The sequence below is a fragment of the Silurus meridionalis genome, chromosome 17, assembly GCF_014805685.1.
Source record: "Silurus meridionalis isolate SWU-2019-XX chromosome 17, ASM1480568v1, whole genome shotgun sequence".
NCBI classification, from domain to species: Eukaryota; Metazoa; Chordata; class Actinopteri; order Siluriformes; family Siluridae; genus Silurus; species Silurus meridionalis.
In genome coordinates, this window is record NC_060900.1 from 11714683 (window position 1) to 11858861 (window position 144179).

At 39.3% G+C, this 144179-nt stretch overlaps 1 protein-coding gene across 1 annotated transcript; it reads left to right on the plus strand.

The window, feature by feature from the left end:
• Positions 1-17463: 17463 nt before the first annotated feature.
• On the plus strand, positions 17464-85603 carry crb2b (crumbs cell polarity complex component 2b). Its single transcript, XM_046871759.1, has 13 exons — positions 17464-17681; positions 53215-53907; positions 66557-66752; positions 68331-68470; positions 73704-73877; positions 73966-74079; positions 79959-80882; positions 80961-81520; positions 81775-81940; positions 82432-83302; positions 83924-84040; positions 84141-84267; positions 84499-85603. Exons 1-13 carry the CDS (start codon positions 17612-17614, stop codon positions 84718-84720), a joined length of 4374 nt encoding a protein of 1457 aa, XP_046727715.1. The 5' UTR covers positions 17464-17611; the 3' UTR covers positions 84721-85603.
• The last annotated feature ends 58576 nt before the right edge of the window (positions 85604-144179 follow it).

Below are 144179 nucleotides of genomic sequence, written 5' to 3' on the forward strand. Positions count from 1 at the left end.
AAACTTGGGACCTCTTCCAGCCTTGTTTGTCACTGTTCCAGTTGTTTTAAACTTCTTAATGATTCCTCTGACTGTAGATACCGGCAAGTTAAGGCGAGTGGCTATTTTCTTGTAGCCATTGCCTGACTTATGAAGGTCGACACACATCTGCCTTACTTGAATGGTGTGTTCTCTTGTCTTTGCCATGTTGACAAATGGGTAAGAGAATTAGGCCTCTGTGTCACGTCATATTTATACCCCAGGAAACAGGAAATCATGAATTACTAATTAAAAGTCCCTAGATACCCTGACCAACCTTAGCAACTACAGAAAAATATATAAAAAAAAAAAAACAATTAAATTTTTCAGAGGAATTGTTAGGGGTGCCAATAATTGTGGGACACATGATTTCAAGGTTTTTTTTTTCTAAATGTATGATTTTTTTTACCACCAAAGTTATGTACTTAAATGAAAGGTTGGATTTTTCTCTTTTTTTGCATTTGGGTTCTATGTTGTTTTAAAAAAAAGGAGAATTTTTAGAAGTCCACGACCACATCTTAAACAGGGGTGCCAATAATTGTGGAGGGCACTGTAAGTTGGTTAAAAAATTGTCTGACCAACTTAATTTGAAATGTTGACTGGATATGCACATATAAGTGTACAAGCACACAATTTGGTTAGGTGGTTGGAGCATGCGCGCTATAACATGCAGACGTTGGAGTGCACATGGAATGATAGCGCCATTTTGATCATCAGTCAAGCTTCAGGACAGCTTCATCAACCCTTCAAATGTCAGTGTTTAAAGTAAGCATCTTTATTCATTTTATTATATTTTTTATAATGTTGTAATGTTTGTAATGTTTGTGAAACATCAGTGTGAGCATTAAACATTGTTTGCAACATGCAAATGTATCTAATGTTAGAGTTTTTAATGCCAGTAAAATGTACAATTGTTTTTGACCTGGTTTTGAAAGTCATAACTAAGAACTGTAGTGTCACTGGTCAAGCTTATTATTTTAAAGCAAGTTTGCATGAACGCAGTGCTGGCATTAAGGGGGGCAAACCCAAAGAGGTTGTTGTGCTGCGTTACAGTTTTTAATTCATTTAATATATTAGATATTAGAAAATGGCTCGTTGGTTCTACTTCTGCAAGACCTTCTTCAGATTTAGAATGTACTCCTATCACTCAGCCTCTCAGCCAGCACCGCTTATTCCATCTGACATCACGGAAACACCTGTTAGCACTAACTCGGAAACTGGGGCAAATGGAGCCGAGGTGGAATTTTCATATCTACAGGCCGTGTATGATCTCGGGCTCGATTAACCTAATCAAGAAAATTAAAACAGTACCCTGCACGCATGTTCGGTGGCAAAAAAAACCCGTGCTTTTTTTTTTGTCTAGTTGGTACATTAATCGAGACTGGCTTGAGTAAGCGTAAAAGCTGATTCTTTGGGTCTTTTTTTGCTGTCGTAAATGTAATGTTGGCACGAGCCGTGTGGAAGTTTTTGTGAACGCTGGATAACGTAATTATTTTGTGATTTTCTTTACGGTAAATGAGCTGACAGTGTGTACTAGTTGTATGTGTGTGCCCTTGCACTGTATTGTTTTTTTATACTTCGTTTTTGCAAGTTATTGTTGCTGATTAGTTAGTTATGGTCTGGCGCTGGCTCCGCATGCACGTTCTTATCAAGGTGAAAATATGTCGCAATCCCAGTTTTATATCTTGCAAATCTAACTTCATGGTTTGCAATGGCTTTATTTACCACAGTTATCAGAAAAAAATTTGGGAGCAGGAGATCATGACGAACTAATCAAACCAAACTTCATCGTTTATTAAAATAAGTGTCCTTATTCATTTTATTACATTTTATTATATTGTTGAAATGTTTGTAACACATCGCGACATGCAAATATATACTCTTGTTAGAGTTTTTAATGCCAGTATAAAACACAATTGTGTGTTTTAAATCAATGGATCCCTACAAATGTCTTGTATTTAATGTGTTTATTGTCTTTTGTCGTAACGCTGTCTTGTTCGGCATAGATAATTGTATAAGACTCGGTGTAATGCGCTTAAAACTCTTCTTTTACAATGGGCATGATACAAATTGCAATAAATTTTTGCCCATCGCCCATGATGCAACAACAGGCCATCCAGTTAGATATTTAACATTTCAGATTACTGTCAAGAGCTGCTGCTGTTACACAGAAAGGCCTGATCGTGGTGACGAAGCGCAGAAAACTAATTTCACTTCAGCATTAAACACAAGTCTTAAGTCGTAAGCAGCACTAAGGAATAGGTCAAAATGCAATACTGGTCTAGGCCTTTTGGTAACATGAACAAGAAATCTTTATCACAAGAACACCAGTATTTTTTATGCAAGTTACACTTTTATTATTTTTTAAGAATTTACATGATGGATTATAAAAAAGAAAAAAAAATACTGGTGTTTGTGATGCTGATTAATTTTCCATGTTACCAACAGACCTAGACCAGTGTAGTGTTTTGACCCATATACTGGTAATATTTTATAGATATTTATCTATAGATATTTTTTGTAGATATTTGGTTTTTTTTGTACATGATATTTGCCTGTACACCATAGCATAACATACACTGGCAATCAAAATTAGAGAACAATTTATAAACAATTGAACAATTCTGAAATAATGTCATCTTCACTGCTCAGCAGTTGAAGGAGTTTTTGTCCCGTTTATACCATGCTACCAGAACACCTTTTCCACAAAATAACTAAGGCATTTAAAAAAAAACATTATTTTGCAGAAAACACACTGATCAAAATTAGAGAACAACAATGACTGTAGCATGGGAAAAGATTACAAAAAAAATTTCTGAAGGTTACAACAGTCAGCAATTAGTAGGAAGTGTACAGGCCTCTGCTCTGAATGACTTCAGCACATCTGCGGCCACAGAACAGCACTAGTCTCTCACACTGCTCTGGTGTGATTATGGTCCACTCTTCTTCCAGTCTCCTCCACAGTTTGGAGACTGTGGTGGGTTTCTTGGCCATAACTTTGTCACCAAGGATTTTCCAGAGGTTCTCTACTGGGTTAAGATCAGGACTCTGGGCAGACCATGTCATTATTTCAATGTTTTCAGGTTTAAGGAAGTGCTTTACCTGTTTTGCTGTGTGACATGGAGCATTGTCCTGCATGAAAACTGCGGGCTGACTGGGTGATGAACGCAGAGAAGGAACCATATGTTGTTGAAGAAGGTTCTGATAAATATTTGCATTCACTCTGCCAAGTAGCTGTATAAGAGGCCCAACTCCTGCTGCAGAAAGCCTGTCCCAAACCATGACACTTCCTCCACTTTTCACTGACTTCTTTACACACTTTGGGTTCAGTCTTTCTCCAGTTTGTCGCCGAACATAATGTTTCCCATTGGATAATAAATTAAACTTGCTTTCATCACTGAAGTGAACTTTGGACCAGTTCTTCTCTGTCCACACAACATGCTTAGTCTAGCCTTTTGATTCTTTCTGCTAATGAGAGGTTTGGTCACTGCAGAGTGGGCTTTCAGTCCAAATGCTCTTAAACGTCAAGACACTGTATGACGAGACAGATCCTTACCCTGTTCAGCGCTGAACTGGTGAGCAATTCCAGCTGCAGTGTGGAAACGATTGCCCATTGAGATCCTCAGCAGTATACTGTCCTCTCTTGTATTTGTCTTCCGTGGACAACCAGCCTTCTTGGCGGACTTGAATGAGTTTGTGATGTTGTAAAGATTCAATATTCTTGAAATCACAGATTTGGAACGACCAACTTGTCTTGCTATGGCTGATAGGGTCATCCCTTTGGCCTTCATCTGGACAACCTGCTGCCGGAGGCTTTCAGTCACTTTAGAATGGCCCACCATCTTGCAGAGTCAGTGAAACTGGAAGTTAGGCTGCCAGTTAAATAGGGGTTGACAGATAATCAAGGAAATTAGCACCAGGTGCCAGATTAACACCAATAACTGGGAGATATCTGAAAGTGTTCTCTAATTTTGATCAGTGTGTTTTCTGCAAAATGATGTTTTTTGGAAATGCCTTAGTTATTTTGTGGAAAAGGTATTCTGGTAGCATGGTATAGACAGGACAAAAACTCCTTCAACTGTTGAGCAGTGAAGATGACATTATTTCAGAATTGTTCAATTGTTTATAAATTGTTCTCTAATTTTGTTTGTCAGTGTACATTGGTCAGCAATAGGCACATATACAGCTTATTTACTGGGGTTTCTGGTTTCAGAGCTCAGCATGCAATGTAAAATTTGCCCACTCTTCTCAAGAACAACTTCTAAAACACACAAGACTGCGACATGGAGGACGAGTAAATTGGAATTGTTTTTATGACAACTGTATTTGCATCTCTAAAACCCGAAGTGCACTCAAATCACATCTTACAAGAATACCCAAAAGAACTCAAATATACTTTTGAGGTAATTGAGAAGGTGTTTATGGAAATGGGCACTGGATGCTCTGCAAGGGTACAGTCTTTGAAAACTAAGCTCTTCCTGTGAACGTTGTTGAACTGTGAATTGTTGAACTATGTTTAAAAATGTTTTAAAAATGTTATTTTTTTGGAAAATGGGGCTTACTGCTCTGCAAAGGTACAGTCTGTGAAAAGTAAACTCTTACTGGGAATGTTGACATTTTGGTGTGAGCATCTTGTGATTTCCACAAATATTAGCATCTTAATGTTAAAATGTTAATTAATAAAATAAATTGTTAAACTGAGTTGATGAAATGTTAATATAATGTCTTACAATGTTATTTTTATTTACTTTGTTTTGTTGTTGATTGTGCGTTTATTTTTCATCTTTTCAGATTCTTTATTGTGCCATTTTATTTGTTATTTTATTTAAATTTAATTTATATTTGTACTAATTAATTTTATTGTTTAAAAATTTTCAATGATTGCAGTGTATTTTGTAAGGTACATGTTGACATTGTTGACAGTGTTACAGTGTTGAACTTCTATGTTTTAATATGTTTTATTTTACATGTTTATTAGTGTTTTAATGTTTTAAGCATCTAAGGAATAAAGTCAAAGCCTTTACACGTTAAAAGGTTAAAAGTGAATCTTCAATTATCTTCAGATTGTTTTTTTATTGATTGACATTTTTCTAGGATTTTTATTTTGACTTTCTTTTTTTTCTGTTAGGAGGTATGGCTATTGTTTGACCTTGTTTGTATTTAAGATAATAAACAAACAAAACTTAAAGTCTGCAGTTATAGTTTTATTTTATAACATTGTGCTAACAAAACATCTTTGTCCAGAAAAAAATGTTCACATAACATAATTTATTGGGACATATTGGAAAATAATTACAAGTAATTTTAACTAGAAAAACTGTGTTAGCCTAACAAAAAAGAGATATGTGACTTTACTCAGTGATTTGAGTTGAGTGAACAACTACACTGTTAGCTGAACAAAAAAGAGATATGTGACTTTACTCAGTGATTTGAGTTTAGTGAACAACTACACTGTTAGCTGAACAAAAAAGAGATATGTGACTTTACTCAGATATTTGAGTTGAATGAACAACTTGGTCCAAAGTTGAGTAAACTCAAAAAAGCTGTGCAGCAAGTTGCCTTGAAGTTTTAAGTTAAGTCAACTTTTTATTTTTTACAGTGTATGGATTATTAAGTGTTTTTATTGTTGAATGAAAGTTAATATCACTGTGCAGTTTGGACTCCGGCAAGACTCGCTATGGCAGCATAACTAAAAGGGAGAACCAGGAGGTAACAACAACATGAGGGATCTCTGGGATAAGAGACGACCCACCACACCACACTGTCAACAAACCTGAGTGAACGTGTGAGAGTGAGGGGATGACAGCATACAAAATCTGATGCTGGATCTGTAATAATCACAAATGTTGAGCTCATAAAACTATGAGCTACTAACCATATAGACTGTATGACTGTAGAAGAACATTACTTATAATCTTATACTCCAGTACTCATGTTAGTTCTCACTCTCCAGTTTTCCTTGCCACAGTCGCCACTGCTTGCTCATCAGGGATAAATGCACACCGTTCACCTTGACTGTTGATTTCTGTAAAGCTGCTTTGAGACAATGTCTGTTGTGAAAAGCGCTATAGAAATAAACTTGACTTGACTTGACAAATATCCCAGTTCACCAAACACTCTATATCCATGCTCCCTCCAGATCCGCACCTTTACCTAAGAAAAAATCTACTGATAAAAGGCTTGACTAAATAAATATGTTTTCAACCTCAACTTGAACACTGAGACTGTGTCTGAGTCCCGAACACTGATTGGAATACAACTGTGTATCATCAGTATAGCAATGGAAGTGAATACCATGTTTATGTATAATTTCACCCAGAGGCAGCAGATATAAAGAGAAAAGCAGTGGGCCTAAGACAGATCCTTAAGGAACACCAAACTTTACCTCAGAGAGTGTGGAGAACTTACCATTTACATCAACAAACTGATAGCGATCAGTCAAATAAGACCTAAGCCAAGAGAGAGCTGTTCCCTTTATTCCAACAACGTTTTCAAGTCTAGCACGCAGAATAGTAGGATTATAGTGTTATCAATGGTCTCAAAAGCTGCACTAAGGTCAAGCAAAACAAGAGACAAAACCCTGATCAGAGGCCAATAGCAATTTACCACATTAACTAGCGCCGTCTCTGTGCTATGATGAGGCCTAAATCCTGACTGATACACCTGACTGATACATTTCAAAAATGTTATTCATAAGTAGATGTGAGCATAACTGCTGTGCTACAACCTTTTCTAAAATTTTGGATGTAAAGGGGATATTTGATATTGGCCTGTAGTTGGTGCTAGCAGCACTAAGAGATTTTCTATAATTTAGGAGTCTCTCCTTCCATGCTATTTGAAATACTGTTAATTTTGTTTGACACCATTTACATTCTAATTTCTGAGTGGTCTGTTTTAAGGTGCGCGTATGATCATTATACCACTGTGCTCATTTTTCCTCCCTGACCATTATCGTTTTAACTACATCATCTAGAGTATAACGTAACGTTGATTCTAGGTATTCAGTGGCCCAGTCAAGCTCTGCGGGGTCAGACGGAGATCTATTTAATATCGTAATTTCTGGAAGATTATTGATAAAACGTGCTGCTGTAACTGACGTGAAAGTATGCTTAACACGGTAACGTAGTGAGGCAGTAATGCAATGACTGAGGCAGATTTTAAAAGAGATGAGATAATAGTCTGTAATAGCTTCAGACTGTGGAAATATGACTAAGTTTTTTATTTTGAATCCAAATGTTAACAACAAATAAAGAGTGTTGATTACCACTATACCACCACTATGAGTGGGTTCTATAACATTCTGATTAATTCCAAATGAATCTAGAATGGACACAACTGCTGCTCTTAAGGAGTCTTCCTGATTATCAAAATGAATATTAAAGTCACCAACAATTAATGCTTTGTCTAAAGAAGTAGCAAAATTTGTGATGAAATCTGCAAATTCTTGAGAAAATCAGAGTAGGGCCCTGGGGGTCTATAAAAAATAATTAGTGGAATTGAGTGACTGGACCTGCTTTTAGACACTGAATATTTTATGTTGGTGTAAAGAACTTCAAATGTTTTACAATTGTGTTTAGTCTTTTGTGTGATGCTAAGATTATTAATATAAATAGCCACGACTCCGCCTCCTCTGCCATTTAGACGGAGTTGGTGTATGTAACTATACCCAGGAGGACTTGCTTCATTTAATGCTACATATTCATTCGGTTTAATCCACGTTTCTGTCAAACACATTATTTTAAATTCCTGGTCGGTAATAATTTCGTTTATAGTAAGCGATTTTGACGTGAGAGATCTAATATTCAACAATCCTATCTTTAGATCAGAGGTGCTGGCTGTGCGTTCAGTCCTATTTAATTTCATTTTAATCAGGTTACTTAAACAGACTTTCTGAGAATTTCTAAATTTTGGTTTCGCTCAGGGTACAGACACAGTTTCAATATGGTGGATCCTGAGTGACGACTCTGTGCAGCTAGCAGACGGTCGGTTTAGCCTGTCTTTCTGTTCCCTGGCCTTGACTCTGGACAGTCACTTGTTAACTAGTGCTGTTCTGAGACTATGACCAATACTACAAGAAATGAGAGCAGCACTTTTCCGAGTGGGATGGATACCGTCCCACCCTAACAGGCCAGCCTTGCCCTCAAAATTGCTCCAATTATTTATATAGCCCACATTGTTTTTGGAGCACCACTCGGATATCCAGCAGTTCAGCGACCATAACCTGCTGTAGGCTACATCGCCACGTCACATTGGGATGGGGCCAGAGCATATTACTGCATCGGACATTGCCTTCACTAATTCACACACCTCTATAATATTACTCTTAGTAACCTCTGACTGTTGAAGGCGTATATCATTAGCTCCTGTGTAAAAAACTTAGATTTAAAAAAAAAGATTTAAGTGAAGAACTTAAATCTTAGAGAACCTGTGCTTTCCTAAGAATCTAAGCTGACCTGCTATGTCTGGCGCCCTGGCTCCCGGTATACATATAACCTGTGCTGCTGGTGCCCCTAAAGTTCTAGCTAATTTCACGTGCCTTAGAATAGAGTCTCCTAAAACCAGAGCTCTTTCAGGTTTCTCAGCAGGTGCTTCACTGAGGAGAGCAAACCTGTTGGACACATGAAGCGGAGAGGAATGGTGCTCCCGTGGGCGAGCCTTAGCGTTAGCTTCGGTTTTGCGAGTATGCCGCCGAGCCGTCACCCACTCGCCTCGCTGCGAGGGCTCTAATGCCGGAGTTGGGGGAATGCTAACTCCACCTAAGGCATCCAGACTTTCCCCTGCAGAACCTGGACTGCTCTCGCACTCACTACTTCTCTCTAGACTCTGGATGTGCTCCTCTAATGCTAAAATCTTTTCTGTTAAAGAGCAAACTAGCTTACACTTCTCACAGATAAAATTATCGCTAACAACGGAGAAAGACTGACTAAACATGTCGCACTTCACCCATTGAATGAACTGAATGTTCGCCATAGCAGGGAAATTACGTACCTTAACGTGGTTACTCTAGTGTGTGTTCATAGTTCTGATGGGAATGGTCTCCACTCACTGCTTTCTAACCCTCAAACAGGGAATAAAGTGCGCTTCCAAAAGCGAAAAGAGATGAAACAGTATTGATATTTTGATATTTTTATTGTTTTAATAAAACAATAAAATGCAATACAGTATATTTTAATGCACTTGAGCACATTTTAATGCACTTAAGCATGTTAGGAGTACAATTGTGCTATAATTATACTATCTGAATGTCAAGTATATTTTTGATACATTCAAGAGTACTTCTTTTTCACCTGGGTTGATAAGTATTAAATATAAGAGAGGATATAAAAAAATATATTATATAATGACAAGGTAGTATTTATCAGTGCAGCTGTTCTGTGTGCATACAATGAGAGTAAAAGTAGATCAAAACTAAATTACAGCACAATCTGAGCAGACTGACCATATTTATTGGTGTGAAGGGAATTTAGTGAATCCCTAATTAGCAGGCCAATGGTGACTGTGAAAAACTCCCTGAAATGGCACGAGGAAGAAACCTTGAAAGGAACCAAACTCAAGACAGTTGCACTCCCACATCACCATCCCAAACAGCACTGTGGTTGGAGTGATGTCATTCCTATGATCTGTCATCTCTTAATATATGTTATTGGACATTAGACATTAGACAAATCATTAAGAGACTAAAAAAGACAGTCGAGACTGCTGAAAATATTATTGGTGATAATCAGTGGTGGGTAAAGTAAAAGTGTTCTTTTTAAACTTTCACTTACTTTGCTTTAGTATTTATTAATCTCTCTCTCTCTCTCTCTCTCTCTCTCTCCATGCAGACTCTCCTGTCCTTGTGATATTTTCTCTGACTTTTACTTAATGCTGCAGTACATCCTCGATGACTTAAAACATCACTCCTTACACTATTACTAAAAGGTTTTTTTGGACATAAATAAAGAGAAGATTGTAAAAAGTATTTGCGTACTTAAGATTTTACTTAGGAAAGTAATGAAGTTAAGTAATGAAGTTTAACTTTTTTTGGAATTGGGATTGTAAAACACATTTTCTGTTTATTATATATTACTTTCACTACTTTCCATTTCCACATATCTGATAGAACATTGTGAATAAACCTTTTTGCTATTATTATTATTATTACTATTATTATTACTATTATTATTTATGCTGAAAGTGTGCCAGCAGTGAAGTGTGCAGTGGAAATGACAGACTGGTTCAAGGTGGAGGTTGGATTGCATCAAGGATCGGCTCTGAGCCCTTTCCTGTTTGCAGTGGTGATGGACAGTTTGATGGATGAGGTCAGACAGGAGTCTCCATGGACTATAACATTTGCGGATGATATTGTGATTTGTGGTGAGAGCAGGGAGCAGGTTGAAAAGAGGTGAATGACTAAAAGACAGGCGGTGGAGCTGGAGGTAGCAGAGTTGAAGATGCTGAGATTAGGAGTGACGAGGATGGACAGGATTAGAAACAAGTTTATTAAAGGAACCACGCATGTAGGATGTTTTGGAGACACGGTGCATCTCTTTCATGGTTGTCCGGGTTTGTCAAATCGTGTTGTCAGTCTTTTTTCGGATATTCTTGTGCCATTGTCTTCTGGCTTTTGAGTTTTTCTGTTAGTTTCTCTTTAAACCTTGCATTAAAGATTTGCCCTTTCTTGTGTTTTGCATCAAGGAATTATTTATGTGTTCAACGATTATGTGTCCAAGTCTCTTGACGTCTTGGAGAATGGGAATGGGAAATAAATACTGAGGAAAAGTTTTATTTTTTAAACATTATAAATTAATTTACAAGTGTTGAACTCTTCTTTGTTTTAGGATTGGCTGTTGTATTGAAGACTCTGCCTTCAGAGCAGGGGACAAGACGGCCTTAAGTACTGCAACGGCCAAACTTTCCGGAGCCATTAGAGAGTCAAAGTGAGCACACGCCAAGAGAATCCACAGCGCTCCCCCCAACGACCAGGTGCTCTGTCTAACCATGGCTGAAGTGAGGAAAACTCTATGCAGCGTTAACCAATGGAAGTCTGCTGGACCAGACAACATTTCTGGCAGGGTGCTCAGGGAATTAACAGCTAGCAGATGTATTCATTGACATCTTCAGCATCTCCCCGAGCAGCGCTGTCATTCCTACATGCCTCAAGACAACAACCATCGTTCCCAAGCTAAAGAAATCTTCAGTCTCCTGCCTCAATTACTATCATCCCGTTGTACTCACACCCATCATGATAAGAGGCTCGTCATGAGGCATATCAAGATCCAGCTACTACCCTCACTTGACTTGCAGTTTGCGTATAGTCTGAACTGTTCCATGGACGATACCATTGCCACAAACCCTACATCTGGCCCTTACAGTACGTACGAATGTTGTTCATAGACTTCAGTTCAGCATTCAACACCATCATCCCTTAGAATCTGATCAAGAAGCTGAGAGAGGTACAGCAGCTAACAGCTTGGTGTAGAGGCAACAACCTGTCTCTGAATGTTGACAAAACTAAAGAGATGGTGATGGTGATAAACATGATTACTTTAGGAGAGCACAGAGCAGCCGTTCTCCACTAAACATTTATGGATCCTCAGTTGAGATTATCAATAGCACCAAATTCCTTGCTGTTTATCTGGCAGAGAACTTTACCTGGGCACTCAAATCCAACTCCATCAGCAACAAAGCCCAGCAGTGTTTTAACTCATTGAGAAGGCTAAGGAAAGTCGATCTTAGCCTGACCATGTTCTACAGAGGGACCATTGAGAGCATCCTAAGCAACTGCATCTCTGCCTGGTTTTGAAAAAAGCACCATCTCAGATTCAAAGATGTTAAAGAGGATAGTGAGGACAGCTTAGAAGATCATTGCAGTCTCTCTTCCCTCTTTCAAAGACATATACACCACACGCTGCATCCTTAAAGCCAACAGCGTTGTGGACGACCCCACAAGCCCCTCACACACACACTCTTCACCCTCCAAACCATCAGGGAAGCGTTTTCGAAGCATTCAGGCCCTCACTGAACTATAGCAAACTCAACCACACACACACACACACACACACACACACACACACACACACACACACACACACACTCTGTGTTACTGAACGCTACAGCCTGAATTCAGCACACACTCAATACTCATTTTAATTCAGACACATTCAGCACCACCTATATTATATTATAATCATATTATATTATTTACATGCTGTTTTGCACACCTCTTGATTGCTCTGTGTTCTGTATGTAGCTCTATGAAGTGTGATGTAGCTCTATGTTGGTTCATTTAGCACGAGGGTTCTGTAGAAACATTCTCATTTCACTGTGTACTGCATCAGATATATATGGCTGAATCTTTTTTTATTTGTATTTTATTACACTGATCCTGTCCCTGTCAAAAACAGCCTTAGTTATGGGGTTATGTGCTAAATCATAAATGCTTTAAAGTGGCCACTGATAAGATTGGCTTTACACTAGTTCTCTAAACACACATTCCTATGTTGTCTGTTTAATGTCCATGGTATCTTTAAGAGGAAGGTGTGCCGCATCACGCTGCTCCTAAGAAGGGGGGAGATCTGAGAGAAAGCAATTGTGGTATGCTCTAAAAGTTAGCTCTTGTATTCACATTGTGTTATGTTTTACATAGTTTACCTAAGGAACATATTTACCTTCAGGTTTAGGCAAAACTTTCTGCTAATTTTCAACAGTGGGGTGATAGCGATAATACACCTTTGAATTGCAATAATTCCAGGGAGTTCTTTTTAATAAATCTCTAAAAGAATCTCTCTGTTAATGGTGGTAGGATACAATATGTTAAACACAACATCGATTAATTAATTATCTATGAAAGCATTTAATAAGTAAAATATAGCTGATGTGAAATGATTATATCTACGTCTATATTTGAATAGTTTAGCAAAGCTCCAACCACATTTTGCAAAGTCAAATACAAACTACTTCTTGTTTATAGGTGGTTCAGTAACATGTGTCACAATGTAAATCAGGCTGTAAAATATCCTCTTCTGTTACTATTAAGACTATTAACCTGTTACCAGGTGCCCACCTTTTGGGACTCTAAATTTAAATGTTAACAGTTCCCGACAACAATGTGCTACATACACAATTTAGGTACTGGGTTAAAAGCCACATGTCTTATTAGTATATATTTAAAATTTAATGAAGATATAAAAAATTTGATTCCTACAAACATTTATCTGAGGCTACAGTATGTCTGATTCTTCTCCCTTCACCCACACTTTGAGATTTACTGTCAGAGTTAATAATGCTCAAAAAGATAATAGGTTATAGACACTGAAGTGCTTTGCATAAACATTTTCTGCACATTTTATTTTTTTTTCAAACATGAAATCATTCCTGGAGCAATCCAGAAAATTAATGGATTGGAAAAGGCACATGTGTCAGGAGTTTTTATTTTATATATAATGAAGATATCATGAAAAATCTGATTGTTAAAAAACATAAATCTGAAACAATGTCTGGTCATTTTCTTTCTCCCCCTGTTTGAGAGCCACCTGCTAAACTCAGGTGGCCATTTATACTGACTGCATTCATATTGATGGCCAGGTAGCCAGACAAGCTATTGTTAAACAGTTATGGCCATTCATACTGACTGCATTCATACTAATGACTGGCTATACAAACAGGCAAGAGTGTGCCCAACAACACACGCACACACATTTCCAAGCATTTATCTTATAAAAACAAACAAACAAATCATATAAAACTGTAATACTGTGATATATTGTAACTCAGATATAAAATAGGCACAGATTTTCAATTTACAAGCAAATCACCAAGTCACTGTCATCACTCCGTGCCAGAATATTTTCTTCATCTCTGCTTCATGCAATAACCAATAAAACCAATAAAATCTTTTAGTTAATGCCACTGTCTCTAAACCATACAGCATAGCAGGACACACCACAGTCCTATAAATCTACCCTTTTACTCTTGCAGACCCTTCTATCACAAATCACTCCTGTGACTCTTTTTCACCCACTGCACCATGCCTGCATTCTTTTCTTCACTTCTCTAACACACTATCTATTACTTTGCACTGTTGTACCCAGGTACCTAAACTCTTCCACCTTCACCACATCTTCTCCTTGCAAATGCACCATTTAACTGCCCTCCCTCTCATTCATACACATGTACTCTGTCTTATTCACACTAATTTCATTCCCCTTCTCTCCAGCGCATACTTCCACCTATGATGGTCACCTCTTCTCTCAGCCTGGCTTCCACTACTCTTTCCCACAACTTCATGGTGTGACTGATCAATTTAATTCTCCTGTAGTTACTGCAGGTCTGCACATCTCCCTTATTCTTAAAAACAGCACCAGCACACTTCTTCTCCATTCCTCAGGCATCCTCTCACCTTTCAAATTTTGTTGAACAATCTGGTTAAAAACTCCACTGCCATCTCTCCTAAACATCTCCATGCTTCTACTGTTATGTCATCTGATAATACAGACTTTCCACTCTCCATCCTCTTAATCGCTGTTCTCACTTCCTCCTTACTAATCCTATCCACTTCCCGCTTCACCATCTCCACATCATCCAACATTCTCTCTCTCTCTCTTTCTCTCTCATTTTCCTCATTCATCAGCTGATCAAAATACTCCCTCCACCTTCTCAACACACTCTACTCACTAGTCAACACATTCTGACCTCTTCCCTGAATCTCATACTACAGTCTTCCTATTTTAGTTTCCACCATCTTATTCTTATTTTACTCTCCTCCTCTTCTTCTTCACCTCCAAAACCATCCTACAGACCATCATCCGATGCTGCAGGTTGCATCTCCTACATAGAACTTAGTCCACCTGTGTGCACATACCTCCACTCTTATACGTCAGCCTCCTCCTTAAAATACGTATTCAACACCGATATTTCGATCCTTTTAGCAAAATCTACCACCATCTTTCCTTCCACATTCCTCTCCTTAAGGCCATACCTACCCATCACCTCCTCATCCCCTCTGTTCCCGTCACCAACATGGCCATTAAAGTCTGCCCCAATCACTAATCGTTCATTCCTAGGTACACCATCTACCACTTAATCTAACTCACTCCAGAATTTTTCCTTCTACTTCATTTCACAGCCCACTTGTGGAGCATAAGTCTCTTCACCTCACTACACTCTTACTGTAAACTATGCATTGTATGTACAATAAATTGAATTGCACATACTATGTTTGATATTCATTTGTGAAAACTGATTTGTTCATTGATTATAAATTATATATTTAACCCACAGTATAAAGCAGTTATTATTTATGTGACATTGTATGGTTAAACATTTCTAGGATTTTTTATTATCAGGTTTTTCCCCACAATAATGGATTCAGAGCACTTGTCTTTAATCACTTACATCTCTGTCACACACTATTATACTATGTCTATGTCTGTTTCACACACACACAAATCAAACCTCTTTCACACATTCTGACTCTCTCTCTCTCTCTCTCTCTCTCTCACACACACACACACACACACACATACACACACACACACACACACACACAAACAAACTTACCATGAGAGCAATCTTTGATAGTGTACAAAAGAGACTTTCACCGTGTGTGATAGATATTTTTTTATAACAGGGAGATTTAGTGTCACAACTAAGCCGGAAAATAATTAATTTATAAACTCCAACATATATTCTATCATTGCACTAAAAACAGCCTGAAGCTTGAAGACTCTGATCAGAAGATATTAGAAAACAATTTACCACCAGCTGTTTCTCAGTACTGTGATGAGGCTTTATTCCGGATGGGCGAGCTTAGTTGCTGCTATAATCATAGAAATAAAGGAGGGGATTAATTTTAAACTGCATTAAGAGAGTTTAAATATACTACTATGATCTCAATAAAAAATAAAGTGGTACTTCAATTTACTTCTGGTTAAGGCTAAAGAATGTTTATTATTTTATTTTTTTTATCTTGATAATCTTGATAACCCTCCCCATCATCATCTATCACCTGCCATCATTATAGATACACCAGGAGGGCACAGTAGAGAGGGCCAAGCATCAAGATAACCAGGTGCTCTGGTGAGTGTTATCATGCTTTTTCTGTGGTGGTTTTTGAGGGGTGGGTCACAAGTAGAAAAAAATGTTATGTTTTTCATTGTGTTCCATGCTGAACTCAATGCTTCGCTCACTTTAAACCACACTCCCCCAACCTCATACCATAAGACTTTAGAAGTGTGTTCTTCCTCATCATTCATTAAGAAAAACTAATAAACCAAAAACAAATAAAACTAGAAAAACTACAGAGCTATCTAAAATGTGTGGAACACATACTTTAATATATTTTCACACCAAGCACTATTTCTTTGAAATGTCTAATACATTTGATGTGGATGCAATCATTCTCAGCAGAAAACCACTCCACCAGAGTCGTTAGCACACTGACACTCAGGAATGCAGAGTACTGCAGAACCTGAACCTTCCTGGCCCACAGTTGATTTAATGGAGGATGGGCAATTTTAACATTTGTGACCTGTATATAGTTGTTAAATAAAACACAGTGACCCCAGCTTAACATGGTATAGGTATGACTGGGCTGAATCCATTAGAGTCTAAAATAGAGAAGCAGAAGGGCATTGGGGCAGGCAAGAGGGGATAAACCCACTCAGATAGTTTAGCCTTTAAATCATTGTGCAAAGTTAAATCTGGCATGGACTATGCGAAAGATTTAGTTAGATTTAGAAGGTATGGAATTTTGTCAAATGTATTTATTGAATAAACAAACAAGATTTATGTGTAAGAATTTATGTGTTAAAATAAATATAATGTTTCATTATATTTGTAAACATAGTGATAACATCTTATACTAAATTGGGGTTAAATTTAACATTTATTTCCATTACATTTTATTATCATTGTTGTTTCATATTGTTTGATGTTTAACTATTAATTACACTACTGTCTACTCATTTGCACATGGTCACCTCTGATTGTGCACTCACACTTTTCTTATACAGTTCTTACTTACATTTCGAACTTGAATGTATCACATCTACCTCATATTTATCAGACCTTAGCTCTGTTATTTTAATGTTTACTGTTAATTTATGTTTATTGTTTACGGTCTGTGCATCTATGTCCATTACTAACGAGATTTTTTTCTTTTGTATGCTATATGTAGAAGAATGACAATAAAGCTTGCGTTGAGTTGAGTAATTAAATTGACAGAGCTGCTGAGATAATGCAGTGACCGTGAATGTCGTCGGAAAGTGTTGTAAATAAGTATTGAACATTTTTACCAACCAAAACGCTGTAAATCGAACAGATAAAAGGAAAATAATATGAATTGACCGATTAGTAACCTCTGAATAGAGACACATTCGCCCTAGTCCACACCAGAGTCAGAGCCAATATGTTCGAGCTCCAGTTCATGTTTTACATTCGACCCTAACGGTGTAAGCCCGTTCGAATAAAGTGCTGCAGCATGGGGCACTCTCACACACCCACATGTTCAGTTTCCCGTAATCAAGAAAGCTAGAGCGACCCGAGGAGATGCTGAGGGAACGTGTTGAGCACTGGGATTATTAGAATTGAAAATCAGGAGTTCTAGGAGACGATGGAGTTGGGACGATCTTATTTCAGAAGGCCCAGAGCGCTGCTACTCACCATGATCGTGTACAAATGGGGTAATGGCGAATTAAAGCCAGGATTCGCTGCGTAATTGTTTCTAGAAAAACATAGTAACCTAAATAATCATATATTTGGTGTTGATATAAGATGTTTTCACGAAGGTTACAGATATGACAGCACATCGAAGCAATGTTGTTTTAATGTCTGATGTCCGAAATCATGTAGCAGAAATTAGTGTACAAAGCATACATAACTTTAGTTTTATTGTTAGCAATTGTGTGCCAGCTTTCTCTAGTTTGGACTGCAGATAAAACCATTTCCTCCAATGTAAGCTATAAAATAGCAGGTGTGTGTGTTAAAGACGTAAAGCAGAGATAGAGTGTCAGTGGAGGAGCTGACCTAAAAAAGACTCAGATGGCAAACCCCCCTTCTCTGTGTGCGCGTGTTTGTTACACAATGCGAGAGTGAGTGAGTGAGTTTTAGGTCTATTGTGGATAATTCAGCACCACTTATTTTACAGTGTGCAATTGTTCTGGACAGAATAAACAGGTACAGTGCAATGTATACACTAGCAACGCAGTCTGTGTCGGAACATGTTGCTATCAAAATTAGGTTGCTGCTTAAACTTGCTTTAATTGCACGAAATTAAGAAGCACGGCCCACCTTCAAACAAACAGATGTATACAATAATTTCCCTAGATTCAAGTTTCAACTGCACAATCATTAAACCTCGTTGGTATAAAATGCAAATTTGAGGTGAATGCAGTGAAGGCCACGGCTGCGCGTTCGCATTTTGCACTACTTCTGGCCATGATTTAGTGTGTTTTCGGATGATGGATTGACTTTTCTTTCTCTTTAATTCGTCAGGGACCTTTGTTCTGTTTCTTTTCTTTCTGTTTCCACGAGCGAAATTCGGGGATTTTTGCGTGATTTGGCATCGCCATAGTTGCACGTTGCCATGGTAGATAGTGAGTCTTTCGCGCGGGCTACTATTGTCTTTGGTTGAATGGCGTATCAGTGGTCTTTCTTTTGAGGGGGTTTCTGGGGAGCTTGTGGCAGTGGGAATGTGCGTTTTCCTTATCAGAGGCTGTAAAGTAAAACAGTCAAACATTAAATAAACAGTATAATGTTTACACTAATAATTTTCAGCAGTGGTACAGTACAGAAATAGTTGATGACAAAAGTACTATACAATAATACAGTACAATAATACTGAAACACCTACGGATACATTGACTTTGCAGTATCAAAAACACATAATAAAACAATTGGAACAAATAATTCAAAGTGTATTCAATTAAACAAAAGTGTAATCACGGTTTACTGTAATTTTATGGTTATTGTTCACTTTCTGTGCACCTATGTCCATTAGTAACAACATTTTTTCTTTTGTATGCTATATGTAGAAGAATGACAATAAAGCTTACGTTGAGTTGAGTGCTGTTGAACAGAGCTGCTGAGATGTTGCAGTGACCGTGATTGTCGTCTGAAAGTGTTGTGTTAAGTGTAAATACTGAACATTTTTACCAACCAAAACGCTGAGAATAGTGACCTCTTAATAGAGACACATTCGCCATAGTCCACACCAGAGTCAGATCCAAAATGTTCCAGTTCATGTTTTACATGATCAGTTTTGCAGTATCAGAAACACATAATAAAACAATTGGAATAAATCATTAAAAGTGTAAACAGGGACGGTTCTAGACATTTGGAGGCCAAAGGCAAAATTTATATTTGTCTGATTTTATTTCAGCTAGAGTGTAATGTGCTTACTCCACATATTTTGATCAGTCAATATATGATCCAAGATTTGATCATATAATTTAGCAATGTAGTGACAGTCTGATTTTGCAGGACTAAATTGTGCATGTTTTTATTGAATGTGTGTAAGACTTATTTTAAAAATGATCATAATCCTCCAGTACCTGACTCATAGCATAGAAGTCAATATAGACTTTTTCATCTGAATGGCTTAGATTGTTTTTTCTTTTAGGTTTAATTTAAGGCTCTTGCATAAGTGTAGAGGGCATCGGGAATTAGCCGTTAGTGATATATGAAGTGTTAGAGCAATGTTCCTAAGCAAAGGTATTAGCTGAGGAATTCCATTAGAATGACTGAGAGAAATGGTGATTTGAGCCTATTTGAACACAGCTAGTGGATGACTCAGACACATTAATTGCATTGTTCTAATCATGGTCCATGCAAGACACATTATTCAGTCATTTATCAAAACCATATTATTCTCTTTCTCATCAACCACACTGAAATTAGTTGGAAAGGCTTTTACTTATGAAAATTAAGAATCTTTGTAAAAATATAAAAGTAAAATAAGTATGATGCCAGATATTTAATTTGTCAAATAAATTTGCAATTTTGTCATTATAAAAGTAAATTTAAAACAATGAATTGGAGATTTATTTAAATCTAAAAAAAAGTCGATCGATATGGGATTTTTAATGGCTGATGCAATATTGAAAAAGCAATCTGTCCAATTGGCCTATATAATACATGTAATGACAGTAAATGAGAGAATGCAGAAAATTTGTGAAACTAAACGAACATTTATTGTGTGTAATATTTATGACATTCTATGAGGTACTTAAACAATATTTAATAGTTAAGACACTTTCACAAAAATGTTCTATTGGGACTTTACCAAATAAAGTGAAATGAAACAACGTTCCTCCAGAACCCGGGTGCTACATAAAACAATATAAAACAACAGTCACAAAAACAGAAATACACAGGGCCAGGAACTAGTAGAAAGATTCTTGCCACTTAAAGTGCATGTGTGCAACTGGTGCAAACAGTGCAAAAGACAACACAAGACAGTGCAAGACAACACAGGACAGTGCAAGACAATACACAAAACACAAAATAGCTCCGACAGTAAACCTGTCGTAACAAAATAAGGTTCACAGTAGCAGAAAAATGTAAACAGAATATTGTGCAATGAAACAAATAGCAGCAATCAAAATAAAGTGAACAGTGGCAAAAAATGTGGACAGAATATTGTGCAAAAGAACAAATAGCAGCAATCCCGGAAGATGTGCAAAAAACGGCATGTAAACATTTTGCAGATGTGCAAAAAACGACATTTTGCGGTAATGATTAGTGTGAGTGGTACTGAATCATGGGTATGCCAAGTGTATGATGTGTGTTGAGTCCGGTTTGTACAGATCAGTCACACGAAGTGAGCATGAGTGTGTGTTGAGTCCGGTTTGTGCAGATCAGTCACACAGTGTTGTCTCTGTAAATCGTTCCCACAGGTAATTTATTTTCTGTCCAGCCATCTATCAGAATGAAAAACAAAATGCATTTTAGTTAAAACTGTTATGTTTAACAAGATTTTTCAATCACATAAATAATAATTATTTTTTTACTGCAGGTTAACAACAATCAATTAACAAATGAATTTAAAACAGTATGTGTAATTAACATTTTTTTATGTACAATGCATAGTTAATAACAAATCTCATACATTTTGTTTACAAAGTATATTAATGTCTATTTTGTGTTTCGTTGCAAAAAAAAAATACTAGCCTGAAGGTGTATAATTGCATGCTTGGTTAGCAGCATGTGGGTTAGCATCATCTGAGACTGGAACATATGAAAAGGTATACTACAAATAATATTACACCAATCAAAGACATGTAAATACAGTGGATATAAATTTAAATATATGAAATATGATTGAAAACTATTATAGTTACTTACCATACAGTTCTCTCTCATCCAGAGCGTACATTGCTTTAGTATCTGCTGAACAGCGTTTTGTTTAAAAATAATGAAGAACAACACGTATTTCTGAGGAAGAGCCAGTCACATGATTTCTGATTGTTTGTGAAACGTACGGAACCCAATCAGGGTTGTACAGATGTGGGTTACCAGCAGGCTTACTTACGGGGCACCTTGGTTCTTGGTCATAGTAGCTGTTGGCATTACTAAGTGTGTTCTTCAACCCATCTTCCTTGCATATGCACACCAGACTGTCAGCACTGTGTATGTCCAGAATTATGTAGATATTTTGGTTGTCTTAGCTGTTTAAGTTATATGGTAATGAGCAGGATATTGTATGGACTGAGACCACCCCATTTATTTTCCATAGTAAAGAACCCTATTGAGGCTGGATGATCTGGACCTTTCTGTCTTTATTGGGTCCTACTGCAGTGGCTTGAATGTGCTATGGTGTCTGTAGTGTTTGAGGTTGACATTCAGGTAGATAAGAATTTCTTGATCCACGAAGTTTCCCAATGCTTCAGAGTGAATCAATGTTGTCAAGACAGTAGGATTTAGGAACTGGGATGGACTCAATGCTGGATTGTGTGGCTTGGATCTCCCACATGGAGATAAGTGGCTACAGTAAAAACACCTGAGCTCTCTCTGCCATCTTCTTTTCTTCTCCTTGCTGAGATGTGTTCACTCCAATTGCTTGGGTTCTGGGCATTCACTCACAGTTGGAGAAGTAGCAAAAGCGTATTACAGGACCTTCAGCTGAGTAACTGCAGGTCCAGGTGTATAGCCAAGTATATGAGAGCTTTTCATCTTTACAAGCCATTTGCAAGACTTTCGGGTTTACTGCCATGGCAAAACATAACTTTCTCATTTAACTTTCTCATTTTCATTATTAATTAACTCATGAAGGCATCTTCAGCCACAAGTTCAGCATATGACATTAATCAGCATTGTCTCACACAATCAACAGTAGCTAAATAATCACTTCATTACTTTAAATAAAGTGATAGTAATATTTAATTTCTATCAAACATCAATTTATTATTTATCCAGTGCTGACTATACCGTACACTGTTCTCATGGGTGTAAAGTTTATTTAACAGTAGGGGGGACACAATAAATATAAAATTTCTCATGAGCAATTTTTGAAGGGGACACAAATAATACAGTCAAATTGTACTTATAAAGATATGTCCCCAGAGTGAAAGCTTTGCTTTTATCATTATTATTGTAGCATAAAGACTGCATAATTTTGGTTATTTTCAAAGTTTTTCTCAGGTTCAATGACAAAGCAAAACAAGGAAATAAAAAAAGGTTTAAAATTTTATTTAAAATTAATTAAGACACATAAGAACAGAATAGAAATTGATTATACAAAAAAAATACAGTGGGGTCAGTTCAGACGTAGCACAGTGCTCATTTAGTAAATGCACAGCTAAACAATATGCTAATTCTGGCCGTTAATGTTAAGTTAACATTATGCCAAGTCGTCCCAAATAAAACAATGCATGGGAAACGGCTTTGTTGTGGTTGTTAGTTGCAGTGCACTATGCAACAAGCAGTGTTGGACAGTGACGTGTTACTAGTAACGGATTACTGTAACGCAGTTACTTTTGACAGTAACTAATACTGTAACTCGTTACTTTTTAAATAAAGTAGCTCTGTTACCGTTACTGTATGGTGCGTTACCCGTTACTTTTTTAAATGAAATAATTTTGGCTGAAGTGTAGCCTATAGTCTAACCTGTTTACAGCAGCGACGCATTGTAGGATTGGTGGATGAAACACTGTAAACACGAAGAAGACGCACTGTGGCCGTGTCTCCGTTTATTCAGCTCTGTGCAGCAGTAATGGCGAGTGGAGGCGAGAGCAAGACGACTTTCTATATGTTTATTATTTCACTTTAGTTCAGCATAAAGACAAAAATGTTTTAGTCAAATGTAAGCTGTGTCTTTCTGGTTTGAAGGTCATATCTACTGCGATAAACAGCAACTCCAATCTGTCGAAGCTCCTCTAGAAACTCCATGCTTTGACGAAGCTAGAAGCAAACCCGGTGTTCTGTTCTACATTGTTGATAGTTTTCATACTTAAGCTGTGAAAGGAACATGTTTAAGGGCTCATCACAACAGCTTTTATGATCCAGAAGCCCCTTTAGTTTTTGATTCTAAATATATATTTCAGCTTGTTTTGTTATTTATTTTAGAAATGCTTGTGATATATTCAGTTTGTGCTGGTCTGACTTAAATAAAATAGTGTTTAAAAATTACTTTGTGTTTAAGTCAGTTTTGTGTTTGTATAGACCAAAACGCATAAAAGGGCATTAATGGGAACATTAAAGAACGTTCTTTAAAAAAAGTAACTAAAAAGTTACTTTTAACAGTAACGCATTACTTTTTGGTGTAAGTAATCAACAAAGTAACTGAGTTACTTTTTGAATGAAGTAACTAGTAACTGTAACTAGTTACTATTTTTAAGTAACTAGCACAACACTGGCAACAAGCTATTGTAAACAAGCTAACATTAACTAGATAAGTAATATTTTAATCGCTAATATAGCAGATTCATGGAAAATTACATTGGCAATCAGCAATTTTGCCGCAACTAATTTATGAATGAGTCTGCATCAACAACATTAAAGAGAATCGCTTTATTTAAAGTGAATAAAATACCCTACTTAATGGAGTTCAAAATTTATTGAGCCACAGCCACACACCTGACTCGTGTTTGCAGAGTAGGTGAGATGAACTGGGAAAGCAGACAGTGGGTCAAACCACTGTGAGGAAGGGGAGGGGGAACTTTTTTTTTCTTTTTCTACTTACACAATTATTTAGGTATACATACATATATTTTTCACAATAGAGAGTGCAATATTTTTTTAATAATTTTTTTGGGGGGGAAAACCCTTGGATGTTGGGGGACATGTCCCCTCCGTCCCCCCGGGATTTACGCCCATGACTGTTCTGGGAAAATAAATGCATCATAATGTAAGCCTGCTAGCTTGTTTATAACAAAACAAACATGTTTGTGGTTATGTCCATATTTTTCTTATGTTGGAGCTTGAATCTGCCATTTTCCATGCAGCATAATACCTAGCATCCTACCTAGAAGTTCCTCCCTTGTCCCTGTTCAGGTTTGAAACAATAAATATAAGGGCACGGAGAGGATGTTTATACAAAAAAAAAAAATAAATGGCAGGTATACTGTGGCCTAATATTTGTTCTGCTGTTTTTATTTTGTTTTAAAATAATAATGTGCTGCTGGTCTCTGGGGAAAAATGGGTAGAGGATATTAACTGCATGTCGTACTGTATGTCTATGTGTATGTAACAAATATAATTTGATTTGATTTGACTAAATAGCTTTAAGCAAGATTCAGCAATTTTACTTGCTTGCTTTATCAACAGCTTTTGACATTAATTTTTTTTTTTTTTATCAAAAAAGCATTTGGGGTAGCCTAAGAAAATGTTTTCATTGATTTCATTATGTGTCTAAGTGATATACATATTAGAACAGAAAAAATTGTATTTGCTGAGCAGAAAATCCTCCTGGAGAAAGGTTCCCACCTCCAATTCTAGAAAACCATTACATAATGCTATATAGATTTAGGTTGTAAGTTATATGCGATCTTTTGGAGACTTGGAAATGTAAAAAAAAATAAAATTATTAATGCAGTGGGTTTTTTTTACTTTAATTTTAAAATGTTGTTAGTAAATGGTTGTTAGAAAAATTGACATTATTGATATTCAAACATACATCGAACACCCTTAACATTAAAACCTTGGTAAAAAAGCCATTATATTGGCAATACAAAGTGAAAAAAAGAATCTTCAAGAAAAATGTAAGCTGGCTGGCCACAGATGATGCACAGCAGTGGATGTAGGGTAGAAAGGGTTTTAGGAGAGAGACATGAAAAGTAGGATTAAGTTTTTTAGGACCCCATTAAAGTGTTTACATTTGAAGGGAATGTAGATTTATTGCTGAGACTGTTTGTGGGACTCCACTCGTGGACATAAGGAATAAGAATCAAGAAAAACAGGGTTCTTTGCATCTCAAAGATAATTTGTTAATTTTAACTTGATCATATGAAATTATTCCCTCTGTGGTTTTAATAGCCTTAATGGACTTTTCAGCTCATTTACAGTTGAGATTTCAATTCACAGAAGATTCCAATTGTTTTGTATGGGTGTAGTTTTATGAATAAGTTCCAATCTTTTGACCTCTATTTTAAATAATGTGGCTTCTTAAGGTGGCCTTAGCTGCAACCCAATTTGGTGCCAATGTTTACTGGAAGAAAGGCACTTTCCTTTTAGTATTGGGATATTTTTTTATTAAAGAATTGGCATAAAGAATATATTGGGCATTAAAATTCACAGGCCTCAGTGGCTGTGGTCAGAAAGAGTCATTGGACGTAATGTATCTAGAGTGCAAGAAAATATAGTTTAATATGGAATATGATTTTGGCAAGGAGAGTAGTTTTTGACACCTGGATGGAAGAATGACACGTGTTTTGCGCAGTGGTGGATAAAGTTCTCAAACCAAATTTAAATATAACTGAATTATGGGTATTTATCCCTGATCAGCAAGCTTGGAGCGACGGTGGCAAGGAAAAACTCTCTTAGATGGTATGAGATAGAAACCTTCAGAGGATCCAGATTCAAAAGGGGAACCAGGGGATTTAAGTGTGATTATAAAATCATAAAAACAATACAAAACACTGGAGAATGAGAAATACCATGAAAGTGTGTGATTGAGTAATGTCCTTTCTACAGAGGTAGTTTATCCTCAAAGTCCAATGTCCAAACTCTGCATTAAGTAGGATTTAAATGGCGCTGGCACCTTTTATAGATGGCTCGGGATGTTTGCAGTGTCAGCATCTACTCTTTGAAGGTCCTAAATCTTCATGATTTGGGACACAAATAAAAACTCCCCGGTATTTTACTTTTGAAATAGTAGTTAACCTCTTAGCCTTCAGCGCTGGTAATGCGACCGATATCCCATTGTTCTCAGGTGTTAATGTTTAACAATAGATTAAATAAAAAGGCACAAGAGTAACCATGACTAACTATAAATCATTCTAAAGGTCTAAGCAGCGATTTTAGATCACTGTTTTTCAAAGGAAAACATATAATGAATGTATTTGCTGACTTTGTGTAAGCTGTACACACAAACAGCATGCATAACAAATACAGTACTTGCACAATTATTGTAATAACGAGTCATGCATCCACTGCTGCAAAAAAGATAAGGGTCCACTGAACAACATGTCGTAAAGCATTTTTGCTCGAACCAAACAATAGTGTTGTAATTTAGATGGTAATTCTTTTGTTTACATTACAGTACTTCGATTGGTGTATTGTTTGCAGAGGTGGGAAGAAACGGAGTACAAATACTTCGTTACTGTACTTAAGTAGATTTTTTTGGTATCAGTACTTTACTTCACTATTTATTTTTCAGACAACTTTTTACTTTTACTCATTACATATTTACACAAATGTCTGTACTTTCTACTTTTTACATTTTCAAAACAGACTCGTTACTTTAGTTTTAATCCATTGATTTGGTGAAATATACATATATTTTTATTTTCACTGCGTGCCGATTTCATCCGAACAACCGATTTCCTGTCATTGCGCATCTTTTTTAATCCACTGGTGTATAATGTCCTGTCTCTCACTCACCACAGATGTAGACTAGTTTACGAAGCTAAGAAGCAGAAGGCAGTAGGAAGTTTGGGGTTAATGTGGAGGAGACAGAGGGAGTCAGTAATGTAAACATGACTGAGATCAGAGACTTTCCTGATCATCATCATCTTTTCTCTGCTTGTGTACTATATGTGGATCTTTAGCCTGAATACATTCATTAGGTAACAAAATTTTTAATTCGTTTTGAAAAATTATTTTAAATGGCACTAAATATTATTAGCTCTCAATTCAGCGCGCATTTATGTTTTTACCATTTTTATAAAAAAACAAATACTTAAATAAATAACTACATATAAAAGAGGCAAAATTAAAACCTTCGGCAAAACATACACTTATTCACGGCATCCTTTCTTAACTTAGATATAAAATTAACAAATAAACGTCACTGAAAAATATTTTTAATCCTTAAACTTTTGTTTTATTTATGCACCAAGTCTCAAATCAAACACCAAATCCGCCATGATTTAAACAATTAATCCTCTGGGTGGCGTTTTGTGGGTTTTTTCCCTCATAATGGCGACACGAACTGAAATGACTGTCTTTCCTGATCGTACAGTTAAAAACAATTCATCATTCAAATCTGTAAATTGTCTATATATACAAGCTTCCTGACTTGACTTGAAGAGGTGCAGTTTCTTCGGTATCACCTCATTACTGTCCGTGTGGAAACATAGCAAAGGTTCCGTTTGGTGTCCTGATGATTTACGTCATTTAAACCACCATTATTACTTTAAAACATTTACAAGAATATTTTGTCTTCATGCTGTCTGTTGCATCCATATTTCTCCATGTCCATGTTGCTTAAAGTATTAAAAACAGGAAGTATTAATATATAGTAAATTTTTAGAACAGATAGAAATGTGTGATTAAGTTGCGATTAAATATTTTAATTTTGTTTGATAACCTCTGTACAATTGTACATAGTATATCTTTTTTATTCCTCATTACATCTGCACCATTTTATATCTATATATTTATGTACTTACTGTACATTCTGCCCAACATTTACATTCTTGTATATGTGTGTGTATAATGTGTGCGTATATATATGTATATTAGGGATGCACCGAAATAAAAATTCCTGGCCGAAACCGAAAACCGAAAAAGGAGGAAAGCAAGGCCGAAAAACGAAAAAAAACGAAACACCGAAAGAAATTATTGCAATTATTATTACTATTGCATTAATGGCTATGACTGTGTACTAACCTTACTAAAATCAAGGCATTTCAATTGCATAAATTAATATTAAAGTTTCAAAGAATTAATCAATTACAAATTATTAAAATATTTATTTATAGCACATTGCAACAATGCACAGGATAAAATAAATTAAAATTTAGTCTTAAATGTTTAACTTAAATGCACTCATGTGTACATTAAATAATAATGTACAGACCCTCTGGCCTGCTGAAAGGTTGTACATTTAAATATGTTCTTTCATAAAAACAAAGTTTATTTAGAACAAGAGCAACTGCTTAAAGATACAACAATACAACAATATCACTGGGAAACTTCCTGCCTTTTCAAAAACGTCCACCACAGACGGAGTGCGCATGCTGGGAGGGGTTTTGCTTTTCTGTGCGTTTCCTCTGATATTCAGCATAGCGATCGGATGTTTGGATTTCAAATTAAACCCGACGTGGAGAAAGTTTTTGCAGACGAAATTTCGTCATTACATGTTTTGCAAATCGCTATCCGTGGGTCTTTCTCAGATATACTGAAATACGTCCACACCGCAGACATGTTGTTTTAGACATGCAAGTGCAGGCAGCGGTTTCTGTTTACGTCATCACAACAAACTGTTTCGGCCGTGTTTTTTCGGTAATCAAAGTCTTTCGGTGGGCGAATATTCGGTGCATCCTAATATATATATATATATATATATATATATATATATATATATATATATATATATATATATATATATACAGTGGAACCGGTTATCTCGCCTCGGTTACCTCGACAACCCTATTAAGTCGACGTTTTTGAAGTGGAACCGCCAAATTCTCGCTTTTTCTAAGCATTTTTTATCGGTTTTATGTCGCCGAACCCTAATATCTCGAGCACAAGGGGGGAAAAATTTGCCATTTAACATCGGTTATCTCGGTGCAGCCGCAGAAGAACTCGTGGAAGTGGCGGAAAAATCAAGGCTTACAGCTGCTACAGGTGTTGTATTGTATACTGGTGAATCTCTGCTGTTAGTTAGTGTTAGTGTTCGTAGTGTTAGTAGGGGCGCGGCGCGGCTTTGGGAAGAAAAGAGCAGCCGTTGAAAGAGTGCCAGTGGGAAGACACGTACCGGGAAACGCATGCGTGATAACAACGACCGCCGTGAACCAACATATACCAACAATAACGGACAGTGAGAGTGTGGAAGTTTAAATAGGAGCTGGTGATGATGCTAAACGACCACCATATGTGCGTGATTGAAGCCGGGAGCTTCAGAGAAAGCGGCGGCACCTGACACGCTGAAGGGGGCCGAAGGGGGCGTGGCAGGTGGATTCATGACAGATAAACATGTACTTTATGTATTTTTATAGCATGCCTTCATCAAACAAATCGCGGCAACGCTGTTGTGTAAAAAAACCTTCAAACACACGTGCATGCACATTCTCATTTATTAACGCACATCATGTGCATAAAGAAATTTCAAACACGTTAATATATTGCCGCCATTTTGATTTTCGTTTATCTCGATCATCGGTTACCTCGATGCTTTCTGGCGACCCCCTAGGACATCGACATAACCGGGTTCCACTGTATATATATATATATATATATATATATAGATATAGATATAGATACAGATATCTATCTATCTATCTAATCATTAATATGATGTGAGGTACAGTTATCAGTGTGACACTAAAACAGTTAGAAGTAATAACTACTTTTGTCATGTCAGAGCCAAGACTTCTTTACTTTCACTTGAGTAAAAAAGTGTAATCAGTACTTCAACTTTTACCCGAGTATTTTAAAACATGAGTATCTGTACTTCTACTTAAGTAAAGGATGTGTGTACTTTTGCCACCTCTAATTGTATGTTTTGTATAGGAAAACCTTTCGCTTAAAAAAACAACATCTTGGTGGTGAAAAAGCAAATATGGCTGGTAGAATAGTGATAGTGTTACAAAACAAATGAGACCATCCACTAAAAAAATTTGTTTGAAATAACAGTAAAAGAGGTGGAATCTCGTGCTTGAGCCTCCACTCTATAGGCAGGTGTCGTGACATTAAGCCCTACATCACCTATCATTTCAAACCTTTTATTTCCAGCCAGTAGCATTATAGAAACAAAATGATTGATGGAAAGTGTAGCCAATGAGTGCAGGATTCTGATATATGGGAGGATTTTATTCCCAACGTGGGTGAGTTCTTAGTTTCATTACTCTTTAGAAACTCTTAGTGGTTAAACAGAGGAGCACGTGCAGTGACACATTAGGGATGGCTGCAGTTCTCAGTTCTGCACAAACAGCTGTTTCCAGCTCTTGCTAACTGGACTAGACAGTCAAATAAGTCAAATAAGTTGTTTTATCAGAAATTTGCACAAAGCAGTGCATGAGGAAAATGTTCTTGGTGCGGAGTAACAACAGAGACTTAAAGCTCTGCATGGGGATGGAAAATTTTACGTCTGTAAGTTAAATGAATCTCCCTTTACAGTTTTATACGATGTTATATGTTTTATTGCCTGTTTGTTTTATAAGAGAAACGCTTGAAAAGTGTGTGTGTGTGTGTGTGTGTGTGTGTGTGTGTATTTTTGGGATTGGAATGGCTGCACATCAATATGAATAGCCATGAATGTAAAACAATAGCTTGGCTGGCTACCAGGCCATCAATATGAATGCCAAATCAATATTAATAGTCAAACATGTATAACAATAGCCTGTATCAATAGAGTATGAATGGCCACCTGAGTTTAGCAGGTTTAGCTCTTAAACGAAGGAGGGAGAAAAGGATCAGACATAGTCTCTGATTTTACGCATTTTATTTGTCATGAAAATCTTTATAAAATTTGAAATATAAACTCATGAGACATGTGGCTTTCAACCCAGTACTTTTCTGGATTGCTCCAGGACTGATTTCGTGTATTTATATATGAAATAATAATAATGTTCAATGCAGGAAATGTATATCCATGGTATAGCCATTCCTTTTTGAGGAATATCAACTTTGACTGATTGACAGTAAAGCTCAAAGTGTCTTCTTTCCAAACATATTTAAATTCTGTATGTAGCACATTTTTCTTTGGAACTGTTAACATTTAAATTTAGGTAGGGAATTTTCAGCTGTGAGTCCCAAAAGCGGTGAGGAAGGCTAACAGGATAACACAGTTAACCTAGCCAATTAAGGCCATGGGTGTTGTGGCAATTTAGATTTTGGAGTTTCTTCCATCATTTAGTCCTCTCTGAATTTTCTGTTTGCTGTTAAACTGATGCTGAACTGTATATTTGTGCTAAGTAAATACTGTACCACCAAGCGGCAATCAAAACACGCTCTACCCTGATTAGTGGCTTGCCGAGTGCTTGATCAGCTAAGTTTCTATACACTCATAAATAAAAAGGAACAACTGATTTCACAAAATGTAGATGAGTAAAAACATTTGACTTAAATTAAGTAAAGTAAAAGTCTCCCCAAATGGAAATACTTCAGTAAAGTACAGAAACAGCTACTGAAGAAAAAAGTGACAAATTACATTTACTTCAATACTGTTCACCACTGATTTGGTGGTTTGGTTGATTTTGTAGAAAATAACCTGCCTAAATTACCATCCATGACACAATTTAAATACCCAGCCATAATCCCCAGACCATTACACTGATGATTTAAACAATGTAAGCTGGCAAATGTCACCCAAATGAGGATGGGTTCCCCTTTTGAGTCTGGTTCCTCTCAAGGTTTCTTCCTCTTAACATCTAAGGGAGTTTTTCCTTGCCACAGTCGCCATGGCTTGCTCATCAGGGATAAATGCACACCACTCACCTTAACTGTTGATTTCTGTAAAGCTGCTTTGATACTGTCTGTTGTAAAAAGCACTATAGAAATTTGAAACTAGTTTGAAAATTAGAAACTTGACTTAACAAATGTGTAAGAATGCAATAGTTACCTTTTCCTTTTTCATAAGTTTTCAAAACGTCCTACATGCACTATCCCTATAATAAACTAATTTCTAATCCTTTCCATCCTCGTCACTCCCAACGAAAACCTCGAAATCTTCAGCTCTGCTACCTCCAGCTCCATCTCCTGCCTTTTACTCAATGCCTCTATTTCTAAAGCATACAACATTGCAGGTCTCGCCACAGTCCTATCAACTTTCCCTTTCACTCATGCAGATACCCTTCTATCACAAATCACTCCTGCCACTCTTCTCCACCCACTCTGTTTTACACCTACTGACTTTTCATTCCCATTCTCTCCAGCGAGTACCTCCACCCCTCTTAATTACTGCTCTCACTTCCACCTTACTAATCCTAGCCACTTCCTACATCACCATCTCCACACCATCCAACCTTTTCTCTCTCTCGTTTTCCTTGTTCATCAGCTGCTCAAAATACTCCCTCCATCTTCTCAACACACTCTCCTTACTAGTCAACACATTTCCATCTCCATCCTGTATTTCTCTTACTTGCAGCATATCCTTCCCAGCTCTGTCCCTCTGCCTGGCTAAATGGTACAAATCCTTTTCTCCTTCCTTAGTGTCCAACTTCTCATACAAGGCCTCATATGCCTTTTCCTTGGCTTTCGCCACGTCCCTGTTTGCCTGCTGTCGCATCTGCTTGTACTCCTGCCTACTTTTCTCATCAATCTGTCGATCCCAATTTTGTTTTGCCAACCCCTTTCTTCTTATGCTTTCCTGCACTTTCTCATTCCACCACCAAGTTTTTTTGTTTTCCTTTCTATTTCCAGATGTCACACCATGTACCTTTCTAGCTGTCTCCCGTATCACTTCTACAGTAGTTGCCCAATCATCCAGAAACTGCACCACCGAGCCCCTGTCTGACCTCTTCCTTGAATCTCACACTACAGTCTTTGTTCTTCAGTTTCCAACATATTATTCTCCTTTTAGTCTTCACTCCTCATCTTCTTATTCACCTCCAAAACCACCCTACAGACCAGCATCCACTGCGGTCTAGCTACACTTTCCCCTTCCAACAACTTACAGTCTCTAATTTCCTTCAGGTTGCATCTCCTACAGAGAACATAGTCCACCAGTGTGCACCTTCCTTCACTCTTATACGTCACCCTATAATCCTCCTTCTTTTTAAAATGTGTTCACCACTGCCATTTCCATCCTTATAGCAAAATCTACCACCATCTGCCCTTCCACATTACTTTCCTTAAAGCCATACCTACCCATCACCTCCTCATCAACTCTGTTCCCTTCACCTACATGCTCATTTAAATCTGCTCCAATCAGCAATCTTTCATTCCTAGGTACCCCTTCTACCACTTCATCTAATTCGCTCCATAATTTTTCCATCTCCTCCACCTCACAACCCACTTGTGGAGCATAATGGAGCACTGATGACATTTGTCATCACGCCTTTTACTTCCAGCTTCACGTTCATCACCCTATCAGAAAATCTCTTCACCTCCACTACACTCTTAATGTACTTTTCCTTCAGGATTACCCCTACACCATTTCTCTTTCCATCCATAACATGAAAGAACAGTTTAAACTTTAATGTTCCTGGCATTACTCCCTTTCCACTTGGTCACCTGAACACACAACATATCTACCTTTCTTTTCTCCATCATATCAGCTAACTCTCTCCCTTTATCAGTCATAGTACCAACATTTAAAGTACCAACCCTAACCTCCACTCTCCTACACTTCTCCTTTTTCTGCCATCTCTGTAGTCATATTCCTCCTCTCCCTCTTCTTCTTCCTTATGTTTATCTACTGTATATGTACTTAATACTTGGTAGGGGGTCCTTTTGCTTTAATTGCTGCCTCAATTTGGCGTGGCATGGAGGTGATCAGTCTGTGGCACTGCTGAAGTGGTATGGAATCCCCGGTTTATTTGACTAGCCTTCAGCTCATTTAAAATTTTTGTCTTTTTTTTCTCATTTTCCTCTTTACAATACCCCATAGATTCTCTATGGGGTTCAGTTTTGGAGTTTGCTGGCCAGTCAAGCACACCAAAACCATGGTCATTTAACCAACCTTTGGTGGTTTTGGCATTGTGGGCAGGTGCCAAATGCTGCTGGAAAATGAAATCAGCATCTCCATAAAGCTGTTCAGCAGAGGGAAGCATGAAGTTCTCTAAAACTTCTTGATAGATAGATAGATAGATAGATACAACTTTATTGTCATTGCATTGTACAGGTACACAGCAACGAAATGCAGTTTGGCATCTACCAGAAGTGCAAAATGTAGCAGTCGTGCAAAAGTGCAGATAAATATCTAGCATATTTACAGTGCAGATAACTATCTGGCATATTTACAGCAGTGGTATATATATGAAGTATATACAGTGAATAAATATAAAGGCTATTTCAGTGCAGAGATGTGTGGACATTCAAGTACAGTGAATAAATATAAAGGTGTACAGTAATTAAGAAAAATGTGCAGAAATGAAAGGTTACAGATCACAAGATTATGGCATTAAGGAGTAGCAAGCTGAATAAACAGTCTACTATATATAAAAATATATATATATAAATATATACACATACATTATATACACAGATGAATGTGAAATGTTGGGCAGAATGTACAGTAATGATAAATATACATACAGATATAAAAGTGCAGATGTAATGAGGAGTGAAAAGATATAATATGAAGTATGTACATGTATTGTACAGAGGTTATATACAGTCTTTTGTTTATGTTTGTTTTGTAGTGATTTAGCGGTGTAGTGTTGAGTTCAGTAGTGTGATGGTGGATGGAAAAAAGCTGTCCCTGAACCTGCTGGTTCTGGTGCGCAGTTTCTGTATCTCCTTCGTGATGGAAGGAGGTTAAACAGTTTATGACTGGGATGTGAAGAGTCCTTGATGATGCTGTGAGCTCTGCGCAGACATCTGCTGTGGTGAAGGTGTTCAATGGCAGGTAGTTGGGTGCCAGTGATGCGTTGGGCGGTTTTGACCACCCTTTGCAGTGCTTTACGTTCACACACAGTGGAGCCTCCGTACCATACAGTGATGGAGTTGGTCAGGATGCTCTCAATGATGCAGCGGTAGAAGCTCGTTAAAATCCCGGGACAGATGAGATTTCTTGAGACTTCTCAAGAAGTACAGGCGTTGTTGTGCTTTTTTTACCAGAGCTGACGTGTTCTGCTGCCAGGACAGATCCTCAGAGATGTGAACTCCCAGGAACTTAAAGCTGGAGACTCGCTCTACCTCGGTTCCATTGATGTTGACTGGTAGATGTCTCCTGCTGTTGGATTTCGGAAGTCCACAATGAGCTCTTTGGTCTTTGTGGCGTTGAGAGTCAGGTTGTTGGTGGCACACCATGCTGCCAGATTACGGATCTCTTCCTGTAGGCCGATTCGTTGTTGTTGTCGATCTGGCCGACCACGGTGGTGTCATCTGCATACTTGATGAAGATGTTGGAGTTATACAGAGGAGCACAATCTTGGGTGAACAGGGAGTAGAGCAGTGGGCTCAGAACACAGCCCTGCGGTATGCCAGTGTTCAGAATTAGGGTTGAGGATACCTGGTTTCCCAACCTGACAGATTGAGGTCTGTTGGTGAGAAAGTCCAGAATCCATCTGCAAGTGGAGGTGCAGATACCCAGTTCACTGAGCTTAGTGATCAGTACAGTGGGGAGGACTGTATTGAACGCAGAGCTAAAGTCAATGAACAGCATTCTGATGTACGTGTTGCTTTTATCCAGGTGGGTGAGAGCAGAATGAAGAGCTGTGGAAACTGCATCCTCTGTTGACCTGTTCGGGCGATAGGCAAACTGGTATGGGTCCAGTGTAGGTGGTAGGCCCGCAGTGAGGTGATTCAGGACCAGTTTCTCAAAGCACTTCATAGCAATGGGGTGAGTGCAACCGGGCGAAAGTCATTCAGGCATTTAGCAGCTGAGTGCTTAGGCACTGGTATGATAGTAGTGGTCTTCAGGCATGTAGGTACCATGGCTTGGGGCAGTGACAGGTTGAAAATGTCAGTAAAAACCTGTGCCAGTTGTCCAGCGCATGCTCTGAGAACACGTCCGGTATGCCGTCCGGGCCAGCTGCCTTCGTGCATCCACTCTGCTGAACACTGAATAGGCGTCCGTTGTTGAGATTGAAAGTGGGCTGTAAGCAGTAGCAGAGTCCGTGGTTGGTGTAAAATGTCCTGTGCTTTGGTCAAAACGAGCAAAAAAGTGATTAAGTTCGTTCGGTTGGAAGGCACTGCTGGTTGGTTGAGCTGTGGGTTTGTAGTCCGTGATTGACTGGATGCCTTTCCACATGCGTCTGGGGTCAGAGTTGTGGAAGTGCTCTTCTATGTGGCGTTTAAATGTGAGCTTTGCTTTCCTGATGCCCCTTTTCAGGTTGGACCTGGCTCTGTTGTAGTCCTCCGCACTGCCAGATTTAAAGGCAGCATCTCTTGCTTTCAACAGGAGACGGACTTCAGAGTTCATCCACGGCTTCTGGTTAGGAAAGCATTTCACGTGTTTGACAGTAGTGACATTGTCAATGCACGTGTTAATATGGTCCAAAACAGATGATGTGTAACTGTCCATGTCTGTGTGAGAGTCCAGTGTGGCCTGTGAAGCGAACATGTTCCAGTCAGTATCCTGAAACTGTTGTTGTAGAAGAAATGGCCCCTCTGGCCATACCTTTACTGTCCTCACAGCTGGTTTCACACGTTTGATCAGTGGTGTGTATTTGGGTAGCATGAACAAAGAGAGGTGATCAGACTGACCCATGTGGGGGAGGGGAATGGCTGTGTATGCCCCAGGTATGTTTGTGTATACCTGGTCCAGTGTTTTGTCCCCTCTAGTAGAGCAGGAGACATTGCGGTGAAATTTTGGTAAAACAGATTTCAGGTTGGAGTGGTTGAAATCTCCAGCGACAATGATAGCTCCTTCAGGATGTGCAGACTGCTGTTTGCTGATAGCTGCATGCAGTTCCTCCATAGCTAGCTTAGCATTAGCATCCGGTGGAATGTACACAGCAGTCACAACAATGGCTGAGAATTCTCTCGGTAAATAAAAGGGTCTGCACTTAATCATCAAATACTCTAAATGAACAGAGCAATGACTTTCAGTAACAGTAGAGTCCGTGCACCATGAGTTGTTAACATAAATGCACAGACCTCCACCTCTGCGTTTACCAGAGTCCTCTGCCGTCCTGTCCGCCCGATAAACACTGCGACCCCCGAGCTCAATGGCGCTGCTGGGAATGTTGTTGTTGAGCCATGTTTCCGTGAAAATCATGACATTACATTCCTTAATCCGTTTGTGTGATGATATCCGGAGCAGCAGCTCATCCATTTTATTAGCAAGAGACCGTACATTGGCAAGGAAGACGCTTGGAATCGATGGTTGATGCGGGTTTAGCCTTAGCTTAGCCCTGATGCCGCCTCGCTTCCCCCTCCTTTGTTTACGGTCTCGCCGCCGGCGCTGTGGTCTCGCTGTCGGCCGAGCTGGATCAGCGGTCCGCGGTGTTCGGACAATTTCCCGAGGGAGTTCAAAGTCCGTTGAAAGTCCGTATCTGTGAGTATTGCCGATGTCTAGTAATGCTTCTCGGCTGTATGAGATGTGTGCAAGCCTGTTCTGCGTGAATAAACTTGCTGTTGATGGAGAAATTGCTGCTAAATCGCAAAATCTGGAGAGACGCTGGGCCTCGCGTTGTGCACGCGCCGCCATCTTGGTGACCTTTGACTCGATAAAACACAGTGGATCACTACCAGTGGACTCCCAAAACCACCACTGACTGTGCAAACTTTACACTGGACCTCAATCAACTTGGATTCTGTGCCTCTCCTCTCTTCTTCCAGACTCTGGGACCTTGATTTCCTTTCATCTAAAAAGACGACTTGAGCACACTTCTTACATTGTCTCTGGTTCAGGAGTGGCTTGGTAAAAGGAATACATCAGTTGCTCTTGCTCTTCCAGCAAGATGGCGCCGGTGAGGTCGGCTGCCGTCACGACTGCTCCGGCTACACTTTTTCTTTTTTTGTTTATTTTATACTTTTATTTAACTAGTTTTAGTTCCATCTACACAAGATGGACATCATTAGATATGACAGAGACACTCTTATATCTATTGGTGTACAATGCACTCATCTTTTGCCGCTTTTAAACCCGGACCCATGCTGGCCGAGCGAGATCCTGAGGGAGAACAAAGGACGTGACCCGTACGGCGTCCGCGAGAAGCGAGCGGCGTCAGGAACAGGCTGAGGGCACGCGCACACCGCGCTCCCTTACCTAGTATCCTGTTAGCCAACCCGTCCAGTCACTGGAGAACAAGTTCGACGACCTCAGGGCACGGGTCAAGTTCCAGAGAGACATTCGGGACTGCAACCTTCTCTGCTTCACCGAGACATGGCTGAACCCAGCGGTACCGGACCACGCCATCCAGTCGGCCGAGTCTTTCTCGGTTTACCGCATGGACAGAACACTGGAGTCGGGGAAGTCAAGAGGAGGTGGAGTGTGTCTGATGGTGAACAACCACTGGTGCGACAGCGCGAGCATTGTTCCTCTTTCACGCTCCTGCACACCAAATCTGGAACTACTGACCATCAAATGTCCGCCCTTTTATCTACTTCGGGAATTCAGCTCGGTCATAGTCAGTGCCGTTTATATTCCACCTCAAGCGGACACGGACACTGCAGTATGGGACTTACATGAGTCACTAACGCAACACCAAATACAGCATCGGGACGCTGCGCTCATTGTGGTCGGAGATTTCAACAGTGCCAACCTCAAGCGCGCACTCCCGAACTTTCATCAGCACATCACCTGCCCCACCAGGGCCGAAAGAACACTGGACCACTACTACACAACATTCAAGAACAGCTACAAGGCACAATCACGTCCACCGTTTGGGAAATCGGACCATGCCGCCACCTTCCTCATGCCTGTTTACAAACAAAGGCTGAAACAGCAAGCTCCGGTTTAGAGTGAGGTCGCGCGCTGGACTGACCAATCGGTGGCCCCTCTGCAGGACGCTTTGGATGACGCAGACTGGGACATGTTTCGGCGCAGCTCTGATGACGTCAACATGTTTATGGAAGCGGTTGTGGGATTCATCGGGAAACTAACGGATGATACGGTGCAAAAAAACACTATCGGAACGTTTCCCAACCAGAAGCCGTGGGTGGATAAAACCATCCGCGACGCTCTAAGATCGGGGACATGGATGAATGCAAGGCTGCGTCTTACAGTGTTTGCAGAGCGGTGAAGGATGCAGAGCGGTGAAGGATGCAAAGCGGCGCTACGGGAGGAAACTGGAGTCACAGTTCCAACAAGGTGGCTCTAGGAGCCTGTGGCAGGGACTAAGGACAATAACGGACTATAAAACACCATCTTCCAGAATGGTGAATGCGGACGCTGTACTCACTGTACACGTATGACTGTGTGGCCACTTCCAAATTCACCACCATCATCAAGTTTGCTGACGACACCGTTGTGGTGGGCGGATCTCCAACAACGACGAGACGGCCTACCTACAGGAGGTTAAAAACCTGGAGAGATGGTGCCAGGAGAACAACCTTCCCCTGAACGTCAGCAAGACTAAGGAGTTGATCGTGGACTTCAGCACAAAGCGGGAGCGGTCATACCAACCGCTAAACATCTCCGGGACTCCAGTGGAAAGAGTGGACAGTTTCCGGTACTTGGGTGTTCACATCACACAGGACCTGTCTTGGTCCTGTCACATCAACACCCTGGTGAAGAAGGCCTGGCAGCGTCTGTACCATCTGAGACGCTTAAGGGACTTTAAACTACCCTCTCAGGTGCTTAAGACTTTTTACACCTGCACCATTGAGAGCGTTCTGACGGGTAGCATCACTTCCTGGTTTGGGAACAGCACCATGCAGGACAGGCGAGCCCTCCAGAGGGTGGTGCGTTCAGCTGAACGTACCATCCACACCGAGCTCCCTGACCTGCAGGACATCTACAGCACGCGGTGCAGGACCAGATCCAGGAAGATTGTGAAGGACCTTAGCCATCCCAACAATGGACTCTTTTCTCTGTTGCGTTCGGGGAAACGCTTCCGCTCCCTGAAAGCGAACACAAAGAGAATGAGGAGGAGCTTCTTCCCGCAGGCCCACAAAACTGGCCCACTCTCTCCATCATCACCCTTTTTTCCCTGCACAAATCACACTTTTCGTGCTCTGGCACATTATACACTGGACTTGCACAGCACAGTGCACTTTACATTTCATATTTCTTTTTCATATTTTTATATTCTTATTTTTATACTACACCATTCCGCACAAGGACACTTTACACCACACCTTACTGCACACGGACACTCATGGACACTTTACACCACACCAGACCGCACACTGACACTTTATGGACAATCAAAAACCATGCCTAACTTGTTTACTGTTGTTTACTGTTTAACTGCACACTGCCATAAGCATTTTTTGTGTGTATATATATATATATATATATATATATATATATATATATATATATATATATATATATATATATATATCCTTATTTATCTGCCTTCTTTTTCTTATTATATTTTTCTTTTTAAATTTTGTTATTATATTTATAATTTTTATTCTCCTTTTCACCCCATTTTATTCCCTCATGCCGGACCATCGTAAAAAGCATTTCACTGCATGTCGTACCCTGTATGTATGTGTATGTGACAAATAAAATTTGATTTGATTTGAGTTGTAGCCAGTGGATATGTCTGTGCTTGGTGGCTCTTGAAGCACTGACTCTAGCTGCAGTCCACTCTTTGTGAATCTCCCCTAAATTCTTGAATGGGCTTCATTTCACCTTTTTTTCCCCCCACCTTTTTTTCTTCCATTAAAATTTCCATTAATGTGCTTGGATACAGCACTCTGTGAACAGCCAGCTCCTTTAGCAATGACCTTTTGCGTCTTACTTTCTATGTGCAGGGTGTCAATGATCGTCTTCTGGACAACTGTGAAGTCAACAGCCTTCCCTCATGATTGTGTAGCCTGAACTAGACACAATTTAAAGGCTCAGGAAACCTTTGCAGGTGTTTGGATTTTGATTTGAAGATTAGAGTGTGACATCACAAGTCTCCAATATTTAACTTTTTCACAATATTCAAATTTTCTGAGATACTGAATTTTGGGTTTTCATTAGCTGTAAGCCACAAGCATCAAAATTAAAAGAAATAAACACTTGAAATATATTAGTCTGTGTGTGATGAATCTATATGATGAGTTTCACTTGTATTGAATTATTAAAATAAATACACTTTTTAATAATATTCTGATTAATTGAGATGCACCTGTATATTAGTGCAAATAGAAAGAACGTCAATTCTGTGAGTTGACAGAAATAAGTTTAAAACAACATATCTGAAATACAATCGGCTCTCCTAAACATAAACAATAACCTCCTCAAATAACAATTCGTAACACATTTTTCACCAACGCTTTCATTGACATTGAACTAGAAACAGGACAGTCAGAGAAGACTGACACAAAACTTCTTATAAACAGTCATAATATGTTCTTATAGCAGTCATAATTTATACAGCCAAAGTTTGTCACATTTTAGATTAACTCACATTACCTTCAAAATGCCATCTATTGATGTCTGAGTTCAGTAGGTAGAAACATGAAATGCCCTAAAATTGTTTAAAAGGAAAAAAATGGCAGGAAAAATCTTATGATCTACTGAAAAATGAAATGGACATGTTCACTTAGTGACTGATTCCACACTATCAAATAAAACCATCTTTCCATTTTGTAAACAACAATGTCTAGCTACATAATGCTCACTGTTTCTGCTCAAACTCCACCGACAAGTCTGGGAAGAAGTGTAATATCGCTCATTTATGATTTACTGTTGTTTCCCTAGCTGCTCACAGGAAGCGTAGGATCTGCACAATAACGCTCCTTGGTGGTGCATTAAGCATAGACTGAGATGAAATTGGGGCTCTGTGTGCTCTCTCAATCTCAAAGACAGGGAAATCTGCAGAAAGCTGTAGCCAAACTGGCCCAACAATTCTCATTTTTATGATGACCCTGATTTTTCAAGTCAACCAGCTTAGCTTAAAGTTTTTCCATAGTATTATATAAATTAGCCATTTTGTTGTTTTGTGTTACCATGAGTGTTCTGTATTGTTTCTTAATTCATAGAAGAATCAACTAATCGTCTAGCACAGAAATCCGCTGCGCAGCTGTATTTATCTGGGTTTCAGTGTCAGTGACTCATGCAGTGAGAGCAGAGGATACAAAAAAAAGAGTATTAAACTTAAATAAAAAATTACAGAAAGAAAAGTGTTGAATTGAGTGTTTTTAACGTCAGAGCAAGTGCAAGTCAAAGTGTTTTAGGAACTCCTGTGCAAACTTGCATGTTAAGGTACAAAGTGTACAATGTGCAGTACAGTTCAGAACAGTCAGGAATTCCAGCACTAACTCCCACCCTCATCGCAATTAAAGAGAATGGTGGAGGAACGACCTCCTCAGTCTGACAGTGAAGCAGGGCAGTGACAGCAGCCTGTCACTGAAGCTGCTCCTGTGTGGAGATGATCATAGCTATGATCATGGGTGGAGGGACATTCTCCTCTGTGCTACAGTTGGTTCCAGGGGGTACAGAGAAAGCAGAACTGGGGGTTGGAAGTGCAGTATAATGAGGTGTAAATGATTGGGGGGGGCAAACCTGTTCAAGAAGTTGTTCAGCTGGTTCCCTTTTCCCACATCTTCTTCAGTGGTGTTGTCACGCATTGGACTGCTTCTGGTAATTATTTTCATTCCATCCCAACCTCCTTCATCCTGTTATTCTGTAACATCTGCTCCAGCTTCCTCTTGTACAGGTCCTCTGCCCCCCCTAAAATGGACTTCGAGTTCCTTCTGCACACGCTTAAACTTTTGCTTATCACTGTCCCCAAAGGCCATCTTCTTCTGGTTCAGAAGATGCTCGATATCACTCATGATCCGGGGCTTACTATTTAAATAACAGTGTACAGTTCTTACCTGAACTACAACAATGTTCATACAGAAGTTGATGTAACCAGTAGTGCAGTCGTTTGTAGTGAGGCTGAGGCAGAATAAGGTTGTGGTCTGCTTTCCCCAGTGGATTGTACCTGTAGGTGTCCTTAATATTGGCATACAGTAAATCAATAGTTCTATTTCCCCTGGTATTACAGTACCACATACTGGTAGAAATCAGGTAATGTTGTGTCCAGAGTAACATGATTAAAGTCCCCAGAGATTAACACAGGCGCCTCAGGGTGCTGCGTTTGTAATCTAGCAACAGCGGAATGGATGACATCATACACTACTTCCAAATCAGCATGTAGGGGGGATGTAAACAATTAAAACAATGGCAGAATCAGAAATAGCTTTATTACATTACATAATGTAACAGAATAGTAAACCAAACAATTAAATAATGCAATATATACAGAGCAAAAAAATTCTTTAAATTAATGTACAGATGTTATTTACAAGTGTGCAGTTTACAAATGGACCATTGGATTCTATGTATAAATGTTTCAGTTATGATGGACAGTGTGTAGTTATAAATATTTTAATTGTTCATGCTGAGTATAGCCTGTGGAAAAAACTTTTTTTTTGTGCTTGGCTGCTCTGGTGGATGAAGCTCTGTAGCGCCGACCAGAAGGCAACAGTTTGAAGAGAGAGTGGGCTGGGTGTGTGTGGGGGTCCAAAGTGTCCACTCTGGATGAGTAATGATCTTGGAGATTGAGCAGTGGGGCACCTATAGTCCTGACCGTCTGCTGTAGCCTCTTGGTGTCTATTTGGTAGCTAAACCAAACCAGACAGTTGTAGATGTACACAGGACAGACTCAATGATGGCCGAGTAGAATTGTTTTAGCTCCTGTGGCAGGTTGAACTTCTTTAGTGGGCAAAGAAAGTACAATCTCTGCTGGGCCTTTTTATCAATGGAGTCAATGTTGTTGTCCCACTTCAGGTTCTGAGAGATAGTGGTACCCAGAAACTTGAATGACTCCACTGTTGTTACAGTACTGTTCATGATGGTGAGTGGGGGGAGTGCTGGGCATTTCTCCTGAAGTCCGTGATCATCTCCACTGTTTTGAGCGTGTTGAGCTCCAGGTTGTGGTGGTTGCACCAGAAAGCCAGCTCTTTAACCTCCTGTCTGTAAGCAGACTCGTCTCCATCCTGGATGAGGCTGATGACTGTATTGTCGTCCGAAAAACTTCAGGAGCTTAACAGAGAGATTTTTAGAGGTGCAGTCATTTGTGTACAGAGAGAAGATCAGTGGTGAGAGAATGCAACCCTGGGGAGCACCAGTGCTGATAGCGAGAGACCTGAATGTGAGTTTGCCAAGCCTCACTGTCTACTGCCTGTCTGTCAGGAAGCTGGTGATCCACAGACAGATTAGGGTGGGCACAAAGAGCTGGTTCAGTTCAGTTCATTTTTATTTGTATAGTGCTTTTAACAATGAACATTGCCTCAAAGCAGCTTTACACAGATAAAGATCTGGTGATGTGGTAATAAAAATTAATAAGATCTTCTTTATAAGTGTAAGTTTTTCCCATGATGAGCAAGCCTGTGGTGACTGTGGCAAGGAAAAAAATAATTAAAGGCCAAACTGAAGTCTACAAACAAGATCCTTGCATAGGTCTCAGGTCTGTTGCGATCTGACCTGAACAGCTGGAAGCCCTGCAGATGTAGCGTGTTGTCTGGAATGGCTTTACTCAGCCAGGTTTCAGTGAAGCACAATGCAGCAGAGTTTAAAAAGTCCTTGTTGATGCAGGTGAGGAGAAGTTTATCCCTTTTGTTAGGAAGCGAACAGACATTCACGAGATAAATGCTTGGATCGCAGTTTGAAAGCTGTGTTTGGTGATTTTAACCTGTTAGCCTTCGCCAAAGCTTTTGGGACTTGAAATTGCCCTATTTTAATTTAAATGGTAACTGTTCCTGATACAAGTGGGCTCTATGCACAATTGAAATATATTTAAGAAGAAGACACTTTGAGCTTTACTGTCCATTATTCAACGTTGATATTGCTCAAAAAGATAATAAGTTTATATATGATTATATGTTATAGATGATAAAGTACCGTGAATATACATTTCCTGAATACATTTTTTTTTCTTCATATATAAAGATATGAAATCAGTAATGGAGCAATCCAGAAAAGTAATGGGTTAAAAGCCAAATTAGGTTATATTTTTAATTGAATGAAGATATCAAGAAAAAATTGTTTCCTACAAACATTTATCTGATACTATGTCTCAAATCAGTGTTATTCAATCACCGGACATAATGTTATAAGATCATAATGTTATGCCTGGTCAGTACATTTCTTGATGGAGACTTCAAAGCTCTTTCTACGTCGCTCTGAAAATGGGAGTCTGCCATTGCCATAAATGTAGATGGGACATCGATAGAACTCAATTATATGCATGAGAGTATGCAAACATATAACCACAGAAAGTAAGAGAAAAGAGGTATGATGGCAGAGGTTTGTTAAGGATTATAAAAAGCAAAGAAATCTGAATATTGTTACCTTTCAAATATAAATTCTTATTGCTTATAAATATATATATAAAAAAATAACCTAAAAAAATGCAATGCAAACCTCCAGGATTGTCCTCTTCTGGTATCTGATTGCTTCGCATCCCTGTAAAAAATAAGTCATCATTAAGAGTACATTAGCAATGTGGACTGATCATGACCAAAAATAATGGTGCATATTAAACATGGTTAGTACAGTGTGCTTGTGTCTTCATGGAAGCATCCAAATTCTCAGCATCAGCCCCACTCTCAGAGTCACTTCCATCGCTACCATCAGTGTTCAGTTTATCTTAAAACCAGATGCTAATATTAATACTACAGTATGTTACATTTGTAACTAAAAGTTTATCGATTTGAATCATAACATTAAAGATTTTCACCAATTTATCATGATGCCTTAATACTAGCCTAATTCTACACAGGACATATTAAGGACTCTCATCATTTTACAATTTAAATGCATACCTTCAATTTCAATGTCATTAAGTGATTTTCCTTGAAGATCAGAAAGACAAACTTTTTCCATAGCTAGCAGGAGTTTTGAAATTTTAGCTAGCTGGGCTGTAGCTTGTGGGAGCTTGTAGTATTCACTATGTACACGAATATCATGTCCCAAGAAATCAACTTGATCCAATTCATTATTTTTCATTTTAAGAATTTGAAAGAGAGTTGCAGCATGTTTACACAAATGTGTTGATCTAAGATGTTCTGGATTTTGAGCACCACACTGAGATGCATAGAGTCTTAGTCCTGGCCCATGTAATGACTTTGGCACTTGGGTCTGGCAAACAAGAAGCAGTTTTTATTCAGTACCTCACATTCCTTTCTTTTACTGAGCAAAAGTGTCAGTGCATCCACCATGTGTGGTGTAAGAAGGACAGCGAATTTTCATCCCCTTTTACCCCTGTTCGCAACTCTGCTGTTGTGGTTTCAAAGTTTCTGTTCAAATTTGGAAAGGCCCATTGCAACATCCTCATCCTCTCTGTCCTGGAAGATTTTTACTATAAACCCGATTCCAAAAAAGTTGGGACACTGTACAAATTGTGAATAAAAACAGAATGCAATAATGTGTGAGTTCAAAATGTAATTATTTTATTCAGAATACAACATAGATGACATATTGAATGTTTAAACTGAGAAAATTCATCATTTTAATGGAAAAATAAGTTGATTTTAAATTTCATGGCAACACATATCAAAAAAGTTGAGACAAGGCCATGTTTACCACTGTGCGGCATTCCCTCTTTTTTTTTTATAACAGTCTGCAAACGTCTGGGGACTGAGGAGACAAGTTGCTCAAGTTAAAGAATAGGAATGTTGTCCCATTCTTGTCTAATACAGACTGCTGGTTGCTCAACTGTCTTAGGTCTTTTTTGTTGCATCTTCCTCTTTATGATGCTCCAAAAGTTTTCTATGGGTGAAAGATCTGGACTGCAGGCTGGCCATTTCAGTACCCGGATCCTTCTTTTACGCAGCCATGATGTTGTAATTGATGCAGTATGTGGTCTGGCATTGTCATGTTGGACAATGCAAGGTTTTCCCTGGAAGAGACAACTTCTGGATGGGAGCATCTGTTGTTCTAGAACTTGGATGTTGCCTTTCCAGATGTGTAAGCTGACCATGCCACACGCACTCATGCAACCCTATACCATCAGAGATGCAGGCTTCGGAACTGAGTGCTGATAACAACTTGGGTTGCCCTTATTCTCTTTAATCCGGATGACATGGCGTCCCAGTTTTCCAAAAAGAACTTCACATTTTTATTCGTCTGACCACAGAACAGTTTTCCACTTTGCCACAGCCCATTTTAAATGAGCCTTGGCCCAGAGAAAACGCCTGCGCTTCTGGATCATGTTTAGAAATGGCTTCTTTTTTTACCAATAGAGTTTTAGCCGGCAACGGGGAATGGCACGGTGGATTGTGTTCACTGACAATGTTTTCTGGAAGTATTCCTGAGCCCATGTTGTGATTTCTATTCCTGTATGTAGGGCTGGGCGATAAATCGATTTTATCGATTAACTCGAATGTGTAGTTTACATCGATCTGTTTGAATAAAAATTGGTTTTCTCTTTAATGTCTGCCGACGCTCCCCTCTGGGCTCCTATAGTTTCGAACGAACTCAGCCCCCGCCCCTCCCCCCGCGCGTTTGCCATAGAGATACACAAACAACATGGCAGCGAGCAGAGAAGAACTTGTTCCCAAGTAAAGTTAAGCAGCGGTGCTAAACAGCAGCAAAGCAAAAGATATTTATGGACTTGATACTTCTTTTCTGAAACAATACAAGGACATCCTCTCTGATCCGTTGACAACAATGATCAATCAATCGATTAGTGAGGGTATTTTTCCAGCAGCTTTAAAATCTGCGATTGTTACCCCTATATTTAAATCTGGAAAAAAACAAGACATGAACAATTACTGTCCAATAAGTATTCTCCCAGCTGTGTCAAAAGTACTCGAAAAGACAGTGGTGGAGCAACTTACCATCCACTTAGAATTACAAGCTCTCTTAAATCCAATGCAATTTGGCTTCAGGCGTAAATACTCTGAAGACTTTGCATGTTGCTACCTCTTGGAAACTATCAGGGCATATGTGGATCAGGGAAGAGTGGCGGGAGCGGTCTTCCTTGATCCGCGTTAAGCTTTTGATACTGTTTATCACCAGATACTCTATAGTAAATTAAATCAGTATAGTCTCTCTGAGCACCACAAAAACTTATTTGAGTGACCGACATCAGTGTGTACAAGTAAATAACATCGAATCTGCATTTAGAGCCACCTCGATGGGAGTGCCGCAGGGGTCTATTTTGGGACACTTGCTTTTTAGCATCTATATAAATGACCTCCCTAGAGTGTGTTTTGACGTTGACATAATCATGTATGCTGATGATACGGTGATCTTCACTTATGGGGAAAACGAGCTGGAGGTTGCTGACAAATTATGAAAAGGAATGCAAAAAGTTGTAGAATGGTTGCAGACGTCTTGTCTAACCTTAAATTTTGATAAAATGGTCTCAATGTTTTTCTCAAATAAACGTAAGTTACATCTAACTCCAAAAGTTTAAGTAAATGGGCAAAAAACTTAAAATGTAAAGGAAACTAAATATTTAGGTCTAATTATTGATTCGAATCTAGGTTTTAAAAGTCATATAAAAAAACTTGGTAATAAATTGAAATTTAATTTGATGAATTATAAACATATTAGAAATTCATTAACTACGGAAGCCTCGAATATTTATTATAATGCTATGATTGTTCCGCATCTACTGTATTGCATGTCTAGTTGGTCTCAGGCGTGTAAAACATCGTTAAAATTACTAGAATCATTACATAAAAGGGCAATAAAAATTCATGATAAAAAGCCTTGTCAGTACCATCATTGTAATGTACTGAATAAATATAATATTTTGAGTTTTGAGAAGCTCATTAAACACTAACAAATTTCTGCTTTATTTAAAATTATCCATAATATTGCTGCTCCCCCATTGAGAAAATCTGTCACACTAAATTCATATAGACTTAATAGAGCCACACGGTCGGAGGGTAGTGCAGCGTTCCAAGATGCAGAACCACTTATGGTCAACATTCGTTCTTTTATAAAGCAGCAAGCCTTTGGAACACTCTTCCAAATGAAATTATTTTATGTACAAACTATAGCACATTTACACGCCTGACCAAACAGCGGCTATTAGCAAAGCAAACTTGTAAGCGCTAAATGACTGTGATATAAACAATGTAGACTGTGAGTGAGTGAGTGCTAGATTCATGAAGTGGAGAGTGTTTTTATGATGTGAGTGAAGTAAGGTTTTTCTTGTATAACTTCTGTTAAATTATGAAGTGGAGAGTGTTTTTAGTGATTTTATTGATGTGAGTGAAATAATGTTTCCATGTATGATACTGTATGTATTTCATGACCTTTTGCAAATGTAACATCTGTCTAGGGACTGCAGGTGGAAATTAGCATTTTTTTGGCACATCTCTTCTTTCTCTGTGCATTGTCCCTGATTAAGTACAAATAAACTCATTCATTCATTTGATAGTGACTCATCTTCATCAGAACTTATGCCCTAGTACCAGAAAACAAATTATTATAAACGTTCCTTTCAAATGGACTAAAGTTTATGAAACAATGTAGAAATGTGCTTACCCATGTTAGTATTCGTTCTCAATTTTTCCAAGTTTATAAGGTTAATTACTGACCTTTGCACCTTAGACCAATCCATTTGTGTGCCACAGCAGGTCCAACACAGGCAACACACTTGTTAATGCTCTAAACGGTTGCAAGTACCATTTCATGTTTACAATTCTGTGAAAAGTATTACCAGAACAGCCAATTAACATCAAAATTAAATCTATATGTTTAAGAGCATTGGACATTTTCACAAATTAAACACAAATATAGTAAAAAAAAAAAAACAACTAATTTTTAATTCACAGGGTTTACTCTTGACTTTATAAGAGGTGTGTGTTAGCACTGAAAGCTGAGGTGATAAAATAGCAAGGTTTTTGTATATTTTACTGAACAGTGAGACTGATTTATGATATACAAATTTTGTTCAAGAACTGTTTTGGTTATTGTAAGATTACATACCTAAAAACATAACCAAAACAAACACTGAGTTTATAATTATCTTACAGAATTTCTTATGACAAAAATAATGTCTACCAGGCAACCTTACTTGTTCTGTCTTTTCACAAAGTTCTTTTGAATCCTGTTCCTTAGGCTTAGATTGGTCCTTTACGGTTGTAATCTGAAATAGATAAAACAAAATGCTTTTATATAAACCTGTCCAGGGATATTTTAATGGCTAACATCTACCTTTATGCTGGACACAAACCAATAAGATTTTCAATCCATTTTTGGTTTAAACATACTACTGACCATCTGATGTAAAGACAGCAGCAAAATATTGGAGTTATTCCAAAAATCAGACAGTGTAAGCCTGGCTGTAGTGTCTTCATCATTAACGACATAATTAGCACGAGTTCATCCACTTCCTGGTTAGTCACTGTGCACGTGTGCTGCTTTGACCACTTAGAGTTTGTAAAGAGTAATAAAACTAAGACTCACCTACGTGAGGAATCAAATCCTTCCGTATACCGTTAGAATCCTGCACTCATTGGCTACATTTTCCATTAATTTTGTTTTCATAATGCTACTGGCTGGAAATAAAATATTTTAAATGATAGGTGGTGCATGATAAAAACGTGGACACCTGCCTATAGAGTGTTGACTGAAGCCCGAGATTCCGCCTCTTTTACTGTTTTTTTTTATTTTTATTTTGTGTGGTCTCATTTGTTTTGTAACACTATATTCTACCAGCCATATTGGATTTTTTACCAGCAAGATGTCGTTTTTTTATGCGAAAGTTATTCCTAAACATATACAAACAATACACCAATCGAAGTACTGTGACGTAAACAAAAGAATACCCATCTAAATTACAACACTATTGTTTGGTTGGAGCAAAAATGCTTTATGGCATGTTGTTCAGTGGAGCCTTAACTTTTCAAATAATCTGGGATTTGCAGCAGTGGATGTGTTTGATGACAGGGAGTGGCAGTGATTTCGCACTACAAACAACGCACTACAAGTTTTATTTCTGGTACTGAGTGAGTAGCCACGGTGACACTGCACTGAAAGTGCGAGGTGGAGACTAAACAAGCGGCCAACCAAAATTGTGGTGCACGTACGCTGAACCGAAAGCCTTGTACAGAAATGGCTCAGTACAAATACGTGTATCGTTACACCCCCAATAATTATAATATTAAAGAATGGTATGTGTTTGTCTATCTTCAAAAGGTGGCTACTTGGATGATTTTAAATATTCGATTACATTTTTGTTCTATGCTTTAATTTCAGAGAACATTAAATTTCAATTAAACTGGAAAAATAGAGGTGTTCTAATACTTTTGACAAGTAGCATACATTTTACATAGATATATTTATTTAATTTGTGTAAGAATTTTTTTAAAACTAGGCTACTTTTCTAATTTCTAGTTTGTAGTTGGTAAATGCATGTGCACTGTTCACAAGTCACTTTTCAAATTCTAAAAATTAAAAACAATTCTTAGATGCACCAATGTTTTTGCACTAAATTGTAATAAATAATTGGGCTTGTAGTCTGTTCTGAGAAAATTGTTTCCCTTGGTTCTTTGTAGCTTTATAGAGTCTCTGATGTTTTGCTTCATTAGTGTTCTCTTACTTGTTTGTAGTTCCTAGCAGATAACCAACCAAACAATTCTACACAATTATTTAAACAAATCAAAACAGAATACACCACCCAAAACACAAATTTAATCTTAAATGACTGATTTATTTTTATTTAAAAACAGAATGCAATGATGTGGAAGTTTCAAATTTCAATATTTTATTCAGAATACAACATAGATGACATATCAAATGTTTAATCTGAGAAAATGTATAATTTTAAGGGACAAATAAGTTGATTTAAAATTTCACATCTCAAAAAAATTGGGACAAGGCAATGTTTACCACTGTGTGGCATCCCCTCTTCTTTTTATAACAGTCTGCAAATGTCTGGGGACAGAGGAGACAAGTTGCTCAAGTTTAGGAATAGGAATGTTGTCCCATTCTTGTCTAATAAAGGCTTCTAGTTGCTTAACTGTCTTAAGTCTTCTTTGTTGCATCTTCCTCTTTATGATGCACCAAATGTTTTCTATGGGTGAAAGATCTGGACTGCAGGCTGGCCATTTCAGTACCCGGATCCTTCTTTTACGCAGCCATGATGTTGTAATTGATGCAGTATGTGGTCTGGCATTGTCATGTTGGAAAATGCAAGGTCTTCCCTGAAAGAGACATATGAGATGTGTAAGCTGCCCATGCCATATGCCCTCATGCAAACCCCTACCATCAGAGATGCAGGCTGGATTGTGTTCACCGACAATATTTTCTGGAAGTATTCCTGAGCCCATGTTGTGATTTCCATTACATTAGCATTCCTGTATGTGGTGCAGTGCTGAAGGGCCCGAAGATCACAGGCATCCAGTATGGTTTTCTGGCCTTGACCCTTACACGCAGACATTGTTCCAGATTCTCTGAATCTTTGGATGATATTATGCACTGTGCCCATCTTGACTTCTGAGAGACACTGCAACTATGAGAGGCTCTTTCTATACACAATCATGTTGCCAATTGACCTAATAAGTTGCAAATTTGGTCCTCCAGCTGTTTTATTATATGTACATTGAACTTTTCCGGCCTCTTATTGCTACCTGTCCCAACTTTTTTGGAATGTGTAGCTCTCATGAAATCCAAAATGAGCCAATATTTGGCATGACCTTTTAAAATGTCACACTTTCATTATTTGATATGTTATCTACATTCTATTGTGAATAAAATATAAGTTTATAAGATTTGTAAATTATTGCATTCCTTTTTATTCACAATTTGTACAGTGTCCCAACTTTTTGGAATCGGGTTTGTAAAAAAAAGGATATGCAATTCTAAGTGTGAAATGTCTAAAGTATAGTACTAAAGTATACTTTTTATTATGAAAATGTAAATGACAACAATATCATTTTTTTCTATAGGAATATTCTGCACAGCAAAGAAAGACATGTGTTTGTCTTCCCCATGTCAGAATGGAGGCACATGCATTAAAGGAGTGGCTGACTATAGATGTTTATGCCCAAAGGAACCACTTATTTATGTGGGTAAAGACTGTGAGCTACTGTATGATGCTTGTGCTCATGTCAACTGTCATAGCTGCTTCAGCACCCTAGGAACAGATAACTACATTTGTCCATGTCCAGAGGGCTTTGGAGGCCCAAATTGTACTCATAAAATGGACAACTGTAAGAGCAACCCATGCACTGGAATAAAGAACCACTGCGTGGATGCAGATAATGGATATTTCTGCCATTGCCCGATCGGCTACAATGGTGAGGACTGCCAGACTCATGTGATGGACTGCTCAGGTAATCCCTGCTTTAACAATGCAACCTGCATTCAGACATACCATGGCTATGAGTGCAAGTGTGGTCGTGGCTTCCAGGGGACCCACTGTGAACACAATACCAACGAATGCCTGTCACAACCATGTCAGAATGGTGCTATTTGCCTCGATGGTATAGATGTGTATCACTGCTTCTGTGTGCCTGGATTTCAAGGCTACAACTGTGAGATAGACATTAATGAGTGTGCGTCACAGCCCTGTGAGAACAATGGAAAGTGTACTAATGGGAAGGATCGTTACATCTGTGAGTGTAGGATAGGATTCACAGGTATGTATGCTGACTTTTATGTTTAACAATAACTTTTAATGTTAACGTTATCTCCTACACCACACAAACATCTCAATTGTAGTAAAATTTATAGATGTTGATTTTATTTAAAGGCATTTTCACACAAACATTTCAAGGTTGGCTTAAAAATATATACTTTATTTGTACAAACCAAACTACATTATACAATTTATGTTTAGTTCATCCTGACCTGTGATTAGGAAGATACATTTACTAATCTCTAAAAATATAGTGAAAGATGATTTTAATCCTTACAAAAGTAAACTAAACATGAAAGAAAATATCAAGCCTTAGAGAGCAAAATACTGTAATAAACAGTAAACATTAGACTGAACATTAGAATAGTATTAAATATATATTAAATTTATACTACATAGCTGGTGTGACAGCACTTAAACAGACATGTAGTGTCAGATTGAGCTATTGGAGAATTATCAGTTTTAGGTGATTTGACCAAAACCAAGCAGCCTACCTTATATAATTAGCCTGAAATGTGATCTTTTAAATTATATTTTATATAACAAAAGTTACTGGACACACACCCATGATATACAGTCATGTGAAAAATAACTAGGATACCCCAATAAATATTCAGATTTTTATTAAGAAATGTCAACGTCAATTTATGACGTTTCACTTTGTACCTGTATATGAAAATGATGTTATTGCATGTAAAACAACAAAATAATCACTTTGTTTTAACTTATTCAACAAAAATTGTTATTTCAACTGAGGAAAAGTCAGGACACCGTATGCCCTAATAGCTACTGTTTTCCCCTTTGGCTGAAATAACCTTACTGAGCCATCTACAAATTTCTGACATCAACTGGAAGAAAGTTTCCTCCATTCTTTTCAATTCTTTCAGCTTTGTGATGTTTCAGGGGTTTCTTGCATGCACAGTCCATTTCAAATCAACCCACAGGATCGCCATAGGATGCAGACCTGGTTTTTGACTCCTGAATTCACTATTATCATTAATAGCCAGCCCTTGGTTGATTAACTGGTATGTTTTGGATCAATGTCATGTTGCAAGGTCCAGTTCTGCTTCAGTTTAAATTTTCTGACAGATTCTGATACAATGTAGAATTAATTCACAGTGGCTTCTATGATGGTAAGCTTGCCAGGTCCTGCTGCAGCAAAGCATCCCCAAACCATAACACTTCTACCTCCACCTCCATGTTTCACAGTTGAGGTTCTTTTGCTAAAATGCTGTATTTGGATAATGCCAAACATGCCCCCGATATTTGTGACAAAATAATTATATTTTAGACTCATCTGTACAAAGCACTTAATTCCAGCCTTTGTCTCAGCAAAGGTTTACTCCTTGCACAACTCCATTGATAATTTAAGTGCAGTCTCTTTCTGATTGTAGATTCATGCATTTTGACAATAACCATGCCTGCTGTGAGTCCCTTGATGATGTTTTAGGGTTTTTGTAGACTTGTTTAGAATCTTGTGGTCTGCTTGGTTTGAGTGAATTAGTTTGGACTAATTTGCTTGGACTTAGCTTTCTCCTTCAAAATGTTATGTAACAATGTTCTAATAATTTGCACATGGTGTGATACACCTGTAGGTAATTTGATCCATTTTAAGTACAAATAATTGTCGGGGTGTCCTTACTTTTTCCTCACAAGAAATATATATACTTTTTAAATGACCTTTTACAAATAGTTTACAAAATAATATTATTTGCTTTTTTTGCTTAGTTATATTATTTTAATCATCTCTCTCTCTCTCTCTCTCTCTCTCATATATATATATATATATATATATATATATATATATATATATATATATATATATATACACACACACACTATATTTTTACTCTCTTCACTTTTTTAATTTTGTCGTGTTGCAGCCTGATACTACAAATTGATAATTCAAATAGATTTTTTTTCTACACTGCACTTTGTACACCATAATGACAAAATGAAAGTGAGTTCTAGAAATGTCTGCAAGTATTTATTTTATTTATTTTTTTTATAAAAAATGAAAATATCACGTTTCTAAGTATTTAGATCCTTTGCAACAACAATTAAAAATGCCTTCTGGTGCTTCCAAATTTGATCAATTTGCTGAGATGTTTCTACACCTTGACTGGAATCTACCTGTGAAAAGCTTTATAGATTCAACATGATTTGGAAAGGCACACATCTCTCTGTTGAAGAACTTACATCTGAAAATGTATATTACAAAACAAAAAAACAAGCCATGATGTTAAAGGAACTGCTTGCACAGCTCAGAGACAGGATTGTTGCAAGGTATAGATCTGGGGAAGGCTACAAAACTGCACTGCACTAAAGCTTCCTAAGAGCAGAACTAGGACTTATGGCTAAACCGAATAATCAGAGTAGTCGGCCCTAGTAAGAGAGATGACCAAGAACCTGATCATTACTCTGACTACGCTCTGGAGATCCTGTGTAGAGATGGGACAAAGTTCCAGAAGGACAACCATGTCCTACCAGAGCCCTATTTTGGAGAGACCTGAAAGTGGCTTTCCCCTGATGGTCCTCATCCAACCAGACCAATCTTGAGGGGATTCTGCATGTAGAATACCAGAAGATTTCCCGAATCCAGGTGTGCAATTCTTGTTGCAAAAAGACTTGAGGAGCTTTAACTAAGTATCGAATAAAGGGTCTAAATACTTAGTATTGTGTATGTAATGTGAAACAGCTGTCATATCTATATATATATATATATTTATATTAATTTTTTTTATATATATATCTATCTATCTATATATATATATATATATATATATATATATATATATATATATATATATATATATATATTTTTTTTTTTAAGAGGAAATTCTCACAATTAGAGAACAATATATAAACAATTGAACAATTCAGAAATAATGTCATCTTTACTGCTCAACAGTTGCAGGAGTTTTTGTCCTGTCTATACCATGCTACCAGAACCCCTTTTCCACAAAATAACTAAAGCATTTCCAAAAAAAAAAAATATTTTCCAGAAAACACACAGATCAAAATTAGAGAACACTTTTAGATACCTCCCAGTCATTGGTGTTAATCTGGCACCTTGTGCTAATTTCCTTGATTATCTGTAAACCCCTATTTAACTGGCAGCCTAACTTCCAGTTTCACTGACTCTGCAAGATGGTGGGCCGTTCTAAAGTGACTGAAAGCCTCCGGCAGCAGGTTGTCCAGATGAAGGCCAAAGGGATGACCCTATCAGCCATAGCAAGGCAAATTGGTCGTTTCAAATCTGTGATTTCAAGAATATTGACTCTTTACAACATCACAAACTCATTCAAGTCTGCCAAGAAGGCTGGTCGTCCACGGAAGACAAATACAAGAGAGGACAGGATACTGCGGAGGATCTCAATGGGCAATCGTTTCCACACTGCAGCTGGAATTGCTCACCAGTTCAGCGCTGAACAGGGTAAGGATCTGTCTCGTCATACAGTGTCTCGACGTTTAAGAGTTGGAAGCCAACTCTGCAGTGACCAAACCTCTCATTAGCAAAAATAATCAAATGGCTAGACTTAGCTTTGCTGAGGAGCATATTGTGTGGACAGAGAAGAACTGGTCTAAATTTTACATCAGTGATGAAAGCAAGTTTAATTTATTTGGGTCCGATGGGAAATATTATGTTCGGCGACAAACTGAAGAAAGACTGAACCCAACATGTGTAAAGAAGTCAGTGAAAAGTGGAGGAGGAAGTGTCATGGTTTGGGGCATGTTTTCTGCAGCAGGAGTTGGGCCTCTTATACAGCTACATGGCAGAGTAAATGCAAATGTTTATCAGAACCTTCATCAACAACATATGGTTCCTTCCCTGCATTCATCACACAATCAGCCCGCAGTGTTCATGCAGGACAACGCTCCATGTCACACAGCAAAACGGGTAAAGCAGTTTCTTGAAACTGAAAACATTGGAATAATGACATGGCCTGCCCAGGGTCCTGATCTCAACCCAATAGAGAACCTCTGAAAAATCCTTGGCGACAAAGTTATGGCCAAGAAACCCACTACAGTCACCGAACTGTGGAGGAGACTGGAAGAAGAGTGGACCAAAATCACACCAAAACAGTGTGAGAGACTAGTGCTGTCCTGTGGCCACAGATGTGCTGAAGTCATTCAGAGCAGAGGCCTGTACACTTCCTAGTAATTGCTGACTGTTGTAACCTTCAGAAAATTTTGTTGTAATCTTTTTCCCTGCTCCAGTCATTGTTGTTCTCTAATTTTGATCAGTGTGTTTTCTGCAGAATAATGTTTTTTTTTTAAATGCCTTAGTTATTTTGTGAAAAAGTGTTCTGGTAGCATGGTATTGACAGGACAAAAACTCCTTCAACTGTTGAGCAGTGAGGATGATATTATTTCAGAATTGTTCAATTGTTTATATATTGTTCTCAAATTTTGATCGCCAGTGTGTATATATATACAGTGGAACCTCGGGTTACGAGTTTAATTGGTTCCATCACTTTACTCTTAACCTGAAAAGCTCGTATCCCGATACAAATTACGAATACGTACAGTATTTAAAGTTCAGTAATTCCACACTGTTAGAGCGACGAGCGGATGTGTATGTGCTGCACGAGAGCACAGCGAGAGCACGTGGCGATACGTAAAAAAACTAACCTGCCTGCGATTTTTCCGTGCGCACCGCTCGTATCCTAAAAAATTTCTCGTAACTAGAGGCAACATTTTTTATGAATTGCGACTCTTAACCTGAATTTTACGTATCCAGGGGCGCTCGTAACCCGAGGTTCCACTGTATATATATATATATATATATATATATATATATATATATATATATATATATATATAAAATGTATAATGAGTACACCCCTCACAATTCAGCAACCATTTTAGTATATCTTCTCAACGGACAATACTATAGAAATGAAACTTGGATATATTTTAGAGTAGTCAATGCCCTGCTTGTATAGTACTGTCCTCTGAAAATAACTCAAAATAAAGCCAATATTGTCAAAATAACTGCCCAAAAAATGTAAGTACATCCTGAATTGAACATGTAAAAACTGCCCAAAGTTTCAATATTTTGTGTGATCACCCTTGTTATCTAGCACTGCCTTAATCTTCCTGGGCATGGAATTCACCAGAGCTGCACAGGTCCTCTTCCACTTATCAGTAATTACATCACAGAGCTGCTGTATGTTAGAAACATAGTGCTTCTCCACTTTCTTTACCAGCATGAAAAAGCCCCACAGGATCTTGATAGAGTTCAGGTCTGGGGACATACTTGGTCACTCTATCACTTTCAGTAAGGCAGTTGTCATTTTGGCAGTGTGTTTGGGGTACTTTTTATGTTGAAAAACTGGCATTCAGCCCAGTTTCTGAAGGAAAGGCTTCAGAATGTCACAGTACATGTTGGAATCCATGTTTCCTTCGATGAACTTCAGTTCCCCAGTACCAGCACTCATGCAGCCCCAACTCATGATGATTCCACCACTATGCTTGACTGTAGGCAAGACACAATTTTTTTTGGTACACCTCACCAGGGCGTCGCCACACTTGAACACCATTTGAGCCAAAAATGTTTATCTTAGTCTCATCAGACCACAGGACATGGTTCTATTAATTCATGCTCATGATAGGTTGTCTTTAGGAAACTGTGTCTTATGAGCAAGCTTCAGAAGAGACTTCCTTCTGGGACGACGGCCATGCAAACTGACTTGTTGCAGTGTGTGGTGTATGGTCTGAACGCTAACAAGTGGACCTTCCGCTTCTGCAGCCTCCAAAGCAATGCTGGCAGCACTCATCTGTCTGTTTTTTTAAGCCAGGTTTTGCATCTGACGCACAGCACGAGGACTCAACCTCTTTGATTGACCCTTGCGGGAATTCACCACTGTTTACATGGTCGGAGTGTACATTCCTCCCAGTGCTAATGCTAAGGAGGCACTGTGTGAACTCTACGGCGCTATTAGTGAGCTGCAGAATGCTCACATCGATGGATTATTTTTTTATCACCGGAGATTTCAACCATGTGAATCTCAGGACTGTGCTCCCTAAACTCCATAAGCACGTGGACTTTGCAACGAGAGGAGCGAACACGCTGGATCTTGTTTACATAAACATCCCTGGCGCATATCGTGCGGAGCCCTGCCCCCATCTCGGATACTCAGACCACAGCTCTGTTATGTTAATTCCAGCATACAGACCGCTCGTCAGACGCTCTAAACCGGTTCTGAAACAGGTGAAAACCTGGCCAGAAGGAGCTACTTCTGCTCTTCAGGACTGTTTTGAGTGCACTGACTGGGACATGTTTAGAGAGGCTGCAACCATTGGCGATTCCATCAACTTGGAGGAGTACACATCATCAGTGACCAGCTACATCAGCAAGGGCATTGATGATATGACCATCTCCAAGACAATCACTACACGCTCCAACCAGAAGCCGTGGATGACTGCAAATGTGCGTATGCTGCTGAAACAAAGAGACTCTGCCTTCAGAACTGGGGACAAGGCGGCCTTGAAAACAGCAAGGGCCAAACTGTCCCGTGCCATTAGAGAGGCGAATCGCGCACACGCGAAGAAAATCCACGACCACTTCTAGGACAGCGGAGACACATGTGGCAGGGCATCCAGGTGATCACGAATTACAAGAGTGCTTCACCTCCTTGTGACGTGACGCCTCCCTCCCAGATGCACTGAACGACTTCTACGCCCGGTTTGAGGTACAGAACAACGTGAAGGCGAGGAAGACCATCTCTCCTCCCACTACTGACCAGGTGTTTTGTCTAACCACAGCTGAAGTGAGGAAAACTCTATGCAGAGTTAACCCACGGAATGTGCAGAACAGCTAGCGGATGTCTTTACTGACATCTTCAACATCTCCCTGAACGGTAACGCTGTTCCCACGCGCTTCAAGACAACGACCATCGTTCCTGTGCCGAAGTAGTCTACCATATCCTGCCTCAATGACTATCGTCCCGTCGCGCTCACTTCCATGGTTATGAAGTGCTTTGAGAGGCTCGTCATGAGGCACATTAAGAACCAGCTTCCACCCTGCCTGGACCCCATGCAGTTTGTGTATCGTCCAAACCATTCCACGGACGATGCTATCTCCACAACCCTCCATTTGGCCCTCACCCACCTGGATAACAAGGACTCATATGTACGAATGCTGTTCATTTACTTCAGCTCAGCATTCAACACAATCATTCCTCAGCACCTTTGTAACTGGATCCTGGACTTCCTGACTAAGAGACCTCAGTCAGTATGGATCGGGAACAGCATCTCCAGCACCACCACAATGAGCACTGGGGCCCCCCAGGGCTGTGTGCTCAGTCCACTGCTGTTCACTTTGCTGATTCACGACTGTGTAGCAATGCACAGCTCGAATCATATCATCAAGTTTGCTGACCGTGGTGGGTCTAATCAGCAAGAACGACGAGTCAGCATACAGAGAGGAGGTGCAATGGTTAACTGCCTGGTGTGGAGCAAACAACCTGTCTCTGAACGTGGACAAAACGAAAGAGATGGTTGTGGACTTCTGGAGAGCACAGAGCGACCAATTTCCACTGATTATCGATGGATCCTCAGTGGAGATCGTCAAGAGCACCAAATTCCTTGGTGTTCATCTGGCCGATAACCTCACCTGGTCACTCAACACCAGCTCCATCACCAAGAAAGCCCAGAAGCGTCTCTACCTCCTGAGAAGGCTGAGGAAAGCCCATCTCCCTCCCCATCCTGACCATGTTCTACAGAGGGACCCTTGAGAGCATCGTGAGCATCTGCATTACTGCCTGGTTTGGGAACTGCACCGTCTCAGACCGCAAGACCCTACAGAGGATAGTGAGGACAGCTGAGAAGATCATTGGAGTCTCTTTCCCCTCTATTATGCACATTTACACCACATGCTGCATCCACAAAGCAAACAGCATTGCGGATGACCAAACACATCCCTCACACACTTTTCACACTCCTGCCATCAGGAAAACGGTTCCGAAGCATTCGGGAATTCCGCCACATCAAGAATGTGCAACAGTTTTTTCCCGCAAGCCATCAGGCTACTTAATACACAGAACTGAAGGGATCACACACACACACAAAAAAAATGTGTGTTATCAAACTGTACAACATGGACTTAACATTTAACACACACTCATCTCAATCTATTCCACCATCATCTATTTATTATTATTTATATTTGACTGTACTACACTGTTTAACTGCACCTTTCACTGTATTACTGTTTACATGCCGTATTTTGCACCTTCGACTACTATATTGTTTACCTGCTTTTTTGCACTTTCGACTTTGTTATATTATACTACACTGTTTACATGCTGTCTTCTGCACATCTTGACTGCTGCTGTATTTTGCACTACATTGTGTTCTTATATTCACTCCCGGGTATAGTTTTATATACAGTATACAGTACTATAACCAAGTATAACCAAGTATACAGTAGGTTTACTGGTCGGCGCTATCTTGGTTTTGTGTCTTGTCTTGTGTTGTCTGTCTGTACTGTTTTTTGTCTGCACTGTTTGCACTAGGTTGCACTCGATGCACTTTATGTAACTTGTGTTGTGTTGTCGCTTTATGTTATTGTTTAGTGTAGCACCAGGGTTCCGGAGGAAAGTTGTCTCGTTTTTCTGTGTACTGTGTACCACTGTGTATAGTAGAAATGACAATAAAAGCCTCTTGACTTGACTTGAAGAACGAGCCACATTAGCAACATGTAAGAAGATGGATAGTTGATTGTCCATAGTTACCCCAAGGTTGCGAGCAGTGGCTGAAGGGTCATTCAGAGATCTTGACCTGGAGATGCATTACCTGGGATGACCAGCAGTTTTGTTTTGTAGGGTTGAGTTTTAATTGCTGAGCACTCATTCATGAAGATATGTATGTCAAGTATGCCGAGATCCGAGTGGAAGATGTGGGATCTGAGGGAGAGAAAGAAAAGATGAGTTGAGTGTCATCAGCATAGCAGTGGTAAGAAAACCCATGTAAGTATATGAATTTAACAAAAGAGAGGGTATAGAGGGAGAAAAGGAGGGGACCAAGTACAGAGCCTTGTGGGACATCAGTGGAGAGTCTACATGGGGCAGATGTGGAACTTCCCTACATGTAACTCAGTTTCAATGTGTTACTGATCTTCTTATAGCCATCATTGTGGAAAGCAACAATTCTAATTCTCAAATTCTCAAAGCACCAAATTGTAACTGCTTTTAATACAAGATACACAAGATTGTCCTGTCAAGCAGACAAAAACATGAACATGATGAATAGGACATGTGGCTTTGCATGGTTACTGTCAGGAATCCACCTGCCACGCCCCTTCGGCAGCTGTCATCTCTGCCGCTCCCGGCTTCGATTATACACACCTGGTACTTATTAATCACTCATCCCCGGCACCATACATATACCCCTCACTCACACTCACTCACTGTCCGTTATTGTAAGTGTATGTTGGTATATGCATTCCACATGCTTTCGGACTCTACACTCTCGCTACAGCTGCGCTTTCTCCAAAAGCACACCCCGGATAACTCCTTTTCTCCCGTGCAGTCGTTCCTGGACTATGTGGACCTCGCCCCTCCAGGGCGTACCACGAATATCTCTCCATGGGTTTCTAAGGATTGCCGTGTGTGTATATGTGTCTCTCTCTCTTCATTAAATCAAAGTGAACTGTGCTCTGGCTTCTGCCTCCGAACATTCGCTGCATGACAGATTAACGGACCGAAGAAGGAACATGATCGGATTACCACTGTGGATACTGATCCGGTCTATAACAGGAAGACCCGCCGATACAAGGGGAGGACTCGCTCTGCCGCGATAAATTGCCAGCCGAGCTCTGCTTCGGATTACACCCGGAAGCTCCCTGCCACTCCCCGCGATTCTCGCTCTCCGGCTCTGGAGCATGCAAGCGCAGCCATGCCACGCCCCTGAGAGTGCGATGGAATTCCCGGCTCACTTCTCCGGGAAAATGGCAGAGTCGGGCGGATTTATAGGGAGCGTCTGCAAACATATGGATCTGTATGCGTCTTTTTACCCCACCGAAAGAGCCAAAATTGCACTCCACATCTCTCTCCTGTCTGGGGACTCTCTCTCTCTCGCCAGTAAGTTGTGGAGCACGGCGGGAGGTGATTTCAGCTCATGCACTCACTTCATCAGGCTTCTCACAAGGATGCGGGATGGGATCTACATTACAGCCCCCTCGATTCTGGAAGGGCTCCGCTCCAGTACTCCGCCAAGTGCGCCGCTCCACTCCATAGTTTCCACGAGTGCTCCACTCCGCTCCACTTCAGAGTGTCGACGAGCTCTTTGCTCCGCTCCAGAGTGTCGACGAGCGCTCGGTGTGTGTGTATACACACACATCCGTTCATTCGTTCTTGGATTATGTGGACCTCACCCCTTCAGGGCGTACCACGGATATCTCTCCCTGGGTTTCTAAGGACTGCTGTGTGTGTATATGTGTCTCTCTCTCTCTCTCTCTTCATTAAGTCAAAACTGCTATACAGTCTGCACTACTTTTAAAAATATACCCGAGTTAAATTTTTATAGTACTGCCACATGAGAAGATGTTTTACATTGGTATGTATGTATATATATATATATATATATATATATATATATATATATATATATATATATATATATATATTACAGTGAGGAAAATAAGTATTTGAACACCCTGCTATTTTGCAAGTTCTCCCACTTAGAAATCATGGAGGGGTCTGAAATTGTCATCGTAGGTGCATGTCCACTGTTTAGACAATCTAAAAAAAAAAATCCAGAAATCACAATATATGATTTTTAAACTATTTATTTGTATAAAACAGCTGCAAATAAGTATTTGAACACCTGTCTATCAGCTAGAATTCTGACCCTCAAAGACCTGTTAGTTTGCCTTTAAAATGTCCACCTCCACTACATTTATTATCCTAAATTAGATGCACCTGTTTGAGGTTGTTAGCTGCATAAAGACACCTGTCCACCCCATACAATCAGTAAGAATCCAACTACTAACAAATTGCCAAGCAGCTTGGTGAAAAAAGGTCCACTGTTGGAGCAATGATTAGAAAATGGAAGAAGCTAAACATGACTGTAAATCTCCCTCGGACTGGGGCTCCATGCAAGATCTCACCTCGTGGGGTCTCAATGATCCTAAGAAAGGTGAGAAATCTGCCCAGAACTACACGGGAGGAGCTGGTCAATGACCTGAAAAGAGCTGGGACCACCGTTTCCAAGGTTACTGTTGGTAATACACTAAGACATCATGGTTTGAAATCATGCATGGCACGGAAGGTTCCCCTGCCTAAACCAGCACATGTCCAGGCATGTCTTAAGTTTGCCAATGACCATTTGGATGATCCACAGGAGTCATAGGAGAAAGTCATGTTGTCAGATGAGACCAAAATAAAACTTTTGGGTCATAATCCCCTAAACGTGTTTGGAGGAAGAAGAATGATGAGTACCATCACAAGAACACCATTCCTACTGTGAAGCATGGGAGTGGTAGCATAATTCTTTGGGGGTGTTTTTCTGCGCATGGGACAGGGCGACTCCACTGTATTAAGGAGAGGATGACCGGGGCCATGTATTGCGAGATTTTGGGGAACAACCTTCTTCCCTCAGTTAGAGCATTGAAGATGGGTCGAGGCTGGGTCTTCCAACATGACAATGACCCGAAGCATATCAAGGTTCTGGTGTGGCCTAGCCAGTCTCCAGACCTAAACCCAATAGAGAATCTTTGGAGGGAGCTCAAACTCCGTGTTTCTCAGCGACAGGCCAGAAGCCTGACTGATCTAGAGAAGATCTGTGTGGAGGAGTGGGCCAAAATCCCTCCTGCAGTGTGTGCAAACCTGGTAAAAAACGTTTGACCTCTGTAATTGCAAACAAAGGCTACTGTACCAAATATTAACATTGACTTTCTCAGGTGTTCAAATACTTATTTGCAGCTGTATCATACAAATAAATAGTTAAAAAAATACATTGTGATTTCTGGATTTTTTTTTTTAGATTATGTCTCTCACAGTGGACATGCACCTCGATGACAATTTCAGACCCTCCATGATTTCTAAGTGGGAGAACTTGCAAAATAGCAGGGTGTTCAAAACTTATTTTCCTCACTGTATATATATATATATATATATATATATATATATATATATATATATATATATATACACAGTGGAACCCACTTATCTCAACCTCGGTTAACCCTATTAAATCGACGTTTTTAAAGTGGAACCACCAAATTCTCGCTTTGTCTTAGCAATTTTTAAGTGGTTATCCCTATTAGGTAACCCTAATATCTCGAGCACAAGGGGAGGCAAATTTGCCACGTAACGTCGGTTATGTCAGGAATCCCCCTGCCATGCCCCTTTGGTGGCGGCATTCCCCGAAGCACCCTGTTTCTTCTCTCGTGCGGGCGAGCTCCTCGCAGTCATGCTGATCACACACACCTGACTCTCATTCACTCACTCATCCCATCTCCTATTTAAGCCCCTCACCTCCACACACTCCCGGTCCGTTATTGTTTGTGCATGATCGTATGTGTTGGTTCGTATGTATATATATATATATATATATATATATATATATATATATATATATATATATATATATATATATATATATTTGTGTGTGTAACGTATCTATCTGTCTATCTATCACAGGAGTGAACTGTGAAATTGAGATTGATGAGTGTGAAGAGACTCCTTGTCAGAATGGTGCTACATGCCATGACTATGTGGGTTTTTACACATGTGAATGTGTGCCTGGGTTTGAAGGCATCAGCTGTGATGTGGATGTCAATGAATGTATCAGTGTGCCTTGCCTCAACAATGGCTCATGTATTGATTTAGTCAACAGGTAAGAATTATGTGGTTTTTTTACTTTAAAAGACCTTTTGGATTATTGCAGCTTTTCTGTGGAAGTTACAGTTAAATAACTACACTTAAACTTGCTGTGAGCTGAAACACTGGACACTGCTGTTTTATTGTGGACTATCAGTAAAAAACATTTTATATAATGTTATATAACCATGGATATTTGTTAATACCGCAAAGATTTTTTGTAAATAAATCATAACTTTAGATGATATCAATATATGATGCTCAATAAGATTGACTGATCAGTAACACAGAGCTCACTAATTCAGAACTTGACTCAATTCATGCTTTGATTTATTTTGAATAAAATCAACTTTGCTCAACAGTAAACATCTACAAAAAGAAACACTCAATTCTGCACTCAATTACTTACAGTAGTACAAGCACTTAGTCTGTAATCCAAGGTATGCAAGGTGAAGCAATTTGTGTGAATCAACATTTGTATTGTATTTTGCAGATGGCAAGTTGACAACCATGCTTAAGAAAACCTATATTAAAATATAATACAACATTGTTTTGACAATTTCTGTTTAAAAATAGAGATAATTTGTTCATTTGTGATGATATTAGCATCTAAAATATATAACTAATTTAATTTTGTATAATAATTAAATGATATATGCATAAATTAAATATACAAACATTGAAACCACGCATTTAAACGTATAGTAAATCTGCAGTAAATCACATTTGAAAGCAGAAGTTAACTGTTGTATAAAAAAAATGAAATAGAAAAACTCAGCAAGCTAACATGCTTGTTTAAACGAATAAATAAATATGCATTGGTGTACAAACAACAGTGACTAAAAAATGTAATAGCTTATTGCTGCTGTTATTTGCTGCTTTTAGATTTTGTATTTATTCGCACCGTTTTAATTGAATTCATCACTATGTCACCAGCGAGGTGATTCGTGCAACCTGATGCTCATGAGTCACGACAGAGCAGATCTAGTATGACTACCCCGAAGTTAGCAAACAAACAGTTTACACAATAGCACTTCATTAAACTAAACCTTTTTAACATAATGAGGATTATACAGTTTTTGCTTACCGTGCTGATGTTTTGCCTTCATCCGTGACACCAGTGTGTTTTCTTTACACTTGCTCATGTATTACTGTGGTACTTCCATGCCACACAAGCTCAGCTTTGCATAACTTCCAGGTACAGATTTCTTTAATATAAAATGTTCCCATGCCTTGCGTTTTATATAAAATGTCCCCAATGCCATGAATGACTTCAGATGTACACTTTTTTCTGCTACCGGTTGACCCTGTACTGTCTGCCATTTTCCCAAGCAGCTGTGTTATCCTACCCTCATGCTAACCCATAACGTGAGCAGCCCAACTAATCAATAACGACACTAATTGACAACAAATTTAATTATCGAATATTATAGATTTTATTGATTCGTTGTTGCAGTCCCAAAAAAATATAGTTTAAAATCATGACCAACATGAAAAAAATCAACATTTAAAAATGTTTTAAAATAGAATTCAATGTACCCACTTCATTGATGTCAGGCAAGTAATTAAAATGTATATTGTGTGTCAATTTTAGGCATCAGTGTGATTGCAGTGGGACAGGGTTTATTGGCTCAATTTGTGAAGAAGAGATTTTGGAATGTGAGTCTGAGCCCTGTCAGCATGGAGCCACTTGTCTTGAGGGAATTAATCAATACACCTGTCAGTGCTGGCCAGGTAACGTGCTTTTTAATTAATTATTACAGTAATGCCATTGTCCATGGCATTTGCTAACAATGAATTTTCTGGTGGTTGTTTTATATACAGTCATGAGAAAAAGAGAGTAAAATGTTTTAGTTTTTTTTTTTTTATTAGAGCCTTCTGTCAACTTTATTAACAAACAAATAACTTCAGAGTTGAGTAGTACATTTAGAAACCACTTGGGAAAAAGAAGGACACTATATATTTTAGTAACATTTAAGTAACAATAACAAATTAAGAGTTTATCAGTCTCTCACGATGTTTTAAAGAAACTTTTGCCTCATATTAGTCTTGAGCATATCCTGGAGTTCAAAGTTGTTTTTTGTAAAACAAAAAATAAGCTGTGCATGATAATCAAAGCGATTCATTTGCTGCTGTTATTTTTCAAACTAAAGTGCATTTTTGTGTTTTTGTCCAATGCTGGGAAGATTGGTAACAGACTGGAAAGCATTCCATATTTAAATAATCCTTTATACTGTTCAATGGTGGATTTCAACTTGTTTCAATATGACTATATACCTTAACCCAGACTGATGAGCAGCAACACCTGCCATGAGGTCATGGCATGGCTAATTATGTTCATTAGTAACAATTGACTGTTAATTGCTGTCTCAATGTTTGTGGAAGTAGCAAGGGTGTAAAAAATTGCTTTATTTATAGAAATTGGTGAGGACAATAAGCTTGATATTTAGACTATTATAAAATGAAATATAGAATTAAAGTTGGTGCACATACTTATTCTCTTGAATTTAACATACGGATTATGACATGGACAAATGCCACCATACTCAGTAATAGCAATACCATTTTGACATCACTCAAGGATGTTTATTAGTAGGCAGCAAGATTCACAGTGTATGTGTACATTGTTGTCAATGTGGATGACTTTGCGTTGGTATTGTTTAAAGAGCAGTGGGATAGAATCTCATGTCTAATGTACTTTCTTCATGGTATATTAATAAACCTGCTCCAGAACACCAAACTGCAAAATCTTCTGTTTTTATAGAGGTTTTCAGACTTCATGTTGATTAACTAATTATGTTCATTAGTAACACCTGACTTTTAACTGCTGTCTTAATGTTTGTGGAAGTAGAAAGGGTGTAGAGAATTGGTTTATTTTTGTTTTCAACATGGTATATTAATAATACATTGAAATTATTACAGACCACATATTAAATTATGCAGTCAAAACATGTTAAATAATTATATTATATTAAATTATATTCATTAATTATATTAATTATATTAGAATAAAAAAAACTAATATACTATAAACACTAATCAGGCATAACATTATGACATTATGACATTATAACGTTATTAGTGGTAAAGTGAATAACACTGATTTTCTGTTCATCATAGCACCTGTTATTGGATGGGATATAGGCAGCAAATAAACTTTTCGTCTTCACAGTTGATGTTTCAGAAGCAGGAAAAATGGGCAAGTGTAAGGATTTTAGTGAGTTTGACAAGGGCCAAATTTTGATGGCTAGATGACTGGGTCAGAGCATCTCCAAAACTGCAGCTCTTGTGGGGTGTTCCCAGTCTGCAGTGGTCAGTATCTATCCAAAATGTTTCAAGGAGGTACCAATGGTGAACCACTGACAGGGTTATGGGCAGTCAAGGTTAACTGATGCATGTGGGGAGCAACAGACGAGCTACTGTAGCTCAAATTGCTGAAAAAGTTAATGTTGTTAATGCTTAACTTTTTGCCTGCACAAAGAGAACACCACAATATTAGGCAGGTGGTCATAATATTTTGCGTGATAAGTGGCCATAAGGTTATGCTTATACAGTATATAGTAAATACTAACTATGATATTGTAACTCTATTAAGATACAGTGGTACCTTGACCTACGAGTTTAATTCGTTCCGTGGACTAGCTCGCATCTCAGTTTGCTCGCACATCAAATCAATTTTCCCCATAGAAAATACTTAAAATGCCATTAATCCGTTCCATTTCTCAAAATGCTACCGCTTTTTTGTTTCATGTTATTAAATAAAGAAAATAAATTTCTAAATACCACATCTTGTTTAAAAGCATAATAGAAAGAGTGTGTAAAGATATAATAAGGTTTTATACAGTGTATTTACCTTGGAGATGAGACGACTTGAGCTAATGAAGATGCTGGCGGGGGGCAGGGCGGGAGAGGCGATAAGTGGAGGAGGAGGGAAACTCGTTTTTTTTGCTACTCTATCACTACTGTACACTACGTATTACTAAACCTTTTTACTTTTTCTTCTTTGCTTATATAAATTTTCGTCACAATCTTTCTTTCTGGCTTCGTTTCGCCATCTAGCAGCGGTGTCTCGAGCTCGTACCTCAATTTTTTGCTTGTACCTCGATTTTTTGCTCGCGTAACACAGCAAAAAATTGACAGAGTGACCGCTCGTACCTCAGAAAACTCATACATTAATGCACTCATAGGTCAAGGTACCACTGTATAAATAAATATATTTTATATTGTTTAAAGTAGGCACCTTTCGCTTTCTTGACAGCTTTGCACCATCTTGGTAATTCTCTCAGTCAGCCTTATGTGGTAGTCACTTGAAATGGTTTTCCAACAATCTAAATTGAGTTTCCAGAGGTGGAGTCCTTGTTGGCTACTTTTCTTTCACTCTACAGTCTAACTCATCCCAAACCATTTTAACTGACTTTAAATCAGGTGATTGTGGGTGCCAGTTCATCTGATGCAGCAATACATCACTTTCTTTTTTACAGAACCTAGAAGTGTTTTTGAGGTCATTGTTTTGTTTTAAAAAAGTGCAAAACAAATGGGATAGCATGTCTCTGCAAAATGCTGTGTTAGCCATGCTGGTTAAGTGTAACCAACAGGGTCACTAGCAAAGCATCTTCACACCTCCTCCTCCATGCTGTACAGTGGGAACCAAATAATCAGAAACCATCTATATGTCTAACAAAGGTATAGTGGCTAGAACCAAAACTCTCAAATTTGGACTCATCAGACCAAAGGACAATTTCACACTGATCTTATGTCCATTCTTCCTTTTTCTTGACCTAAGCAGGTCTTTTCTGCTTGTTGTTCTTCTTTGCTGCAATGCGAAGAGAAGCATTTATGCGGGCTATAATCTGTGGCGATGTGTCATCATAGCATCTCATGGTTTTGGTGACTGCGCTTGGGAATGTATTTTAAGTTCTTGAGATTTTTCAGATAGACTGATCTTTTTTTAAAGTAATGATAGACTGTAATTTCTCTTTATTAAACTAAATGTTTCTTGCCATTTTATGGAGTTGTACAGTAGTTGTAGCTTATAGTTGTACTAATAAGGCTCACTCTTTCCTCTGCACAAGACAACTCGTTTTTAAAGCAAATTTAGTGCTTTTAGTGACAGAAGCTTTTTCAGGTGCACATAAAAAAATATATAAATACAATAATAAAAAAAGAAAAGAATAAAAAGTATTATTGCACAATTTTATGAAGAAAATAAATAAAGTGTAATATTGCACAGAAAAGTACAGAAGCAAATTGTGATGTAGATTTAGAATCTGGTTATGCAGAATCCATGTTACAGTTTAATTAATCATAAAACTAGTAATTCACAAACACAGTAGTCTGTAGCAGGCAATAAGGTTTAGTACACGAAAAGGCAGTCCACCAGGCAAAGAAAGCCTATAAATACAACAAGCAGGAAGAAAGGGTCAGAAAGTATAGCTGGGTCAAAACCAATAGATCTAAGAACATGAAATAAAGTAACAGCTTAAAACGTGCTAGGAGATACAAAACTTTGCAACATAGATTAACATGAGCACTGGCTAAAAAGGCTAACAAAAAGAAGTGAACTTTGCCCTGAAGGTGTTCAAAACATGGGCGATGGCTCCCTCTGGTGGGCTGGAGGGGGAACTATCAGGAATTGTTACATAAGTAAGAAGTTGTATTGCACATATTTTTATTTTATTCCACAATGGGGAGAGCATTAAGTGTTGTGTTAATGAGGTAGATTGCCTGGGGAAGAGACTTTTTTGTGCCTGGCTGTTCTGATGTTCAGTGCTCTGTAACGTTGGCCAGACGGCAAAAGCAAATGGCTTGGATGTGATGGATCCAGAGTGATTCTGATTTTTTTTTTTCACTCTGAATGTGTTAGTTCTTGAAGGGTGGGCAGGGGAGCACCAATAATTCTTTCAGCTGTTCGAACTGTCCTTATTAGGGGTCCTGTGCACCATCATCTCTGAAGACCAAAAGTAGGACAATCACATTCTCTCCATTGTTAAAAAGGCCCAACAGAGGATGTATATACTTCACCAGTTGAGGAAATTCAACCTGTCACAGGAGCTGCTCACACAGTTCTACTCAGCCATCACCGATTTAGTCCTGTGCACTTCAATAACTTACTGGTTTGGCTAGACCTCAAACATCACAATACTGACTTGAAGATGGCTCTGTTGAGCCTTTTTAACAATGGAGTCGATGTGATTGTAATACTTTAAGCCTCCAGAGATGATGTTGCAGAGGAACCTGAATGACTCCACTGCTGCTGGTTAGCTGCTCAACCTCGCTTCTAAATGCAGACTTCTCACAGTCTTTGTCAAGGCCAATGACTGTAGTGTCATGTGCAAACTTTAGGAGCTGGACAGAGGGGTCTGTAGAGGTGCAGTCGTTGGTGTACAGGGAGAAGAGCAGTGGGGAGAGAACACATCCCTGGGGGGGCACCAGTGCTGATAGTACGGCTGTTTGATATGAATTTCCCCAGTCTCACTAGATGTTGAGTTATCTGTCAAAGCACACCTGTCAATTGAAAACCATTCCAAATGACTACCATGTGAATCTGATGAGAGAATGCCATTAGTTTGCTAAACTGTTTATCACATGTAAATTTAGCTACTTTGGACAATATAAAATATAAAACCTATTCTGGGTTGTTTAACACATTTTTGTTTAATACAAAGTTGCATACGTGCTCTTTCATTGTTTGGATGTCTTCAGTATTAATGTACAATGTTGAATATAAGTAAATAGAGAACACTGAAGGAGAAAGTGTCTAAACATTTGACTGGTACTAGAGTGTGTATGTTTTTAAAACTTTTTGGGATATTTAAAAAGATTCTAAATGATTCATAAGAGTACATTATAGAGAAGAAATTATGTCAATATAGTGTAACACTTGTATCAGGAACACATTATTACATTACATTATTTTTACACTGGATTTACTGTACAAAGGTTATAGATTTTGTCTGTCATGCCACAGGTTATGAGGGAAAGAACTGTGAGATCGATGTGGATGAATGTGAGGCTCAGCCTTGCGAGAATGGTGGCAGTTGTTTTCAGCATTCTGACCAGAGACATTATGGTGTCTTGGGCAAATCTTTCAGCTTTAAGTATGCTGCCGGCTTTCACTGTAAATGTTTATCCGGTTTTACAGGTGAATTTGTAAAAATTCTTATTTGCTTAACATACTGTTTTGTTTTAGACAGTTTCATGATGATGATGTGCTCTGTGGTGATTTTCAGGTGAAAACTGTTCAATTAACATAGATGAGTGTGAATTTGCACCATGCCTAAATGGTGGAAGCTGTGAGGATCTAATTAATGCATATAAATGTTCTTGCTCTCCAGGTTTCACAGGTGAGTTTCATTAGTTATTTTACATTGATTTTTTTGATCCCTTTCTTTAAAGTGATATCACCATGGACCAGGAATCTTATACTTCAGTCCTACAGAGTTTAGAATTTTTGTTATGCAACACATCTGGTTGAAATCATCAGTTAAATAAAAAGTCTGTATTCAGTGTGTTTTAAGAAAAAAAAACAAAAAAAAAAGGTACTGACTTAATGCCTTCCAGGATATGAGTTTTATAGCCAGTATGTAGACTGCCAAGTAGCTGTACTAGTAATTTTAAAAAGCTACAGAACAATAAAGTGTAATAAATGTAATATCAGAAAGACAAAGGCAAATAGAGGAAAGGTGAACGAATCTGCTGCAGGTGCCATATACCTACTTGTTCATGGTTTGCCTTGACAACCTGTGTGTATGCACATGTTGGAAATGTAGCAGTTTGGTCATCTGTAAAGCAACTAAAATATTTTCAGCAAAAAAGAAATAGTTAAAACAAAAATAGTTAAATAAGTTAAAATTATTAAATGAAATTGTGTGTGCTGTGTAAGAGATTTAAGGTCTCATATCTTCGCTAAAAGTGCTTAATCTACAACCCCAATTCCAAAAATGTTTGAACATTCATAAACCCATATATTATTCATAATAGAACATAGAAGACATAAAGTGAGGAAATGTAAAAATGTTTAGGAAGAAAATAATGCATTTCTTTATTTGATGGCTGCAACTCATCTCAAAAAAAGTTGGGAGGGGTAAACAGATGTCTGAAAAAAGTAAGTGTTATTAAAATTAAACAGTTGGAGAAACATTTGCAAACTAATGAGGTTAATTGACAACAGGTCAGTAGGATGATTGGGTATAAATAGTGTATCTTAGAAAGGCAGTCTATCAGAAAAATGGTCAAAGCTTCACCAATCAGTGAAATACTGTGTCTACAAATTGTCGAAAGATTTCAGAATAATGTTCCTAAACATAACATTGCAAAACAGTTGAATATATGATTTACAGAACATAATATCATTAAAAGTTTCAAAGAATCTGGAGAAATATCTGTGCACAAGGGAGAAGGGTGAAAACCAATATTGTATGGTCGTAATCTTCTGTATTTAGAATGATTCATGATTCTGTAATGGAAATCACTGCATGGGCCCATTCATATCTCCAGAAATCATTGTCTTTGATCAAAGATTGGCATGTTATCCACAAATGCAGGTTAAATCTCTATCATGCAAGAAGGCATGCGTGAACAGAAATACCGCTATCCTCTCAGGGTCTAAATTCATTTAAAATGAACTAAGGCAAACTGGAAGACTGTTTATTTTTATTTTTTTGAAACCATGAACACCACATCCTCTGGACTAAAAAAAAGAGAAGGACCATCTTGCTTGTTATCCGTGCTCAGATCAAAAAGCCCAATTTCTAAAAGGTATAGGAGAGCATTAATGCCTGTGTAATCGGCAGCTTGCATATTTGGAAAGGCTCCATCAATGATATATGGCATTTTCTGTAAAGGTTTTAGAGCAACAAATGCTTTCATCCAGAAAAATTTATTTTTCAGGGAACGCAATCCATTTTTGAGCAAGACAATGCTAACTGCATAATGCATCTGTTACAGCATCTATTATAGCATGACTTCATAGTAGAAGAGCCCGGGTACTGATCTGGCCCACCTGCAGTCTGGACCTTTCATCATTTGAAAACACTGGGTGCATCATAAAATAAAAAAATACAATAAAAGGACACCCAGAACTGTTGGGCAGCTAGAATCATGCATCAGACACATATGAGACAATATTCCTCTCCCAAAACTTAAGTCAGTATACAAATGTATACGGACAGAAGACGTGATGCTACACAGTGGTAAACATAGCCATATCCCAACTTTATTGAGACCTTTTGCAGCCATCAAATTAAAAATGACCCTTTTCTTTCCATAAAATTATATATCCTCAATATCTGATATCTGTTTAAACATTAGATTTTTTTTTTTTTTTTATTGTGAGTAAAATATGAATTTTTGAGATTTGCAAACCATTGCATTGTGTTTTTATTTACATTTTACACATTGTCCTAAATTTCTTGGAATTTGGGTTGTATACAGAGTGTGTGGACAGGAATTCCTAGTGTCAGCACTGAAAAGGAACAAATTAAAGAAAAAAACAGAGTTTGACAGAGGACAGCAAAGTGAAGCAGTTTGGTTGTGGGGGAGTGGTAATGGACTCATCCTGTAGTTCACCACTGCCTGCCTGGTACTGAGTGTGTGTGTGTGTGTGTGTGTGTGTGTGTGTGTGTGTGTGTGTGTGTGTGTGTGTGTGTTTGATATACAGTGAGGAAAATAAGTAATTGAACACCCTGCTATTTTGCAAGTTCTCCCACTTAAAAATCATGGAGGGGTCTGAAATTGTCATCGTATGTGCATGTCCACTGTAAGAGACATAATCTAAAAAAAAAAAAAATCCAGAAATCACAATGTGTGATTTTTTACTTTTATTTGTATGATACAGCTGCAAATAAGTATTTGAACACCTGAGAAGTCAATGTTAATATTTAGTACAGTAGCCTTTGTTTGCAATTACAGAGGTCAAACGTTTCCTGTAGTTTTCACCAGGTTTGCACACACTGCAGGAGGATTTTGGCCTCCTCCACACAGATCTTCTCTAGATCAGTCAGGTTTCTGGCCTGTCACTGAGAAACACGGAGTTTGAGCTCCCTCCAAAGATTCTCTATTGGGTTTAGGTCTGGAGACTGGCTAGGCCACGCCAGAACCTTGATATGCTTCTTACAGAGCCACTCCTTGGTTATCCTGGCTGTGTGCTTCGGGTCATTGTCATGTTGGAAGACCCAGCCTCGACCCATCTTCAATGCTCTAACTGAGGGAAGGAGGTTGTTCCCCAAAATCTCGCAATACATGGCCCCGGTCATCCTCTCCTTAATACAGTGCAGTCGCCCTGTCCCATGTGCAGAAAAACACCCCAAAGCATGATGCTACCACCCCATGCTTCACAGTAGGGATGGTGTTCTTGGGATGGTATTCATCATTCTTCTTCCTCCAAACACGTTTAGTGGAATTATAACCCAAAAGTTCTACGTTGGTCTCATCTGACCACATTACTTTCTCCCATGACTCCTCTGGATCATCCAAATTGTCATTGGCAAACTTAAGACGTGCCTGGACATGTGCTGATTTAAGCAGGGGAACCTTCCGTGCCATGCATGATTTCAAACCATGACGTCTTAGTGTATTACAACAGTAACCTTGGAAACGGTGGTCCCAGCTCTTTTCAGGTCGTTGACCAGCTCCTCCCGTGTAGTTCTGGGCTGATTTCTCACCTTCCTTGGGATCACGGAGACCCCACGAGGTGAGATTTTGCATGGAGCCCCAGTCCGAGGGAGATTGACAGTCATGTTTAGCTTCTTCCATTTTCTAATGATTGCTCCAACAGTGGACCTTTTTTCACCAAGCTGCTTGGCAATTTCCCCGTAGCCCTTTCCAGCCTTGTGGAGGTGTACAATTTTGTCTCTAGTGTCTTTGAACAGCTCTTTGGTCTTGGCCATGTTAGTAGTTGGATTCTTACCGATTTTATGGGGTGGACAGGTGTCTTTATGCAGCTAATGACCTCAAACAGGTGCATCTAATTTAGGATAATAAATGTAGTGGAGGTGGACATTTTAAAGGCAGACTAACAGGTCTTTGAGGGTCAGAATTCTAGCTGATAGACAGGTGTTCAAATACTTATTTGCAGCTGTATCATACAAATAAATAGTTTAAAAATCATATATTGTGATTTCTGGATTTTTTTTTTTTTTTTTTAGATTATGTCTCTCACAGTGGACATGCACCTAAGATGACAATTTCAGTCCCCTCCATGATTTCTAAGTGGGAGAACTTGCAAAATAGCAGGGTGTTCAAATACTTATTTTCCTCACTGTATTTGTGCTTCTGTGCCTCTGCCTGTGAGACAAGGATTTAAAGAAGGCATGAAAGAGAAAGAGTTGCTGATGTGAAAAGAACAAGAGATATAGTTATAGTTGGCTTTCTGGGGACCCATCAACTTTCTGTTATTGTCTGCCACAGTTTGTTGATGATCTTGTCATCACTGTTACTTGAATGTTTTAGCAGAATGAAAGGATTGCAAGTGTCAGTGTTTTGGTGTGGGCTGCTTACAGGTACAGTGCTGGTGTATTTGCTTTGCATGGCATTCTGGAGGACTTCTTGTGATTACGTTGTTAAGCATTTAAATAGGCCACTCATTTTTTTTTTGTTTAATATATTTTTTTTAAATTCACATGGTTCATTGACAACAAATTAAATAGATTTTTTTTTCAATTCAATTCAAGTCAATTAACTTTTATTTGTATAGCACTTTTGACAAAGAACATTGTTGCAAAGCAGTGTTTCCACAGATAAGTTGATATAAGTTGTTGCCTAATGAGCAAACCATTGGCAAAAGTAGCAAGAAAAAAAACTCTGTTAGATGGTATGAGGAAGAAACCTTGAGAGGAGCCAAACTCAGAACGCAACCCATCCTCATCTGGGTGGCACCTAATGTCCATTCATTATAGTTTTATCATTGTTAATGTGTACTGTGCAGTTCACAAAGAGCACTTAAGTGTGCCTTTTCATTATATAAATATAACGGAAATGTTTTTTTTTTTAATGTTTGTATTGGCTTGTATAAGCATAGTGGAATATCAATTATAACATATTAAATATGAATGTGTTTGTGATTTAAATGTCTAAGGTACTTTATATAAAGTGGGAAATAAAAGAGGCGAGTAAAACAATCTTGGGCTATCATAGTATGTTCCTTCAGCTCCTGATCTCTGGTGGGAACATGTTGGTAGCATATTGTCAAATTAGAATTAATTGGATTTTAACAAATATATTGTATAAACTAAACATGTTTTTTAGCCCACCCTGTAAGACCGTATTATCAGTAGTTTTAAATGATAAAATTAACACCAATGGTACTAACACTGCTGTTTGGCTAAATTATTATTGGTAGCAACAAATTCAAAGGGTAGATTACACAATTTAACCACTTAACGCTTTATTTAGAATTAGACAGTAAAAAAAAAAAAAACACAAATAAAATAGTTTAAAAGAAAAAATTGTACTCAACAAACAAATAACCAAAATGAAGGTCTTGGAGCAAATCTGCCAAGAGAAATTGTTAAAAATAATTCCAGTGTGCAATCCTGGTCGGAATGTACTTTGACAGGTTTTAATTTATTACAGAAAATGCTGTCATACCAACTACTAAAGCAAATGTGCATTAAGAGCAATAAACTGGTATGAAACACCATGTATAATAATATATTCTTTATCATTAAGAAAGTTGAAACTCTCACCTTACAACGTTTACGTGATACATGAGAAAACGTTTGAGAATCATAAATGGCCAAATATTTGTTATTATAGTTATGTACTATGTAATATAGTAGAATAGTATTTCAATTACACAATTTCGACATTAATTCTATAATGCATATGTGATTATACTGCAATATCCAATCAAGAATTTAATGTTAAGTCAGTCTTTTTGTCAACATCAGTTTATGAAGGACTTGATTTAAATGTGCTGAATTAAAGAAAAGCATAGGAACGTATAAGGAGGTATTGCAGGCTTTTTTCCTTGTATATCAAAAGTGATTTTTCAACTAAGAGCATAACCGGCTCAGCCCAAATATTTTGAAAACAAAATACAAAATATAAACAATTATTAAATCTGCAACTATTAGTTGCTGCAAAATAAAAGTAATTGATAATATTTAAATGTTTCAGTTATATATAAATGACTATGAAATAAAACAATGACCAAATGAAACTGGACTACATTATTGTTTATTATTGCTTTCAATAATGCTAATTTTCTTCTTTCTTATTCTAGGTTTCATATGTGAGGTGAACAATGATGAGTGCGAAAGTGCACCTTGTCAGAATGGTGCTTTGTGTGAAGATGCTATTAATGACTATGTGTGTCATTGCCCTACATCTGTACCTGACCAACTACCTTGGGGTGGCCGTAACTGTGACATTGCTTTGACTGGCTGTGTAGATAATCCCTGCAAAAATGGAGGCACATGTGAACCTTTCTTACATGGAGTCAAACATCTTTTTCGATGCACGTGTTACTCTGGCTTTTCTGGTGACACCTGTAGCATTCCCACCACGTTCTCTTACTTTAAAGCATCCTATATTGAGGTGGATGTTCCTAATAACAAGATTTATAACAGTAACGTGGCTAATATTTCGCTGCGATTCAGGACAACTTTATCAAATGTAGTACTGTTCTTCAGAGGCAATGATCAATGTTACTTCACACTGGAGCTGATCGAGGGAAATCTCCTGGCTACAGCAGAATCAGGGGATTTAGAGCTGCTGGTCAAATTTCATGGTAACTTTAATAATGGATTATGGCAGACAGTGTCTGGTTCCATAGATGAGAAGCTAGTTTTGAGTTTCTTAGATAAGAATGGCACATATATTCAGCAGGAAGATCACAATCAGCATTTTTTCTTTCCTACACATTGTCTGGAGAAAGTCTACATTGGTGGGGTCCCACAAGATTATCAGAAGAAAATAAAGACATGGCCAGGATTTATTGGTTGCATGGAGGACTTTATAATCAGTTCTCAGCTTATTCTGCCCTATAATTTCTCTCAAAATAATTCTGTCTACATCAGACCGGGCTGTGAGAAGTCTGAATGGTGCCATTTAGATTCTTGCTCTCAACATGGACAGTGTGTAGACCTTTGGACCGAATACAAATGTGACTGCCAAAGGCCATATTTTGGAAACATCTGTTCCCATGGTAAGATCCTGACTGGTATAAATGGCTAAATTACATATATGTATGTGTGTGTTATTTATTTATTGTCTTCCTTTTCAGAGTACCCTTCATGGACATTTAGTCATGAGCATAATAAAAGCTTTGCTACATTCAATATAACTCGGAGCCATGCTGTTAACATCAGTATATCATTTTTATTGAGAACACTCAAAACCAGTGGCCTTATTCTCCAAATGAAACGAGGAAATCAGGCATACTTTTCAGTGTTTCTAAGGAGAGGCACAATTAATGTTGCTGTGTACTCTTCTATTAGAGAGAGTTCTACATTTATCACAGATGGGAAAAAGGTGCTTATTACCATTGATGTCCAGGGAGGATTTTTATACTTCAATCACACTGAAATACTTTTTAGATTTGAGACTTTTCCTGAGCTTGAAGTGCAGGCAGGAGATGTGGTATATGTTGGTGGACTTCCTAAAGAAGGTGACACCATACCTTGGGGTGGCTATTTCAAAGGTTGCCTACAGGACGTACGTCTGGATGATTCTCAGCTCTACATGTACATAAACAAAATAATGAAAATACATGAAGATACAAGCTACTTAGCAGACATTGCACATAACGTGCTGGAGCACTGTGTCAGCGATGAAGCATGTAAGGTGAGGTATTTGTTTCTTGTGGACAAATCTAAAAATAAGTATCACTTATAACTAAATAAACTTTTTTTTACTACAGTATGTTTAGATGATAACATTTCAGAAGAATAAACCCATGCTTAGGTTAATGTTTATATTAGCCTGCTGGTTCAACAAAAGAAATGAATAGATTGGTGTGTTGAATGATATAATCATTATCACAATATTTCTGAAAACGTGCATCGAATCTTTTAATTCTAAATGTTTACATCAAATAGGGTAAACCATGTCTGAACAGAGGAAAATGCATGGTCAACTGGAATGACTTCATCTGTTCCTGTTCACTGAACTACACTGGAAAAACATGTGACATTCGAGTGTGGTGTGCTAGCAATCCATGTGCCATGGGTAGCCGTTGTGTGAACCTGCCTGATGGATATGAATGTAAGTATTGATCGGAGGCATTTCTGTCTTAGCCTTGGACACAGATTTTATACAGATATTGGAATAGGTTTTAATTTAGTCTTTTTAATTGAGTTTTAATAAGAGTGTTCAAAACAATTTTTAACAAGAGGCTGTACAAAAATACATGGATATTGCAATACATATTTATGTTATGAAATTAACCCTATATGTATTTGCAAAAAAAAAAAAAAACACACATATACTATATATATATATATATATATATATATATATATATATATATATATATATATATATATATATATATATATATATATATATATAAAATTCTATACTGAATTGTATGTTCAGAATTTCTTAGCAATACTATCATTCTGACAAGTAAAAACAATTAGTGAGATGAATGAAAGAATGAACAGACTGGTGTACAAGATGATTTCAATGAAAATCTTACTAATGTTTTTCTATTAATCATGCTTTACCATTTTTTTTATATATACAATCTCTAGGCTTGACCAATGGCACATTCGAAAACAATGCTTTGAAGTACAGTGCCAGGGGCTCTTTATCTGATAATGTGATGATGGTTTCTGTGAAATTGAGGACGCGAACAGAGAATGGAACACTTCTTCGTGCCTCCAATGATGTAGAGCTTTTCTACCTGGGCCTCTTGAATTCCTCCATTCAGGTCAAGATCCGTAATACCAAAAGCCAGGAGGTGTTCGCTTTCTTTAGTGAGGTGGAAGTTTCAGATGGAAAATGGCATCATGTTGAGCTCAGGAATAAAGGTTCACGCTATGCTTTGTCTCCTTGGGACCTCACTGTGGATGGGCAATTGATTGGTTTGAGCCAAGCATTTGCTGGAAACTTGGATTTATTTAACCATTCTACTGTGTGGTTGGCAGAAAACTTCACTGGCTGTCTTGGTGAAATCAGGATAGGAGGAGTGTATCTGCCACTGATAGGTGGCATTTATGAAGAAGCACCCCAATTTTCGCAATTTATCTATTATGGAAGCAAAAAGGAGCCACAAATTGGATGCAGTGGTGCACCCTTATGTCTAGGGTATCCTTGTTTAAATAATGGCTCATGCAAAGACCTCTTTAATCACTATAGCTGTGACTGTGCCCCAGGCTGGCAGGGTGAAAACTGCCAGGATGATGTTGATGAATGCATTTCTGGGCCTTGCATCAATGGGGCCTGCAGGAACCTTCCTGGGGAATACCAGTGCCAGTGTGCCCAGGGCTATAGGGGAAAGCACTGTGATGAGGATGTAAATGAGTGCCAAGAGCTGCATTGTGAAAACTCAGGGTCCTGCATGAACACTGTGGGTGGATATACATGCATCTGTCATCCAGCATTCAGTGGTCCACACTGCCAGTGAGTAAAATATATCTACTTTATATTACTTTTATTTATTTTATATATTTATTTATATATTTATTTTATGGCAATTGTTTGGTGGACTTGAATGATACTTATTAACTAATTAAGGAATAGGTTCCTATGTAATACATATAATGAAGAAAGTGTAAACCATGTTAACATTTTTATAAAAATTTCTTATCATATTACTAACATGACCATGTCATAATTTATTAGGACAAATGTATTTTGTTATAAACTATGCTAAATATAAATGTATTTTTGTACTGATAACTAAGTATGGTACAAAGTCTGGACTGTTCCCTAGCTGCATAATATATCCTATCCTGTGACAGTTGCCAGGGTACTAATATCAATGTCTTTCATTTCACATGTCATTGGTTATAATTTTATTGCCAGTCAGGGTACAACATTTAATAAAAAATAAATAAAATTGAAAACAGGTTTACAATGGCACCCAGCAAATTTGTAATGTAAAAAATTATAATATAGTAAAAAATATAGTAGCTATCCTTACAATTACCTGTGTTGGTTACATGACATCTTTATATCTTATGATTCAGTCAAATGTATTCTAAATGAAAATAATCTATTGGCCTTTTCTGTGTCTAATAGATGGAGCTTCCCTCCACTACAGTGTGGAGTAGATGTGCAGTGTACTAATGAAGGAGTCTGTATGGATGGACCCTGGGGGGCCAACTGTACTTGTGGGCTTGGATACACTGGAGGGAGGTGAGAGATTATTTTTGTTAACATAATAATGATATACGTCATCTCATTCCAACTATCTACCTTAAACCAGAATTAGTAAGACCCATCTCTTTTTTTCTAGATGTGAGAAGAAGATAGATGAGTGTGAGTACAACCCCTGTCTCAACGGAGGCACCTGTATGAATCGGCAAAATCGTTACCATTGTGAGTGCTTGCCAGGTTTCAGTGGAGATAGCTGCGAGGCTCCTGTAAGTTTATTTATTATGTAGGAATAACATACTATAGTCTATATGACATATGAAATAATTATTCAGGTACTTTTTCACTGCAGTAATTATGGTCTTCTTGGTACATGAGATAGAAAAAAATAAATTTTGCTGTAAGTAAAAAAAAAGATTTACATAGCCTAAAACTCAAACATTTTTTTTTCTGTTTTACTATACCTTGCTTTCTCCACTTTCAACACTACCTCTACCAAGAGGCAGCAGCAGATGGACAGCATCCCCTGGCTTGTAGTGGCAATTCCATTGATGTGTTTTGCTGCTTTGCTGGCTGTAGTTGGTCTTGGATGCATGATGCTCACTGCCCGAAGGAAACGACAGTCTGAAGGTACCTATAGCCCCAGCCAACAAGAAGTGGCAGGAGCTCGTCTTGAAATGGGCAGCGTACTTAAAGTGCCTCCTGAGGAAAGGCTGATTTAAGGACTTTGTGCATAAAGTAAAAAAAAAGTATTAACCTAATATGGGGCTCCCTTGATGTTAAATAATATTTGAAAATACTATGATCATCACAAGGACTTGTGACAATATACAAGTAAAATAGCAGAAGCACTGTGAGTAAGTAACTTAATGAGATTTTTTGTATTCATAATGTGTGGCATAGTTGCTAAAAGATTTGACCTATAAATACAAATATGATGTTTCAAGACTCAGTAAGTCATATATTTTATAACTTTGAATAGCATTATTATAGATTTTCCTGGGTATATAAAATATAATTTTATGTTCTGAAATGTATTTTTTTTTGTTCAACTGAAAATTTCCAGAAAAACCTTAAATTAATATTATATTACATATTTGGTAAAAGCCAACTATAGTATTCCACACATATCAACACAAAAGTAGTTGTAATTGTTTATACTGTACTATACTATAATCTTCCAACCTGAACTACACATACTAGCTGGCTAACCTTTTAATACAGAATATTTTTTTACTACTATGGATTTTTACAAATTTTGTATTACAGGTTTTCTTTTCTTTTTTATAAACTATCTCAGTCTGAACACACTGCAACTATTATGTTTTTCTAAACACTGGACTTTTTTTTTACTTTTAATGTCACATTCACTGGAAATGTTGGAAAGACCTATCCTACAATGGCAAATTTTATTATTATTTCATGTGCATTTCTTTTACTGTTTTAGCATCTTTCTTAGTAAGGGACTTGACAATGAATATGTAAATCATATCCATGAGTGTGTTAAAGTTATAGTATGTTAAGTAGGTCACCAGTAGTTTCATTTTCTTGTAAATATACAAGCCAAAATGATTTAATAAATTTATTTATTGAGGTACTCCAAAACTTTGGTTTTAACTTTTAACATTACCAGTAAAGCTCTAAATAGAATTGATATATCAAGTTGTTTTTCTCAATACACAATTTCTTTGGGGCAATAATGTCTTTCTCTCCCCACTGAGCTGCAGTAATCTGACTTTTGAAGGGAGTAAAATACAAAACATTCCACAAGGTTCAGTGTGAGACTCGCATACCAGTGTGCTACACTTAAAATAGAGCAGCACATTATTCTAGTGGGTATCAGTGATAAAGGATTAGGTGCAGGAACACTCTTTTACTAAGATACATTGAACAGGTTTCCTAGTTTGATTAACAAGAAAACAAAAACAGATTTCCATGTTTTATCTACAGTGAGGAAAATAAGTATTTGAACACCCTGCTATTTTGCAAGTTCTCCCACTTGGAAATCATGGAGGGGTCTGAAATTGTCATCGTAGGTGCATGTCCACTGTGAGAGACATAATCTAAAAAAAAAATCCAGAAATCACAATGTATGATCTTTTTAACTATTTATTTGTATGATACAGCTGCAAATAAGTATTTGAACACCTGAGAAAGTCAGTGTTAATATTTGGTACAGTAGCCTTTGTTTGCAATTACAGAGGTCAAACATTTCCTGTAGTTTTTCACCAGGTTTGCACACACTACAGGAGGGATTTTGGCCCACTCCCCCACACAGATCTTCTCTAGATCAGTTAGGTTTCTGGCCTGTCGCTGAGAAACACGGAGTTTGAGCTCCCTCCAAAGATTCTCTATTGGGTTTAGGTCTGGAGACTGGCTAGGCCACGCCAGAATTTGATATGCTTCTTACAGAGCCACTCCTTGGTTATCCTGGCTGTGTACTTCGGGTCATTGTCATGTTGGAAGACCCAGCCTCGACCCATCTTCAATGCTCTAACTGAGGGAAGGAGGTTGTTCCCTAAAATCTTGCAATACATGGCCCCGGTCATCCTCTCCTTAATACAGTGCAGTCGCCCTTTCCCATGTGCAGAAAAACACCCCCAAAGCATGATGCTACCACCCCCATGCTTCACAGTAGGGATGGTGTTCTTGGGATGGTACTCATCATTCTTCTTCCTCCAAACACGTGTAGTGGATTATCACCCAAAAGTTTTATTTTGGTCTCATCTGACCAAATGACTTTCTCCCATGAATCCTCTGGATCATCCAAATGTTCATTGGCAAACTTAAGACGTGCCTGGATATGTGCTGGTTTAAGCAGGGGAACCTTCCGTGCCATGCATGATTTCAAACCATGACGTCTTAGTGTATTACCAACAGTAACCTTGGAAATGGTGGTCCCAGCCCTTTTCAGGTCATTGACCAGCTCCTCCCGTGTAGTTCTGGGCTGATTTCTCACCTTACTTAGGATCATTGAGACCCCACGAGGTGAGATCTTGCATGGAGCCCCAGTCCGAGGGAGATTGACAGTCATGTTTAGCTTCTTCCATTTTCTAATGATTGCTCCAACAGTGGACCTTTTTTCACCAAGCTGCTTGCCAATTTCCCTGTAGCCCTTTCCAGCCTTGTGGAGGTGAACAATTTTGTCTCTAGTGTCTTTGGACAGCTATCTGGTCTTGGCCATGTTAGTAGTTGGATTCTTACTGATTGTATGGGGTGAACAGGTGTCTTTATGCAGCTAACGACCTCAAACAGGTGCATCTAATTTAGGATAATAAATGTAGTGGAGGTGGACATTTTAAAGGCAGACTAACAGGTCTTTGAGGGTCAGAATTCTAGCTGATAGACAGGTGTTCAAATACTTATTTGCAGCTGTATCATACAAATAAATAGTTTAAAAATCATATATTGTGATTTCTGGAAAAAGAATATTTAGATTATGTCTCTTACAGTGGACATGCACCTACGATGACAATTTCAGACCCCTTCATGACTTCTAAGTGGGAGAACTTGCAAAATAGCAAGTTCAAATACTTATTATCCTCACTGTAAATACCAAGGATTTCTGTGAAATCAGCACCAACAAACATCAGTCCAAATTAAGCAACAGAGTGCTAAAACATTGAACAAAAATATTCAAATGTGTATGTAGACAACAGTCTAAATACACTTCTAAACATTATAGACAACAGTCAGTAGGGTGATGACTATCTTCAAGGTAAACTTTTGGGTCATCAGGCTGATTAGAGAACAATATAACATATATTATTGTACCAATAGCAGTTCGATCACATGCCATTATTGATATTTAAAAAGTGAATTTTATATTTTGATGGCAAAGTGACAAACATTTCATATATAAAGGATAAGTGCTGTTTATTAAGAAATGAATATAATTGTCATGCAAAAAAAAACGGAAACCAATTGCAGGGGCAGCTATTTATTTCACACACTTACCAAATTAAATAAACCCTAAATACACAAGACGAACACAAAAGGTTAAATTTAATTGTGACCAACATCAAATATGGGAAGACAATCAAAGTAGAGCCAGATGGAGGAGCAATGCATTGCAGGTAGGAATGTACAGTAAAAGGGACGAGCAAAGTCCACATTGGAGAAACGAGGCAGAGCGACAATCTAAACAAAGTCAGTCAACCTCAGCTGATCAGGATAGATCAAAGTGGAAGTGTAGTGACATTCAGTGTGTAGCAAGGAGACAAAGTGGCACCAATACAGTGGTACTGATGCAGTATGTATGGAATTCGCTCTCTGGAGGGTAAGCTTATCCTCTCCGACGTAATAAAAATAAAATAAAGGGCCCTAGCTACCTTTCTAAAACTGCACCACAACATATTGACAAAACAAAAAAAACATGAACAACCATTCCTAAGGCAAATTTGAGATGTTCTATAATAAGAGAGCTAGCTTACCATCAAATCTGGGTCTTCATTCCCTAAATCAAGTTAAGGTCCAGTTTCAGTTGGGCTTTCAGAATTGTAATTGGTTCATTGCCTGCATTAGGTTTAACTTTCCTTGAATAAGTATAAAGAATCATTGATGAAGACACAAGTGTTTGTATTAGCTGTGAAAAAAATAAGGCAACATTATTAACAATAACTCATCAATTAAGTAACACTGTCCTAAAACACAATAACAAACACATATGCACATTTGACTCACCTATCAGTCTCTACTTCATCTTTAGTAGGAGCACCTGCCTACTTAGCAGGAAGCAAACATACATTTTTGCCTATTATATTTTAGCTAATTTTTCAACCCGGCCATTAGGGTTTCACAAGCCAGTGCACTCTCAGTGTTGGTCCGAAGCCCAGATAATTAGAGAGGGTTGCGTTAGGAAGGGCATCCAGCGTAAAACGTTGGGGAAAAAAAAAAAAAAAAAAAATCACAAACCAAAATTTTTATTGGTTGAGGCCCAGGTTACCAATAACCGCCACAGGTATTGTTAGCCAACACGATACACAACCTGAAATAGATTGGAGACCATAAGGTGTTGGCAGAAGATAGTATAGCTAAACAGCATCAGATGGTGGTCTGTAGGATGGCTTTGAATGTGAAGAAGATGCTGAGGGGAGTGAGGACAGAAGAAATAAGAAGATGGTGGAAACTGAATGAGGAAGACTGTAGTGTAAGGTTAAGGGAAGAGGTCAGACAGGGGCTGGATGATTAGGCAACCACTGCAGAACTGATAAGGGAGACAGCTAGGAAGGTACTTCCAGGCATCTGGAAAGAGAAAGTAAGACAAAGAGACGTGTTGGTGGAATGAGAAAATGCAGTACCACTTAAGGAGAAAGAGGTTGACAAAACAGAATTGGGATCGGCAGAGAGATGAGAAAAGTAGGCAGGAATACAATGAGATGCAGCAGCAGGTGAAGAGGGATGTGGTGAAAGCAATGGAAAATGCATATGAGTGTATGAGATATAAGTATAAAGCTCTACAAGCTCGACAGATCCTCCTGTGGGCTTAAAGGAAGCTGCTTTCACTGAGGGCAGTATACATCCCAGGGTGGTTTAATCTGGGAGCAGATGCCTTTCTTGAGGCAAAGGCTGAGGCCACGGGAGTGGAGGAGATATAGAGGAAGTTTTACAGAGAACAAGTGGACCTTTTTGCGATTTGAGAGACCTCACACTGTCCCCTCTAGTTTTTCCTTACTCACCCAGCTCCTTTCAGATTGGACTCTATGGTGCAAGCATGGCCGAGGCTACGCCTGTACGATTTTCCCCTAATTGCGCTGCTCCCGGGAGTTCTGGAGACAGTTCATTGGGATGGAGTCCATCTCCTTCTGGTAGTCCCGTGCTGGCTAGGCCGGCCATGGTTTGCTGACCTGGTAAACCTTCTCAAACACACTCCCTGGGAGATTCCTCTCAGGCGGGATCTTCTGTCTCAGGCAGGGGGCGCTTAGCTTTACTACTGCCCAGAGCCATGGGGGCTGTTGGAATTCCTTCAGGAACAGTTTGCCATAGGGTTATCTCCTTCCAATCTTCAGGTTACAGATTATCAAGCTCCGTTTTGCTGAGCATTTGCTAGGGAAGAACCCGATTGCCTGAGGTGCCCTTAAGATTACTGACAGTCAAGACTGTCTTTCTACTAGCCATCTCGTCTCTAAAAAGAGTTGGGGACCTTAACGCCCTTTCTGTTACCCCTCTTTATCAGCAAAACAAATGTTTAGTGAAAAAAAATAATTATTATGTGAAAAATCTAATTAATCATATTTTAACTAAAATGCATTGTGTTTTGTAATCTGATAGATGGCTGAACAGAAAACAAATCTCCTGTTGTAATGTTTTACAGTGTCAACACAAGGAAATACAAAGTGAAATATTTGCAGTGAGAGTGAAAATAAGAGCTGTAACATTGTGAACATTAAATACTTATTTTAAGATGAAGAAGGAGCATAGGGTGACATATTTTAGTGGAAAAAGGTGCACACAGGTGGATTAGATTTTTATGCAGGAGATGCAACCTAAAAGAGATTAGAGACAGCAGCTAGACAGCATCAGATGGTGGTCTCTAGGTTGACTTTGAAGGTAAAGAAGAAGAGGAGAGTGAGGACTGAAAAAAATAAGATGGTGTTATAAAAAGTTGGACAAGAGATAAGGATTTGCATGGAGAAGCAGGGAAGGTGCTTGTTCAGTCTCTTGTCCTTTCAAGACTCGACTACTGCAACTTTTTGCTGGCAGGTCTTCCCCTGAATGCTATTCGTCCACCGCTATTCCTCCACTCGTAAAATGCAGCTGCTCAACTTGTGTTCAATCTGCCCAAGTTCTCCCACACCACCCCACTGCTGCTCTTCCTTCACTCGCTTCCAGTAGCTGCACGTATTAAATTCAAAACACTGATGCTTGCCCACAAGGCCAAAAATGGACCAGCATCATCTTACCTCAGAGACTTCATCACATCTCGCACTGCACCACGCTGTCTGAGATCCTCCAGCACTGCTCGACTGGTACCACCTTCTCTCAGAATGGGAGGTAAGTAGACTTTAAGGCTCTTCTCTCTTCTGGCACCGAGGTGGTGGAATGAACTTCCCCTAGATGTCCTTACAGCGGAGTCCCTGACTATCTTTAAGCGACGATTGAAGACCTACCTCTTCCTGAAACACTTAAATTAGCACTTTCCAAGTATGCTTTGTAGAATTCAAGAGTTATATTTATATTAAGTTTGTAATCTTGCGTACCAGTGTAGATTTATTCATTGCTACAGATTTAAAGCACTTTTGTACATCGTTCTGGATAAGAGCGTCTGCTAAATGCCACAAATGTAAATGTGAATGTAAATGTATAAAGCCACTACTGAAAGCCTGTCGTGCTGAAGCTTAAGTGTTGTAATTTTGCTGTTCTGTTTTCATTTCAGTTTATGTTACTCTGTATGCTGGTTTTGATCCATGGCCATCCTTAATCTGTCCCTTGGTCTTCTATATTAAATAAGCATTAGATTTGTAAGTATATATACAGTACCAGTCAAAACTCAATTTAAGTCAATTCATTTTTTTGTATAGCGCTTTTAACAATTAACATTGTCTCAAAGCAGCTTTACACAGATAATGTGATGAAAATGAATAAGATGTTCTTTATAAGAGTAAGTTTGTCCCTGAGGAGCAAGCCGGTGGCTACTGTGGCAAGGAGAACTCCATGAGATGGCATAAGGAAAAAAACCTTGAGAGGAACTAGACTCAAGAGGGAACCCATCCTCATCTGGGTTGCACCAATGTCCATTTATTGCAGATATACGATGTTGTGGGGTACAGTGATGGTGATCATAAGCGATCTGCAGTCCTGAGTCAGTGTAGCAGACTGTTAACATTAACTACAGTCCAAATCCATCCTCAAAGCTCCCGTTCTACTCCGGAATTTAATGGAATCACCAAAGGCGTTGATGTTATCTGAGTCCCGAACAATGATTGGAAGGCTGTTCCATAACTGTGGGGCTTTATAAGATAAATATATGCCCCCTGCTGTAGTCTTCATTATTTGAGGTACCAACAAATAGCCTGCATCTTTTGATCAAAGTAGGCGTGGAGGATCATATTGGTAAAAAAGTTCACTCAGCTACTGTGGCGCGAAACCGTTAAGTGCTTTATACGTCAGTAGTAGTATTTTATAATCAATGCGATATTTAATTGGTAGCCTGTGCAGACTAAAACAGATTAAAACAGTGGAGGAGAAGACTCCACTGGACATACTCCAACCTGGTGGATTCTCTCCATAACTCCCAGGAGCAGCGCGATGGGAGGGAAGGTGTATAGACGAAGCCGCTGCCACATCTGCACCATGCCGGTTAGCACCAGTGGGGCTGGGTGAGAGAGAGAGAGAACCAGAGGGGACAGTGCGAGGTCTCTCGAGTCGCAAACAGATCTACCTGGGCTCTGTAATATCTCTGCCATATCTGCTCCACTACCTCAGGAGTTTCCCTTGGGACCACTGGAGGAACAGGTGCGCCAGCCTGTACAGGGGGCAAGATCAGAGACCCCCCTGGCGGTTGATGTATGAGACCACCGAGTGTTCGAGTGCCGTAAGCACAGCCATCATCTTGAGGCAGTTTATGTGCCATGAACGATGTAGCTCGTCCCACCAACCTTGGGCGCCATGAGACCCAACAGCCTCTGGAACTGCCCCACAGGAGACAATTCTGCCTGCAGCACAGTCAAGTCCCATACCACACCCAAGAAGGTGGTTCTCTGCAACGGAGAAAGCACACTCTTCCCTGCATTCAATCTTAACCCCAGCTTCTCCATGCAGGCGAGAACAACATCTCCATACCAGACCCCCTGTAGCTCTGATCGAGCTAATACCAACCAGTCATCGATATAGCCCCTGAATGCGGATGCCCTGAAGTGGGTATAGAGCCACATTTATGCACTTTGTGAAGGTGCAGGGTGAGAGTGCTAGGGAATGACCTGATATTGGTAAGCCTCAGAAACCTCCTGTGAGCAGGAAGGACAGCTATGTGGAAATAGGCGTCTCTTAGATCTATCGTGACAAACCAGTCCTCGTACTTGATCTGTAACAAGACCTGCTTGAAAGTAAGCATCCTGAACCCGAGCTTCATGAGTGAGCGGTTCAAGGAGCATAGATCTAAGATCGGCCTTGATCCGCCGTCCTTCTTCGAAACAACGAAGTACTGACTGTAGTAACCTGACTCTCTGACCAAGGGGGAAACCACCTCGATGGCCCCTTTTCTTAGGAGAGTGCGCACTTCCTGTCCCAGGTCCAGAGCCTGTTTGTGTCCCACCATAGTGGGACACAACCCATTGACTGGGAAAGGAGGGGACCCGAAATGAATCGAGTAGCCCACCTCTATGGTACGCAGGACCCATAGAGATATGTCTGGCAGCTCTTCACAGGCTGCCAGGAAATCTCTCAGGGGTACCAACCTCTCAAGGCTGGCCTCTGACCCTCCCAGAGTGGCGCCCTGCAGCCGTTGAAAGCTCCAGAGAGGTGGCGGGTCTCCTCCATCCGCAGCGATTTCTCGAGCGGGAATGGAGGAAAACATCCGCTGGAGGGAAGCTTTGCCCCAAAGCACATGCTGTGGCAGGGCTAACAGTGTGGCCTCCTGTGTGACCAACTCCTCGGGGCTGGCTCCAGATCTCTCAGAGCAGCTGGAGCGATGCCCTGCAGCTGTTGAGGCCTCCTCCTGCCGGGCCTTCTTCACCAGGGTGTTGATGTGACCAGAGGTGGCAAAAGTATATACACTGTTTATTTAAGTAGAAGAACAGATACTTATGTTTTAAAACACTCCAGTAAAAGTTGAAGTATTGACTACACTTTTCTACTCAAGTTAAAGTAAAGAAGTTTGGACTCTGACATGTACTTAAGTAAAAAGTAGCCGTTACTACTATCTGTTTTAGTGTCACGCTGGTAACTGAACCTCACATTATATCAATGTATTAATAAAACTTATTTAAAAAACCAAAACTGAGTGTATCCAGGCTGAAAAACCACCATATAGAATACAAGCAGAGAGAAGACTAAGATGACAAAAAAAATTATAATATATATATATATATATATATATATATATATATATATATATATATATATATATATATATATATACACACTATATTTCTAAAAGTACTGGGTCACCTGGTCATAAGTTTGGTATGTAATTTTTGAGCATTGAGTTCAACATTTAGTTCCAATTTGCTCTTATAATTCCCTCCACTCTTCTGGGAAGATGTTCCCCTAGATTTTAGACTGTGCTTATCGATATTTGATGGTTCAAATATATTTGGTGGTTCATCAGCCAAAAGAGTGTTATGAAAGGCAGGTACTGATGTAGGTGAGGAGGCCTGGGGTTCAGTCATTTAGGGTACATTTACGTCAGCTACAGCAGCAGGTTTTATCAATAATCTTCCGGAAATTACGATATTAAATAGTTCTTCGTTTGACCCCGCAGAGCTTGACTGGGCCACTGAATACCTAGAATCAACGTTCCGTTACACTCTAGATGATGAAGCTCCCCTTAAGACCAAAATTAAAATGTGCACAGTGGCATAATGATCAAACGTGCACCTTAAAACAGACCACTTGCAAATTAAACCGTAAATGGTGTCAAACAAAATTAACAGTATTTTAAATAGCATGAAAGGAGAGCTTCCTATATGATAGAAAATCTCTTTGTGCTGCTAGATCAGCATATTTCTCCACCCTAATAGAAAATAACAAGCATAATCCTAGATTTTTTAATAATAAAGTTGAAAACATCACGAAATCCAGACGATTAATATAAATCCAAACTATTTTACAAATAACCCTGTAGACAGCAGTGTAATTATAAAACAACGAACTAGAAAGCTTTACTCATATTCAAGAGAATGACTCAATTTAATTTATTTCCTCATCAAAATCATCAACCTGCATTCTCGATCCCTTGCCTACAAGTTTTCTCAAACAGATAATTCCAAAGGTAATTGAGTCAAGTCAAGTCAAGTCAAGAAGCTTTTATAGTCATTTCAACTATATATAGCTGACGCAGAACAACATTAAAATGAAAGAATGCTCCTCCAGAACTCTGATGCTACATAAAACAACATAAAACAACAATTACAGAAACAGAAAAACACAGGGCCAAGGACTAGTAAGTGTCCTCGTCACATAAAGTGCATGTGTGCAGCCTGGTGCAAACAGTGCAACGACAATACACAGTGCAAAGGAACACAAAATAGCTCCGCCAGTAAATGTTTTTTAACGAGACAGTGAACAGTAGCAAAAATGTAAAAAAAAAAACAAATATTGTGCAAAAAAAACAAATAGCAGCAATCCAAGAAAGATGTGCAAAAACAGCATGTAAACAGTTTATGGTAATAAAGTGATTATTATTTTTTAAAACAGGTCCAAACTCTTCCTTTAGCACTGGTTATGTACTTAAATCCTTCAAACTGGCAGTTATCAACCCCCTAATTAAGATACCTGACCTTGACTTATGTCAGCTGTCCAACTACAGGCCAATATTAAACCTCCCCTTTATATCCAAAATTTTAGAAATGTTGTAGTTAAGCATTTATGCCCATCTACATCTACTTAGAAATTATTATTTACTACTACTTAGGAAACATTTTTTAAATGTATCAGTCATGATTTAGGCCTCATCATAGCACAGAGACGGCGCTAGTTAAGGTGATAAATTACCTGTTATTGGCCTTTGATCAGGGCTTTGTCTCTTTACTTGTTTTGCTCGACCTGGCAGACAACCTCACCTGGTCACTTAACACCAGCTCCATCACCAAGAAAGCCCAGCAGCGTCTCTACTTTCTGAGAAGGCTGAGGAAAACCCACCTCCCTCCCCCCATCCTGTCCATGTTCTACAGAGGGACCATTGAGAGCATCCTGAGCAGCTGCATCACTGCCTGGTTTGGGGACCGCAAGTCCCTACAGAGGATAGTGAGGACAGCTGAGAAGATCATCGGAATCTCTCTCCCCTCTATCATGGACATTTACACTACACGCTGCATCCGCAAAGCACACAGCATTGTGGACGATCACACACACCCTCACACACACTTTTACACTCCTACCATCAGGAAAACGGTTCCAAGCATTCGGCCGCCACAACAAGACTATGCAACAGTTTCTTTCCTCAAGCCATCAGGCTACTTAATACACAGAAATGAAACGGAACTCTTACACACACACACACACACACACACACACACACACACACACGCACTCAAATGTGTGTAACGAACTGTAAAATTTTTCCTGGACTTAACACTTAACACACTCATCACTCATCTCAATCCATTCCACCACCATTCATTTATTTATTTATTATTCTCAACTGTATCATACTCTCAACTGCTGTTTTTTGCACATTTATCATTATCATTGTATTATACTGTTTACATGCTGTTTTTTGAACCTTCGACTGCTGCTGTATTATTTTGCACTTCATTGTACTGTTTATACTCACTTCTGGGATAGTTTTTTTATTTTGTATAGTTTTTTTACAGTTTTCTTGTATAGTACTGTAAAATCAAGTATACAGTAGGTTTACTGGTCGGTGCTATATAGGGTTTTATGTCTTGTCTTGTGTCGTCTGTCTGCACTGTCTGTCTGCACTGTTTGCACCAGGTTGCACTCGATGCACTTTATGTAGCTTGTGTTTTAGCTCTATGTTGTATTGTTTGTTGTTGTTTAGTGTAGCACCAGGGTTCTGGAGAAACGTTGTCTCATTTTTACTGTGTACCACTGTGTATAGTAGAAATGACAATAAAAGCCTCTTGACTTGACTTGACTAAGTGAAGCTTTTGACACCATTGATTATACTATACTGCTTGCTAGACTTGAGAACGTTGTTGGAATAAAGGGAACAACTCTCTCCTGGCTTAGGTCTTATTTGACTGATCGCTATCAGTTTGTTGATGTAAATGGTGAATTCTCCACACTCTCTGAGGTAAAGTTTAGTGTTCCGCAAGGATCTGTTTTAGACCCACTGCTTTTCTCTTTATATATGCTGCCTCGGGGTGAAATTATAAATAAACATGGTGTTAGTGTAAGGATGGTTCTCACACATGGTTCACACATATTCCTTTGTCTGTTCAGTGTCTATAGAATATTTACGATGTTAGTATGTAAGGTATACAGGGAGTCTTTATCTGGGCTCACATATCTCGGGCTAGTATATCTTTTTATCTAAACAGGAAACAACTTTAGGTTAAGCTTTCTTTCCAATGTGTATATATACCTGTATGTTGCCTGCAATAAACTGAAGAAGAACATTGGTCCATATTGTGTGCTGTGTGATTCTTCCCTGAAATCAGAAAGGCACCACAGGCATCGCAGTTTATATGGAAAACCTCTCCAAGAATTAAGTTTCGTTTGGGCATGATAAAAATCTAACACATGGTATTCGCTTCCATTGCTATGCTGATGATACACAGCTGTATATTTCAGGGAAGCCAGATAAGAGAGATCATCTTAACAATGTTCAGGACTGTGTAAAGGGCATTAGACAGTGGATGCTTGATAACACTGCTCAACTCAGATAAGACGGAATTACTTTTACTAGGACCACATGCAGGTAGAAGCAAACTTTCTGATTACGTAGCATCTCTGGATGGTGTTTTGTTTCAGCGTGTACAGCAGTCAAAGACCTTGGTGTGATTATTGACCCCTAGTCTTTCCTATAAGGCTCACATGAATTTTATTACCAAGATCGCCTTCTTTAACCTTAGAAATATGGCTAAAATTATAAATATGAAGTCGTTACAGGATGCATAAAAACTAGTTCATGCTTTGTTACATCTAGATTAGACTACTGTAAAGCTTTACTGTCTGGGTGTTCCAGTAAGTGTATAAATAAGCTTCAGTTAGTTCAGAATGCAGCAGCAAGAGTCCTTACTATATCTAGAAAATATGACCACATAACCCCTGTTTTAACCAGTCTACACTGGCTTCCAATCAAATCTCGCATTGATTATAAAATACTACTACTAGGTATAAAGCACTTAACGGTCTCGCACCGCAGTATCAGAGTGAACTTCTGTACCAGAATGATCCTTCATGCCTACTTAGATCAAAAGTTGCAGGCTATTTGTTGGTACCTCAAATATTGAAGACTAAAGCAGGGGCAGATATTTCTCTTATAATGCCCCACAGTTATGGAACAACCTTCCAATCAGTGTCCGGGACTCAGACACAGTCTCAATGTTCAAGTCAAAGTTGAAAACATATATATTTAGTCAAGTCTTTTATAAGTAGATTTTTCTTAGGTAAAGAGCAGATCTGAAGGGATCGTATAGAGTGTTTGGTGAACTGGAATATTTGTATGCTGTCACCCTCTCACTATCACACATTCACTCAGGTTTATTGACGGTGGTGTGGTGGGTCATCTTTATCCCAGAGATCCCTCATGTCAGTGTTACCTCCTGGTTCTCCCTTTTAGCTATGCTGCCCTAGCAAGTCTTGCAGGAGTCCAAACTGAACAGTGACATTAACTTTTATACAACAATAAGGTAACTGCCCCTCTTCCCTCAGTGGATCTTCGCAATTCTTTGGACTTCGTCCATGCCTAGTGTTTCTCTTTGATTGAAGGCCACTCTGTGCAGCTGGGGACAGCTTCTCATCGAAGCCTTGGGTGGTTCAATGAAATTCCAGAGTAAGAACAGAAGCTTTGAGGATGGATTTTGACTGTAGTTAATATCAACAGTGTGCTACACTAACACAGGACTACAGTTTGCATCTGATCATCATTACTGCACACCTCAACATCGTTTATAAATCGACATTCGGTGCCACCCAGATGAGAATGGGTATCCTCTTGAGTTTGGTTACTCTCAAGGTTTCTTCCTTATGCCAAAAGGAACAGTCTGAAACAGAACAAACCCTCAGTACTGCAGAAAGTACATGTGTGCAAGCTATAGCCAAGTCATGGTGATTTTGCAAAATATACACAACATGATGGGAATGTTGGACTTTGGATCTATGGCTTGTACTTTCAGTAAAGCAGTAGAGAGCAGAATGCTCAGGGATAATGTGTTGCTGAAGCCCACACAACTGACGTGTGAAATAATGTTAGTGGGATGTGGAGGTAATGCAACAAAGCAAAAATACATGTATGAAGTTGAGCTTAAAGTATATTACGAGAATGATTTAATCATTGGTATCAATATGGTCAAGCTACTCATGGGTCAAATAAGTCAGTGATTACTGGAGAATCCGGTCTAACAGTGTTTCAGAGCCATGCAAATGACTTTTAGATATTATAGCAAATACTTGCTGATGGTTGTGTAAAGTAGAATAGTGACCCACCAGATAAGGTTTTCCAAGCAGTCACAACAGTGGCAAAAAAAGACCTTGTTTGGGGAAAGTTGGCAAGTAATACTTCCATGTTGCCAGGAAGCACTAATTGTAGATTGTTTCTTCCCGAAATATGCCTTGGAACATTGGCTGCATTGTTACACCTCTGTGGGGAGATCTCTCAGATCATTTGAATGTTAGCAACCTTTCAGACAAGCTGATTACCCTAAACAAGAACTGTAAGTTGGCAGATGTGTTCCCATGTCATGCTGTGGAAGATTTTAATTTGTTGCAAAGTTTTAGTAAGGCTCAGGTGGCTGCACCGGAGAGTAAATATCAGCCCAGTGCAATTGGTGATCTTAAGTGAAGACTGAAGGCTGTAGACTTTAGTGACTTTGACATTAACCTTTTAGCCTTTGCCACAGATTTTAGGACTCACAGCTGAAAATGCCATACCTAAATTTAAATGTTAACAGTTCCTGATAAAAGTGGGCTACATACACATTTTAAATATCTTTAAAATTAGCTAAATATTTAAAATGACAGTTTGACCTTTACTAACAATCATTCAAAATCGATATGACTCAAAAAGATATTAAGTTATAGATGATTAAGTGCCATGGATATACATTTCCTGCATTGAACATTATTTTTTCTTTCATGTATTAATACGTGAAATTAGTCCTGGAGCAATCCAGAAAAGTACTGTGTTAAAAGCCACATGCCTCATGAGATTATATTTCAAATTTTATGAAGATTTTCATGACTACAAACATTTATCTGAGACTATGTCTAATCCTTTTCTCCTGCCCCCGTTTGAGAGCCACGTGCTAAACTGTTAAACATAACTTAATGTGACGTAGCTTTAAGTGCTTGACTTGTTTGCCGTGAGTTCCGTGTTTGTATTTCTGTTGCCGTTTTCAAAATATACTTTTAAATTTATCTTTTTTTTTCCTACTTAAATAATACTGAATTGTTTTTTGTCTTTCTGACTTGTGCCTGTAGCTTGTTAACTTGACTACCACTAGTGTTGACTACATTTATTGCCTCACACTTTATCTGAACCCTATTCGCTATTATAAGCATTATGTTGGTTGTGTGTTTGCCATTGAGCACAGGTTAGGATTCGTTCGAGTTGCAAACGGTGGAGTTGGAGGCTTTGGAGACCTGCATGCAAAACATGCCCAGCTGCAAGAGCAGAAAGCGGCACTGGAAATATCCTGGGTGGAAGCTCACTTGTCCCAGGTAGATTCTCGGGTTGAACCTAATGCTCCCAGCACCTCAACTCTGCATGTCTCTCTGCCTGGGCCCAGCGAACCTACAACGTGGCCCGTCCAGGTATTGTTCACTGCAGCACTGGGGCAATACGGACCCTGGATGCTGCAGCAGTGGAAGACACAAGCCAAGCAGAAGACATCTCCCCCTCCACCGACCTTCAAGGTCTCGACAGAGAACCGCTACGCTCCTCTCCATGAGACAGCATTTCATCGTCCGGCATGTCTCGCTGTTTCCCTGGGGCTTGTGTTCTCGATGTCACTGCACAGGTAGCCGCGATCCTGAATAAAAACCAGTACACAGAAGCTCCAGCATCTAAAACTGCATTTAGAAGGATGTACTGTAACTACTAGTTCAACAGTAAAAGACCTGGGAGTTATTTTAGAAAGCAACTTGTCTTTTAAAAATCATATCAACCATGTTACAAAAACAGCCTTTTTCCACCTTAGAAATATTGCTAAGCTAAGAAACATGTCTATATCTGATGCAGAGAAGCTCGTCCACCCATTCATGACCTCCAGACAGGACTATTGTAATGCATTACTAGGTGGTTGTCCTGGAGCTTGGAACTAGGAGTTCTTACAAGGTTGAGAAAATATGATAATATAACCCCAATCTTATCACCCTACACTGGCTACCTGTTAAGTTTTGAATAGACTACAAACTACTGCTACTTACTTACAAAACCCTAAATGGTTTAGCTCCCATGTATCTTTCCAGTCTTCTAACACGTGACAATCTGTCACGCTCTCCTCATTCTATTCCCTCATTCCAGACTGTCGTAAAAAGCATTTTACTGCATGTTGTATGTAAGTGTATGTGACATAAAATTGTGTTATAGTCAAGCATCTTTTATGCGTATGATGCTGAGCATCTTTGAAGATTTTAATTTTAGTAGTCTGTTGTGATATTTGTATGACTTACTGGTGTTTGCATGATGGAGAGGCTGGAGAGAGATTGAGGTTTCGGTTGAGGGATTACAACCTCAAGTTAAGTCCAAAAAAGTGCTATTGATGCAAGCATCCATTAAGTTTTTAGGTCGGGTCATTGATTGGAATGGTGTATCTGTTGATACATCCCTAGTTGTTCCTCAATAGCCAAACTGCTTTTTTTGACAGCTGGACAGAAAAGAAAGACAAATATCAAAACCATGATTAGGGCAAGCACATATATAAAGCTAAAATTAACTGATTGAACTCCCGATTGTGATGTCACCCTTTCTAATTTAAAAGAGAGCTTGTTGCAAAGTCTGGTTCTAGTACATCCTGATTTCTTTCTTCTGTGAATTTTGACAGTTAATGCTTCTCTAGATGGACTTGTGGCTGTGCTTTCACAGATACCGGCAGGTGAGGAGAAAACATGCCCCACTGCATTCGCAAGCAAGGCACTAAATTACTTGTAAAAGAGGTATCCGGTACACAAGCTTCAGTTTCTATCCTTAAAATTGAGTGTGTGTGAAAAATGTTGCCACTGGTTAAAAGCACAGTGTTTCAACAGTACCTCCCAAGCTGCTCACATGGGAATGCTTGAGGGGCACAGCCCCAAACTTCCAACCGGTACTTAGTTCCCAAAAAGGACGGAGGGTTGCGTCCTATCTTGGATATACGTCAGCTGAACTTTCTCATGAGACTTAGGTTCAAGATGCTGACCCTCAAGCAGGTCGTGTTTTAAATCAGATGTCACGGTAGAGCTAAAGGATGTGTACTTTCATGTATCCATCCTGCCTTCTCACAGGAAGTTCCTGAGGCTCGCTTTTCGGGGCCGAAGCTTACCAATATCGAGTTCCTACGTTTGGTCTTGCCCTCTCGTCCCGCACCTTCATGAAATGTGTGGATGCGGCCTCAGGGCATCCACATCGATGATTGGTTGATTTTAGCTCAATTAGAGCAGTCTGTCATTGAGATGTTGTTCTTGCCCACATAAAGGTGTTGGTGTTTCAGCTGAATGTGTCAGCCAGCAGCGCGGGCACTTCCGGTGCTTCCACTTCCGGGGTAGCGCGAACCGGCAACCATCCAGGCCGCCATCTTGCCATCACATAAATAGACACAGTTTTCTCACACGCGCTGCCAGATTGTCTCGTTGGCTTCCGTGTTTTTTCGTGGAGACTTCCCTGCCTCTCGGTTTCGTTTTTTCCCGTATTTTGCTTTCAGTTTCGGATCTTCCGGTTTTTCGTTTCTTCTTTGTTTTTCCGCGGTTTCGCGCCGTGCCGCCGTCGCGGCTTTGCTTTGTTTTTTTTTCTTCCCTTTTCCTTTTTTTTTCATTCTCAAATTCCGGTCAGGTGTTTTTTGTTTGTTTTCTCTGTTTATGCGCGTTTTCTCGGTGGACTTCTTCCCCTGGAGGACTGTACGTTTTTGCCCGGGTTTTGTGGGTTACTGTACACAGGGGACCATACGTTTTCGGAAACCTTGCTTTTGTGTGGATTACTTTACACAGGGGACCATAAGTTTTTGGACATTTGTTCTTGTGTGGTTTTGTGTGAATTATCTTACCCTGAGGACCGTAAGTTTTTGGACACTTTGTTTTGTGTGCTTTCTGGGTTATTGTGCATTAAAGACTTCTGTTTAGCTTTATTGCTGCGTCCTGCATTTGGGTCCTACTTTTGCACCACTGACAGTATGCCTGGAAGAGTGTGCTTTCTCCAGTACAGAGAACCACCTATTTCAGTGTAGTATGGGATATGACTACTTTGCATGTGCAGCTTTCTCCTGCCCACATTGTGGCCATATTTACGGCCATCAGGATGGTCGGAGAAGAACAGCCTCTCACTGTCAAGCAGTTCCAGAAACTGCTTGGTCTCATGGCAGCTGCGTCCAGTGCATTCCACTTGGCCTGCTGTACATGAGACCCCTTCAGTGGTTGCTAAGGACCTGTGGGTTCTCACAGAAGGGCAATCCACTCCATACATCAAGGTCATGCGGCGATGCCTACGTGCCTTAGATGTTTGGAGAGATCTTCCCGTGGAAGTCCCCGGTTGTCACGTAGCGCTAACACTTACAGGGTGGGGAGTGATCAAGAGTGGTCACTCTGCCCAATGTCTATGGGAAGGGCCCTATTGAGTTTGGCACATCAACTGCCTAGAGATGCTGACCGTGCTTCTAGAACTGAAGGATTTCCTTCCAGACCTCAGAGATCACTATGTGCTGATCCGTACGGACAACACCGTTGTGGTTTCCAACATAAACCATCAAGGAGGACTGGGCTAATGCCCCCTGTACAGGCTGGCATGCCAGATCCTCCTTTGGGCCCAGGGAAAGCTCCTCTCATTGAGAGCAGTTCACATACCAGGTCTGTTGAACGAAACAGAAAACACCCTGTCGAGACAGGGGTTGAGACCCGGGGAATGGCAGATCCACCCCGAAGTGGTAAAGCAGGTTTGGGATAGATTCGGAAAAGCCCAGTTGTTTCTGTTCGCGTCTCAACAGACTTCACACTTCACTCCAGCCATGGTTCTCCCTTACCCATCCAGCCTGGACGCTTGACCCCGTCGTGCTGCTTCTGGGAGTTCTGGAGAGAGTTCGCCGGGACGAAGTCTGCCTCCTCCTGGTAGCTCCAAGGTGCCCGAGCAAACCATGATTTGTGTACCTGGTAGCTCTCCTCGAGCACTCTCCATGGAAGATTTCTCTGTGGAGGGATCTCCTTTCCCAATTCGGGGGGCACCATATTTCTGGTCCACGGATTTCTGTGCGTATTCGGCCCAAGAGAGTAAACGGTTCCAGCTCGTTTGGTCCTGGTTGCAGTATGACCAGAGGTAGCATCCAAGCTCCTGTATCTTGTGCTTCGTTTGTCTATTGGTCTGAGGGTAATATCCCAATAAAAGACTGACTGTGACCCCCAGGAGCCAGCAGAATGCCTTCTACACATGGGATGTTAACTAGGGTCCTTGGTCGGACACGATTTCCTAAGAGCCTGGGAATGAACGGTCCTTCGCCCCTGCAGGGGTTGGCTCTCCCTGTGCTGTGGCAGAGTATCAGCTGGGGAGGGATAATGGGTTCGGAGTCCGTGGGTTCATCGGGGCCATAAATCCAAGACAGGGCATCCGCCTTGCCATTCTTAGGGCCCAGACAGTAGGTGATGGTGTAGTGAAAGCGAGTGAAGAACAGGGCGCCAGTTTGATGGCTAGAGGTTCCCAGTTCCCGATGTCATAATTCTGTTTTGAGTGGGAGAGCATCTACCTCCATGAATGGGAGCCGGGGATCCGGGTGTCGCAGGAGGGGGGGTGACACTGCATCTCCTCTTGGAGCTCCTGGAAGGCCTCCTCTGCCTCTGGGGTCCACGTGAGGGTCTACAGCAGAGAGGTGAGCGGGGCGGTAACCAGACTGAAGCCCGCGGTAGAAATTAGGGAACCCTAGGAAGCATTGGAGCTTCTTGGTGGTGCTTGGGTGTGGCCAGTCCCGCACCGCCTTCACCTTCCCCTCGTCCATCCATATCCCAGACAAACTAATCACATATCCCAAGTACTGCAGACCCGGCCGTGGTGTTTGGTCGGGTCTGGGGCGAAGATGAGGATGTCATCTATGTAGACGATCATGAACCGGTGGAGAAACAGTCTGAAGGGTGGTGTAGGCGGATTGCCGCCTGTTTACTGAATATGTCCGCAAATTATTGGTAATCCAGGGGAATGTCCACCTCCGGGGAGTTCGTATGGCTAGTGGAGCTAGGGGGGATTGGGGTCAGACGTGGATGGGTTAGGTGGTGTACACAATGATCCCTGCACCGGGGGCTCCACTCAAGAATGTTACACGGGTTACATGAGAACTTCGGGGAGTGTTGTGCCAGCCATATAATAATATCTAGATACACCAACACCAAGGTATTTTATTGTTGATTATGGTAAGACAGAAAAACCTCCAGAAAGACCATCCTTACATTCCTATGTAATTAAAAAGCCTATGTCTACTTTTATCTTAGGAAGGAAACAAGTGTCCACTGTCTAATGTCCTTTTACACATTGCCGAAACATACAACTGTGCATTATCAGCATAGCAATGATAGCTAATAGCATGTTTCCAAATAATTTGACCCAGAGGCAGCATATATAAAGAAAAAAGGAGTAGGCCTGCTTCTTTGAGGAAGACCAAACTTCACCCCAGAAAGTGTAGAGAATTTAACATTCACATCAACAAACTGATAATGATCAGTATATCTCCCATAACAATTTCTAGTCTAGCAAGGAAAAAATTATGATCAGTGGTCTTAGAACGAGGGTCAAGGAAAACAGTTTGCAGGAACAGTTGCATGAAACTAGACTCAGGTGGAAACAATTGGAGCTAACTCCTATTGACCAAGGAACACTCTGGTGACATCTCACACCATCTCATAGTGTTTTTCCTTGCCACAGTCACCACTGGCTTGGAAAACTTCATAGTCACAAATTCTATTTCATTCTTCTACACATTTCATTTAATATACACTTTAATATTTTTATTTGTTTATATTTTCTTATTTTTATTTTTACTTGAATATTGACTTGAAATGAAAAGTTTAATTTAGGAATGAAAGATTGGTGATTGGTGCAGACTTTAATGGGTATGTTGATGAAGGGAACAGAGGTGATAAGGAGGTGTGCAGTAGGAACGACAGACTGGTTCAAGGTGAAGGTTGAACTGTATCAAAGATCGGCTCTGAGCCCTTTCTTGTTTGCAGTGGTGATGGACAGGTTGACAGACGAGGTCAGACAGGAGTTTCCATGGACTATGATGATATTTTTATTAGTGGTGAGAGTAGGGAGCAGGTGGAGAAGAGCCTGGAGAGGTGAAGGTATGGGCTGGAGAGAAGGGGAATGAAAGTCAGTAGGAGTAAGACATAGTACATGTGTGTAAAGGGAGGGCAGTGGAGTGGTGCGGTTGCAGGGACATGAGGTGGTGAAGGTGGATGAGTTAAGGTACCTGGGGTCAACAGTGCAAAGTAATGGAGACTGTGTTAGAGAAGTGAAAAAAAAGAGTGCAGGTGGAGTGGGTGGAGAAGATTGTCAGAATTGAATTTTGATAGAAGCATATCTGCAAGACATATAGGGAAAGTTTATAGGACTGTGGTGAGACCTGCTATGTTGTATGGTTTAGAGACAGTGACATTGAGTAAAAGACAGGAGGTGGAACTGGAGGGACCAGAGCTGAAGATTTTGGGATTTTAATTGGCAGGATTAGAAACGAGTTCATTAGCGGGACCGTGCATGTAGGACGTTTTGAAGACAAGGTGAGGGAGGCAAGATCGAAATGATTTGGATATGTGCAGAGGAGGGACATGGGGTATATCAGTAGAAGAATTCTAAGGATAGAGCCGCCAGGAAGGAGCAAGAGAAGAAGACCAAGGAGGAGGTTTATGGATGTGAAAAGGGAAGACATGCAGGTAGTTGGTGTGAATGGTGTGCATTTATCCCTGATGAGCAAGCCATGGCGACTGTGGCAAGGAAAAACTCTTTTAGATGTTATGAGGAAGAAACCTTGAGAGGAACCAGACTCAAAAGGGGAACCCATCCTCATTTGGGTGACATCAAGAGTTTGATCATAAATCTTTCAACAATATCTGTGTAGCAGTAGCCTTGGCTATCCCAAATGGGAGATGCTGAAAGAAGAAGAAGACTTTACCCTTTACTTTTATATTTTACTATGAGCAACCACAACCAAACAATTTCCTTATATAGTGTCACAGATGTTGATGTAGAATTTGCTCATGGGACGTTTCAACACTGATACACTCCTAGAGAGAAATTTAAGAGGTCAGTCTTGTGCTTATTTTAGGCATCTCTGCTGTTGGATGTAGATCTACCAGATGAATATTGTTCCAAATTACTCTTTCATAACATAAATATAGAGGATCTGAAACCAACCTAAGCAAATTATTCACTATACCTGGTTTGCTCCAATAAGGCACAAAAGTAGATGATGAGCATCGCAACAAAACAAAAACCAATTCTCTAATGGTGGCAAGTCAGGGTGGAATACTTCGTGCAATACTGACTGATTTGGATGAAAAGATCTGGAGATTTTATCAAGAAATTTTTTTTAAATATTTATGAATGATTTAAACTTAAAAATCAACTATTTTTATGATTTAATGTGTCTGGATTTAATATACACTGGAGATCAAAATTAGAGAACAATCCATAAACAATTGAACAATTCTGAAATAATGTCATCTTCACTGCTCAACAGTTGAAGGAGTTTTTGTCCTGTCTATACCATGTTAACAGAACACCTTTTTCCATAAAATAACTAAGGCATTTAAAAAAAACTCATTACTTTGCAGAAAACACACTGATCAAAATTAGAGAACAACAATGACTGTAGCATGTAAAAAGATTACAACAACATTTTCTGAACGTTACAACAGTCAGCAAATAGTAGGAAGTGTACAGGCCTCTGCTCTGAATGACTTCAGCACATCTGCGGCCACAGGACAGCACTAGTCTCTCACACTGCTCTGGTGTGATTTTGGTCCACTCTTCTTCCAGTCTCCTCCACAGTTCGGTGACTGTAGTGGTTTCTTGGCCATAGCTTTGTCACCAAGGATTTTCCAGAGGTTCTCTATTGGGTTGAGATCAGGACTCTGGGCAGGCCATGTCATTATTTCAATGTTTTCAGTTTCAAGGAACTGCTTTACCCGTTTTGCTGTCAACTCTGTGCCACAACACAAATGCTCAAGCTGCCAAGTCAATAGCCAAGAGTTGCAAATACAAATGGAGAGATGTAACCGTGAGGGAGATGTATTGCTACATTGGGCTCTTATTTTACATGGCAATGGTAAAGTTGCCCTTCATCATAGACGACTGGCGACATAGCAGTATTTTCACAGTTCCCTTTCCAGCTACAATTATGTCAAGGGACAGATACAGGACAACATTGTGTAATGTGCACATGAGTCACCCAGATGCAGACAAAGAAAACGACAGAAAGAGGGGCACACCTGAACATGACTGTCTGTTCAAAATGAAACCGCTTATGGACACAATCCGTAAGACATGCAAAGCAATCTATTATCCTAAAAGACATTTAGCCATGGATGAGAGGATGGTAGCATGCAAAGCTAACACTGAGATGACACAGTTGTAGCGACTGGGGGATAAGAGGGACAAACTTATAATACAGATAAATTGAGTATATAGTTGGAAGCACAGTCTGCCCGCATCCTCCACCATTATATGTAACGAATTTAGCTCGCAAAGAAAAGGGAATATTTATAAGTAATTATAACGAGTTATAGTTACTCCTAAATATTTAAATTAAATTGAATTGACGGTAATGGAATTAACATTACACTTATTTGTCTGTTCGTCCGCCAAACAGAGAGTATAATTTTATATTAATTCTATAAAAGAGGTATCTCCCTGGCCAAGAAAGACGTAACCCCCTTTTACTTTATACCGTAAATTAAATTAAAAGAGCATGTAGTTCAGACCGGATGTAGCAGGTACTTTGCATTTGCGAACGTACTCAAGAGACAATCACTTGTGAAAAATACGGCGTTTAATGAATGAGACAAACACAACATAAAACTAACTACACAAACAAACAAACAAAAAGAAATAAAGAAAATAAAAATTGAAATAAAAGAAAAGAAAGTTGAAATTAGGAAAGGAGGAAGAGAAAGGAAAGGAATAAGGAGGAAAAACGAAAGGAAAAGAGGAAAGGGCAGCTTACTTCACATTAATCACATCCTAACTGAGATATCGTCATGGAAATTTAAATTCGCCTTAATATTAAGGGGCTCAAACTTAACACGCATCTAAATTAGTTGGTAAACCGGTTACTTGCATTGACTTGTTGCACAAGAGTCCGGGTGCGGTAGACAAAAGGATCTTGGACGAGTCGGTTAGGATGGAGTCAGATGTTCTCCCAGCTTCTCCTGAAGATCAGAGCAGTTGGTGTTTTTGAAGATAAAGCTTGCTGGAAGATCTCAAAAGAGATTCGAGATCTCGTCCCGAAGAGTCGCTGCTGAGCTGTTCGAAGCGTCCGACTCTCCGGGCCATCGGGCCCCCGGGCCTTCGGGGGTCCGAGCCTTTCCGGTCAAGTCAAGTAAGCGAGTTGCTTCCTTGACTGAACTCTGACTGGATACGACTGCACCCTGACTGGACAATGATTAGTTGGGTTCAAGATGTTTTAAAGGTCCTGAACCCCACCCATCCTTGGGGGAATGGCCAATGCTATGGCCTGAAATTTTGGAGGGAAAAACTTCCTTTGTTCATGCATCTGTGGGCATGGTTTCCGGGCTATACTTGCTTTTGGAGGACTTTAAAGTTTTATTCAAAGTGAATTAAGACGGTATGGTACATTTCATGATAAAATGTACCATTATTTGAAAAATAAAGAAACAGATAATTTTGCGGTCATTTGGATACTAAACATGAAAGGGAATGACAGTATAAGGCAGAGGTACATTAACTTACAGAGATCAGTAATTAACTGATGTTAATACAATGTTGTATTCTGATAAATAAAATGCACCGTTGTCAGGAAAGTAAAGAACAGATAATTCTAAGTCAATCAAGCCTTAAGAAGAGAAGAGACAACATTTAACACAGAGTTACATTACTAAACATTTTAAGGTTTAAATATTATCGATGTAGAGTTAAACACTTGCTTTATTTATAGTAGCAGATACAAACAAGATGTATGTTTGTATCATGTGAAGTGGGACATTCTATTTATTATTTATTTAATAAAAGAATGCTCCCTTTTGGTGTGTGTGTATGTGTGTGTCTGCATATGTGTGTGTGTCACAAACAGACGTACTGGGGCCGAGTTCAGAGAGTGAATTGTTTTATGGTCTGAGGGTCGATGTGGATTCAACCAGAGAGGCCAGGGGTGTTATCTGGCTTTCGGGGTGGTGTGTGTATGTGTGTGTGTGGGTGAGGGTCAAACAGAGAATCTCCACAGGGGGTTATCTGTCTTGTGGTAAAATCCAAACGTTCTGGAGCCGGTTGTGTATGTTTGTCACAAGCAGCCATGCTGGATCAAGTTTCTAATTTGGATTGTTTCATGAGTTTAATGAGTTTATTGTTTTATGGGTCCCGGTAAACTAAACAAGAGTTCAGGGTTCTGTCCTGTTTAGAGTCTTCGGAGGGGGAGTGTGACACTTTACTTATACACCACCCCAATAAAAGTTTCACCTTTTGATTGAGATGTAGATGTCATGGGTTAAAAGGAATGCCTGGGACATGAAGTCTAAATGACCTGTGCCAGACGCTACACAGTACATGAAAGCCAAGTCAACTAAGGGGGGGTTCAAGTTGTTTGTTCTTGTCGATTCCTCAAATGGATACACCATGGACTTTTCTGTATACACAGGAAAGAACAACTTTCCCACATAGACTATCCATATGATGCTGTGACATCTCTTTTGGATGGTAAAGTTTTAGGCTCTGGGTACCATGTGTACATTGACAATTTTTACACAAGTCCAAAGCTCTTAAAAGACTTGCTATCCATGAAGTTTGGTGCATGTGGGACATACAGAGGGAACAGGAAAGATTGCCCTCGAAAAGCAGATAATTCTCTCTCTAAAAACTTTCCTAGGGGATCCATCAGTTGGATTCGGGGTGGGCCTCTTGTATTTGTGAAGTGTATGGACACACAAGAGGTCTCATTGTGTTCCACCATTCATTCTGCATATACAGGAGACACTGTGCAGAGGAGGGTGAAATTACAAGGTAAATGGGAAACAAAGACATTTCCATGCACTGCACTTGTAACTGCATACAACCAGCACATGGGGGGCATTGACCTGTCTGATCAACTGTTACAATACTACACAGCACAGCACAGCACAAAACAATTAAGTGGTACCGAAAGATTTTTCTACACTTATTGGACATCGCTGCCACCAACAGTTTCATTGTGCATAAAGAACTGTATGGTAACGTATACCATAAAGAATTTATGGAACAACTAATTGCCAAGCTTTGTAGCATCACACAGAAAGTAGTGCCAAAACGGACCAACTCTGATCATGTACCAGTTCCAGGAGCTGAACTGTCCTCTGATGTCAGAAATGTTGCCACTGCTGGCCGCAAGAGCTGTGTACATTGCAAAACATTGCATGGTAAGCACCACAAAACACCATGGAAATGCCTGGCATGCGATGTTCACCTGTGTCTTCAGTTGAACAGGAACTGCTTTCAAGCGTGGCACAGGGATTTTTGATGCAATTTTTTACTTACATTTTTTTAACTGTAGTGGTATGTGTTAATGTTATTGTTGCACTTTTTTTTTTTATGCATAGTATTGTATTGTTTTATTGTTGCACTCTTATTTATTTATTTATTTAATGCATAATATTGTAGTTTAATGTTTTATTGTTATTGTTGCACTCTTATATATATATATATATATATATATATAATATATATTTTTATTTAATGCATAGTATTGTAGCCCTACAGGCTAGGATTTAAGGATCCCTACTCTACTGTATTGCGTTATTGTTTTTGTTGTACACATACTGTACTGTATTGTTTTATTGTTACACAATTCCCTTTTTAATGCTGTCCTTGCTAATGTGTATTTGAAATAAACCACTAAGGAAACACATTCTTTCTTGTAGTACTGTACTTCTCATTCAGATCATGACCGCATATTCGATTTGGCACGTTTTACGCTGGATGCCCTTTCTAACGCAACCCTCCCCATTTTTCCGGGCTTGGGACTGGCACTAAGAGTGAACTGGCTTGTGCCTCCCTAATGGCTGGGTTAATTTTCGTATAAATAAATATTTAGAGCAATTTTAATCATTATAAAATGTACTGTCAACACACTTTGTGCATCATGTTTCATAAATTACGTGTTTGTTCTTTAAACAGCTTTGTCATCTCTACACTGTTAAAAAAAAAATCTGTAAAAAAAAAAATGGTAATAAGACTGGCAGCAGGGCTTCCAGAGATAGATAATCCGTTAAATTACAGAAATAACCATTTTATAAAATTACTAGCAAAAAAATTTAAAAATACAGAATAGACTTTATGGTCAAAAGTACTTAAATTACAGAATATTGCTGTTGATAAATAATTTTTAAACTATAGAAAACAGATAAATATTGTCAAATAACTTTGATAAATAACCATCTGTCAGGTTAATCACCATACATTTAAGGTTTTAATTTGTTTTTAATTTTATAAAACTGATCTGTCTATTTATATTAATTTACTGTAAAAGTATAGTTTTATTCATATACAATAACGATGAAATAAATCCAGAAAGCACATATTTGAAAAAGGTTTGTATATTTAATCTCTGTAAATGAAAAGGCATTTACTGTATAAATACAGATATCATTAATTACAATAATCAAGAAATGTTGTATAAAAATATTCTCAATTCATAATACATAGACAAATGTCTGTAGATACATCTTAATAGTTCATTTTCCAGACATATTACAGTTTAACATTTTTGTACAGTAGAGCAATGATCTTTACTGTATATTCTGTACTTATAAAAGGAACCTGCACATTCACAGTTTTAAAAATTGAACAGAAGCACCGTATGTCAATTTAAATGAACAATCCAATTATAGAAAATAAGTTAGAACATGCAAAAATACCTATATTAAACCCTCCCCATTTATCCGGGCTTGGGGCCGGCACTGAAAGTGGCTGGGGTTGGTTCCCTGACCGGGGATCGAACCCGGGCCGCAGCAGTGAGAGCGCCGCATCCTAACCACTAGACCACCAGGGAACCTGAAATGGCATAATAATATCCGATCACTTATTTGCGATTAACCAACTTGGAAGGATCCACGAGGAAAAGTCTTCGCTTGTTTTCTCTTTTTGTACCGTGAACTTTGTTTAAATTGATTCCCATTGAATGGCGCCGATCAAAAACAGAGCAAAAAAGTTTGCGTTGAATCTGCGCATGTGCAGATATTAGATAGATACTTCACCTGTTGACCAAAGCGCGGTACTGCAAAAGCAACACAACTCTTTCATTCGTTTTACTTAAATTAGTTGTGTTAAACTGAAATTTTACTATTTTTTTTATTTTGTCAACACAACTCTTTTAATTTTAATACACAAACTTAAGTACATTATTTAATTTAGACATAGTTATATTCTTTGGGCCAACAGCAGCCACATTTCATTTTTTTGAGTGTAGGAGACTAGGAGAACCCATGCAAGGAATCTAAAAAGTGTTTTGTTGGTTGGCACTATTGATGTTTTTAAGTACAGGTTGCAGGTTGTTTTTTTATGTAATTTTATTTTATTGCTTTTATTTATTTGATTATTTGTGTATAATTATTTTGAGTTTTTTACTGTTCTTTACTGTTTAAAATTCCATACTGGACCAATGCCTTATTTTTAATAAAAAAATAAGTTTGTAGTATTTCAGATTTGAGTTCTGTGTACTTTTTTAAACATTATATTGTATTATATTTGATTAGATCTTTGTAGATATTGTAGGAATTGTTACTGAAACCTACAAAAACCTAAATTATTAACTTTTTGTTTACTGGGACATGGGCAAATACCAACATTTTAATTTATAATAATTTAGGGTGAAAAACAGCTTTAACCTTCATATGATTAACTGTCTTCAATGGTAATAAAAACACTATCAAAATACAATCAATTTTTGATAAATTTAATGACAGAATGTTAAAATACAGATAATATATGTAAAAAACAGGCATTTTGTTATAAATTGAAAAAAAGGATATGGTTTGGGAAAAGCGCATAGTCGGCGCGAGAGATTGAGAGAGTTTTCCGGTTTCTTTACCGCTTTTTGGACTTTTTCGGCGGGAACAAACAGACTGAAAGCTTTCTCCACCATTCTTTTTCGTGGAATTTCGGTACCGAGTTGTTACAAACTGCCCCGAAAGGATTTACGGACCTCGTGTTCGAACCGGGACAGCTCTACGTGTTAAGGGAGAGGAGGCTGACCTTCCCGAGTAAGGAGTGAGTAGCCATTTTCTGGCGGGAGATGCGTGACTTTTTTTCCTGGTTCCTGGATTCTGCTGAAAGACCGACCAAAACCTACACGTAGGCATTTATCTGTGCGAGTTGGTGAGTTTTCACCGTAGCAGAGTGGAAAACTGAGTGAGTAAACAGTCTGACTGTTCATTGCTAAATTGCCTGTAAGTGCACCACCGTATTTGGGCCCCAATGAAATCCAAGCGCTTGGTCAAGGACACTTTACACACTTGCAAGGTGGAGGTTTTGTTTTCGGGTATTGTGTTTATTCCTATTGGTATTTTACAGCAACTAGCTGCTGAATTTATTCAGTTGAGTTCTCTACCAAGCTGTTTCTGATTCCTTATTCACTATATAATCTACTGACAATATTTGTTTTTGTTCTTTTAAGCTTTAGGGTTTTTTCCCCTTACAATAAAAAATAAAACAGTCTTTGTTTAACTACGTTATATTTGTTTCATTGTGCATTTGATTTGTGTATTTGAATGTGATATTCTTTTAGAGGAAAGCTTCGCCACACTAAGTGTTATTTAGTTGGTTTAAGCGAGAATGATTGTAAACACCTACTGTTAATTCATTTCTTTATTAAAATACATTTTGGAGGCACCGTGACATAGAATTATATATTCAGTAACACCTAGATTACAGATAATCCAGCTAACTCACCACCAATCGCTGGAGCCCAGGCCCTGTTGGTTTGCGCGCCGTTACTAGTAGTGTTACATATGCATTATTTTTAAGCAATTAACGTGTGATTTGTTGGACAAACACACTTATTCAACTCTATGTGAAAGTTAACTACATTTAAAGGTTTTGGTTTTACGTTAAAATAAATTGTGTACATGAAGTGAAACATGAATTTTCATGCATTTATTTATTAAAAACATGTAACAATGATTCATTTTTACTATTTTAAAGACCTTGTGTGTTCAATCCCGCCACATTTTTGCATTTTTGACATTTGACATTTTTTATTTTAAATTACGATATTTTTATCTTTATTTTTCAAATTAAGCTTAACTTTACTCATGTAATTTCTTTGTCTTGTTTTTACAATTTTTTTTTACATTTAGATATGCGAGTTTTGGGAGTGACATATTCCAACGGTTTGGGATAATCACTCAAATGCAGTGTTTTAAGTTCCAGATCAGGAGAAAGTAAAATAGTAAACTTTATGTATTTGTGACTTGCGACGGCGCCTTCTGAGGGAACGGGAAGCACAACGTTGCCTTCTGAGGGACTGGGAAGTGAGACTCTGCCTTCTGAGGTAGTTGGAAGCGTGCTTGCACTTCCAGAGGAACTTGCCGACAATGCTGACCCTGTCACGGTCCGGCGGCGGTACAACGTCCCTTTTGCGGCCATGTGCAGTATGACGTCCATTTCGCAGGCAAGCGGCGGTATGACATCCTTTGCGCGGCCAGGCGGCAGTACGAAGTCCTCTTGGATGCCCCCCATGTAACTTGGAAGCTGGGCGGTGTACTTCGTGGGGCTTGAAGACTGGAGCTTGGGTTGGTGCCTCCTGAAGTCGGTAATTTGGTCCGGGGCCTTCCCAGAACCGTGGGGGGTGAAGTGGAGGAATTGCCTAATGAAACCAATGAGCCAAAATTGATCGGTACACGCTCCACACTTTCCAGGCCCGAGAGGGAGCATCCCAGACAGGAGAGAAATAAAGAACGCAACCTTGGCTCATTCGGTGGGGAATTGGGATGATTGTACATCCACGTATCTGCCGATGCTCTGTAGCAATCCGCGCCACTCGGCCACTTTGCCGGAGAAACGAGCCGGGAATGCCATCGGGCCCTCTGAGATGCGTGCCGCCGCCATGTTTGCATGAGCCAGAGCTGGCCAGCATGACAGCATGAACCGTAACGTGAAGTAATTTCAGAAAGTGGGTATATTCCACAAAGCGGGTAAATTCCACAGGCAGGTAATCTGTAATGTGAGTACAATCCGTAAAGGGAATATAATCCGTACGATCGGAACGGGGAGCAGGAACCAGCAGGGAATGCTGGTGGTCTGGAATCTGGGAGATCACTAGCATGACCATGTAGATCCGATAGCAATTGAGGTGGAAATAGGAACTTATAAAGGGGCACGGGAATGAGAAACAGGTGCCCGCAATTAGCGCCGGGAGAGGCTGAGAGAGCCTCGGAGGGAGGCGTGGCAGGAGGAGCCCTGACAGTATTACACAAGCACAACGTGTGTTATAAATACAAGGATAAACATCCTTTACCCATATATGAGCATGTATTCTATACACATATGTGCGTCATATATTTTCCCAAATACACATATATAATGTTACATATATAAAAATGGCAATTTTTTAAATATTTTGAAATATATGTGGCATATAGGTAATAGTATCTGACATATTTCTATATCTGTAAAATCCAAACATGAACATGTATGCAATATATGCTATACATCGGATTTCCATTTAAGACATTACAACTTCATGACCTTTTTATCTCTGTAAAGCTTCTTTGGGACAATGTCTATTGTTGAAAGTGCTATACAAAAAACTGAATTGAAATGAATTAGTCCAGGAACAACACTTTGGGAACGCTTCCATGTTGTCCATGCTCTGAATCACGTGTGTAATCAGTCCCATGAAAAGTGTGGTGTCACCGGCGGGTCACAATCAGGAAGCTATAAGAGAACATGGAGTGAAACCAGCTTTAGCTTTTGTTTGTTCAGGAAGCGCTCTCTGTGTGTCTGTTCTACTAAAGCTAAGGTGCGGTTAATACTTTTCTGAATAGCAAGCATTTCTTCCAGCTGTGCGTTCCTCCTTGCCCCCGCTTTATTATGTAGGGGATACGCACTGTTTTTGTATTGCTTGCTTGGGAGCCGGCTGCCCACATTGATGCTGCATGCTTATGCGGGCACATTTCGCTCTAGTAGGTCTCCTTGTGGTTCTGGCCCTGTCTTTGCCAAGGCAAAGTGGTAACTGACGTCATGGGGCCACAGTCAAATCTGGCAGATGGTTTGGAGGGCCTGTCCCTTTCTTCTGCCTCACCTGCCAGATCCAGTGTTCTCTCCCAGGGTTCAGAAGCAATTTCTTTCCCTTGTGAGGAGATTACCACACTATACCTCTCTTCCTCAAAGGAGTGGCAGGGCATGGTCACCAGTGGTCCTTTAAAGCAGTGGTCCCCAAACTTTTTTGCACTTCAGTACACCTTCCGTTTACGATACCCCGGTGTTTCCATTCTCCAATCACACTTTTACCAAATACACTTTCATCCACCTAATATATATTTACCCCATGCCTTTAATCATGCTGTGCGCCACAACCCTAGACTGGGACGTAACAACATACAACCGGCTCTGAAGTAGAAGGGTGAGCACAGCTCAAACTCAGTCATAGTCTCTCTTTCACAACCAGTCAGGTGGTAGAAGCGACCCCGGTGGGGTGTAGTTCCTGGCAATAGGTCAAAAGAGCAATCATAAGGACAGTGGGGAGGTAATGATAAGGCCCTGGCTTGACTGAGGATGGTGCCCAGATCATGATACTCTGCAGGAACAGAACTGACATCGAAGGGAGATTCCATCGCCGAATGAGTGGGGATCCGAGGGGTGGAGGTGAGACAGCTGGTTTGACACAGGAAATCACAAAAACAGACAGAATAACAAGCAAAGCAAGCACTGGCTAAGCAAGCTCGCAAATCCCAGCGTCCCCTGGACTTTATAGGCCGCCTCATGATGATGTCATCAGACAGGAAGAGGGTGTGGCTTTAGTTCACAGGAATGCAGTGAAGACCTGGACTGGAGTCTAGGGATGGCACCTGCACACAATTACACACTGCATACAAATACAATACAACCCGCAAAATACTGAGGGTTGTAACAATGTGAAGGCTAAGAAATGTGAGATTCATGTGTCCAGCACATCTTTTCTGGGCCTTATCCTGTCTCTGGGGGAAATGTGCACATGAATCCTGCCCAGATCCTCACCAGGGAGGAGTGGCCTAAACCTGAGAACCACAAACAATTGCAGAGGTTCCTTGGCTTTGCAAACTTCTACCGCAAGTTAATATGCGGTTTTAGCTCCATTCTCTTGGAACCCTGAGGTGAAACAGGCCTTTCTGGAACTCAAGACCCGGTTCACCTCTGCACCTATCCTTACTCTGCCCAACCTTTCCCAACAGTTTATCATCATCATCAATCATCCTCAATCATCATCAAATTTTATTTGTCACATACACATACATACAGGGTACAACATGCAGTGAAATGCTTTTTACGATAATCCGGCATTGGGGAATAAAAATAAAAACAAAGAAAAAGAAGGCAGATAAATAAAGTATAAAAACTATATAAAAATAAGAATATATAAGGATATAAAGATGTTTTATATGGGAAACGATTTACTGACAATAAAGTCAAAGCTGCAGGCGGTGAAGGCGCAGCTGTCTAGTGATAAAGGTCACATCGCACTCTACAGCCCGTACCAAAGCCTGGTGAACGACCACGAACCATTGTGGCCAAGTTTCACTATCATAGAGAATGTCTGGATGTCTTACGGCACGCCAGAGAATTACAGCGCATTCAGTTTAAGGGCCTGAACATTTCTATTTTTCCCGACCATACAATAAAAACTGCAAAAGCACGGGCTGCCTTTAACGAGGTGCGGCGGCAGCTCCGTGGCATTGAAGGTGTGCGGTACGAGTTGTTTTATCCGGCGTGACTACGTATTACACACAATGGTGTGGGCAAAGATTTTCTTTCACCTGACGAGGCCAGCAAGTACATAAAAACTATCCAAACTGTCTAAAGTGTGAACATATTTTTTGTCGCTGTTGGATGTGATGTTAGCTCCTTGTTTTTCATGTCACTGCACTGTTCACAAACTCTGCGTGGTGATGCTGGTCTTTAACTTTAACACTTTGTGTTTGTGTTGTTGTGTTCATTTTTATGGGAATCAAAGTGTAAGTGTTCCTGAAAACTTAATGTTTGTTTCATAAACGCTTGGTCGATTTATGTTGGGAATTTATTTTCCTCTTAATCGCTCCGTTGTATCTACAGATTATTTGGGCATTGTGATCTCTGATCATGCTCCTCTAGCGTTGGATATCCAATTTTCAACCCATAGACCTGCACAATCTCCTTGGCGGTTTAATTCACATCTCCTAGCAGACAAGGATTTCTGTGCATCTATTTTTAAAGCTATTGATGAATACTTGTTTAATCGTCTTGACTCTACTCCATGCTCATTATTATGGGAGACTCTGAAAGCTTATCTCAGGGGGCAAATCGTTTCGTACTCTGCTTTCATATATCGGGAGCACAGAGCTAAACTCAGGGAAATTTCATCGGCTATAAGCCAATTTTATCAGAGCTACGTGTCCAACCCTTCTCCAGAGCTATACAAACAACGTGTTGAGTTACAAGCAGAATTCGGTCTCCTCTCCACTAAGAAAACTGAATGCATGTTACTACAAACTCGTGGATCGTATTATGAATACAGTGACAAACCAAGCAGATTGTTAGCTCATCAGCTAAGACGGCAGGCTGCATCACGCCTAATACCGCAGATTAATAATGACTCAAATGCTACCGTTACCAATCCCATAGAGTTCAATGCAGTATTTAAATCATATTACGCTGCTCTTTATAAATCTGAATGCCTTACTGATAATAAGAGACTGGGAGATTTCCTTCAAAGTGTCGATTTTCCTGTTATTGATACGGTCTCTGTAAGGGACTTGGACTCTCCACTATCTCTTGACGAAGTCAGAGCTTCAATAAAGGCGATGCAGTCTAATAAAGCCCCAGGCCCAGATGGTTTTCCAGTTGTTTTTAAAAAAGGTTTTCGATAAATTGGCACCGCTGCTCCTTGGTGTGTTCAATGAATCTCTGGATCAGGGCGTGCTACCACTCACTTTCAATCAGGCCTCAATAGCCCTTCTCTTAAAGAAGGGCAAGGATCCCAACCTGTGTGGGTTGTACAGACCGCTGTCGCTGCTGAATGCCGACGTGAAATGCCCCACGGCTTCTGGTTGGGAAACGTTCTGATGGTGTTTTTTCGCACCGTATCATCCGCTAGTTTCCCGATGAATCCCAAAACCGCTTCTGTAAACATGTTGACCTCATTAGAGCTGCGCCGGAACATGTCCCAGTCTGCGTCATCCAAAGCGTCCTGCAGAGCGGCCACCGATTGGTCAGTCCAGCGCGCGACCTATCTCTGAACCGGAGCTTCCTGTTTCAGCCTTTGTTTGTAAACAGGCATGAGGAAGATGGCAGCATGGTCCAATTTCCCAAATGGTGGACGTGATTGTGCCTTGTAGCTGTTCTTGAATGTTGTATAGCAGTGGTCCAGTGTCCTTTCACCCCTGGTGGGGCAGGTGATGTGCTGATGAAAGTTCGGTAGTGCGTGCTTAAGGTTGGCACTGCAGCGTCCCAATGCTGTGTTTGGTGAAGAGTTAGTGTCTCATGCAAATCCCATACTGCAGTGTCCATGTCCACTTGAGGTGAAATATAAACGGCACTAAATATGACCGAGCTGAAGGTAGATAAGGTAGATAAGGTAGATAAAAGGGCCGACATTTGATGGTCAGTAGTTCCAGGTTTGGTGTGCAGGAGCGTAAAAGAGGAACAATGCTTGTGCTCTCGCACCAGTGGTTGTTCACCATCAGACACACTCCACCACCTCTTGACTTCCCCGACTCCAGTGTTCTGTCCATGCAGTAAACCGAGAAAAACTCGGCCGGCTGGATGGCGTGGTCTGGATCGCGTGGTCTGGTACCGCTGGGTTCAGTCATGTCTCGGTAAAGCAGAGAAGGTTACAGTCCCGAATGTCTCTCTGGAACTAGTTAAATAAAAGTATAAAATAAACAAAAAAAGGAAAAACGTAGCCAAAGCAGTCATGATGGCAGCCGACCTCACCGGCGCCATCTTGGATCATCATCCATGCCTCTGACAAAGGCATTGGGCCCATCCTGTTTTAGAGAGGAGCCACTGACAACCGCCTCCATCCATGTGCTTTTTTTTCACGCCGACTAAATCCCACGGAACAGAACGAATCCATCGGGGACCGTGAGCTACTGGCAGTCAAGGAATGGCGGCATTGGTTAGAAGGCGCCGAACACCCATTTATTGTATGGACGGACCACCACAACCTGGAGTATCTACATACACCCAAGCATCTTAACCCCCGGCATGCCATGTGGGGACTATTTTTTGGATGATTTTGCTTTACCCTGAGGCTCCAAAAATGGCAGATATTAAGGAAGATGTTCGCCAGTTTGTGGCATCCTGTCCTATTTGCGCCCAGCACAAGAACCCTAGAAACTCACCGGCGGGTCTCCTTCATTCACTTCCCATTCCTCATCAACCCATATGGTCCCATATAGCCTTGGATTTTGTTACCCGTCTACCCCCCTCAGCTGGCAATACCACCATTCTATCAGTAATTGATCGGTTTTCCAAGATAGCCCATTTCATACCTCTTCCAAAATTGCCCTCGGCCAAGGAAACTGCCCAGCTCCTGCTACAGCATGTCTTCCGTCTCCATGGTCTCCCAAGTAATATAGTCTCGGATCAGGGCCCACAGTTTACTGCCAGTTTTTGGAGGGAATTCTGCCGCCTCCTGGGTATCACGGTCACCTTTGCACCGATGACAACACCTCTTGGGCTTCTCGATTGATATGGGCTGAATACACACGTAATACTCTGCCGTCCTCAACCACCGGCCTCTCCCCTTTTCAAGCCGTTTATGGTTACCACCCACCCATTTTTTCCTCCCAAGAAGTTGAGGCCTCGGTACCATTAGCTGGTGCCTTGGTCAGGAACTGCCACCGTGCCTGGAAGAATATCCGACCTGCTCTCCTCAGGTCTTCCCATTCCTATGCCGGCTGGGCCAACCGCAGGCTCAGACCAGCACCCGCTTACCACCCTTGCCAGAGAGTCTGGCTCTCTACCAAGGACCTGCCCCTGAAGGTTGCATGCAGGAAGCTAGCCCCTTGCTTTATTGGCCCTTTTCCTATATCCAAGGTGCTCAACCCTGTGGCAGTCCACCTCCGCCTTCCCACAGTTTTCCGTGTCCACCCCACCTTCCATGTTTCATTCCTAAAACCGGTCCAATCTTGCTTCCTGGTTTTTTCTTCTTTTGTACGCTCCCTGGTTCCCCTCTCAGCCATACCCCATTCTGCGCTGTGGTCGTAAGTTTGCAGACACTTTATTTTTGTGCGTTTTTTTTTTTCTGAATGAACTATTCACCATGCTGTCATAAGTTTTCAGACACTTTGTTTTGTGTGTGTTTTTTCATATGTGGACTATTTGGCACGTGGTCATATGTTTTCTTATGTGAACTAGCCAGTGTGTGGTCATAAGTTTCTGGACACTTTTTTTACGTGGACTACTCAGCCTGTTGCTTCCTCTGTGTTTTGCCTGAATTTGTTCTTTGTTAATAAAAACGTTGATTATATATCTCGCTAGCATCCTGCATTTGGGTCCAGCTACCTGCACCCTGACAAGCAAGCTGGGATATGTGAAGAAAGAATTTCGCTGTAATGTATGTGACAAATAAAGGATATTCTATTCTTCTATCACCTGTTTTGGAGAGTGATAATTAAAGAAAAGTTTTTTGTACATATGTGAAAATTCTGTTTATTCTGAAACCAAAAAAGTGATTCTGACACAGATTACAAGCACAGACATTAAAATAAGTGCTGATGCCGCTGGAAAAAAAATGTCACTGTACCAGAAAATCTATTTATACCCTGAACTTTCATATGCTCTCTCAGGAACCTACTATGCATTCAAGATTTTTTGGTCTGTTTGCCGTTGAATACTGGGCAGCCACATTATCCCTAATGAATGTAAAATGTGATAGAAAATACAAACAGAATACCAGAATACAATTGTGCTTTTACAGGGTTATCTCAACGGGGAATGTAACAGAGGTAGTATGTTAAATGCAGACCAAAGTAAGAGGCACACAATTAAATGTGACAGCAAGCAAATTTGTAAACAAAATACAGTGTATGAACTAAAAATCAAAGCACTTAACTTAGTTACTAAAATGTATTGTTTACTTGTTCATACTAACATGGCTTAGAGGTTAATTTTAGGGTTTCTTAAACTGTCTGTATGAATATCTCACTAACATATAGTATGTGAGAGTGTCTACAGGTGCAGTGTTACACTCTGCTGTATAATGAGCTTGACAGGTTGAAAGTGGGATTTTGGCTGGTAAGTATCATGTCAGACATGATGGGTCATACACATTCTCTAATGAGGGAGCACAACATGTCCTGCTCTTGCCACTCTGTGTCAGGGGCTGCGGACAAACCGGGATGGTCCAGAGATGATATGTTGACAAATGCAGATAGCTTACTCATTTAATTGACACTAAGATATGGAAATACCCCTGCTGTCAGGAAAAGAACATCACAAAATAAATAAATAAATAAATAAATAAATACATAAATAAATAAATAAATAAATAAATAATTCAGGGCGTGAAGGTTTTAGAAAAGATGTTGGGATAAGGTGGGAAATGCTCAGTGTCTATGGGGAATGCTCAATTGTAAGTGTCTAAGCACTACTGAAGCACTGTACTGAGACATAATGCAATGTTTTGAGATATCTTTGTCACTGTCAACTGCTAGCTCTGAAATATGCAGTTAAATTACACTTTGCAGTGAGAATGATTGAGTGATTTTACAGATATACGTTGGTCTTTGGTAAACAGAGTTGTGTTATTTAATTGTTTGTTTTCTTCTATAGGTCTGTAGACTACATAATGTCATTATGGAGGACTGGAAGAGGATTCCAACAAAAACATGTGCAGCTCTGGTGAATTCTATGCCCAGGAGGATTAAGGCAGTGCTGGATAACAATGGTGCTCAGACAAAATATTAACACATTTATTTAGACTTTAATGGATGAATGTTGAGTTATTTTCAGAGATCAGTAAATCTATAGTGTTACACAAGCTGCATATTGATGATTCTAAAATATATCAAGTTTAATTTCTATAGTAGTGTCCCTTAAGATGATATATTAAAATGGTTGCTAAAATGTGAGTGATGTACTTGTAGTACCCTCACCGCCTGATGAGGGGAGATAAATGTGAAATAAAAAAAGTGACACGGAGCTGCTGCTGCTTCACCACTGTCAGTGTATTGTTTTTTTATTCTTTATAACAAATGAGAACAATATTATTTTTAATATTCAAATAAATTATATAACTTTAAGAAAGTACAATATATAAATATATACACGTCAGTACAAACACAACTGTTGCATTTTTATAAAAAGAAAAACACATTACACTTAGCAATTAACTCATACCATGCTATTTGTGAGACCGCATGGTCTCCATGACTAGCATGAGAACTGCAACAAACACATACAAAACAAACTTCCACACTGATAACAACAAGAACCCAAACACTCTAAATAGTGTCATCTACAATCCTTAAAACAACCACAACGTGCAAAAAAACACATTTTAAACTTTGAAATGTTTTTCCCATACCTGATGAGGGAGATAAATGTGAAATAAAAAAACAAGTGACACGGAGCTGCTGGTGCTTCACCACTGTCAGTGTATTGTTTGAGCAGCACGCCCCCTCCCCACTCAGGTGAGCACTTCAGCTAAGACAGAAGCAATCGAATGATTGATTGTCAGACAACATTAATACAACAATATATTATTCAGTTACTACCAAACTATTTATTTATTACTATTTCCCCTAGCTACCACATACTCACTTTTTTTCTTATGTGAGGGGATGTACTCAGTCATCACCCATGTTTCCTGTGCATTAACACCCAGACATATTGGAGCCAAGATTCGAGCGTGAACTGCTCATTTGAATGTCCCTTTGAAGTCAGCTAGGGAGACTAGCAACGGCCTCTTTATTGTCTTTGTGTCCTGTAGTCCTGAGTGAGTGTAGCTAGCAGACTGTTGACATTAACTACAGTCCAAGTCCATCCTCAAAGCTCCTGTTCTTACTCTGTAAATTCATGTATCACCAGGGCATAATAAAAAACCATCTACATCTGCACAGAGCCTCCAATTGAAGAGAAAACTAATTAGAGGCATGCCAGGATGAAGGGGCAGATCTGAGGAGGTAAGAGGCAGGAACAGTGGTAACTTGAGCCTCAAGAGCATGTTTAACTTGAGAGAGAGAGAGAGAGAGATAGAGAAAGAGAGAAGAGGGGTGACGGGAAGAGAAGGATATGGATTATTATGTGTCCTTAGTGTTGTATGAAAGTCAAGGACACTGTGCAGTTGGGGACTCTGGCAAGACTCGCTATGGCAGCATAACTAAAAGAGAGAGCCAAAAGGTAACACAAACATGAGGGATTTCTGGGTTAAGAGATGACCCACCGCACCACAGTCAACAAACCGGAGTGAACGTATGAGAGTGCAGGACGACAGCATACAAATATCCCAGTTCACCAAATACTCTATACCTAAATAAAAACTACTGATAAAAGACTTGACTAAATAAATGTCGTTTCAGCCTCGACTTGAACACTGAGACTGTGTCTGTGTCTGAGTCCCAAACACTGATTGTAAGGCTATTTAAGAGAAAGATCTGCCCCCAGCTGTGTGATCCAAGTACAGTGGAACCCGGTTATGTCGATGTCCTAGGGGGTCGCCAAAAAGCATCGAGGTAACCGATGATCGAAATAAACGAAATCAAAATGGCGGCAATATATTAACGTGCTTGAAATTTCTTTATGTACATGATGTGCGTTAATAAATGAGAATGTGCATGCACGTGTTTTTGAAGGGTTTTTTTACACAACAGCGTTGCTGCGATTTGTTTGATGAACGCATGCTATAAAATTACATGTTTATCTGTTATACAGTACATGTTTATCTGTCATGAATCCACCTGCTACGCCCCTTCGGCCCCCTTCAGCGTGTCAGGTGCTTTCTCGGCCGCTTTCTCTGAACATCCCGCGGCTTCAATTGCGCACATATGGTGCTCGTTTAGCATCATCACCAGCTCCTATTTAAACTTCCACACTCTCACTGTCCGTTATTGTCGGTATATGTTGGTTCACGGCGGTCGTTGTTATCGCTCATGTGTATCCCGGTACGTGCCTTCCCACCGGCACTCTCTCAACGGCTGCGCTTTTCTTCGGATTACCCCCCGATCCTGTCGGTGTTCATTCTATGCTTTTGCTGCTTATCCCACGTTCTCTCGTGTGCTGTTCAGCGCCGCGCTTCTACTTTCGCCTCCCGTTCATCGCATAACATTTAACAACAAAAGGCATATGTGCACTAACTAACAGCAGAGATTTACCAGTGTACAATACAACACCTGTAGCAGCTGTAAGGCTTGATTTTTCCGCCACTTACGCGAGTTCTTCTGCGGCTGCACCGAGATAACCGACGTTAAATGGCAAAATTTTCCCTCCTTGTGCTCGAGATATTAGGGTTCGGCCACAAAAAATAACCGATAAAAAATGCTTAGAAAAAGCGAGAATTTGGCGGTTCCACTTCAAAAACGTCGACTTAATAGGGTTGTCGAGGTAACCGAGGGCGAGATAACCGGGTTCCGCTGTATTATAAAAATAGTCACCAAAATCCCTAAAATGTCATCTTGCTACTGTTGATGTTTAAGTGCATACCTCTAAAATCAAAAAGAGATTACACAAGTTTAACTTTCATGGGAGGTGGACAAGGAGGAAACCTTTGCTCTCTAAGATAAACATGAACGCAAGACTAAAGTTTAAGAGGAACTAGACAAAGACCAGGACTTCAATTAAATTCAATTAATATTTATTTGTATAGCACTTTTAACAATAAGCATTGTCTTCCCGATGGGGAAGGTGGCAAGGAAAAACTCATGGCATATGCAAGAAACTATAAAAGAAAAAAGACTCAAGAGGGAACCCATCCTCATCTGGATGACACAGAATGTAAATATGTTGACTAATCTACTATTTTTGCTTTGAAATAATGTTATTTGGACAGATGAGCCAAAAATTAAATAATTTGGACACTAAAACAGAGGAGGAGTTTGGTGTAAACCAAATACAGTATTCAAGGAAAATAAACCAACTGTGAAACATGAAGGTGCAAGTGTCCTTGTTTGGGGATGCAGCAACTTTGCTGCAGCAGGACCTGACCAGCTCACCATCAAGTCAAGAGAGTCAAGTCAAGAAGCTTTTATTGTCATTTCAACCATATATGGCTGATGCAGTACACAGTGAAATGAAACAACGTTCCTCCTGAACCCAGGTGCTACATAAAACAACATAAAACAACAGTCACAGAACAGAAGAACACAGGGCCAAGAACTAAGATCCTCGCCACATAAAGTGCATGTGTGCAACTGGTGCAAACAGTGCAAAAGACAACACAGGAGAGTGCAGGACAATACACAATACACAAAATATAAAAATAAAAATAGCAATAGCTCCGCCAGTAAAACCTGTCGTGACAGAATAAGGTGCACAGTAGCAGAAAAATGCAAACAGAATTGTGCAATTCAACAATAGCAGAAAAATGTGAACAGAATTGTGCAATTCAACAATAGCAGAAAAATGTAAACAGAATTGTGCAATTTAACAATAACAGCAATCAAAATAAACTGAACAATGAGGATTTGGACAGAATATTGTGCAAAGAGAGCAAGTCCCGGAAGATCAGCAACAAACGGCATGTAAACATTTTGCGATAATGAAAAGTGTGAATGGTGCTGAAACCTGGGTGTGCGAAGTGTATGATGTGTGTTGAGTCCGGTTTGTACAGATCAGTCACACAGTTGTGTGTAAGTGTGTGTGTGTGTGTGTGTGTGTGTGTGTGTGAGAGAAAGTTCAGTTGAGATGTTTGTTGAGGAGCCTGATGGCTTGTGGAAAAAAACTTGCACAGTCTTGATGTGACGGCCCGAGTGCTTCGGAACCGTTTTCCTGATGGTAGAAGGGTGAAGAGTGTGTGTGACGGGTGTGTGTGGTCATCCACAATGCTGTGTGCTTTGCAGATGCAGCATGTGGTGTAAATGTCCATGTTAGAGGGGAGAGAGACTCCGATGATCTTCTCAGCTGTCCTCACTATCCTCTGTAAGGTCTTGCGATCCGAGACGGTGCAGTTCCCAAACCAGGCAGTGATGCAGCTGCTCAAGATGCTCTCGATGGTCCCTCTATAGAACATGGTCAGGATGGGGGGAGGGAGATGAGCTTTCCTTAGCCTTCTCAGGAAGTAGAGACACTGCTGGGCTTTCTTGGTGATGGAGCTGGTGTTAAGTGACCAGGTGAGGTTGTCCGCCAGATGAACACCAAGGAATTTGGTGCTCTTGACGATCTCCACTGAGGATCCATCAACGATCAGTGGAGAATGGTCACTCTGTGTTCTCCTGAAGTCAACAACCATCTCTTTAGTTTTGTCGATGTTCAGAGACCGGTTGTTGGCTCCACAGTAGGCTGTTAACCATTGCTATTTGTTATTGTTTTCTGTGTTCTTCTGGTCTCTTCTGCCCTGCTCCTGGTTTGTTTTGTTTTTTTGCCCATTTCTCTGCTCTTTGTTTTTTTTTTCTCATGCTCTTGCTAAGGGAAGTGCTTTAGTTTTCGGACTGTTTTTGCCTCTTTATTTTTTCCCTAATTAAAGACTGCCTTTTGAATTTCTCCCATGTCCTGCATTTGGGTCCTTCCTCTTGCGCCCCTGACAGAGGTGTTCAGGCCCAGTAGGCTCAGCTTCTCGATCAGGTGCTCAGGAATGATTGTGTTGAATGCTGAACTGAAGTCTATGAACAGCATCCTTACATAAGAGTCCTTGTTATCCAGATTGGTGAGGGCCAGATGGAGGGTTGTGGAGACGTTGAAGATGTCGGTAAAGACATCCCCTAGCTGTTCTGCACATTCCCTGAGCACTCTGCCAGGAATGTTGTCTGGTCCAGCAGACTTCCGTGGGTTAACTCTGCATAGAGTTTTCCTCACTTCAGCTGTGGTTAGACAGAGCACCTGGTCACTGGGAGGAGGGATGGTCTTCCTCGCCACCACGTTGTTCTGCACCTCGAACCGGGCGTAGAAGTCGTTCAGCGCATCTGGGAGGGAGGCATCACGGTCACAAGCAGGTGGTGTTGTCTTGTAATTCGTGATTGCCTGGATGCCCTGCCACATGCGCCGGGTGTCTCCACTGTCCTGGAAGTGGGCATGGATTCTCTTGGCGTGGACAGTTTGGCCCTTGCTGTTTTTAAGGCCGTCTTGTCCCCTGCTCTGAAGGCAGAGTCTTTTGTTAGCTGCACACGCACCTTGGCGGTCATCCATGGCTTCTGTTTGGAGCGTGTAGTGATGGTCTTGGAGATAGTCACATCATCAATGCACTTGCCGATGTAGCTGGTCACTGTTGACGTGTACTCCTCCAAGTTGATGAAATCGCCATTGGTTGCAGCTTCCCTGAACATGTCCCAGTCAGGTCATTCAAAACAGTCCTGGAGAGCAGACATGGATCCTGCTGGCCAGGTTCTCACATTTTTTCGAGGTGGTCTTGAACGCCTGCTGAGTGGTCTGTATGCTGGGATCAGCATAACAGAGATGTGGTCTGAGTACCCAAGGTGGGGGCAGGGCTTCGCCCGGTATGCCCCCCGGATGTTTGTGTAAACAACATCCAGCGTGTTTTCTCCTCTGGTTGCAAAGTCCAAATTCTGATAGAATTTGAGAACCACAGTCCTGAGATTTGCGTGATTAAAATCTCCGGCTAATATAAACAATCCGTCAGGGTGTGTGTTTTGAAGTTCGCTAATGGTCCCGTAGAGCACACTGAGCGCAACATCTCCAGCACCACCACACTGAGCATTGGAGACCCTCAGGGCTGTGTGCTCAGTCCACTGCTGTTCACTCTGCTGACTCACGACTGTGCACAAACGGACAGCTCGAATCACATCATCAAGTTTGCCGATGACACGACCGTGGTGGGTCTCATCAACAAGAATGACGAGTCAGCAAACAGAGAGGAGGTGCAATGGTTAACAGCCTGGTGTGGAGCCAAAAACCGGTCTCTGAATGTCGACAAAACTAAAGAGATGGTTGTTGACTTCAGGAGAACACAGAGTGACCATTCTCCACTGATCGTCGATGGATCCTCAGTGGAGATCGTCAAGAGCACCAAATTCCTTGGTGTTCATCTGGCGGACAACCTCACCTGGTCACTTAACACCAGCGTGTTTTCTCCTCTGGTTGCAAAGTCCACATTCTTATAGAATTTGGGAAGCACAGTCCTGAGATTTGCATGATTAAAATCTCCGGCGACTATAAACAATCCGTCAGGGTGTGTGTTTTGAAGTTCGCTAATGGTCCCGTAGAGCACACTGAGCGCTTCCTTAGCATTAGCGCTAGGTGGTATTTACACTCCGAGCACAATAGCGGTGGTGAATTCCCGTGGTAGATAAAAAGGTCTACATCTCACAACAATAAACTCCAACAGCGATGAGCAGTAGGTAGAAACAAGCACAGAGTTCTTACACCATTCCGTGTTAAAGTAAACACACAGACCACCGCCGCTAGTTTTACCGCACAGAGCTGCATTTCTGTTGGCATGAAATGCTAGCCCGTCCAGCTGGATGGCGGCGTCTGGAACTCTGTCGCTCAGCCACGTATCAGTAAACACAAAAACTCAGCAGTGTCTGTACTCACTCCGAGTAGCTTGGTGTAGTCTGATGTAGTCTAATTTATTGTCCGGGGAGCGGACATTTGCCAACAGTATTGATGGTAGATCCGGCCGGCTAGAGTTAGCTTTTAGCCTAGCATTAGCACCCACTCGCTTTCCGCGTTTCTGCTTTCTCGCGCAGCACTTCCGATTCCCCCTCCGCCGTCCGTCCGTCCGCCGCAGGCGATGCCAAGTTCTGGAGGCCTGGTTCTCGGAGCACGCCGAGGTCGCATAGCTTCTGCCGCAGGTCATCATTAATTGTTTTGTTTGGGTTGTTTCCTTTCAGGGTTTTGCGGTTGTACACAGGGACACCGGTTGCTCCGATGTCCATGTGTTGTGTAAGGCGGGCTACAAAATGAAATTAGCACAATTTTGGGTCCTGCAAGCTACTGCCGCGCCGTCATCTTGGACTACTATAGAATCCACGAAGAATTCTACCATGTTTTAGAGGTTGCGTGATGAACATGTAAGACCATCTTTAAAAAAATCAAAGAAGAGGCAGAACTGGACCCTGCAACATGACAATGAGCCAAGGACTGGATGAAAACAAAGCCCAGATATTAATCTTATTGATATACTGTGGGTGACTTTAAACAGGCCTGTACATGGAAGAAACCCCTCACACATTTCATAGCTGCGTTGAGGAATTTTGGCAAACTTACCTCAGACTGATGTCAGAGACTGGTAGATGACTACAAGGGTTTGTTCACCGCTTCCAGACCAGTAAATACGAGCGGTAACACTGCATTACAGCCTCTGAGGAGCGGTGTAAATTATGAGTATGCATCTCTGGTGAGTAGGTTGTATTTTATTTAAATTTGTTATGTTTTTGTCATGTTATTAGAAAAATATTGATTTTGAACTGCTCCAGATGATGTTGGTGGCACAGTTGCATTTGTAGTGTAGAGGTTTGGAGCTAAAATGGTATTCACCCTCCATATGTATAGCCCATATAGGGCAACAGGTCATTCTGTTGTGACATAGCTTCCTATTATTGATTGTTTGCCGGGAATTTTGTTTTTGTATCAGCGTTAAAATTTTTACATTTCGCTTTTTTTCCCTCTCTCATCGCTTTAAAATCTCAAAATAATGTTTAGATTGCCTGCATCCTCTACTTTCCGTTGACTCCATTTCTTTTCTTTTTGCTTTTGAAAGAGCGATTTATTCCCTGTTTGAGTGTTTGAAAGCAGTGAGTGGAGACCATTCCCATCAGAACTACAAACACACACTACAGTAACCACATTAAGGTACTTCATTTTTCTGCTATGGGTCGTCTCCTATTCCAGGGATCCCTCATGTCGGTGTTACCTTCTGGTTCTCCCTTTAAGCTATGCTGCCATAGCAAATCTTGCCGGAGTCCAAACTGCACAGTGACATTAATTTCATACAACAATAAGGACACATAATAATCCATATCCTTCTCTTCCTGTCGAAATCAGAATCAGGTTTATTGGTCAAGTGTGTTGACACACACAAGGAATTTGGTTTCTGCTGTTAGTGACTCTCAAAGTACAGACATAAATAAAACTATACATTCAGCTTAGACTATACGAGACAAAACAGACAAGACAAGACAAAAACAGACTACACAAGACAATGTGAGACAATATAGAAAATAAAAATGAATAAGATGAATAAGATATTCTTTATCACCACATTATTTGTGTAAAGCTGCTTTGAGACAATGTTCATTGTTAAACGTGCTATACAAATAAAAATTAATTTAATTGAATATGCAAAGTTAAGCACTTTGTGTAAATCAACATTTGTATTGTTTTAAGGTAGGGGTGCATATGGATAAAAACAATTTAAGGGGTTTAAATATAATTTTAGTTGTTTAGGAATTACTATGGAATACATTTCTTACTTGTTTTCTTGTAATTCACAACTTTCTCCATGTCCCCACACCGGCGTGTGTACATACTGTAGCGAATTAATAAAGATAAAATGAGTATATAGTTTGCCCGCATTCTCCACCATTATATGTAGTGAATTTAGCTTGCAAAGAAAAGGAAATATTTATAAGTAATTATAACAGGTTATAGTTAATCCCAAATATTTTATTCAAGTTGAATTGACGGTAATGGTATTACACTTATTTGGTCTGTTTTATAATTCTATAAAAGAGGTATCTCCCCGGCCGAGAAAGACGCAACCCCCGATTACTTTATACCGTACGATTAATAGAGCATGTAGTTCAGATCGAATGTTGCAGGAACCTTAAAATGTGAGCAGTACTCAGAGACATCACTTATGAAAAATACGGCGTTTAATGAATGATACAAACATAACATAAAACTAACTACACAAACAAACAAAAAGAAAGAAAATAAAAATAAAATAAAAATAAAAAAATAAACAAAAAGTAAAAAAAATAGGAAAAGGAGGAAGAGAAAGGAAAAGAAGAAATGATTTTCTTAAGAGAAATAAAGGAAAGGAATGGCAAACTTAATCTTCAAAATTCAAATACAGCCTAAACAAGACTTATCAAGGATTCAAATTCACATTAAATTCAAGGGGCTCAAACTTAAACACGCATCTAAATTGGTTGGTAAAACGATTACTTTTATTGGCTTGTTTGCACAAGAGTCTGGATGCGATAGACAAAGGAATCTTTGAAGAGTCAGTTAGGAGGAAGTCAGGTGTTCTTCCAGGTTCTCCTGAAGATCAGAGCAGGTGTTGTTCTTAAAGGTAAAGCTTGCTGGAAGATCTCAAAAAGGATTTGAGATCTCGTTTCGAAGAGTCGCTGCTGGGCTGTTCTAAGCGTCCGACTCTCCGGGCTTTCGGGCCCCGGGCATCCAAGCCTTTCTGGTCGAGCCGAGTGAGCGAGCTTGCTTGACTTCACTCACTGACTGTTGATTATTTGGGTTCAAGATGTTTTAAAGGTCCTGAAGCCCACCCCTCTTTGGGGGAATGGCCAATGCTATGGCCTGAAATTTTGGAGGGAGACATTGTTCGTGCATTTGTGGGCATGGTTTCCGGGTTATACTTGTTTTGGAGAACTTAAAGTTTTGTCCAAAGTGTAATAAGACAGTATGGTACATTTCATGATCAAATAAAATGCACCATTGTTTGCAAAATAAGGAACAGATAACTTTGATGATCATTTTAATAATAGGCATGGAAAGCAAGGACAGCATTAAAACAGAGTTAACATTTAACATACTATTAACATACCGGTATTTAAGGTATAACTTTGTTAATACAATGTTATATTTAGGTATAAAGATGCACCCTTGTTAGGAAAATAAAGAGAAGATAATTTCATGTCAACTTTGACATCAAGCCTTAAAAGAAAAGACAGCATTAAAACAGATGTACAATACCAGGACCAGTATTTAAGGTATAACTTATGTTAATACAACATTATATTCTGGTGTATACAATGCACCCTTGTTAGGAAAGTAAGAATAAAGAGAAGATCATTTTAAATCAACTTTAAAATCAAAAAGAAGAGACAACATCAAAACAGAGGTATATTATTAAACCTTTTAGAGTGTAACTATTATTGACGTAGAGTTAAACACTTGCTTTATTTACAGCAGAAGATACAAACAAGATGTATGTCATGTGAAGTGGGGCATTCTTAATTTACATTTAAAAGCTAATCCCTATCTAAACTTCAAAAGGAAGAACAATATAAAATATCTGGGCAGAGTCTGAGTTCTTTCTGACTCCAATGAACCCAAATTGCTTCATGTATTTTGTCACTGCTATGCTGTTATAAACTTCCTTCTTCATTACAATCTTTGTTGTCCTCATCATTTTTTCTTACAGTATTGTGGGTGTCATTTAGATTTCATGTCCCAGGCATTCCTTTTAACCCTTGACATCTGCTTTACAATCAAAGGATGAGCACCACGGCTTACACTTTTATTGAAAGTTTGTAAACCACAGTGTCATACAACCACCCCGGAAGACACGAAGCAGGACAAACCCTGACCTCTTCAGCTGACTCCAGCAGGTCAGGATAGGGTGTTTAAATAATAATCATGGTCTCAAACAACTTTTGGTTAGAGATAGTCCTTGATGGCTTGCTGCCTCTTCCAGACTGATTAAATTAAGACTATGATTAAGATTGATACAACTGAAATTCTTCATCAAATTACATAACTAATTTTTATCAAATTAAAGCCGTTTTTGAGGATGAGCTGAATTTGATATAGCGTGGGGTGAAATCTGGGTTGAAGCAGATTTTTACAATACACTTTCACCTGCATACATCCACCTGCCAAAAAATGGTTATGGGCATTATCTATAATGCTGCATAGAACATTTCTTAGAACAAGTACAGTGGTACCTTGACCTACGATTGCATTAATGTACAAGTTTTCCGAGATACGAGTGGTCACTCGGTCAATTTTTTTGCTTTGTTACGAAAACAATTGGGGTACGAGCTCGAAACGGTGCTGCAAAATGGCAAAAAGAAGCCAGAAAGCGAAGATTGTGGCGAGAATTAAGATAAGCAAAGAAGAAAAAGTGTACAGTAGTCAGTAGAGAGAGTAACAAAAAATCAAGTTTTCACTCCTCTGTCGCTTATCACCTCTCCCCCCCGCCCCCCTCCGCTCGCACATACTTTGATGTGCGAGCAAATTGAGATACGAGCTAGTCCACGGAACGAATTCAACTCGTAGGTCAAGGTACCACTGTATTTCTCTGGGGAGTTTATCTTTTGTCGTCGTCGTGCGCCACCGGTGGAAGTTTTTTCTCCTGAAGCCGTGCAGGTCAAAACACAGGTGAAGTGCATTTTTTCGTTTCGTTTCGAAAATTTTATTGGTCTAATGTTATGTCGCTCAGTTTTTTGGCTTGAAGTTTGTGAAACCGGGAAAAACCCAGAAAAATTCCTATATTAGCCGCTTCGTTGTTTAAGCCGCAGGGTTCAAAATGTGGGAAAAAAGTAGCGGCTTATAGTCCAAAAAATATGGTTATTAAAGTATAGATATGAAAAGAAGTACTTGTTTGTTTAAACTCAGGTGTGCCCTTTTACTCATCCATCGTTGTAGTCTAAGGTGTTAAAGTTAAGCTTATTCAGATCACTGATTAGTTAATGGCAAATCTGAGGTAGTCTTCACTTCCCTTACTTTGCGAGAAAGGCCACAATGTGGTACATCATCAGGAAGAAGCTTGATTTAAAGCAGCTGGGTTCTTTCTTCCCTGACTATAAAGAAACATGGAGGAAAACTCAGGAAAGCAAAAGACCAACAGTTAATTAGGCACATGGAGCTGACAAAGCAAGAGCAAATGGCTGCTAGCCAGCCCAGCAGAGAAAAGAGGCCCCACCATCAGTGGAATCGATGGAGGAGACAGCTTCATTAAGGAACTTCCTTACACCACCCCACCCCCACCCTCAACATAGGGAAGAGAGAGACATTCTGTTTAATTAAGCCTGCAGGATTTAACAGCAGCTGACCAGCTACACTACCTCCTGTCAATTAACCAGTCTTCTCCAGTCTGAGTTTCCTGCCTACCTCCTAGACATGTTTTGAGAGAGGCTGTGTGTTTACAATAGGGACAAGTACACAAAAAATGACTGGCCTGATAACAGAAAATGCATATGTTTAAGTAACACACTGAATGGCTTTGATAATGTTTTGATTAATTATTCTTGAAAAAGCAGGGCAATGTATCATCAATTAAGGTAACGTGTGTTTACTAAGCTGCAGTATGTGGAATATAGGCACTTTACAATTAATGTTATTATCTCATACTTTTTCAGCAGGGTGAGATAAAAACTTTGCTCAGAAAATGCCTGAAAAGGAACTTAACTAATCACTGAGTACTTTTTGCTCTTTATTCTATTTTAGCAAGACATAATTAAAAATGAGCAACATGCTCCTAACTGTTAATAATTTTTTCTCATCAAATGTAGTTTTTTTCTTCAAATTACTCATGAAATGTAGCCCAGTTCTTCTTTGGAGCAGTAAATATATGTGAGGAGTTTGCAGCAGAGCTCTCTAACTGGCTTTGTTAGGCCTCTTGCCATTCCAACCAGTGAACTGGCCTTGCTATGCCACCTGATGGGCCAGACAAAGAATATGATTGGCAACATGAAAAGGGTTCATGCATATTGAAACCTCAGCAGGTTTTTTTTTCAGTAAAGTGAGAGAACAAAAGGCAAAGAGAAGAATGTCTCAAAGCTATTTAAAACACATAATGTATCACTCACCAATTTTAATCCATATTTTCTTAAGAGCTTTTCAGAACAAATGGCTGGTACTAGAGATTTTATGTCAGTGGAATTCATTAATGAATATTCAGGCTGTTTATTACAGAGGCTTTATAAAGCCCCTCAGGAAATGGTCTCCCTCTGGTTCACACCAGTAAGAATAGGTACAGATCTCTTTTTATATGAATGCAAGCTAAAAGTAAGTAATTTAAAATGGCAAGGTGCTCCCCTGCTTTGAATCTGCACATATGCAATTATGGCTTATTATTTTTTTCTCAAGACCATTGTACTTTCCACATTAACAAACTTCCACCTGTGGGTGTTATGGTGTTATGTAAACACGCTTAAAATGGAGTAAAGACCCATGTAAAAGCATTTTAATTGTTTGTACAAAAGGGTAAGAAAAAGCATCACATGTCTCTCTGACAAGTGGAAGACACCAAGTGCTATGTCTTAGTGTATTCATGGGCATGAAAACCATTCCTGACAACTACTGTAGCTGACCTATTTTGGTAGTTGAGTTTATGAGGGAGATACCCTCTCAAACAGCTCCACTGACACCAAAAAGAAAGAAAAAAAATCATGCAAATGTATGTCACTTTGACATTTTGTCTCAGTTAAGGCAAAAAAAAAGTTGCTTCAGATGAGTTCTGTTCACCATCTCTTTTACTGGCAGCCTGACTGACACCCCACCCCCACTACTAAGACGTGTAAACACTTAGAGCACACATGTTTCTTGAAAAGTAGGTACAAAAAAAGTAGGAACAAGTGAACAAGTAACAGTATATAGTCAAGTGGATTAGATGCTTCTGCCAATCATGATCACCCAGGAAGTGTTTAAAAAGTGGCACTGTGTGTGTGTGTGTGTGTGTGTGTGTGTGTGTGTGTGTGTGTGTGTGTGTGTGAGAGAGAGAGAGAGAAAGAGAGAGATAGAAGAGGTTTTCCACTATAGTACACCATAATGAGTAATAAACGTATTTGTGTGAGTGAGCCTGTATCTACTGTGTGTTTCTGAATGTGTGAGATAGCACTGTGGACAGTTGGTGTAATAATAGGTGAGGGCAGTACCTGTGTGGGACATTTTTTTAACCTGTATCTGTTCTGCATGTTGAGTTAAGGTGAGCCTATTAATAAAGCCAGGGATCAGCTGTTTCTGTAAGTGTGCTAATGACGAGGCTGCACAATCACAACTACCAGCCCCAAAGACCCTCAGCATTGCAGGAATCTGAGGTCCTGTGGAGCCACTAGTGTCTCCCAAGTGTCCTTTTTGTCTCTGACTGTGTTTAAGAACAGATACCATTGAAAGAGGGCATGGTACACATGTAAACATTACATTAAATTAATTTCCAGTATACTGATAACATTATGTAGTAAGTACTACTTAGAGAATTACTTAATTTACTATTAATTCATTTTCTAAGTAAAATGAATGTTTAGAAATAATAATGATAAGAATAATGGTACTACTACTTCTATCAGTATTACTACTATACAAATTATAACTATAATAATAAAATACATGTTATTTATTACAAGCTTTTCAATTACCCAAAAGTTAGGCATAAAAGAGATAAACAGGAAACAATAATACTTAAACACATTACACCATGTACTTTTTTCAGAAACATGGAAAACAAAATTCTATTTTAATTGGATTTCAGAAAATAATTCTAATTCAAAATGTTGTGAGGCAAGTCCATATTAAATTCATTTCCATATTATTTGTCATTTAGATGGTATTAAACAATTATTATTTTTTTGCAAATATACAATAAATACTCAAGCATTTAAAATCAGCAAAATAAAAAGTGTTTCAATAATTGCATTCCCTTGATTAAATGGATACATTTAATAATGAATTAAATGAAAATGTCATGTTTTTACTTTAATTTCCATTATATTAGAGGAGTCAATTACCCCTAAGTTTAACTCCTGATTGAAAGCACTTAATGTAATTTAATTACATAGTATTGAAATCATTATTTATATTAGATTGGTTTAGAACTAACAGGTAAAAGAATACAAATATGTTCAATTATAGAGCTACATTCATGATCACATGCATGCAGAGTTCAGATTCTGTAATATGAAGTATGATGTGGGAGGATGCTGGCAGCAAATTTTATTGATTAATTGGTTTTGGAAAGTAAGAGGCCATGGGCTATACTAAACAGTGTAAGACCTATTGAAAATCACTATGCTTCTTTCCGTCATGCCATCTCCCATGTCCACTCAGCACTCCTTCCTTGCAGCCCTTAGATTAGATTTCTTTGATTTTGGATACCAGTTGTAATACCGTCGTCCGCCGGTGGGGGTCACTGTGGTGTTAATAAAGCAAGTTCAACAACCTGCGGGAGAAAGAGACTACCTTAACATTTCCTTTAGGTGCAGGATGTTGGTAATATTGTTATATTTTCTTCTCTGATGAATATCCACATGACTGGTCAGGAAAATCAAGCAGTGTGTTTTTAGCACATAGAAGATGCTAAACTGAATATTTGCACAGTAACACTAAACAGGCCTCACAAACATCTAGCATCTGAATGTAACACCTAAAATATCTCATGTTTTCCATGTCAAACTAATGGGGAAGGCTACCTAGATAAATCAAGGTTAACGAAGAACAAGGAAAAACAAGATAATAAGCCCACCCAAATCACAGTAATCCTTGTGGCAAAATGTGTGATTGTCTTATGAGACCAAGGTAAAAATTTAAGGCTTAATTCTAACAGACATGTTTGCCACACAACCTAGTATTGGTAGCATCATGCCATAGGAATCTTCAGCTGGAACTGGTTTTCGAATGGATGGCATTTTGGCATTAAACCTGAACTATTGTTCAACATCTGATGATGAAGAAAAAATGTCAACTTCCATCTTAATAACAACATAACAACATACCAAAGGGCTAAGGAACAGCTTTTGAATAATAGTAATGTGATGGTTCTAATGAAAACCTGGGAAGTGACTTGAAGTAAGCTGTGTACAGGAGCTTGCTTCCCGGTTCATTTTTTGAGAAATTACATATTTGTTGCTGTATTAAAAGTTAAAGTGGGAAAGATCTGATATGTTTTGTTATTGCTATAATTTTTAATCCCAGTTGTAATGGGAGAATGTGGATCGTTTTATATTTCAGGAACAGAGATATAGGGCTCTTCTCAGAAATGTCACCATCTCATCAAATCTGCTAATAAAAAGTGCCAAGAAATAGCACCATTTATATAACAAAATAATCTATGGTTTTAAGTATCAGGACAAAATAAAAATCATCAGGTCTTACATTTGGGTAAATACAACCTTAGATGAATAACAACACTACATATTACATAGTGTTATTATTTATTTTTATAAATATACTGTTGCACTTTCACTCTCAAATATAAATGTTGCACTTTCATTACAGTACTACTGTCATGCTGCTTTATTTCTTACACCTTACAAAAGGCTTTGAACTTCAAAATGTTTACATATACCAGGATATATATGTTTGCACCTTACACATTCAGATGTTTACAAGATATATTAATATATATTATAATATATATATATATATATATATATATATATATATATATATATATATATATATAGATGAAAATTATTGAGAGAGTAGTGAAACGGTATGTTGATTCTTCTGTATGTCTGCATTGCACTTGGCATTGACAAATAAAAAACCTTGAACCAAGTTAAAAGGTCTGGACTTTGATTGGGCAATTGCCAAACCTTGATTCTGTTAATTTTTAGCCATTCTGTTGTAGATTTCTTTTTCTCTGCTTGGGATCAATGTCCAATTCATGACCCAATTTAGGCCAACCTTTAGCTGTCAGACAGATGGCATCACAATTATCATGGCCATCTCAATAAATGGAAATTGCCTAGGTCCTCTGGCTGCAAAACAAGTCCAAATAATAATCCCTCCCCACTGTGCTGGAGTTGGTATGGGGTGTTTGTGCTGATATGCTGTGCATGGCTTTAAACCAAACATGTCACTATGTAAACCAAGCAACTCCACTTTGGTCTGTTCAAAGGACATTGTTCCAAACGTCTTGTGGTTTGTCATGCTTTGCAGTGTTCCTTTTAGATAAAAAAAAAGCATTCTCTTGACAACCCTTTTAAAAAAGAAATATACTATACTATACTATAATATTTTATAATTTTGCCGTCATCAACTTTCACATATAACATGCTAACTGAGGACTTTAGCATTTGTGATGTAACCTTTTTTTTTCAGATACTTTGAGCATTATAAGGTCTGACTATGGGGTGAATTTGCTGGGATGTCCACTGACTAGAAGGTTTTACACTGAATAATGTCCCTCACTGTAGAATGATTAAAAATGTTAATTGTTTAAAACATCCTTATGGGCAGCAAGGTTTATTTTCAACAAATTATTGCTAATGTCTTCTCCATGTGTTAACACACACCTGAATGCTCCAGACCAGTAAACTGCTAAAACTGGCTTTTTTGAGCTGGTCACACTTTTCTGATGAATAATAAATCAAGGGAATTACCTGATCACCTGGCTGCTACTAGCCTTTTAAATCTTATTGAAGCAGTAAAGGTGTACTTAATCTTTTACTAATAGATTTTCCATTTCAGCTATATTTTTGTAAAATAAATATAGACAAGGAGTAATATGTTATGCATTGTTCACCTGAGATTGTATTACCACATTTTAAGACCTGTTTAGAATCAGATGATTTTGTCCTGATATGTAAAACCATATAATTCAAAGCAGGTGTACTTTAATTTTTACATGACTGTATAGAACATTTTTTGTTTTCATATTTTCTATTCCAAATTAGAATCTTGTGTAAAAACTATTTTACTGGAACTGGTGCATAATGTGGGCAAAATAATCTATTGCTCTAAGCAGTGTAATCTTCATTATTTAATTTGACAATTAATTTTTATTGATTGGTCGATTTAATACATTAAATTGAATTGGTCAAAATCGTCATATTAAAAGGTCAAGCGCATTTTGTTACCCATTTTATGTAGTCAGAATGTTGACTGAACACATTCTGAAAGTGATTATATTGCATGTCTCATATCAAAATAAGAGCATAAGGGCACATTCTAAATTTTATAAATGTAAATGTAAATATATTACAATTGCCTTGATAGCAATAAGAAATAAAGCAACTATGTACATATTACATAACACTAAATATACTGAAATGCTTATGCATTAATATTAACACTTTGAACCAGTTTTAAACAATTAATTTCTTTAAGAAATTTGCAAATAATTTCCATAAAGACTGGCTAAAAGCTCATAAATAATAATATCTCACTTACCTGAGTAAAAGCTAAAAAAAAAACCTCATCAAGCTTGCTTCACATGACTTAGACAAATGAACTACTCTTCTGAATGGTGCTCAGAGTCAACACTTCATACTTAGGATCTCATAGCACTGGCTATGTATTAATACTAATTGATGATTTGTTAGTCAATATAATTCATATGAGGCATTAGATTATTCCTTTTGACACTAAAATGTTTATACATTAAATATAGCCTTAGGAAGATGCTTTCCAATACAAGCAGATTTTATCTTTACAGCTAATGATTTGAATCTTACAGTATAAAATAAAAATAGTTCCTATTAAGAATGGAATGTGTTTTTGTAACCATCTACTAAGCACTTGTTTTTGGACGCAGTATATGTGTACACATAAATGTGTGTTTATATGCATGTATATGTATGCATTGCAAAACTGGCATGTCCATCTTATCTATGTTGTATGTTTAGCATCCAATGGCCAGACTTTGCTCCAGGACAGGCAGATCCCAGATTCTCAAATCCCAAGTACAGGCTTTCGTAGTTGTGTGGAAGTGAGCTGAGCTGCCCTGTCACTGGTCCCCTGCAGCACAGAGGACCAGGGGCTACAATTAAGAAGCCATAAAGCCACAATGCAGCTCACCTGTCAGCCAGCATACCAACATGGCTGTGCTGGTCATGACAGGCCATCTCCTTGTCAAAAGAATATCTCACTAACAATTCCTCCATGTCGCCTGCCACTCAAATACTTTGTCTCCACACTCTTGACCCATTGGACAGTAAACACTGGCCAAGGCAGTTATAAAGGGTGAGTTAACCTGACACAGAATGACATTAATTATAGTATTGGTGTGTGAGTAATAGAGCAATGGGCTTTTCAATCAAGTGGAGTTGGTGATGAAAACTTCAGTGAAACCAAAAGCCCTAGAGGCAGAGTAACACAAAGTCTGATGGTATAACCAATGGCTGATTAATTAAAAAAGTTTTCCATCTAATAGAGGTGATTTTGTTTTGGTGACAGCATGTCGCAGTATGTATGAAACAAGATTGTATTTGAGAAACAATGCTTGCTGTGTGACTTGGGCACTAAAGACAAAGTAGTGGGTGAAAGTATGGCAGGAGTGTGGGAGTTGGTGACAGCTTGTAAAATTAGTATGGTTTCAAACTAGATGACATCAGCTTATAACAGTGAGATCTATAAGCAAACATGGCACAACAACAGGCTTTAGTTGGTGCTTTCAAATATTGAATTAAATAACAGAAACAATAACAACATTAAACTTTACATAAAACAGTACCTGAACATAAAACAGCAACAGTGTTTGTCAAGACCAAAAACACATAATAAAATGTTACAGTTGTGGGCTATTTCAAACTTGCCAGCCAAATTTTACTGACGTTTGTGCTAATTCATTTAATAAGTGGATAGAAAAACATTCCACATGAGTGGAGCATGGAAGTTTTAATGGTAATTATCTAAAGATGTGTGGAGATATGTCGATGCACGAAATGAGACTCTGTCCACTCTTCTGGAACACCTTAAGGACAACATCTGTAAGAAAGAGAGGGGTGAACATGCACAACATGACTACAAATGGGAATTTACTCTAAATGTGCATTTGGAAGCAATGTGCATTTGGAACAAGTCAGGCATTGTTAAAATATTTACTCAATTAGTCCC

What these genes read in the sequence shown, in the direction of transcription:
- crb2b (XM_046871759.1), top strand. Translation starts at nt 17,612, where the DNA reads ATGGAGTTGGGACGATCTTATTTCAGAAGGCCCAGAGCGCTGCTACTC. An exon ending in TTGCTCTCCAGGTTTCACAG is followed by an intron (nt 74,080 to 79,958) that starts GTGAGTTTCATT and finishes TTCTTATTCTAG; the next exon opens with GTTTCATATGTGAGGTGAAC. An exon ending in CTTGGATACACTGGAGGGAG is followed by an intron (nt 84,041 to 84,140) that starts GTGAGAGATTAT and finishes CTTTTTTTCTAG; the next exon opens with ATGTGAGAAGAAGATAGATG.